The sequence below is a fragment of the Lonchura striata genome, chromosome 4 (genome assembly GCF_050655825.1).
Source record: "Lonchura striata isolate lonStrDom1 chromosome 4, ASM5065582v1, whole genome shotgun sequence".
Lineage (NCBI taxonomy): Eukaryota > Metazoa > Chordata > Aves > Passeriformes > Estrildidae > Lonchura > Lonchura striata.
The window spans coordinates 30,903,739-31,035,901 of NC_140706.1; the positions used below are offsets into that span (position 1 = coordinate 30,903,739).

The 132,163-nt window shown below is 37.1% G+C and overlaps 1 protein-coding gene across 10 annotated transcripts; it reads left to right on the plus strand.

Annotated features, from left to right (window-relative positions):
• The first annotated feature begins 6,802 nt into the window (after nucleotides 1–6,802).
• FAT1 (FAT atypical cadherin 1) lies at nucleotides 6,803–109,727 on the plus strand. 10 transcript variants are annotated; one of them, XR_014954773.1, is made up of 30 exons: nucleotides 6,803–7,283; nucleotides 14,739–18,027; nucleotides 43,877–44,191; nucleotides 59,599–59,660; nucleotides 62,445–62,774; nucleotides 63,284–63,494; nucleotides 65,619–65,687; nucleotides 67,652–67,791; nucleotides 75,230–75,505; nucleotides 75,694–75,904; nucleotides 78,384–82,451; nucleotides 83,032–83,228; nucleotides 84,569–84,722; nucleotides 86,075–86,308; nucleotides 87,546–87,935; nucleotides 89,169–89,383; nucleotides 89,778–89,915; nucleotides 90,216–90,359; nucleotides 92,627–92,824; nucleotides 96,883–97,684; nucleotides 98,626–98,757; nucleotides 98,866–99,029; nucleotides 99,560–100,022; nucleotides 100,562–100,715; nucleotides 100,913–101,023; nucleotides 101,237–101,868; nucleotides 102,116–102,253; nucleotides 102,732–102,785; nucleotides 104,275–104,334; nucleotides 107,079–107,103. XR_014954773.1 is itself a non-coding variant. In XM_077782862.2 (30 exons), the coding sequence occupies exons 1-30, from the start codon at nucleotides 7,230–7,232 to the stop codon at nucleotides 108,635–108,637; spliced, it is 14,013 nt and encodes a 4,670-aa protein (XP_077638988.2). In that variant the 5' UTR covers nucleotides 6,803–7,229; the 3' UTR covers nucleotides 108,638–109,727. The 10 variants fall into 10 exon arrangements, 9 of the variants coding, with proteins under 9 accessions (XP_077638988.2, XP_085434045.1, XP_077638990.2 ...); XM_077782862.2 differs by lacking the exon at nucleotides 102,732–102,785 and adding an exon at nucleotides 108,012–109,727 and having other exon boundaries at nucleotides 107,079–107,114; XM_085577920.1 differs by lacking the exons at nucleotides 6,803–7,283; nucleotides 102,732–102,785 and adding exons at nucleotides 8,649–8,774; nucleotides 108,012–109,727 and having other exon boundaries at nucleotides 107,079–107,114.
• Nucleotides 109,728–132,163: the final 22,436 nt, after the last annotated feature.

Below are 132,163 nucleotides of genomic sequence, written 5' to 3' on the forward strand. Positions count from 1 at the left end.
TGGATAAAATACATGTGGAAGTACTCTTTCTTCCAGATTTTGGGCACCACAGCAGCACGGTGATTTATTTTGAATATTGTGATAAGTCTGGTAGAGTATTTGACTCGTCAGCCTTGAATAATATATCTAATGCTGCTTCCACAGGTCTGAAAAATTCCATCTGTGCAAGATGCATATAGATTAATGAATCACCACAAGAATTTATTACTTGTTGCATCTGCTTTCAAGGTACAAATAGACCTAATTACACTGGCTAGTTGAAATATCTGCATGAAACCTGCAAAAATTCCCTGGTACAATGGTAAATTCAAACATCATAACTGAGTGCCAGCTCTGTAGCTCACACGGTACCTTTTCTGCAAGTGAAAATATTTCCTTCTCTCTCTCTCTCTTTCAGGAAACTCATCTGTTGAACTCTACCCAGTCTACCTCACCAATCTATTTTCTTCCTTCTGCTCCCTATGTACAACCCTCTTGGCAGAAATATCTTTCTCTGTAGTTTGGACTAAAACAAGGGCAATTTTTTTCCTGAAAAATGGTTTTTAGCAGTTTTAAAGAAACTGCTAAGGAGTTGTGTTTAGGTGACATGCAAGTTTTATTACACAGCTTCAGCTTCTATTACACTAGCTTTATAAAGATTGTCAATATAAAATAATAGTGCAGTAGAATTTTATTTTAAGGCCAATTCATGCCTGAAGGCATGCTCTATAACTTGCTGTGGGTAAGCAATTATGTTGCAATTACAAACAGAAAAGGACACAATATATTTCTTGTGACTGACACACTTATATACACTTATGATGTGAAATCCTGGGATACATTGGTATTGATTCTTAGTTAGATCCTAATTTGATATATACATTTATTTAACAGACATTGCCCTTTATGTGATCCCATTTATATGAGGGAGTTTTCCATACATTCAAAGTGATACAATATTGGGCTGAATGAACACTTCTATGGTGTTTATTATTTGGCTAACTTAAATAGTAATAAACTATCTGATGTGCCATAAGAGTACTAAAGATAGTACAGAGTACTAGAGATAACATAAACTAGAATTTAAATATGGCCTAGTTTATTATGGAAGATGATGTGTTATATTGATCTTAGACATTCTGCGAGACTTTAATGATTTAGCTATTTAAAATACAGAACTTAAAAAAAAAAAAAAGAAGACAGTAAATTATATTCTCCTTTTATATTATGAAAGAGAGACAGAAGATGTATGTGTGCTGAAAAATAAGAGAAAAAAACAGGTTGAGTAATACAGAGCATATGAGACAATAGATAATTTTTATATGGAACATACACATTAATCCTTTTACTTTAAATTCTGTTTTGGTAACAAAATTCCTTTGTCAAAAATGGATAGCAAATTACCTTCAAATAGAGGAAAAGTAGATTTTATAAGCTTTTAAAATAGAGTAGTTGACTTAATGGTGCCTAGGCAAGACAGAAAACTAATAAAAAGAGTTCATAAAAGATTCTTTCTCTGTCCAGTGTGTTCTTGCAGAAGAGGTTCTTGTTTCAGGTGCTGGATTAATTTCAGCTGGAGGAACAATGTTTCAAGTAGTAAAGAACTGCCCCTATTACTCCTGAAGCCATTATTATTTCCATGGCTCTCGATGTTTCATTTTGATAAACCATCCTTACAGCAGAAACTCTCTACTCCTTGCTATGAGACTGTGCTTGAATTAGACAGCTAAAAGGAAAGGGGACTTGTCAAGCTGAGCACCTTCTTTTTGTTCCTTAAATATTCAGGCACTTCCAAGATCCATAGACTTTTATTGAACTCAAATTATTTTCATATATTTAAGTTGGATTTTGATTAATAACATAGAGAAAAATACCATGTAAGCAAAGGAAGGCTTTTTCCACAATCTTTCTGGACCAGACAACTCAGTTTACAGTAGGTAGGATATCATGTGGAATGGGAATGTCTAGTTAGGAGAGTCCTCTCTTACTGGATGAAATAATATTCCCAAATACATTGAACTTTAGAAGGTGGAAACATATACACAAAGCTTAATCAGAAATTAATCCTAGTATTAGTAAAATGGGATAAAAACTACCAGTAAAGACCTGGAATCTTAATCTTTATAAAATCTAAGGGCTCTTAGCTGTATGTCCAGATTAATTGTAGCAGAAGAATCACATACAATATTCTAGGTTCTGGAAAAAACATTGACCCTTAGTGACAATGGAAAACAGCTACCTTTCCATCTATCAATTTTTCAAAATCCTGAAGTCATCTATGTTTTTAACTATTTGGATTTGCAAATCCTAAACCAAACCTTAACCTAAAATTAATTAAATTTGGACAAATAAGCTATCTAGTCTTAAATAAACATGAAGTTTATGACCTAGTAAATGCCAGCACAACTAAAATCTCTTTGAGGCATACAGAAAACTGAAATTGATTGTGTTCTAGACATACATATATTTTAATGCTATAGATATATAAGCTGTAAGTGTACAGCTAGTCTATTAAAAACAACAGATGACCAAAATAAGTGACATGATGACCTGGTCTCAGTAGAGACCTATGCTTTTGCTTTTTCTTACAACGTGAAGAATTTTGAAGACATTCAAAGTATTGCGTTCCACCATTAATCATCCTATGCTAAATTAAAGCCATCCTACCAGCCAAGGAACTTTAGGTAAATCCACTGCTTATGCAGAGTCCAAACTTATTTTAGATGTTTATGAGTACCAGTCACTTTCTCTCTCTACTTTTCTCCATAGTTCTTCACACCCTAATTTTGGATTTAGGAGCAATTTTTTTAAGACCAAAATCTTTTAAGTTTATTTTTTTTCCTCTGTAGCATTGCTCCAGGTTGTCTTTACTACTGCATAGGTGTGTATTTAACACATATCCACAAATAGTTGTAGTTTATAGGTTTAATGACTGAGTCGCCTCAGTAAACTCCTCTTTAGGTTCACAGGGCACACAATAGATTGTCAAGTAGCTGACATTACTTAGCATTTCAGTATACCAAAGCTGATAATATGACTATTATTTTGACATTGCTGCCTTGTAAGTCTTGAACAGCACTGTGAAAGAATACCTAATCAAATAGTCAGTGATATTTTATGCAGTAATAATTCTCTAGGGTAAAAGAAAGTCAATGACAATAATTAAAATATGAAAAGTTAAATATCCCTTCTCAAATTATGTCAGATAAATATATGTATGCTAAGGTAATCCTAAAGATTTTCAGGGGTTTTGAAAAAGTTTGGTTTAGGTAAGAAAATGTCAACAGTCTTTCAAATGTGTATTTCATAGAACTTGACCCCTTTTCCCCCTGTAAATGGCAGATAGGGGGAAGGGGAGGGAAATGGAAATTTGTAGTTCAACCCAGTTTCAAAAGTAGACAAGAACACCCAGAAAGACAGAATTAGTTTTTATTGCCCAGGTCTGTATTTACTAGACAGGAAACAAACTAGAGTGGGAAAGGAGTATATACCCTTGATTGCAGGCCAGGGAAAGGATAATTATGAAGTTTTGGGAAGTTGTTTTGTTTTGCTTTCCAAAAGCTACAACTAATTGAGGTCTGGGGAGTTCTTCCTAAGATCAGAAGAGGAAAAGGAGAACAACCAGAGCAGAAGTGCTAGCAAACAGCCCCCTCCTTGTATAAACGCAGTTCAGATAGAGTACAGGTTTTGTGCTGGCCGTTTGTACTATACAGAATTTAGTTCTTACTGTAAAACCAATCAGGTCTATTCATATTTAATTGACAGAGAACTCACTGGAAACTGTGTCTGACCTCTTTCCTGAAAAGATGTTTTTGCCCTCTGTCACAGACAATCGATGTTTATAGCCCCTTTATTGCTCCTGAGTCACAGGCTGCTTTGTGTTCCAAAGTACTTTTTTTTGAAGCTGCACTTTGTATAGCAATTGCAACTGGTTTACCCTCTTAGAAACCAAGAGTTATCCTTGCCTTTGCCATCTCTGAGCCAGTGCAATTCAAAGCGCCAGTTTAGATCTTCAAAGTTTTATGCAGCTGAAGTTGCAACAATTTAAAATTATCTTCTCTTTAACAAAATGAGAGCTGAGAAACCAGTCCAAAGTACTTCAGTTATCATTCCCCAAGTGCATACCTTGGGCTGGGAGCAGGAATATTTCTCTGGAGGACACTTGAGTTCGCTATTTACTTCCGATCTCACCCAGTCAACTATCAGCTCCTCTTTGTTAAATACACAGCAAGCAAGAGTAGAAATCTGTGAGGCTAGGTTTTGAGATATATTACTGAGAAGACTGTTAGTGCCATGACATCTTAGAAGAAGATGGTAATGGTTATGATTATGATATGTGGAAATGTAATTTCTATTTCAGTGTTTGGGAAATTCCTAAGTTGAAGGATTCATATTTCTCTTGAAAGAAAAGAGTTATGTCTAGATAACTCTTTTTTTTCATTGACTGCTGAGCTGAAACTTGTTTCATCCTAGGCAATTTGATAAGGACAGACATATGTTAATTGATAAAAGGGAAAACCAAACGTATTTTGCTACAATGGTTAAAAGATTGGAAGATTTTCAGCAACGTGGATGATGCCCTACATACCCATGTGTGATTTCAAGTATCTTTATCTTTAGTACTTTCCCTATAGGTTAGCAAAATATAGGAGAATATATGAATTTTCTTTCACAAATATACCCTTTCAGTACAATTAGTGAAAGTAAATTATAATTATAATAGGTTTATTGACACTATTTCCAAGAAAATAAAAATTAAAGGGCAGAGAAAACACAAAATGGAAATGGAATAGTCAGTAAGCATCAAAATGCCTTTGTCAATATTATTTAAGCTGTTAGAAACCTGTTTTAGAAGGTAAACCTATGTATATTAAGCAGATTTTTGAATACACTTGCCTGGACATGATGGCTCCATCATTTTATCTGAAGTGCTTAGCATCATTACCCACTATTGGAGAATGATGGTATATCCCTTTATTCTTTTTCAAAGTTCTTACTGTCAGCATAGCATGTCTAGTAAGAGATCCAAATCAGAAGCCTCTAATTTGTTGTCTTTACCAGATACTTTTCACAGATGTTCATGTCCAACTTACAGGAGGTTGTTGCAATTCTTCCACTTCTCCAGCATTAAGAATTACAGTTTAGACAAAAGTGTAAGCAATCTGTGCCTCTGACCTTTTGTTACTTAACTCAGCAATCAACCACAATATGGTAATGAATTTGAAAGGTGGGAAATTTCATACTCCAAAGTTACAAAATATTTGCAAATGTAGGGAGTAGAAGCGTGGTTTACTTCTGTTTCTAGCCCTTAGCTATAATGGTCTAAAGTGCTTCCCTTTTAGCCCTTTTCTGGAATGCTATTTTCAATGCAGTTTATTTTATGCAACTCACTTTGAAGCAGTTTTCACAGAAGAAAAGGTCATTTGGCCCAGTGGCACTTGGATAAGGACTCAATATAATTCCATTTAGGATCTTTAGAAAGAAGATGAGATGCTAAATAAATCAGTCAGCTGTGTCTGTTGTGGAACTCTATAAGGACGGATAATTTTGACATTAAACTTTCCAGAGGTTTGCTCAAAATGAACATTCCTAGACTGAAATGCCATATATGCACTATTTGGAAATGTACTTAATATTTCTATACTGCAGTTTGTATCTGCTCTTACTATCCTAGAATCCTGCATGATCATTTGGCTGACAGATTTTAGTGGTGTATCTTACACAAAATAATGATCCAGTGTCTTCAGAAGTAAATTTGACTTCTGGAAGAAGGCCATGACTTTAAGGTCCTTAGGGATAAATCATTTAGAAAAAGAATATTTTACCTTGTGAGAATCTCAGAGTGCTTTACAAATTTACTGCTACACTATGTCTCTCAGGCAAAAAACTTTTAAAGCATTTTCTGTAGTTTTCCCAAAATTTCATAAACCACACCATTCAGGGTGCGCCTTTCAGCTGATTCCTGCCACTGGGCAGTGCAACATCTCCTGAAGTTTGTCGAAGAAGACTAATTGGTTGGGGCTGACTTTGGATGAGGAAGAACCACATTATAAATACATCTTGCTTGTTTGTGATGTATTATTTTGGAGAAGGAGCTGCCATTCTGCACTGTATTTGAGAAAAACACCTCCCTTGAAGAAAAGAGGAGGAGAGGAGAGGAGAGGAGAGGAGAGGAGAGGAGAGGAGAGGAGAGGAGAGGAGAGGAGAGGAGAGGAGAGGAGAGGAGAGGAGAGGAGAGGAGAGGAGAGGAGAGGAGAGGAGAGGAGAGGAGAGGAGAGGAGAGGAGAGGAGAGGAGAGGAGAGGAGAGGACTATTGTTGACTTAGCGTGGCCAGGACAGAGTGGGAACCTCCCGTGCTCAGGCCGCTTGGAGCCTCCCGGCTGAGCTGGCGGCTGTGCCCCGCCGAGCAGGAGCCGCCAGGCGCTGCTGCGGGGCGCCCGCAGCGTGCGGCGGGGCAGCGCCGTCCCGCCGCGCCGAGCGGCGCTGCGGCGGCGGAGCCAGCGGGGCCTCCCGGCGGCGGCGGCCACGGAGAGTTGCGGCGGCGGGGGGCCGGGGCGGCGGGGGCGTGCCGGGCACGGCGCGGCGCTTCACCTGCGGGAGGGAGGGAGGGAGGGAGGCGGCCGCGGCCCCGGTGCGCGCCCGAGACCCGCGCGGAGCCGTGCGGACGCGCAGAGCCGCGAGCTGCTCCCTCTCGCCGCCGACTGCAGCGGCGAGGGCAGGGAGGGGGTGGTTCTACCGTGAGCAGGGTCCGAGGGGGACGGACGGAGTGCGAAAGAAAACGGAGAGAGAGGGAGGGGAAGAGGGAGGGAGGAGGCGGGGGAAGGAGAGAGGGAGGGAAGGAGTCGGCGATCCGGCGCAGCGTCTCCACTCACTCTCTCCGCTGCTGTAACTCTTTAACTCTGCCCGTTCTTTGCCTGGACATGTCTTAAGAAAGTTGGATCTCTCCCTCCCTCTCGCCTCTCTTCTTTTTCTTCTTCTTTTTATTTTTTTTTTCTTTTCTTCTTCTTCTTCTCCCACTCCCCGTGTATTTTTCCTTCCCCCCTCGTTCAAGTTTCAAGCAGCGGATGGGTTGGAGCCGACATGCCGCGCTGTGGCGGCGGGGCCGGGCGCCGCGCTGGCTGCGCGCCGGGGCCGCGCTGAGCGCCAGGGCCACCGCGGGGTTCACGCTCTAGAGGCGTGTGGGCACCGGAGCATTGCTCGTGCTTTCTCCAGAGGACAAAAAAGAAAGAGGGAGGAGGAAGCGTGCGGACATGAACTGCGCTGGAGCGGACTTTGTGAGAAGAGTGCCGAGTCCAGCTGGTCTGGTGAGTTCTTTGTTTAATGAGTTTATTATCAGCAGGGTGCTGAGAGGGATGATTCCCTGGAGAGTTCTAGTGCTCTAATTTGTGGAGTTACTGAAAACAGTAGGATCTTCGATTCAACCCGTGGTTTTTAACTGTGTAGAGTATGTTTACGTATATATCAATACGTGTATATATACCTGCATATCGATTCTATGCGAAGCTACGCGTACCTTGGAGCTGAAGGTACCTCAAGCTTTACCTCACCTTCACGGCGAGAGCGAGGCTTACATTTCCCGAACCAGAGCCGGGCTCGTCGCTCCCGGCTGGGTTGAGCTCCCTCCGGGGGAGCCGGCGCCGGGAGCCGTGCCTGCCGCCCGTGCGCTGTGGCGCGGCGCCCCCTGCCCGGCCGCCGCGGAACTGCGCCGCCGCCGCTGCCGCGGGGCAGCCGGGGCCGGGGGCTGCGGGGCGCCACGGGGAGGGGGCGCGGGTGCCACGGGGCGGAGCCACCCGGCTGCGGGTTGGTGACCCTGAGACCCAGCCTTTCTGACGAGGTTGGTTCCGTTTGACCTGCAGCCCTGGGGGCTGTGGTTGAACAGGGGCTCCCTCCGCCGCTGGCTGTATTTATTTTTGTGGCTAATAAAAGACGTGGTGAGGCTAATGCGTAGTAAATGCGCCCCCGCTGGCGGCTCCTGTCTGCAACCCGGCTTCGTCGTGAGTCCGCTGGGACAGGATTCCCCAGACAAACATTTGATAGTCATTAAGTGTGATCACTTATTAATGAGCGGGGAATCCTTCAAGGACTGTTTAGGAGTATTAATCTTTAACGGAGGGTTGACAGTCTGCCAGATATTCCTTCAGCATGAATCCGGCAGGGCGCTTTTCCACTTGGGGGTACGGATTGGTAGCTCGTACCCTCTCCACGGGCCGCAGGGCGGTCGCGCTGCGCTCCCCCGGCTGCATACCCGGTTGCGCACTCCCTCTCACTGCCGCTGCTTTTCCCGACGCCGGAGCAGAGCACCGCTCCTTCCAGCGGTATCGGGGAACCGCGGGAGACGTCAGTCAGTCACTTTTGGCCTCTGTGAGACCTCCCTCCTCCGCCCGGCCGTTAAGCGGCGGCTCGCCCAGCCCAGCCCAGCCGAGGTGGGGAGGCGTGAGCCCGAGCCCGCCGGCGCGGTCCAGGGGCGGCAGCCCGGCCGCCTGTGAGAAGGGCAGCGGGCGCCGAGGCGCTGCGGTCGTGGCTGGGCGCTCCTGGGTACCAGCAGTGTGGGCGGCCACCACAGGACTTGTCCCGGCCACCCACTATTCCTCGGACAGCAGAGGACCGCGTGTTCCCACGGGCTCTGGCGGTCTCCCTTGCCATCCCCGTAAGACACCCACGGCAGCAGCTTTCCAAAGTTTCTGAGTAGCCTTTCTGGGAGAGAACTTCACCATACGCGAAATCGCCCGCGTCCCTGGACAGGCATCCGATTCCCTGCCACTCCGTCGTGTAGGAACGGGGCGAGCGCGGCGGAGGTGAGCGGTCCCTCCAGCCTCGGGCCACCGGGAGGAGCGGCTCGTGGTTTTGGTTCGCCCTTCCCCCGCTGTTCTGTTCCGCGTTTCGCCCTTCCACGGCGGGGCCGGGCAGGGGTGCGAGGGCTGCCGCCGCTCTGAACGCCGCAGAAACGAGTTCCGGAGGGGCGGCCGTGCAGCGCCGCGGAGGAATCCGGCGGCGGGGGGGCGGAGAGGCCGCGGCGAGGCGCGCCGGTGGCCGGGGAAGAAAGGGGCAGCGGCGCGGCAGGCACCGTGCGGGGCTGGCCCCGGCCCGCGCCCTCGCCCCCGCCCCGCAGGCTGCGAGCCGCAGAGGTGAGCGCTGGCCCAGCCGGAAAGTTGGCAGAAGTTTCGGCGGCGGGGGAGGGCGGTGGGCGGCGCGGACCCCTTGGGAGGTTGAGGCTCCGAGGAGAGGCCGGGACGGGGCTAGCCGGAGGCGCTGGGCGAGCGGCCGCCTCGTGCCGCGGGCCCGGCGGGACGGGCTGCGAGCGGCGCCGGGCCCCTGCCCTGGACCCCGCCGCGCGTCGCGGGCCCCGGGCGCCCCGCTCCCCCCGCGGCTAGCGGCGGCCGGCCGGACTCACTCCCCGGAGAGCCAGCACGACTTCAGCGGGCAGGTTCCGCCTAAGTTGGGCAGGGGAAAAGAGTTGGCGGTGGTGCTTTTCCCTGAGGCAAGGTGTCTGAGTGCGTCTGATGGGCCATTGCAAACTTCATTCCCGGGTGAGCCGGCAGGGGCGGTTCGCGGCGGGAGAGAAGTACCTTAGGATGAATTTCTTCCTTTGTTCGCACTTCCACACCGCGTCCCTCGTTGCATTCCTCGCCGGATTGCTCCGAAAGGTAAAGGGCAGTGCCTGCCAGCAGGACCCGACGTTTGGCAGCAGCTCCCCGGAAGAGCCCGGCCGGACTCATCAGTCGGCTTCTGCTGCTTCTTTTATTCTTCTTTAAGGCAGTTGAAGCAGAACAAAGTTATGTTTGAAAGATGCACTTTTTAATCTCTCTCGTCAGTAAGTGACACCGTGTTTTACCGCTGTTAGAAAACTTCTTTTTTCGAAAGGCATTAATAAGTTTAAAGAAATGCTGCCTTCTAGCAGTAGGTTTTCCTGCGGTTTAAATACTTGCATGCAAGTTGTTCCTAGGGAGTGGCATAGGAAATACTACCTGTATTCTTTTACCACCTCTGCTGTCTCTGTAAAAGAAAAGAACGTTGTATAATAGATGTGTATTTCCTATTTGCTTTTCTAACTTTGTGGAAGTAATTCAGCTATTCAGTGAATAAATATCTTACTTGCATGCTGTAAACTATTTTAAAAGTTTTTATTTTATTTTAAATCCTAAAATCTCGTTTAGGAGACTGAAAGGCGAGCCTTAGTAGTCATCCCAGAAAAAGGATGGTCTGTTTTTTTTCTAATTAAGCATGCTAAAGAACTTTGTATAGCTAAGTTAACTCTACTATCAGTTCAAATAAACAGGTGTAAAGTGACTTTAAACTCTCAAAGATTTCTTTTTCTTTTTTTTTAAGTTTAAAACTGAATTCAAAAATCAGTAGAACTATTTTTGTTATCACAAATTTTACATACTGTGCTAAATTTCCATCAAATAGTTATTCATAGAGATTGCTTTTCTTTGCACATCTAATGAGTTCATGTTAGATACACCAGTAAGTAACTGCCTAAAGATAAACAGTCAAAATTCTCCATGTGACTCTTAGTTTCAGTCTGGTTTTAAAATCTTTGTTGCTGTTGGAATATAGCTGCAGCATTTTCCTTTTAATAGCTAGTATTTTGAAAACATAAATCAAAGTATCTCATGAGATTAACTCATGATGTGGGGAATACAAACATAAAACACTGGACTTTAGTCACAAGTTGAAACTGTTATGTTAATCTCTGTGACACTGTACATTTCTTGAATAACTCACCAGCTTTACTAAAGTAACAATACCATACACTCTCATCATGTGTTAATTTTCTGAATACCAAAACAGACACCTTCCTCCTCTGAAAAGCAAAAGACACTGTTAATTTGTTTGATTGGAAGGTTAAGCATGTTGAAACAGCTAAACTGATATTTCTTTTTTCCCATTAGACTACATGAATAATTGCTTTTGAACAATTGGAAGGGTAGGTGCAACCACAATTAGTGCAGCTTGCAAAGACATACAACTCTCATAGACTGCTACACTAGAAATCCTGTCATGACTGTTTAGTTTCACAGTGCATTTCTGTCAGACAGCATCAGTTGGGTGTGCTGATCAAAACTGACCTTTAAGGTAAATAGTTAATGTTTTGCTTGGTAGGTAGGTTATTCTGGACTTAACTGGTAGAGCTTGCATGTAGAAAAACAATAGCAATGAGACTAAGACTAACTTGGGTATATTGCCTGATCCTTTTTCTACCTGTGACTTCTACTGGTGGGGGAATAAATATCTCGGTGTATATTCCCCATAGCTACATTATATATCTATGTATGGTAAATCGGTTCAATGTATGTATCATAAGCAAGATAAGCTTGGTTTGGTCTTTTTTTTTGCTTGCTTGACATTGAAATTGCTCTTTACTAAAGTTCTGTATTTTATGCTTAAATCTCTCAAATCTTAAACTATATAGACTTTGAAATCTAATTACTGTAAACTTCCTGCTAGGCGAAACAGTCTTTTTTGTGACTGCTATCTTATCCAGTCATCTTAATTTATAAGTTATCAATATGAGCTCTGCTAGCTCCAAAATTATGCTTAGAAATATTAACTATCTTCACATTAAAAGTCTAAGTTGCATTAATATTTTTCCCATGTACAAATTACGTTAATGTTTTGATGCATTAATAGTTTTGATAATGTTCTAATTAAGTAGTAAAACTGTTACATATCCCAGTGCTGAATTTGCATCTAAATAAAAATTACCTGAATATGCATATAAATAAAAAATATCCAAATGATAATTTCCAGATAAGAAATCAAAGTTTGTTTGAAAGTAGCTTTTCAGAATAATACAGTGTGCACTTATGAATTTAGGACTGTGATGTTTTGTTAAGCAAACGGTTACCTTGTGTATTGAGCATGGATACAGAAAATCCTAAACTGGTCATATTCCAAAGATAATAAAAAATTAGGAGTTCAAAGTATAGCCTTTGGCTAAAATGTTTCTGAAATTCAGTCATTTTGACACACTGTAATGAGACATCTGAGTTTATATCTAACACATTATCACTTTAACTTAATGCTTTCATACTTTCTCTTACTCGTTAATGGTCTTTATGACTGCAACTGCTTAATACTTCAGATATTTTCCAAGAATGTACTATGTTGATTTTTGGATAATCCGAGTCAAAGTTTTTTAGTTTTTAGTAGCTATGTAAATTATGACTAGATGGAAATAGTGTTTTGTAAAAGAAATTGCTAACTTGTTTTTATCTGATGCGGTTTAACTGTTCAGTTGAGAAATACTTTTACATTCTTATTTGTAACTCAATAAATTGCAGGGGTTACTACTGGGGAGGAAATTCTCTTACTGGTGGTTGTGTTACTGTGTGTAATGGGGCAGTGAATCAGGTGCTACACCATCAGAAGGAAAGCTGGGTTTTGGACTTTAGTATAAATGAATAATAATGATAATAAAAATTTCTAGTGTAACTGAGGGAGAAAGCAAGGAAGTATCTGATCAGATCAACATAAAATTTGATCATTGAATAGTAGATAGATCATTTGTAATAGATGGCTTCCAGAACTCCAGCAAAATGGAGGAAAAGCTGGCTTTGTTGATTGCTGAAAAATGATGTTTTAAGCAATCTTCTTAGCATTGCCTTTTAGGCCAGTCTGGTAGCATTTTAAAATTTTCAGAGTTTTGGGATTAACTGATATCACTATTTGTTTCAAAGATCTGGTTGTGTGTAAGAGTTTGTTTGTTTTTTTGGTTGGTTTTAAGCAGATATTTGTTAACTTGGTAGCATGCTGGGACATAAAGCCCTGCAGACCAAAGTGCCTCTGTATTCCCAGGACATATCATAGCCTGGGACGGAAAATAGATATGGGTGGAATAATACTGTGTAGCCATTGAAATGGTGACTGTTTCAACCTCACTCATTGCCCTCCCAACCTTTTCTTCATTCAGTGTTAAGACCTTGTAAGTATTGGTTCCAGCTAGTGACTAACTTCAAAGAGCTTTAATCTTTTTATTATTTGCTTATTCACTTTTTGTTTGCTATGTTTATAGTTTTAATTGTGCAACTTAAATGCTAGATTTAGAAGACAGACACACTTTTTTTTTACTCCTTCCAAAAGGATATTCCTTTTCATTACTCCTCTACAATACTTCCTATGATTTGTTTGAATCTGAGTCTTAAATTCCTGTCAAAATCATTGACTTCATCTGCGACTGAATTCCTTCTGAGGTTTTGAAGTGAACTGTTGACACAAGTAGATTAATTTGCTCTGATGTTTGCTAGTGGGCAGAGTCAGTCCATGGAATGTCAGTGAGTGTGATCTTTCACAGATCTACCTGAGCAGGTAGGAAGTAGGGAAGAGAAAAATGAATGTAAGAGAAAACATGAGTGGAGAAAGGATGTGATATTTTTTTAGAGGAGGTGAACAGAACTAGTGTGAAGATAGGCACTTAGAGACTGACATCCAAAGAATAGGATGAGGGCAAACTAGGGCTAAAATGTGGGGAGAAAAAGGTCAGGAACAATAAAAGAACGACATAGTGAGTAATTAGTTTGATTTGTATAGCAGATTGGCTGGGGAAGAAAACTGAGAAGGAGAGGTAAAGGAAAAAGTTTAAGGACAAATAGAGAAAGAAGAAAGAAATGAATGTGTACTACTTAATCAAAGAAATCAAGAAAATGTTAGATTGCTTTCTACTTGCTGGAAAGAAGTTTTTCCCCGAGTATCTTGTTGAAAGCTTGGGCTTGTTGAGGGAGCCTTCTGAAGCTTTGATTTGTTATACTGTGAGACTTGAAGGAGTAAAGACGACTGCTGTAAACCCAGATGAAGAAGGTGGTCCCAGATGTCTTGTTCCTGAGGTTTCTGCCTTTCTTCCTACTGCAATCTTGCCTAGATTTAGGTATCAAAAATGTTATACTGATTTCAAAGGGCAAATCCAGTTAAGTTGTGCCTCTATGACTGTCTTGCTGTTCCAGGCTCTTTCTCTGTCATTTCTGGAGTGTGTTGGAGAAACCCAACTGAAATGTTCCTCCAGTAATTTTGATAGATTCTTGTTCTTAGAGTTCTTGATACTAATTTGTTTCAGATCTATTCTGAAAGGGGAATAAAGGAATGTGTCTTATTCTTTATGGGCTTTACACCTTAGTGGTGCTTGATTTTTATTTTTTTTTTATGATAAGTACTACTCTTACAAGGGTAGTCAGAGCTGGAGGGAATGCAATACAGAATTATCTCTGCTATAATATTTATCATTCTTGGAACAGGTGCACATTGGATACTGTAAAAAATTGATGGTAATATCAAGATAACTCTTGCAGTTTACTTCCACATTAAATGACAATAATCATTTTACAATCTAAATTAAATGGGGGAGGAGAATTTTCTACTAGACATCATTGTCATGTATGAAGTAGAGAACTGGAGTGAATGTTCATTACTCCAGATTAGTTCAGGTCTAGTTTGTTTGTTCATAGCAGACAGCATTGACATATTTCTTTTAGCATGTTGCTTCATGGGAATGTTCATTTGAACTTAACTCTGTGTTCCTCTCATGTTGCATTAGTTATTCCTAGACTTTTGATGTAGTGGATTTTTGGCTTTTTGTAGGAGTTTTTAATTTACATGTGTTTCTATTACTGCAAATAATTTTGACACTTTCTTCAAGAAAATTATATACTCTAAATGTGTAACCTACCTAATTTTCTTTCAAGTACGAATTCTGAACTAAGCATTAATATTTCTTTGATAAACATTTGAACAATCATAAGCTTTACTGCATATCTTTCTTGTTTCAGGGTTTCTTTGTAATTGCTGCCATGGGAAGATACTTGACTATGCTGTTGCTGCTGATGCTGCTGGTGCAGCATTTTGGAAACTGTGAAGGAAATCAAAGGCCACATCATGCTTCATCAATGCAATTTACACAACTGCAGTATAATGCCACTGTGTATGAGAATTCCGCAGCCAAGACTTATGTTGGGCATCCAGTGAAAATGGGCATTTACATTACAAATCCACTGTGGGACTTAAGATACAAAATTATTTCTGGTGACAGTGAGAACTTGTTCAAAGCTGAAGAGTATGTTCTTGGAAACTTTTGCTTTTTGAGAATACGGACCAAGGGAGGAAACACAGCTATCCTTAACAGAGAGGTGAAGGACCATTATATGCTGACTGTTAAAGCAGTTGAAAAAAATACAAATGCTGAAACACGCACGAAGGTCAGGATACAGGTACTGGATACAAATGACTTGCGGCCTTTGTTTTCTCCAACATCTTACAGCGTTTCTTTGCCTGAAAACACAGCAATAAGGACCAGCATCGCAAGAGTCAGTGCGACAGATGCAGATATAGGAACAAATGGAGAGTTCTACTATAGCTTTAAAGAAAGAACAGATGTGTTTGCTATACATCCAACTAGTGGAGTGGTAGTTCTAACTGGTAGACTTGACTACTCGGACACTAAGCGTTATGAGATGGAAATTCTTGCAGTGGACCGTGGGCTGAAGCTGTATGGTAGCAGTGGCATAAGCAGTATGGCAAAACTAACGGTTCATGTAGAGCAAGCAAATGAATATGCCCCTGTTATTACAGCTGTTCCATTGACTCCATCAGAATCAGACTCAGATCCAACATATGCAATAGTAACTGTAGAGGACAGTGACCAGGGTTCGAATGGGGAAATAGCATCGTTAAATATTGTTGCAGGAGATGCACTTCAACAGTTCAAAACAGTGAGGTCTGTTCCAGGTGGCAAAGAATACAGAATAAAAGCTATTGGTCCCATTGACTGGGAAAGTCACCCTTTTGGATACAACCTTACCCTTCAAGCTAAAGACAAAGGGAGTCCCCCACAGTTTTCTTCGGTAAAAGTTGTTCATGTGACATCACCACAATTTAGGTCTGGTCCGGTCAGATTTGAAAAAGAGATATACAGAGCTGAAATAAGTGAATTTGCTCCTCCAAACACACCTGTGATAATGGTGAAAGCTGTGCCTAGTTACCCACATTTAAAATATGTATTTAAAAACACACCAGGAAAAGTAAAATTCAATTTAAACACTCACACTGGTCTTATTACCACTTTAGAACCCATAAAAGCACAGTATGCATCCCATTTTGAACTTGAAGTTGTGACAAGTGACAGAAGAGCTTCTGCAAAAGTATTAATTAAGGTACTAGGCATGAATAGCAATCCTCCTGAATTTACTCAGACATCCTATAAAGCCTCCTTCGATGAAAATGTGCCAACAGGTACAAGTGTAATGAGAGTGAGTGCAAAAGACCCTGATGAAGGGGAAAACGGTTATGTGACCTATAGCATTGCAAACTTAAATCCATTGCCATTTGTGATTAACCATTTCAGTGGGATTATTAGTACCTCAGAAGACTTGGATTATGAATTGATGCCAAGGGTTTACAATTTAAGGATTCGAGCCTCTGATTGGGGTATACCATATCGCCGAGAAGTTGAAGTTCCTGTTACTATTATTTTAAATAACTTGAATGACAATATACCTCTGTTTGAGAAAATAAATTGTGAGGGAATAATCCCCAGGGATCTTGGTGTTGGAGAGCAAATAACAACTGTATCTGCTATTGATGCTGATGAACTCCAGTTGGTGAGATACCAAATTGAATCTGGAAATGAACTGGATTTATTTAACCTAAACCCAAATTCTGGAGTACTGTCTCTCAAACAGTCACTAATAGATGGCCTAGGTGCTAAAATGTCTTTTTACAGTTTGAAAATTACAGCTACAGATGGAGAGAACTTTGCAAAACCATTGTATATCAACATAACTGTAGCTGGTAGTCGCAAACCAGTCAACTTGCAATGTGAAGAAACTGGTGTTGCCAAAATGCTTGCAGAGAAACTCTTACAAGCAAATAAGTTGCACAATCGTGGAGAAGTTGAGGATGCTTTCTTTGATACTCACTCTGTGAATCTGCATGCACCTCAGTTTAGAAGTATTCTCCCCAGTAGCATTGAGATAAAAGAAGACCAACCTGTGGGCTCCAGCATAATATCTGTGGATGCTGCTGATCTTGATACTGGCTTCAATGGAAAGTTAGTATATGTTATTTCTGCAGGTAATGAAGACAGTAGTTTTATTGTTGATATGGAAGGAGGAGTGCTGAAAATTCTATCTCCCCTTGACCGAGAATTAAGAGATAAATATACCCTCAATATTACTGTCTATGATCTTGGAATACCACAGAAGTCTGCCTGGACCCTTTTAGATATAAAGATTTTGGATGCTAATGACAACCCACCGGAGTTCCTTCAAGACAGCTATTTTGTTGAAGTAAGTGAAAACAAAGAGCCCAACAGTGAAATAATTCAAATTGGAGCTACTGATAAGGATTTGGGGGCTAATGGAGAAGTGAAATACTCCCTTCTTACAGATACAGACAAGTTTACTATTAATTCTGTGACAGGAGTTGTGAAAGTTGTAGGGGTCCTGGATCGGGAGGAACAGCACATTTATTTTTTGAAAATTGAGGCTAGGGACCAACCTACTGAAGAACCTCAATTATTTTCAACAGTTATTTTGAAAGTGGCTGTAGAAGATGTTAATGACAATCCTCCCAAGTTTATTCCTTCAAATTACCATGTGAAAATTCGAGAAGATCTTCCTGAGGGCACTATTATTACATGGCTGGAAGCCTATGATCCTGATTTAGGCCAGTCAAGTCAAGTACGGTACAGTCTTCTGGACAGTGGAGATGGCACCTTTGACGTTGACAAAATAAGTGGAGCAATACGTATTGTACAAAGACTGGATTATGAAAAGAAACAACTTTACAACTTGACCGTGCGGGCCAAGGACAAAGGAAAACCCATTTCATTGTCCTCTACGTGTTATGTTGAGGTTGAGATAATAGATGTGAATGAAAACTTGCACCCCCCACAGTTCTCCATATTTGCAGATAAAGGCTTCATAAAAGAAGACGCTCCTGTTGGCTCCTCAGTAATGACAGTATCTGCTTATGATGAAGATGCAGGACGAGATGGGGAGATCAGATATTCCATCCGAGATGGATCGGGTATAGGAGTTTTTCGAATAGATGAGGAAAAAGGTAAGGTGGCTTTCTGTTATTTTTATATACTAAACAAAATCAAATGCCAGGAAAGAGAAGAGAAGCAGCATTGTCACAGTTGATATAGGTGTTCTTGTTTGGACTAAAAGATGTCACCAACAATGTGTATATTTGTGTCTGCTACTTAAGTAAAATTATTTTTATACGTTTGATCAGTAATTTCTCTCTAATATTCCCACTTCCATCCAGACTACCTAAAGCCATGCTTAAGTCTTAAAATCTATGCCACCCAGAAGTAAGAATACTCTTGATATAGAATGGACGTCTGCCTCATGTGCACACACAATCTGTCTTGTGGACAGTGGAACTGTTACACTTTTCAGTCTTAAATTACATTATCTTTCGCTCCTCTTACTAGAGGTATGCATGGGTGTGATACTGCCATAGTGCTGGTTTAGTTAGTTACTTTCAGCATTTGCAGGTGCCCATCTAGAATTTAGTAAGCCGTGCTGTCTTCATCAGAAGCCTTCTGCCAAAGAATACAATAGAAAAACTTCATATGAATCAAGCAGACTGAGCTGTTGACTTATTTAATAATTAATTCATACACTGATGAGCAGTGTGAGAATTTTTCCAGTGTCATGTGTTCAGAAGAAACATAATTTTATTTTCAGTAAAATTCTAGTGCTGACTTTTAACATTTCGGTTGGATGTCTATATAGCTATCTATTAATTTATGTCTTCGATAAAGAGAGAGCATTGATGTTTTGAAGTTATCTAAACATCCTGAAATAAATTGTGGAGGAATCTGGTGTAAGATTTGTCTACAGGTTACATATAGGTAAATGATGACATATGTGATCAATGTAAAGAAAAAAAACTTGTAACTGAGAATAAAAGGTGGGAATTATGTCTGATTCATCCAGTAGTCATTTGGTGTGTTCGCTGTGCTTCCCACAATTGTGAATGTGGGTGATAGAGACTCATGAAGCCACTTCACTCTTTAGGGTTTGGGTGAACAAACTATTCCTGACCATTTTTCTTCTCTAGAAAGTCTGTTATTAAATTACATGGTTTGTGGCTAAAGAACCAGCTCTACAGGTTGAAATGTAACAATGCTTCCCTTAGCTTTGCTTTTAACAAAGCACATAGTTAAGGTAGTGAAACAGATTTTCTAGAAGTGGAGAATTGAATACTTTCTTTCCAAGACCTTGTAGTTTCACTTTTGGCCATTTAGTGTGTGTGCAGAATATTAGTTTGTATATCATTATGCATTTCCTTTGGTATAAGTATATTCAAGTTCACTGTGTGTTATGGTATTTTAGAGGTTTCACTGGTTGTCCTATAGAATGAGTCTGAGTTTGGCAATTTATAAATGTGTGATAGGTAACAGAAAGTGAGAATGAACCTGTTTATGGGTATGTGGACAGGTATGTGTGTTTTTGTGATGGTGCTGCAATGGCAGAATTAGTTGTCTCTGTGTGTTGCCTCTACTTTTTTGGCACAAAGCTAGTTTACTTGACTAAGAATTGGTGTGAGTTTAAATAAGTTGCTTTTTATCAGCTGGTCTTACAAAGTTGGCAGAGCTTGGAGCAAAGCCAGCTTCTATTCAATAATATTGTCCAGAGCAGTAGCTCTGTATTTTCAAGGCAGGGGAGAGGCATTGTCTGTATTCATATCTGGTATCTAGTGTTTGCAGTTCTTTGGGGATGAAAGTAGAGGGATTTCGTGGGAATGGGGTGCTGGTAGAGAGGGATTGCTAGATTTTAATCTTATTGACAAATTCTACTTATGACACTGGTGTGGGGATAAAAGTGTTTATTTCAGTTTGCTTGATGTGTTTTTTGGTGATCTAAAGGAAAAGACATTGAATATGTACAAACTTGGCAATGTAGCTTAAGTTTTGGATTGACACTTTATTTTGGTAAAAAGCCATCAGAATTGTTCTTGAAGGCACTATTTATACTGCAGTGTCTGAATATTTGTCATATTTTTCAAAATGGACTGGCTTTGATACAGGGAGCAGACTGAATATCCACCAACAAAGCACATTGAAGAATTTGTTAAAGAGATTTGTCAAGCAACTTGTTAACTTTTTCAGCTTGCTGAAGGGTTCTTTGGACTTTACCCCTGAGCTACAAGTCTCATCCTCCTGTCTTTGAAGGGCATCATACTACATTGTCAGTTCAAAGACAGATAAATCAGACTTAAGAACTTATTTCAAGTCAACATTAAACTATTCAGTGGCTCAGAGTGGCTCTTTTATCCCTTGCTTATAAGAAATTAAGGACAACAATCATATTTGCAGGTAGCCTAGATGATGGTAGAAGCATTGTTCCATAATAGCTAGTGCCATGCATTGGTTTTTGTTGACTTTTAGGTTGTCTTTCCCATATTAAGTTTGTTTTAATTTTACAAAGTTCAAAAGGTAGGAAATGGTATTAGTGTTTGATATTTGTACCTGTAATTCTGGTATTTTCACAAGGGACTTAAATATATCTTTGCCACAACGTCTTGAGTTCTGTTTTCCGAGCCTTACCTTTATTTTCAGTCAGCGGTTTTCATAGGTTCTGTTTTTTGCAGTTTTCCCCAAGCCATTAGCAGTGAATGTCCTAACAGGCAGCACTAAACACCAATATTTCCAAACTCAGGAGCTGCTTTGATTACTTAGTTCCCTGACTGCTCTGATGCTTTTCAAAGATGCGGAAAAAAGATACATTAGAGGTGAATTTGATAGTCATATTTTAGCTTTCTTATATTCTTAAACGTGAAAAGGCAATAATGGTCAGAAAAGGAGGAGAACAAGATGATAAAATTGAAGTAGTTTCTGTCTATATTTTGTAATGTAAAAAATAGGGCACACACAGTTTTAAAGTACTTTTTCCTTTCCTAAGCTAAAAGGAAGTATTTTTCACATGAAGTGTAATAAAGTCATGAAACCCATTTCCTCAGGAAGTTATAGAGACTGAACGTATGACTAAAGAAAATAAATGATACTAATGAGATTACTTTGAGGTTCAGCCTCATGCTATCTTCAGCTCATAAACTGTTAACTGGAAGCCAAGGGGGTAAGGGAGAGAGATCAGAGGTTCAATATATGATTCAGAAGTGCAACAGTGCATTGTGCCTGAGATTGTACAGAAATAAAATTTAAATTGCATGACAAATTAAGACTTTGAGATATTGTATGAGAGGAAAAATAATAAAATGAGATTTTTGTGCTGTGAATTTATGTAACAAAGCCATTTGTTTATCCTTTAGGTATGTGTTCAGGAGAACTTGGAATTTAAGATAGCTTTTTATTTGTGAGTGGAATTGAAGGCTGTAAATTGAGATGATCAGTTGGCTATATAAATTGCCTGTTAAAGCAGCAGTAAATATTTTATCAAAGCACTTGACAAGGAGTTGAGCACATCGGTGTGTATTAATAACAGAAGTCATTGTGTTGATGCAGATCTCAGTGTGCCACAAGAAAAACCCATGCACCATCTAAATCCCATTAGCACAGAACAGTAAAAGTGAGATAAATCATGTCAATACCATGCTGTTACTTCGATTGAGAAAAGCTCTAAAGAATTACAGAAGCAATTACTGGAGCAGAACCTAAAGTAGAAGCTCTGTGGGACCAAGGCAATACTGAAACTTCCTTGTCCCAGTTTTTATTCCAGTGGACAAGGAGAGAAAAAGAAGAATGTCTTCCTGTTTACTTTTTGGTTTTCAAACACAAGGATGGAGCATTTCCATTGGGTATTTGCACTCCTCTAAGGTTAACTGAAAGATGGAAGCTCTAGTTTGTAAAAACGGTGTTGGGAAGGGCTCGTAGTACTTTTTCTAGTTGTTTAGGCAGGTGAACAGTGTCACTCACTGGATGGGACATTATTATGGGAGCACCAGCACGTGCTGAACAAGTGTCCACACTGATTTTCAGCTGTAAAAATGAGACTGAGAAAAACTTATAGCAGTTATTTAGCCTTCTCCAAAGAATTTTTGCCAAGCAGATTGCTTCTTTCCTTGAGATATCAGGACTTCTAGCTTATTGTTGAACACTGTTCTTATCTTGTTTTAAGGTTGTTTTCTTATAGTTTTGCTTTTGTTTCTAGTGCTCAAAATTTAGATAGCTAAGGGAGCCAACAGACTCTGGATGTGTAGATGCCGTGGGTCATTTAGTCTAAGAAAGGCCTCATTGAAATGTTTAGGGAAGATGGGAGCCCATCCTGGAAAGTGTTGTTCAGAAGTGAAGGAAGGTTTAAGTAATGAATTCCATGGTGTCTGTTATAACTAACCAGTTGAGTGGTTGCATTTACAATCCTTATACATGCAGATGCTGGATATTACATATAGGCCTTTCACAGTAAGATTTCAAGCCAAAGTAAATTTTATAAACTGATTATCAGAAACCTAGCAAGTAATTCAACTTGCAAGGCTAGCAGCAGGTGTTTTCTAAACTTCTGCAATTGAGGCTATTTCACAGTACATAACCTAGTTCCTGAATGGTGTGAAGGGTGATGTGACAGTCTGAACCTCATACATGATAACTTTATTACTTGTGTTTACAAGTTATTTGTTTTTACAGGTTATTTGTTACCAGGAATCTTACTGCTCTTTCATTAACCTGATTTTGAGTTATTAGGCCATAACTGTTACAGAGTAACAGTAAATCTGCTTTAAAATGATATGGACAAAGTTTAAGGTGATTAAACGAATTTGCTGACTTAAAAAGTTGCTTGAGTATGGGTTTTTAAAACAAAGATCTGTCTAGCCTGAGATGCGGTCTCCAGTAGCACAGGCAGGGCACGGAGATCGGAGATGATACTTTCTTCTAATACTTTCCCAGTCTGGTTATTTTGTATTTGGGGAGTTTTCAAGTTGCATGGTTTGTAACATCCAGGTGCTTATCTTCCTTGTGTAGTCTTCCCTTGAAACCATGTAACTTTCAAGTGTAACCTTGCTACTGTGATAAGAAAAATGCATTGTTGTGGTAAATAATATTAAAGGAGCAAGTAAAAAAATTAGCAGGGACATATGGAAGAAAATTAATTTTATTGCACTGTCTCTGTATGCATAAAATAGTGTCAATAAAGCTGAATAGCTATAGGATGCTATTTTTAATATTACCAGAGCTATTTCCAGCTGGGAAGACATTCATTAAGGAGAGTGAATAGGATTTTAACTGTGTAAAGCAAAGTACTGAATTATATTAAGGAAAGGAACGTGAGTAAAAAGAGCATGGCTAACATGTAATAAGTATGTTAACATTACTTTGTAGTGTTCATGTAAATCCATTAACTTAAATACAGGATATCATTAACATTTGTACATAAGGAATAGCTTCAGGTTCCATTTCTTTGGTAGTCTTTGACTTTGAGCTTTTCAAAGACTGGAATTAGCAAAGCTTAAGTTCTGTGATCATCAGTGGCGCGGAACACATTTGGCACCCAGGAGATAGCTGTTGAAGTAGCACCATTTTCTGGAACAGAAATCAGCTGGCCTGCATCTATACCAACAACTCTTGTACCTTTAGGAAGGGTGACTGTACCCAGATCATCTATTGGGAATCCTAATCCTGTAGTTCACTCCTAACTGTGCCCCCTGCTCTTTGAAAAATGGTAGTTGGCACAAACCAAAACCAATTTAACAGTACACAAGTTCAAATGCTTGGGAATGTTTTCCATCTGTTGTAAAGGTACAGTCACAAAATACTTGGAGACAGGTGAGACATTTTTAATCAAAACTGAGATTAGTATGATTTGGTTTTAAATTAATTGTAGTTAAGCAACCTTATAAATACAGGACTTTCTTCACGCTGCTTTGTTGAATGCTTCATCTTTAATTTACTCCTTCTGTATACTTTGTTACCCTTATTGTATAAATCATGGATATAAACGTCATGATGTGCAAAAACTTAGTTTCAGTTTAAATAAGAAAAAAAGGAAAAAATAAGACATTGAGAAGTTCTTTATAATTTCCGTTCTTCTACTGTACAAATTCCATGTTATATGTTGGTTTAGTGTTTATTCTGAATCTTTGAAGATCTGTCAGATTGTTGTTACTGAAAACTGAACACAAAAATATGTTGAGCAAATCTTCTTGTAAGAAAGCTATGAAACATTAAATTAAAAATTGTAATTGATCAGGTCATGTTGATACTAGGGAAAGAATATTCTAGGTGGATTTAATATGATTGACTAATTCTTGGATTATCTTCACATCAATAGGCTACATTTGTTTACAAATGTGACAATGGCATTTCTTCATTAGCTTCTGTCCACAGATGCAGTCGCATTGACACATAGGTTGTGCAGTTAAAATTCCCTGTATGAGTATTTTGACCAGTTAAAAGTGAGAAGTAACTAAGAAGTAACTAAGACCCTCACAGAATGGGGTCTTCAGATAGCATTTTATTCATGCAAAGCACAGTAGTTCTTCCCACTATGTTTGAAGAGCGAGAAGGATTAACAGGTTCTCTATTTCTGTAAAATACTAAGTGGCTGCGGCTTTTTGCACAATAAAGTTTTACCCTAGCTAGCTCAGGTGCAGTCATGAGTAAAGCTCAGAGCACAGACTAATGTTCCAGGTATCTAATTTGCTTTTCGGGCACATTTTTTTTTCATCCTACACTGCTTTCTGTATGGCTGCATTTCATTGAAGTTAATGATTTGCCTATGTAGTTAAATTTCTTCAGTAGCTGAAGCATATGTGCCCTAGAGTAAGAATTTAGATTATTCTGATGCAGTTTGAAGAAAACCACAAAACCAACCCAAACTTAAAAAATCCCAAGAAAACAAACCCCAAACCTAAAGCCACAACAAAAAATAACTCCAACATGCAAAACAGTGAAAACAAACAAACAAACAAAAAAAAACCCAGAATATTTACTAGGTTCTGTAAACTCCAAGGTAGGTTAAATTCTTGAGTTTATAAATGTTAATTTGGAAGGTTAATTGTTTAGTGGGAGACTGCATCAGCACTTCAGTTTGCAATTAAGATAAGATGTAATTCTAATGTATGATGGAGATTTGAATGACATTCTAGTTAGCAGATGAGAGTTTTTCCTTAATCAAAGGACTTACACAGATTATTTCTGGTTTCTGGAGTTGGCTGGTTAGTTGTCACACTGATATCTGGAACAGAATTTCAAGTCAACACCTGGAATTTGAACACAAACTGATAAACTTGTTTCTTTGGAAAACATTACATATTTGTTTGCATACTGTGTAATTAAAGCCCTTAAAAGAGCTTGAGATATGTATTTTTGTGCATATCTCCGTAAAAGTGTATGTTGGGTTGGGGGTTTTTTGGTGTTTTGAGAAAGTTTGGGAACATATCTGTTCAATAAATTTTAATTTATCTGTGCTAAATAATAAAAATAAAGCTGTTCTGGAAACATGAAGTAGTTTATGCCAGAGATGCAGAAATAGTAATTTCTTTAGCCTTCTCTGTGAGGATAGTGTTGTAAAAATAACACTATTTAAAAAAAGGAGGCAGGCAAGCGGGGATCACTTTGGTAGTTAACTGCTCTGAAAAGATATTTTAATGCCGATACATGGTAAAGATTTTTTTTTCTAGTGGTATATTTTTTTCTTTGTCTGGGCATTCTCTCCCTTTGGTGTTGAATTGAGAAAGATGAGCAGCATGAGAACATATTCACTGAATCTAGACCAGGTCTGCACATTTCAACTCTCCTGCTGACACTTTTGCGAGTCCTTTGCAGGAGAGTCCTTATCAAGCTTCTCCAGAACCACCAGAGAAAAAGGTTTTGTTGTGACAATAAATAAGAAGGCCACTTATGGTACTATGCCCACCCAAACACTATGACCTGTTTTTTAAAGCATTTATCCAATGTTTTTATGACCTCTGTTTCCTACCATAATTTTCAGTGGTAGTCAAGCATGCTATATGTGGAGCAGAGCTTAAATTTTAGCTTAGTCTGCAAGATGGAGAGACAACCGTGTCTGTGTGGGACACTTAAATTGAGGAGGCATACTTGTGGTTGTTAATTATAGATACTAAAAACTTTGGTAGACTATTTCGTAAATGGGGTATTATTTTCTGCTTTCTAATTAAGGATAACCCAGTGGGTTTGTGTTGTGTTCTGTATGATGTTGAAAAGAGAGTGAAGCTGACACAGAAGATGATCTGTTTCATTTTGGTTTTATGGATTTTTCTTCAGTGGCATTAAGGCAAACTTGTGCCATTATGCAAGACAAAATTAGTGATGTTCAAAAAAAGCAACTGTGTCTAAATTGAGTAGTATTTTTAGTTTAAAAAACATTTGCTTAAAATTTCATGCAACTAAAATATATTTTCCACCAATTTGTTATGGTTTTAAAAATGAGTTCTTTGGCACATAGATTCTCGTTTATGAGACAGTACAAATAATTGTAACACCAGCTTACTAAGAATGATTTTTATACTTCTAGTACTCTCTCCTCTAGTATTAGAAGAAATCTAAAAACTTTTCAAGAGTACAGACCCAATTTGTGTCTGATTACAGAAAAAGACCCAGGGATGCACTATCTGTTAGACTGAGGACAGGGCCTGAATTTGCAGCTATCCATAGAATGAAATAGAGAAAGTATTTCACTAGGAGATGACAAAATTCAGGTGTCAGCCATGGTACCCGTAATCAAGCAAAGTATCTCACATCCAAAAGTTAAAGTGTATGTCTGTACTCCAGAAGAGGCTACCTGGTTAACCTGACAGGGACCATCTGCTTTTGACTGCAGTTTGCAGCTTTCTGCTACTGTATGGAGGGTGTGGTTATCTTCTTTCTAAGCTCTAGAACTAACGGTGCCACTAGGTTAAACTGTGATATGATGCTGTGGCATTTGTGTTTGTTTTTAGGTGCTTAAAACTAATCCAGGATTTGGAACTAATGTTGAGTTTCAGTTTGGCAGGGGTTGAGGAGGCCTGGGTTTGGACCAAGGTCCTGAGCAGCCTGGAGCTAGGGAATTACTTTTCTTTCTTAGGCTTGAAGCAAACCATGTAATTTGCATTTGTGATGGTTGCAACTCCCAAAGTGCTATTAGGTTGTAAATGCAGCTTTTAGAATGTGTCTTTGGAAAAAGCTGAATTAGTTTTAGAGAAACATATTCATCTTATGTCTTCTGTTGGTGGGGGCATCTTCCAAAGTAGTTTGAGTTTTCTTAGGTATCCTACTGAGTAAAACATCACCTCAGGTGCCAAATAGGAATCTCATACAAAAGCTGAGGCTCCCCTCTACTGCAGGCATGCTGAAAATAAGGGATTGTTCCGTTGAGAAAGGTGTTGATTGGGTTACAGCTTGGTTTGATGAAAGCAGAGCTGCCTGGGGGCTGTGTCTCTGTAGGAGATGAACTGGGGCTGAGCCACATGTGGTCCCAAAGATTATCTTATAAACAGCAATCAGTTCAGGCAGCAGAATAGATACTAAGGGCCTATTAACTTGCTTGGGTCTCTCTTTGACTTGAAAAGTACTTGTGAGCAGAGGAATAATAAAAGGGAAGGGTTGCCAAAAGCTATGGAAGGTGCATCTTGCTATATCACTGTTGGGACATCTGTTGAATTGGGGATTTATTTCCTACTAAGCATCTGCTGAGCTATTGAAGTACATATTAAGGTCAAAGGAAGGGAGCTTGAAATGATTGCATAATGTTTATTCTTTTCTTTGAAGATTTTAGACTTTAATCATAAAGCATTTGGACATATTTAACAAAGGACAAACCTACATGAGCAATTGGCGAACTTCCAGAACTTATTACATGCTGTAGTTGCAGCTTTAGAACTTGGATTTTAAAATACTTTGGGCTTTGCTGAAACTAGGTTTTGCAGATCAGTTTTTTAATCTGTATATCATTCTTACTGTATCTATGACTTTATTACACTGGACATCTGAATGTGACCAAAAATGAATTTTCAATTCATCACTCTCCATGTGGCTCAAGAAAAGAAAATCTCTAGCATTCCAGTGCCATCTGAGAGGGATTTTTGGAAAAACTGAAGTATCCAACGAATCTAGCAACAGGAGTGCAAGAAATTATTTCTGTGTTCAGAAATGAGGTTTCTCCAAGCTCTTTGTGTTCTCTCCATGATTCTAATTGCTGCTTCTTTGTAATTCAAAAGTTTTTTTGAACAAGGATAATCAATATGTTCATGGTTCTTTTAAGTAGTTGCATAGTTTGGATTGGCATTAGGGTTAAAGAGCAAACTGCTGGGTTAGTGGGTATAAATTGACTTGACCTACTAGTAGTGGTGGTCATTAATAGTTCATTTGGCACAGAGTTCTGGCTTTGCAAACTTGTTAGTGTGGTATTGCTGATAACAGAACTGAATATCTGCTGTATGCTGGGAAAGTTACATATAGAAAATACAGTAGTTGCGTTGCTTTGTTGACTGATCTTCTACCTAGAATAATCCTTTCTGACATTAATAATTTCCAAAATCTGCATGTATCTTAAATAAATCATTTTGGGTGTTTATAATAAAGACAGTCTTTTATTTTGCTGATGCACAAAGCCAGGTACCACCTCTATACACCAGAAAGTGAAAATTACTGAGTTTTGAAGTTCCTGATCATAGAGTGCTTGTTCATGTTTTGTATAGGATTTAATGCTTAAAAGGTTATTATATTACAAATTTCAAAATACAAGAGGCATAATAACAGAATAGCCTTCTAATTTTAGTGTTGCTAGTAATGTACATGAGCATTACAGAATTGATACAGTCATGTGGGTAAAATAATGCAGATACTGGTAATATAATATGTTAAAAGTGAATAAGAGCGAATTAATAATATGCTAAAAATGAATACAGACTTCTTCTATGTGTTGCCTGTAGTCCTGGCAGTTGTAGTCAGTTGTATTGGTAGTTCAGCTTGAAAGACTTTTAGTGCAAAGAAGTTTATGATGGAATTATGGATTAGGGAATTATGAATGTGATCTTGATTGTTGGTATGTTGTCCCCTTCATTTCTCTAAAACTGTGAGAGTGACATGTATAGCTCTTTCACAGGGAATACATCTTCATTCTACAGGGGGTTTATTTTTTTTTTTTTTTAATTCTTCTCCCTCTTTGCCTGTAGATTTGCCATGACAGGGTATATCCTGTCTCTATGAAAATTAGAGATTACTGTCTAATGATAAGGGTTTAATCTGCAATGAATCAGACATGTGGAAACTTCTGTCTGTGGAATTTTCTGTTTGATCTGAGAGGAATGCCCTTGCTGTGCCCTTCCTGTAATGAAAGCAAGGTAGAGTGAATCAAAGTGATTCTAGATAAGATTGGAATGTGTACATTGGTTGTGCCTCTATTATATTTGATGTTGCAATTCTGGCCATATGTATTATTTTATTATTCGAGATATTAGCAGCATAGTTCATCTTCTTAAAAGATATCTCTTTCTGTTTTAGCTAAAAGTGCTATATTTTTATTGATGAACTTCTAGTTAATTACTTAGGTTTGAACAAAGAAAGTCTTGCTTACAGCAACTAATATTGGCAGCAAGATATTGAATGAGCTATGATAATACAGCATCTTTTTCTTACTGTAAATAATTTTACAATATTCACTTCATCTTCCATTTTAAACCTTTTGTTGGTGTAACATTGTGAGAAATAGTTAACAGTTTCTCTCCATCATTCCTTCAAAACCAGTTAATGATTAACAAATATGCAGCTGCCTGTGCAAGAAATGTTACCTACTTTGGGAGGGGGGAAGGAAAGATGATTATTTCTTCATGTAAGAAGTCTAGTGTGATAGTTCACTTTGAAGGTAATTTAAATATTACAGGATCAATTTCAGCAGATTAATCAGAAATGGGAAAATGACCTGTACCTTTCTTTGATGTTTGGTTATATGTATGTGCTTTCCACATGTACTATTAGTTAGTACTAATTGTTAATATATTTTGCATTGCCTGTGTTTATCCAAACAGTAGTTGTAAAGTAAAAAAATATGTAAGAAGAGATGGCAATTTGTTAATAAGTGTATGGACATAGGCAAAACATGGCTCAAAAAAAAAAAAACAAACTGATAAAATCTAGGTAGTTCATAGTCCAAACTATTTTACACCATTCCTAATCAGATTTTTGAATGGGGCCTTGTCTATTAAGTACAAAAACCAACAGATCAGGAACTGTGCTTGTAAATATAAAACCAAAAACTATTGTAGAATTTGGGCTTTTCAATTACCTTTTTGTTTGCTTCAGAATGTTCATACTGAATGGTGAGATTTTTGTATTGAAATTTTGGACTGACTTGAATCTTTACAGTTAAGGTAGAGGAGGAAAGTATGAGAAGGTTCAAAAATTGTTAATGGAAAATGAGTTGTCAAGTTGCCATTGACTCAAATGACACATCAGTTTTAATGTGCATTGTTTAATAAGAAGTTAAGGGAGTGACAGAGTGAGAGCAAGATTACTGCTGATTATTGGAGTATATGTTTGAGTGAATATTGATTCAGAGTGTGATGATGGGAGGAAATGGAATAAGACATACATGCCATTCTATTTCTGTAATTCCGGGGATGATAAAAAAATACTTTGGAAACTGAGTCATTCAGTCTAGTCAAACACAAGAATGACCAACATTTGAGAGAGTTGTTTTGACAACAGCTAGGCACGGATACAGAGATTGAGGTCTCCTGGTGCAATTCAGTCTAGTTGCTGTGTATTCTATGAATTTCTTAAACAAGGAAGAAAATCCTCAGTGATTAGGAGCAAAATGCATTTTGTGCCTAAATGTACTCACCTACAATATCATATTGTTCTTTCATTTACAATGTTCTAGTGTTGGCAGAGTTGATATACTTCTATTATGGCTTGATGACAAATATTTGTTTTATGAAGCAATTATTCATCACACTCATTTTCTTTGGTATTTTTATGAAGGGTGCAGTTATCTTCAGTAAAAAAATGTTTCTGTGGAGAACAACTATGAGCTTTTTCAATGGAAATTCTGTCAGAGACTCTGTGGTCTCTGTTCATCCAAATGCTTGCAAGTTTTTCTAGTAAGCAATAAAGTGAATTAAATTTATAGATTTCTATATTTTTTAACTGTAACTTGCATTCATTTCTACTACTGTTAATAATTTTTTTTATTCTGGAGAGTGTTGATTAAAACTGTACATGCAGTTATCCATTGTTTATGTGAGAAAGACTGAAACCATTTCCCAACAAGCATCCGGGGCCCCCACAAATAAGTATACTTGACATAGGGTAAGTAATCTCTAGTTTTCTATTTACAAGTCCTCTTTTTAGATATTAGGTATTGATTCTTCAGTGTGCTGTAAGAATTTGCATGCAAATGGAGGATTTCTCATTTGCTTGATACAGTAATCCTAACCAAAGAGAATAAACATAATTTTATGTTACCAAAACTCATTGCCTTCATGATTCCTCTGGCTTTAAACTTTTACTCAAAACCAGACAAGTTCAGAAGTGTTTCTCTGTATGGCCTTTTGTTTAATTTGATTCATATGCAAAGGAAAATAAGGCTAATAAAATAATTGGCTTAACATGTACTGATCAATGTAGAATCCCCTCTGGAAACAGGAGCAAAAAGAAACTCTGAATTAAAAGATGGACACTTTGTAGGTAAATACATCTGACTTTGTCAGAATAAGGATGAAAATGTCTTTTGATGTCACTAGATTCCAGATGCTTTCATTTCATGACTTTGTCAATTTACTTTGTTCTCCTAGCATTAGCATGCCCAGAGGTATATCAGATCTTCTTTGTACACAGAAATCTGCTTGGGAGCAGCATTTCTGTTGGCAGTAATTAAGTGTTATTGTGTACGTAGCTACCTGGTGAAGTAACATGAACAGCAGTGATAGCCTGATTTCCAGTATTCCTCAACATGCTACCTGCCTTTTGATAGATAACAGTATCTTTTGCTCAGAGCTGGTCTGGAAACTGTCATTGCTAACCAGCAGTTTCTGCAGCTAAAAATATTTTAAAGACTGAAAGTTTGAAGCAAAATTGCAATAGTCTAAACCACAGCCATACATAAATAACACACACATGTGCTGAACAACAATTTTTTGTGGCGGGTTAGTCATGAGCCAGAGTTGCTGTGGGACACAGCTGTAACTGCTTCTTTCTGAAGTGTAGGACTGCTCTGTTGGACTTGCTGGGCCTTCAGTGTTTTGCAGAAGTAGTAAGAGGTAAGCTGCAGTTTCCAATTGCCACCAAAAAGGGAATTTGAGAGAAATGCAGTGTGTGCAGGAAAGGTATTCTTGAAACAATTGGAACAATTGGAAAAATGGAACAATTTTTCCTTATTTTATATGGTCACTATACCCTAAGATTTACAGAAAAAAAAAACCTGTCATCTGTAAAGTTTAATAGTTTCAAAGTATACTTGTTGCAGAACTGTCCAGGTTTTAATAGTTTGCAGAGGTCTAAACAGCTAGATCCTTCTGGATCAACAAACCAGTTTCTGAACAATTAAATGTGTTTCTCTTGTGCATAATTGGCTTCCCATGCGTCTCATTATTTTCCTTGTAGACTCTTCTTCTGCCTAAGGGGGACCTAGGTTAATCTGTCAACTCCAGTTAGTTTTGAAATTCCTGGGGCCATTTGCAGAGGAATTTCCCCTTTGGAGGCTCCCCATTTTCCAGCTAAATTATTAGACTTACCACACTCATTGTCAACAATTCCTTAGTAGTAAGAAAACTGATAAAGAAGTTAAGAGGGATTTTGCAGTCACTGGTGAAGCCAGAGTTCTAAAGAGCATATATTTGTTCATTTGTGTATTTAAGGAATTCTTATAAACTTTGACAAAGAATATAGAAATTCATCCTTTGCATTTCTCATGCAGAGGCAAGTACACATTCTTTATAAAAATTTGATTAATGAATTTCCTTCTTTCTCCTTGGATCTTCATAAGCAAACAAAAAGTGGACCTGTTAAAGCCTTTGATTATTTGTGAATCACCTACATTTTAGTAGAAATTTTCTTGGTCATGAAGGTAACAGCTTAAAATAGCTCAACAGTATTACCCCAAAGTGTTTTGCTTAAGTGTAATTTCTTATTCTAATTTTATAAAACTGTGTAACTGAGTTTCTTGGGACATAGAAACTGGTTGTGTCTTTATCTGGAGACAAAAAAGTGTCCTGAATGAGAGATGGGTGGCAGGAACAATGACTTGCTTCAGATTCACAAGCCTTGCTCGTGTAACACAGAAGATGCTTTTGCGGGTTCCGAAATCACACGTGCTTGGCCCAGAGCCTGCTGGCAGTTTGTTCTGCTTTCTCTAGTATTTTATAAACCTGCTGTAATGTTGATGTTGAAGTGGTCATGTTTTTTTCAGCAAGCTTTCTCTCAAATCATGAATGACTAGTCATCTTAAAAGCAAAGCTTGCTTTATTTGCTCTCTCTTCAAGGCAGAGTAGAGCCTATGTGGTTGTATTACAATAATTTTTTGCTATTGGCGTAGCAGTTAACATTGCATTTCCCTAATGTGGACTCATCAGGGGGTTTTTATGTCCCTCCATATCGAGCTTTAGCAACATGGTACTGTTCATCTGTGTAGCAATTATATTGCCTGTCCGGAGGCTTGACATACAAGTCTCCTAGCTGACAGAAATAAGCTGGAACTATTAAAATAACCATAAATGATGCTGACAATGGGAGCTGTCTGCCATTGTCCCAAAAGATTTTTTGAACTGGAAGTAATCAGTTGAGTTCTAAGGCAGCGCCATCACAGATCTTCTAATTGCAAAAATTCCCCCTTGCCAACCCCCCAGCTTCCTGAGAGGAAGTTCATAATCTTTGTGGACCTTAGGAGATTTATTGCTTGTAACCCAGACTACCTAGTACCAAATCATAATTTCTGGGCATAATATTTTATGTGGGCAATTTTAACAACATATGTAAAAACTATTTTTCTTTTTTGAGTGGTCTGAACACTGTGTTTTCTGTTCATATGACTTGTTTTTTGTAGAAATGTGCAGCAAGTCGAGTGGTAGGAACTAGAAATTAAAAATGTTACTGCTTCTAATTATTTGCAATTATCTTTTTGATAATTTTTTATTTGACTTTACCCATTTACATGATTATGGTACACGATAAATCTGTTTTTCCAATATTTTAAAATATAGTCTGGTTTTGGCGTAGAGCTTTAACTGTGCACATCTTAACTTCTAGGTCTTTTTACAATCTCTGCATGTTTATTTAAGGAACAGCTGCACTTAACTGTTGAACATTCTGTATTTCTTCAAATCTGTCTTCCTACCTGGTTTATAAGCTGTACATAGCAGAGGGCTATAGTGACCCTTTCTCTCCCTCCACTTGAACACTGTTCAAGTTACTGCTGTTCGTTCATAGCACAGAAGTGATGGATAAACTGTTCAGTGTTTTTAACTTTTATGTCAAGGTTTAGATTTGACCACTTGCTGAGGCTCTTTGGATGCCAAGATTTTGTCCATAAAAAATATTTTAAAAGAACAGCCTTGATAATTTCTATGAGCTGGGAAAAGTGAGACAGGTTTCACTGGACATTGATAGTGTCTGATTGTTTCATTGGCTACTCTTGTTGTTGTTCCATTAGTGTAATAGAAATTCTTTAATTTCAAATACAGTAGTTTTTTAATGAAACCTGGGGGGTTTGAGAGCTTGTTCTAATGTCACATTTACTTAAGATACTGCTACAAAACTGGATTTGATTATATATTTTGCTACATCTAGTCAGTTCAGTGAAGTTGAATTTGAGATAAAAAACATCATTTTATTATGATTGAGGTTTTCCTTTGTTCCATTTGGGTAGGTTTTTTTTTTTTTTTTGGTGTTTTTTTTTTTTGGTTTTTTTGGTTTTTTTGTTAAAATTTTAAATCTGCTCTGCTGGTGATAGTTCGTCTACTCTATTTAAGGGTGGGTTCTGTGTGCCTGGCACAGATATTCTATCCCTCCCATCTCCCAGAACTCGCAATAACTGGTCCCTGGAATGAAAGAAAGCAGTGGTGGACTCTACATGTTTAAGGCCTTGCTACTGCTGCAGTTCCATCAACTTACTGATATTGATCATAATTTTATTTGAAACTTTCCAGGCATTGATTTATTAGAAAATGAGTAATTTGTCTTTGAAACAGCAACAGGAGTTGCTTTCCATTTCCCGTTCTAGCTAAGCATGATTTCTCAGCTGATAGTACACATAGCACAACCTGAAATGTGCATAGCTTTCTATGTCAAAGAGCTATAAACAAAATTTAATTACATTTTCTGGAATCTGCCCTTGTACATGCTGACAAAAGACTTGTAGATCCAATATGATACTTTCCGCTTATTTTAAGTACTTTTTTTTGTAGCTTTTCCTGAGAAATTTTTCAGTGCATTTCTGAAGCTGAAATTGAGAAGTTTAGGTTTTTTCATTGCCTTTCTTATAAAGCAGACATCTATTTAGGATAAAGAAGAAATGTTATACACATATAAAATTGAATTAAAACCACTGTATAGTAACTTATTGAATATTTAAAGAAATAAATGTGTCAAATCTGTAAAATATATGTGACACACATTAACTTTTAGAACAAACATTTATATTGGTTGTATTTTTTGTATTGTATTCTAGACAGTATTATCTTGGGATACATGAGAAATTTGTTTGGTTGGTTTTTGGTGAGTTTTTTTTCCCCTTAACATTAAAATGCAACTAACTAGGATGTATGTAAAAGGTAAAGCACCAAATTATTGAAAAATAAATCAGAATATGTTAATTTACATTTCAGCTTAGGGAACCCAGAAAAATTTCTGAGTAGTTGAAGAGGGAAAAATAAACTATTTCAAACTAGGCCGAATCATTTAGCACATTGATATTCCTCAGACATGTTTGCAGATATGTCACCTCACTTTGAGGTATGGAAAACACAGTATTGATGTTTTGTTGCCAGGTTACAGTCTTTCTGTCTTTGCCTAATTAATGCTTCTGGAGAAGAGGCGAGTGAAAAGCAGTGAACATCTCTTGTTCATATTCAAAGGCAAGCAATAGTTGCTACAACTTTTTTGCTCTCCTTCAGGGCTGCAAGAAAGGATTATTTATATTCTGAAACAGTACAGTTTAGTCTGTGTGAACCTTCAGATGCAAGAAGTCTAATATGAGTAGCTTGCATTGTCAGTGATAAGCTTTAAATTGCTATGGAGGGGAAAAGCAAATCATATTTCTCGGGGTGGCTTTTGCACCTTGTTCCATAGAGTTGTAATCACGTAGTGCTTCCTGTTCAAAGTGCACACACAAAAAAAACTTTTAAGAAACTTTTCCAGCTCAGTTTATTTGTCAAAAATAATACTTTTCTTAAAAGAAGAGATTATATGTACTTTTAAAAAGTTCACACTGCCTGCCACAAGTCTTTAATATTTCAGGAGTTAGAGTACAGCCTCTCTTGGGTATTCTGCTGTATTTATAGAGTGGATGAGCTGACATTTCACTTTTGTAAGAAGGAATCTCATTCCCTTCCTTCTTTAGAATACCAGGATGGAGGTTTTGGGCTTTTCAGATGATGTTTTATGTACTGAATAGTTTGTTGTCTTTGTGGTAGGACATACGTAAAATTTTTGGTGCTTAAGGATAGTTGGTTTGTATAAAATTAGGGCTGATGTGATACTGTGCTGTCTTTGTTTTGGTTTTTCTAAGTGATCACTTGAGTGATAAAATACTATTAAATTTTGCTGACATTAACATTGGCTGCTATTTTAGAAGCATGGTAGGCTTAAGATTTAGTTGTCTCTTACAAACTGGTGCTTGGTAGAGGCCTGAGTTTCAGTAGCACAGTGGCCTCAGGGAAAGAATAATTTTTTTTTTCTTCAAAGTTCAATAGTTTACATGTTTCAAAACCTTCAAATTATAAAACATTTTATGGTATGTAGGGTTGTGACTGCTGCTTCAAGGCATTTCCCAATGTCAGATTATAGTCATGACCAGAAGCTTCAGAAGTTATCAGAAGGAAGTTGAGAAGTTAACAGAAGCACAGATAGAGGGTTTTTTTTAAATTGCTGTGAAAGTGGAAAGAATCTGAGCTATGACACTGGCCACAATTAATATTACAGATGGGTGTAGTACTTGTAAATAGTGCAGTTTAGTCTGCTGTAGTCTGTTTGATCTTGTGTGGGTAGATACCATAACTAATAACAAATGCACATTTTTTTCCAAATCACCTTCCTTCTTCTTAGCATTTCTGAAAAGGATCATAAAGTGGAGGGGAAAAAACAAGTGAGAAACCCCTATGTGTGACACACAGGAGCACACAGGGTTGCACTTGCCAACTATCCTGGTTTGACTGTGCCTCTGGAAGTTACTCAAGGGGAAAAAGAGGGTAAAAGAGTATGGATGTGTTCCTCTTTAAGGTCTCTGGGGTCTGCTGAGAAGCAGACAAGCACTGCATCTTTTCCTATCCCAGATACATTTTCCTGGGTTCTTGTGGGTGCCAGTTTTTGAGGGGTGGGTAGTGTTTGTTTTTGGTTTTTTTAATCCTGTCTTCTCTGCTATAGTCTCTGTATTTATACAGCTCAGGAAAATGCTAATCACATAATGATAGGTAATAATGTAAGAAAAAAAATCTAGGAAAAATAGAGCATATAAGAAAAGATGAATAGGAAGTAATTTATGTTCATCTATATTTGATCTGGATATGTTTGAAGAACTGCGCTGTCATTAACAAAGTTATTGGTTAGAATAGATGCTATTTCAAATAAAATGAGCAGTGCGAAAAATCAAAAGTTGAAAATACCAGCTTTATAAAATGTGTGTTTTTCTGGCCTATTCTAGCCATGCAATTGTGGAGATTTTAGTAACAATATGAAAACTGTCTGTTTTGAATTGTATAACATTAGAAGCCAAAGTATGGTAGTATTTTATTAAATAAGCCTTTAATTAGGAAGGTAGCCAAACCACTGACAAACTCTTTCTTTGTTTTAGCAGCAACTTAAGCAAAGTTTCACAAAATGTAAAGCAGAATTTTTCCCAGAAAAACGGGAGCTGGGATCCTTTGGACCCTTGTTCACGTAGTAACTTCTGAAAAATGTATGTGTTACCTATCTTGAGGTAGCAGAGATTCACATAGTGAACTGCAGTATGTGCTGAGCAATTCTATCTCTAGTTTAAAAGAGCGTGCAGGCCTTAGTGGTAGCTCACCCTGCAGTGACTTGCTGTTTGTTTAGAATTCAGGACAGTTGCAATCTGGGTTGGTGTGCTGTCAGTCTAGTGCCATTGAGGACAGCATGTCTCCGTGTTTGTAACAGGCTTAATCCACTGGCTTTTGAAACTTAGAGTTGAATTGGTTGTTTGTTGAAGGTTATATTTGATCAAAACTTTTGTTCGTGCAATTTGTAAAATATTGCTTTTCCCGTAGCTCTCCAAAGGCTTTTAAAGCAGCTGAAGAAGCCTTTTGATTTACCTAACTTATTAGAAGTTAGATTAATTGAGTTTGTAATCAGATTTCAAGGATCATGTTCCAGGCTAGGGATTTCTTAGTTTGTTTCAAATGTCATTCCCAGGGCAAATTCTGCTGAACTGCATTTTCATGCTTTGCTGAGAAATGATTGCAGGTTTTGATTTCCATTATGGAATCATTAATATTGTTAATTAGAGTTCTTATGGATAAGCGCACTTAAGGAGGATCATCCCTGGGAATTGGGAGTATTATAGTTTGAGCATTTGTTAATTAGATAAAATTGGCATATGTAAAAGTGTCAGATTTGAGGTGTATTTTATGCTTATTTTTGTTTTTAAGAGTGACTTTGGTTGTAGTGATTTGTGTTTTGGGATTTGAACTGGGGGAAGTGTTGGTTCTTGTTGACAGTGGGATTACTGTTTCGACTTTTCTCCGTTTCATTATTCATATACCATCCTGTTCCTCCAGATTAACTTCTCTCTAAATTATATTCTACAGTAGTCACTTAGGACTTTTGCCTTCCTTTAATGAAATTTATAGAAAAGTCCTACTGCATCAAGTGGGAACAATATCTAGTCTAAAATTTCAGACATATGAATATTGTAAAATGAGTTCTGATATCTTCTTGCAGATTACTGAGAAATGTTTCATCAGAGCTCTTTTGTGCTCCCCTCTGGTGGTTAGTGACTGAATTTAAATTTCTTTTTATCCTGACCACCTGAAAGGTTTCAAGATTGCACAGCCAGTCAAGTGAAAAATGCTTTTAGAATCCTCATTTCACTTTATGTTTTGAATAACAATGTTTGCAAGTCTTTGGGATTACCATATATGTGAAAGATTTGTTAGTAGATTTCTCAACTTGTCTTGCTACATAAAAATCAAATGGTTTGTAAAAGCCAAAATTAGCCAACTGCCTTAGCATAAAGGATGGATTGGAAATCTGCTGATTAAAGATATTCTGTAAATGGGAGAAGTGTTAGAGCAGAGATGGAGCTTTTACAGCATTGAAGATACAATAGAGGCATTTAAGTTCTATTCCTTAAATGTGCCTGATACCACTCTAAGAGAAAAGGAAAAATTCTTTTTAGGAGCCAAAACATGCTGTTGAAACTGATGATATGATTAACTTCTTACTGATGCTTAATGAATCTAGATGTTTGCAAGATTAAAACAAATTCACTCTTATTAGATTGTTTTATTATTTCTGCTTGATATAGGAGTCTTGACCAGTTACCTTGAGAACCACTGGAACTAGAAAACAGTGAATTTATAAACTCCACTAACTAAATTCCATAAATTAATGTACTGAGTGATGGCTTTCAGGCAGCACACAGTCTTATGCTGCCATAATATGTAAAATAGGCTACTGTAGTCAACGTTTGCAAAAGCAGAAAACTGAGACAAGGACCAATGGTACTTTAAGGAGTGGTTCTATACCTGTGATTTGGTAGGAGAATGAATGTTATAATTGCTAAAAGTAATCAGTAAAATTTTTCGAGCTTGTGTTCCTTAGAAGGTGTAGTAGGCTTCTGAAGTTTTCATGCAATTTTATTCATTATTGTTCAATAGAAATTAAAAATGAAGCTGGAAATATTCTCATAGGCAAAATCAGGAAAGATTTAGTGTTAAACTTTCAGAAGCAGGAACAATTTCAACTGGAGTAATGACAATAGGGTGGTGTTTTGTAATTACTGATGTAAGATCAGATTGTAGAGGGGGTGGAGAAAAAATTGAAGTACTTCATATAATTATGTGTGTTCAGTTTTGATTGTACTTCGTGACATAAAAGCTGATGTAGAACCAGAAGAAATTAAAGTTTTAATTGTCTGAGCCTGCCCCTACCCCTAGATGTGTGCTGGATTAGTATATTTGTTCCATTTTATTGCTGGTTTCAAACATCAGAAAGAAAGCTGAGTCATGTTAATACACCAGTCATCCCTTTCTTGCTATTGCCTGTGGCTTGGAGCAATGAGCAGAGCTAGGTGTGGTGGCCTCTCCTCCATAGCTCTCTATGTGAAGGCTGAAGGGAAATTTTTGTTCCATATCTTTCTGTTCCCTTTTTCATAGCTTTTGTGATGGAGGAATGTTATTTTGAGTCTTCATTTTTGATATTGTCAAAATAATCCACTTACCTGCCATGCCTGTCTCTAGTAATCATGGAATTGTAGACTAGTTTGAGCTGGAAAGAACCTTTAAGTTCATCTAGCTCCAACTCTGTGCTCATGGCCAGAGACACCTTTCGCTAGACCAGGTTGTTTAAGGCTCATCCATGTTGGCATTGAACACTTCCAGGGGTAGATCATCCACAAATACAAGTTTCCCAATTTTCATATTCATACCTGTCTATTGCATCTATTTTGAACTGTGTCCTTTGTACCTTTAAAAAAAAAAATCCATTCAGAAGTTAACCTGTTGATTAGTGTTAAACAGTCAGGTAGATGGTTTTGCATAGGTGACTGACCATAAAATTGTTTTCCTGGATGCTTTCTATTTCACATTGGAATTATAAAGGCCACGTAAAGAAAAAATGTTCATCCTCAAATTCAGGATCAGCTGAGTGAAAACATGAGAAAAATGAAAAACCAATGAAATTCCCTGTTACTTTGACTAATGCATGCTTAGAGTGAGAGTGCCTCTGTAGGAAATTGGGACATTCTGAAAGCCAGAGCTATCCTATTGGGGAACCTGTGTTACATGATGCATCCAGTGGTCAGATCATCAGATTCTAAGCCTTTTGTTGAACACTCTGAAAAGTCTGTATAAAATATACAGAAGTAACATTATATATGCAGATCTAATTTGAAATTAAAAATTAACCACAAGACAAAGTTGCCCATGTGCACTGTATCATAGTGCAAGTTTTTCCACATATTTATTTTTGAGATACGTTTTTTTTGGGGGATGGTACTTTTTTTTCCCCTCTTCATCTTGTGTGATGGATGTGACTTAAGGGAATGGACATTTGAGAACTAATACACTACAAAAGCAAAATAGGTTCAGTCCTCCTTTTACTAGAGGAGGACTTTGATAACTAGGGAAGGTAGAGTTTGTAAATGTTAGGTGAGCAGATTGCAGGAAGTGAGCTTCATTTCCACAGGAGTCTCTTTTTATCTTTCTTTAGAATCGGTCAAGGCTATGTTTAAATTAATATGCCAGTTCTGATGCAGCTACTGTTCAGAAAGTGGGACAAGTAAAATGAAAACTGTTGCTCTTTTCAGCACAAATCACAAGTAATAAAGCAGCATTGCTGAAACCCTTGCTAGAAGGCAATTTTAATACAATCTAGTCTTCTTTGGTAGGACATGAAGGGTTTACAGAGCTTTCAGAGGCATACATAGAGTCTACCCAGACTTAAGATTAAGTGCTTGTATGCTACATCCAGCATTTAAATTTAGAAGTGAGGCCACAGTAAGTAACAAATTTGATTACTCTCAAGCAAGTCTCCTGGCTAAGGTAGAGTCGTGCAAAAATTGTGCCATGCATTACAAAATAGAATCTGGGTTAGGGAGTGCTCAAGGCTGTGTCCATTATTAACAAATTTAGCAAATTAACATTATTAGTGAATTTATGCAGAATCTATTCAGGTAACCAGTGCACAAATCCAGTGACTACTGGATAGTATTACCTTTTTATTGTAACAGAAAAACTGCTGTCAAACAAAATAGAAATACTGAGGCAGAGAGACTGGAAATGTGAAATATCAGTATTAATTAACACCTGAACTTAGTTGTTGATGATGTTGTTCCACAAAAAAATAAAAGTGCAATTATAAAGCCAGTAGTTTACTTTCAGGAAAACTTTCACAAACTGCATTTAATGCCTGTGTATTTTGAAATTGCAGTGCCCCTCCTTTTTATCCCAGTTCTGTAGCCTTTGGCACTATGTTAAACCAATTTCCACACTGACATCTGGTGGTAGTTCTGAAATGCTATGTTGCTTGAAATGCTGTTTGTAGGACTTTGCAGGTCTAAGCATAAGTTTCAAACCCCTCCAGCCCTTCTGAAGTGATCTTATTGACATCTTAAAATTTTAACCTGTCATGGTCAGACCAGCTTCTTACAAGGCAAAGAAAGTAATAAATAAGTAATTCCTTAACATTTTGCTCAGTTAATATAATGTATTAAAAAAAAGTGTCTGTAGTGTGTGAAGGACATAATACTTGGAGTTAATTCCTTTCCCAAAGAACTCCTGTGAAAACAGTGACATAGTTTGAGATCCAGTTCAACTGATGGTGTGTATGTAAGTATAGAGATATATGTATCTGTGTGAAGTAAATGAGCTCAGCAGAAGTGCTAAATCATGCATACTCACATTGTGTCTTTATCCAGAGTCCAAAACTGGCTGTCATGGTGATAATTTGACTCATCTTGGCTCCAGTCCTGATTAGTCCTGGTGTGTGAGTGTATAACAAATAGTAAGAGCCATGACAAAGCCCTTCAAAATTTCCACTGAAATGGTTGCAAGGGCTTACTCTGTTCCTCATCTCGACATATATCAGATTGATTTAAAGTTCTATTAAGAAAATGTCTCAAATCAGATACCCTGTAGGAGTGATTGGATCACGAAAAGGAAAGTATGAAGTTTTATTCTGCCATGGCTCCATTGCTCTATTTAATATTCATCCCCCATCTTATGGGTTACACCATAGCACATAGCTTTTTGACACATGCATAATATGGCTGTACCTGTCGAGTAAACTGCTTGTAAAAATGGCTGTATTTCTTCATGCTGTGTAAATTCTTTAGTCAGTTCTGGCTTAGACAATCTCCTGTAGGCTCAGCAGACAGCTTTTTATTAAGTTTGTAAATTGCATAGTAGTTCCTAATTTGGTAAAGCATTTTATCTTTGTAAGATTGAGCAAATTTTTGCCCCTATTTTTGGTGCCTTCCATTTCCACAGTAGCGGCAACCATTGGTTAGTCCTAATGTGGCAAAGGTTAGCTTTGGTATAACTTTTTTTTTTCCTTTTCTGTGACATGTCTGTGTGAACATAAATCAGCACATAAAGAAAGTTCAGTCAAATAATTCATGTGGGCAAAGAGATAAAAATGTTTCACATTTAAGTAGTTGATGATTACTCAGTATGATTAATAGTGAAGAGGTCAAGAGTTTGGCATCTAAACCAGATAGCTTAATATGGTATAAAATTTACTGTAATGAGTAAAGAGGGTCATTCAAGTCCCAAAAGATTGTGAATTACATATTTTATTTAATATTTTAGGCAAAACCGATTTTATGACTAGTGTTAACTGGTCTGATGTATTTCAAAATATGTTGGAAAGGAAATCAAGTAATATATTGCCTTAATATGTGATGCATAATTGCTGAAAACTTACAGGAATTTGATTTTTTGTGGCTTCAGATTAGCCTTAATATGTGTGTGTGTGTTTATTAACACATGCTGTAGAATCAATGTTGGTTACTTTGAACTTGTATTCATTTTGATTTATTAATTTACTTAAACTTGTTGCTTACGGTATTTTTTCACATTTCTGCATACTTACTGAGCATTTCTTCCTATTAAACAGGAATTATTGAGACTGCAGATCACCTGGATCGTGAGACTACTTCACATTACTGGCTTACTGTTTATGCAACAGACCAAGGCGTTGTGCCTTTATCATCATTCATTGAAATCTACATAGAAGTTGGGGATGTTAATGATAATGCTCCTCAGACCACAGAGCCAGTTTATTACCCAGAAGTCATGGAAAACTCACCTAAAGATGTATCTGTCATTCAGATTGAGGCATTTGATCCAGATTCAAGCTCAAGCGAAAAACTAAGCTACAAGATTACAAGTGGAAATCCACAGGGATTCTTCTCAATAAACCCCAAAACTGGTAAGTAAAATGTGTTTTATTTTATTTATTAATAAATTAATGTGTTTGCATAATTGCATAAAATAGGTGAAATCAAAATCTTTGGTTTAACATTGAAAACATGCTTTCACAATAGCTGGTGTTAAGCTGGTGTCTTGGGCTGTGTATTAGTAAGTTATACAAACATGTAGAAAAGGATATGAGAGTGGAGCACTTGGTTCCAAAGTATTGACATCCACATCAGGTGTGTTTTGTGAAGGCTTATTTCTGAGTAATTCCACTCTAGACTGGTCAATGTGCATTTTTATAGTACAGTAAGTATACAATAAAACCCCATATTTTAGTTTAGTTTCATCCAAATTGTTTTTAGTTGTCTTCATAGTTTTTTTTGTCAGGCCTCTTTTAAAATTCTTTTTTGGTGGAGGAGGAGGGTGTTGTGTTAGTCTAAGCAACATAAGCCATTGACTACCTGCAGACTCACTTGTCCCCCAGTCAAAAGATTCTTTCTAAATAACTATTGCTGCTGCTAGAAATACATAATCTGGAGGATTATTTTCAGGTGGGGTTTTTATGCAATGAAAATAAAGAGTCCGAGTTCACTGGTTATTTGGAAAGCTTCAGAAAAAAACACTGAGTTTTAACAGGGGACTACAAACTCAAGAACCAGGTAACCTTTTAGTAAGTGAATTGCAGGTACTGAAATGTGTTCTCCCTTTCACCTCCCTGTATCATCAGGTGGCATTTTTCAAACTGTGTTTTGAAAAAAGACACCACTGCACCTGCTTGCCAAAGTTTTGGCGTAAAGAAATACCTTTATTCCTATTTATTGGGTAGAATTAGGACACTGGGGGGTTGTGACTTGTCTTTGGACGGAGTTTGCAGTTTTCTGTGTTAGTAGCTTACTGAGATCTCCTGTATGTTAGAAAGGACCTTGAGAGAGAGAGCTCTAGATGGTGAAGTGATTAAGAGCACTTAATAGAAAAGGAATAAAGATTTTCTGTCAAGAGAGCTTACCTGCTTTTATTGTAGCATGCATACACTAGAAGCAAGCAGTGCAATCCACAGTCCTTCTCAGTTTGGTGTTAAAGAATTAAAAGCAAAAGGGCAGCTGGAAATAATATTGTAAGCATTATATTTCAGAACACAAGCACTGGGAATAAAAATCTCCCTCTGATTTACATTCAGCAGAAAAAAATTATTTTTTTCCCCTCAATATAATTAAGGGCCCAGGCTTAGGTATTTCACCTATCATGTGCCATTCATACCACCCTTCACTGGTGTCTATTATTGTTAAAATTGTATGCTAGATAGACATGCTTCTAGACAGACGTCTTAAACATAGTGAAAGGGAAAAGGTGAGCAGAGGAGAGAAGGGAAACTTGTTTCTAGAGTGCACTCAGATAATTCAATGGCTGTTAAAAAGCTAACTCATATATATTGTCTTCCCATTTCATGTGCTCCAATGGGCCATACTGCCTGTCCTGTACATGACCAGTTTGAAACTGTTAGTCTGCAGTGGGCACTGACATAGTGGTTGAGTTTTCAACAGAGGTTATCTGGTTCATAAGTTCTCAAGTCTCTCTTCTATCTATTAGATATTGAATATATTTACTCCGAATAGATCTTGTTTGGTGTGAAAGTGTTTTCAATAGAATTGACATGTTAAGAAGTTGGAAGAACACTTTAAAAGACACTGGTTATTGTTCTAGTTATAACACAGTGCATTTTATCTTCCCCAATCAGTTAAAAGAGGACCAATCAGTTAAAAGAGGGCTCAGCTGAAGAGTACATTTGATTAGAATTGGAGAGATCAAGTCTTGTCTTGTTAGCTTATGTGTGTATATTATCCTTGTTGTACCATGTGAAGTTATCATACTGTAAGTTATTTGTCCAAGGAAGAGAAACCTTCCCCAGGGGGCCAAGTTTCCCTTCCAGCCACAGGGGAGATAGGGCTGGAAAATTAATCAAGTCTTTTTAACTGTATCCTGTTGTAACACTGAAAATGACAGTATGAGTTAAATATGTGCATCCCCAAAGATGAGTTGAGGACTGTAATGGCATTCAGTTCAAGTCAACTAAAAGCTAGTTTTAGGATTCTTAAAATATATGGTGAGTGTTAAAAATATGGCTCAGGTGGTAATGTGTTATTATCTCTTCTCCTGGTCAAGGATCCATTGTTTCCTTTCTCTTTATAAAATTTAGCGTTATGGTATTGTGGTCCACGGCTGGAATGCCACACATAGTAGTAATACAGATTATAAATAGAAACAACCTACAGGTAACATGTATCAAGTGAGACACTTCAGTCTGTTCTCCTGATGTAGCTAATGCATTTCTAGAAGTTTGTGGATTCCAGACTAAGATGTCTGTGTCTTAATGCAATAATTCTGAATTTTTAGAAACTCGCTGACATGGATCTGTGTAGGATGTAGTTCATCTTTCACAAAAAGAAGAGATTTCTTTTAATGACAAGAGCTATTTACTGACTGAGCTGTTTCTAAGAAATGCTTTAGTAGTATCTGCATACTTCTTACTGTAATCTAAGTACCCCTCTCTAAGTTAGTCTTTACTGACACTTTGAAATGTATTTTATATTTAAAATAATTATAAAATCACTTAAGGAAACACTGCTAAGTTTTTCTTTACATGCTATTTCACTTTTTGGAACAGGATATATGACAAAGTACCCCACAGGATATTTTGTAATCTTTTCACATATACCTGGTCTTTCATGAAAGCAAATGAAATAACATTTTATTTATCTTTGGAGTTTCCATGCAATGAAAAGAAAGTGCTGTACATGTGAGCTGTCCAGGTAGAATAATTATCATAATATTACTTGCCGGAAAGAATTAGAACAAAGATTTAATTCCACAACTTTCATGCTCAATCTGAACACAACTGTTGGCAAACATGGAAATTATGATAACTACTTTATATCTACTTAACTTCTTGCAACATAGCTTGTAATTAAATACAGAAGGTGGAAGAGTTGCAACTCATGTTAATACGTTTAGGTAGAAAGAGTAAAGTTGCACGATTTGGTGGCTGTTCTGAACACATCCTGGGACTCTGTGGTTAATCTCAGTACTTAACACTAGAGCTACTGCACTGAGGCTTAGAAAAGATTTGCACATTTACCAACACTCGTGTACAGCAAAGGACTATATAGCAGTAAACAAGTTCTGAGATTTGTGCCTTAGAGCTTAAAATACACGTACAATGCTTTTATAAGCACATGTAATACATATGGTGTGTATAATAGTGCCTTAGTACTATTTCTGTTTCTTGCAGGTGTGGTTTATTTGCTTGTGAGCTATTTGGGTACTTGTAGAACTGAAAAGTTTCATGGATCACAGACGTAAACTCCATGTCTGTGTTTCAAAATACAATTGATTATTTTAATGCTTGGAATAAACTACTCAGTGTTTCTATTTTATATGAACACAGTCCTATTTAGTAGAAAAACTTATATTTTTCTTCATCTTTGTGCTTTTCATATTAAAATATCATAATTAGCTTTTTTGCTTTTGAGAAGTGTTGGAAGGATGACACTTGATAGCAGGATTGCTTTCTTAGAGAAAGTAGAACAGATAATTAGTATGGCATCTACAGGTAGTAGCTGATGATACCATTGTATATAAGTGTACATTTATGAGTTAATGAATTACGATTTTATAATTTCTAATCTATTTGGATTTAGAAACCAATCTGTTAGTGCCTCTTTGAAAGAGTTATGTATTTATATTACTAAATTAAGATTTCAATTAAACCATGTAATTCCTTTCTGTCTGAGGAGGGTAGGACATGCATCAAATATGTGTTTTTTGTTGCACCCAATAAGAATTGTAAGGGTGGTTTGCAAACAAGGTCCCCAGTTTAAAATGTGTGCTGACAGTTTCCCAGAATGACATTGTCAGCCAAATTCTTTTCCTATCATTGTTTCTAATTTTTTTTTTCTTCTAGCTTTACTTTTTAAATTGTGGGATGGCAAACATCATGTGAAATTAGAAGAAAGGTATTAACATCTTTAAATGACTAACAGTAACTCCTAAATTGCTGTAGAACTGGAAACACTAGACTGAATTCTCTCTAAACAAAAAATGCTCACTGAATTCCCTGAACTCTGTATCAGTTTTCATATGCATGAAATTATTTTGTTATGCCATGTTTTTTAAATATGGCTGCAACAGTGTTACAGGCTCTATATGATGAGTATCTCAAAGATTGCTGAGTTAAAGTGCCTGAAAGAAGGTTATACTGCTTTATAAGTGCAGCATGCACACTAGAATGGCAAATTCTGCATTTGCATAGAGAAAGGAGTACCAGCTCTCTTTAGTATTATTGAGCAAGAAAATTGAATCCTAACCAGGTATCCCTATAGGGCCCTTACAATCTTTTTATATTACTTTGCACATATATTTAGGCTAAAAATAATTTCTGATCTTTTGCCCAATTGTTATGGTTCTTTCCACTTCCCCAGGACTTCTCTTACATTTGTTGTGCCAACCAGATTTGGCTTGGGGAGGGAATTGGGTCTGGGTAGCAAAAACCACTTTTGGTGGTGCCTTACCTCAGAAATTTAAAGCAATAATAGTAAATGAGGAAGAGAAATTAGGAAGAGAGGTACTGAATATTGTGCCAAATAGCAATTTTGATTCAGATCAGCAGAAATGCTGATCACAAAAGCATAGCCTTCTATGCTTTTAAGGAAACTTTGTATGAAAGTGAAGCATACTCCTGAAAACTAGACTTGGGTTCACAACCTGGACATAAGAATACCAAAATAAATCTTGAGTTGTTAATTTTCCCATACTTAGGTTTTGCAGTTGTAATATAGAAATACTTGTGTGACCTAATTACTTGGGAGTGTTGTAAAGCTATATTAATTTATGTATGAAGCGGTTTGGTATTATTATGTGAATATTATAGACATACCTTTAAAGAAATTAGTAATCCTATGGTGTATGAGATAGTCTATTTAGATAAGGATATTAGTTGGGGAATGCAGCAGAAGCTTTGAGTAATTACCCATTTCAGAACATAACTGTAACCTGTATATTTCACACAGCAGCCTTTAAAGGAGAGTGTGTGTGCGTGTGTGTCTGATTTGGAGACCAAAGTGAAATGGGAAATGGGTACAGCTGCAAACAACTTCCATGGGTTTCCGATAACACTGGAGAATTACTTAGTGAGGAAATGAAGGGTCAGTGACCACAGAGTAGTATTGGCTTCATTTTAACAAAGGAAATCTTTGTTGTTTAACTACTTGTGGGTTTTAATCCCAATTGACGTAATGTTTTGGAACTTGGATAAAACCAGTGTTGGTATATTGCATGCTTACATGATTTTAAATTAAATAAAGATCAAAATGCTGAATTTTTTCATGTAACTTCTGTAGCTGGTAAGCAATGCCAGGCTCAATTATTGTTCACTTACGTCACACAGCTCGATGGGTATGTAGCAGCCTCCATTTTCTCAAGTATTTGCTTGTGACATGCAGAGAAAGTAAAGTATTTGATTATACTTTCTCTAGAACAGATTTTTTTCATTAATGAAAAGGTAACCAGAATTAGCCCAAATGTTTGTAAAAAGAGTTTAATTCTGCAAAAAGCTACTTTGATTTTCCTTTTAAAAAGCATTTGAAGTGGTAGGTCATTGTGTAGCTGGGAAAACAAGTTCATGTCTGGAATGTCTAATAATATTTTCATATCCACTCACTCTACATTATTTAGAGATTTTGCATCTGCAAATGTAGAAATTTTGCTATAATAGAGGCAGCTGTTTTAAAAATTACTTGAAAGTATTTATGTAGAGAGCACTTCTTTTAAATCTTAGGTGGTGGTGTTAGGGCTTTATTTATTTATTTCATTTGTTCTCATACATCGCTTTAGAAAAAGAAAAAAATGGGGAAATAAATGGGAACCATAGCAGTCCTTTCTTTTTCCTTTATTTGTCCCTGGAACGACATAAAAACTTCAGGTCATGCTCTGCATGATCTGTGTTGTAAACCAAGAGTTAAAGAAAGTGAAGTTCTCTTTTGATTTTCCCATGTTCTGATACAGCAGTCATGGAAATATAGGCTTGGGTTGGAAGAGACCTTAAATCTCATCTGGTTCCAACACCGAGGATGCAGCCCAGGATGTGATGGGCCGTTCAGTCTGCAACTGCACATTGCAGGATCACGTCCAGCTTTTCATCCACAAGAACACCCAAGTCCTTCCCTGCAGTTTATCTCAATCTGCTCTCAGTTTCTCTCCCAGTCTGGACTCATATCTGGGGTTGCTGACCTGAAGTTCAGCCCTTGACTTGCTGAACTTCATGAGGTTCTTGTGAGCCTACCTCTCCATTTTGTCCAGGTCCCTCTGGATGCCATCCAGTCCTTCTGTTGCGTCATCTGTGCCACTCAGCTTTGTGTCATATGCCAACTTGCCAAGGGTTTATTTGAAATGGTAATAATAGAGCCAGACTGTCCCTATAACACGTGTTCTTCTGAGCTGGAGTATATAATATGCAAAACTATAATTCTGGTCAAGGAAGAGACAGTGATCAGATACTGTTGTGAGCTGCTTGCAAAGTCCCACATTCACATGTGCTTTCAAAGATAACAGGCTTTGCTTGGTAGGATCTCTGAGTAGTGCAACTTGAAGTTGTGTCTATACCAACAGTATAATATTTGTATTGATTAATTTCATAATAAGAAAAAAATCCTCAGAATTAGTGCCCTGATTCAAATCAGCTTCCCTTGAATTTTTTTTTAATCAATGAAAATAAATTAATCCCAGAAAAAATGTTGTTCTGTATGAAGTAACATAAGTTTTCCCTCTTAAAAATTCACTGTGGAGTCACAGTTCAAGGTCTAGCTAGAAGTGATCTATAAAATTATTCCTCAGTTTTACTGAGAGCCAAGGCAAGATCTTTGACCTGATCATCTCTCTTATGAGCATTGCATGAAGTTCTTTATGTATATGGTGCAGTTACAAAAGCAGTTCCCTTTAAATCAGTAGATAAGAATGCTGTGCACTTACTCTAATACATTCTATATTGTAAATGTAGGAAATAGCATACAAGTAAAAGCAAAAGAAAAAAGGAAGAGGCAGCAGCATTTTATAAATCTCCAAATATTTACTTAGTAATTAATATTTTAGGGTTTAAATGTATAGGGAGTTCAGAGCACTATAAATAAAATAGGGTTATGTCAAGTTTGAAGAGATCTTTCAAGAGGATGTGTGATTTTATGGTAATAATTCTGTACTTAGTTATTGAAGATGATATATCTCAAAATGAGATAAAAAATGAGTGATGGACATAAAGTAACTTAATTCCTGAAGGCATTTGAGATTTGAATTGGTGTGGCTTTTGAAGGCAAGAATATTTTCACAAAGTAAGCAAAGAGGTAACAAAAATTTATAGTGTTCTGTTGATAATAAGATCAAAGTTCATTCTAGAGGAAATGTATCATCACTTACTAGTTTTCTTAAAATAAACATACATGGGTTTTTTTTGTTTAATCTTTAATTTAAAATTATTTTAGCTAATATTATTTATTAAATAAATTTTTAAAATTTTATCTTATAATGCTTTTGACTTACAGTTCTGGGTTTTATCTTTTATGAGACAGAAACTAGCAAAAGAATATGAATTACACTGAAACTGGACTTATCAAGCACTGAGAATGCAGGATCATTTTAATGTAGCTATTTGGGTGTTTGTTGTTATTCATATAGTTCTTTTCATTATCTCCCAAATAATTTTACTTTAAAAAAGATTATTGCACAAGAAGTAAATACCACTGTTAGTAAATCCAGACTAAAAATAATGTAGTCAGTGACTAATTAGAGTATACAAAACTACATGGTTTACTTTTAGTTAGATGTTTGTGGAATTTTCTACAATTATATGATCAATAACCACTAATTTAACACTTCATTTGAAATCTAGCTGAAATTGAAGTTCTACAGTGCTAGTTGTATTGGATGGCTTAGCCTTATGCTGTACATAAATAGTCTTTGGTGGGTTGCTTGTCTTTGCTTCATGCTTACATCACAAATATGATTAATGAGTATTCTGCTCAGCAAATCACAGGATGCTGTGAAATAGTTCAGGTAAGTGACTTCAGAAGTGCAGTCTGCACTTAAACTTTATAGTAGTAGGATTGAGTAGTTAAATTGCCTGGTTACAGATAAACATGGTGCCATACTTTTTAATCCTATATACAAAGCTTACAGTCTGTCTTGGTAACAAGATTATAAACACTGAGCTGGACATGAGTAGCCTTGTCTGTCCCTTCTAACTCAGCATATTCTGTGATATTACTGCACTTCAGTAAATATGCTGCACAAATACACCCTTATAGACAGGGTGTTACCCCCTGCTTGATGAAGTCCTGACTTGGGTAGGACTGAGATCTCAATTACTGCTTGACTTTTCATGGAGTACTATTCAAAGGGCAAGAAGTAGTCATCTGGGACAAATGTGCCAACAGTTTTTTGTGAATGAAATCTGGAGCACATGCAGTAGCATTTGAAACAGGAATAAGGAAATATCTAATTAAAAAGAAAAGGTGATCTGAAGAGCAAATAGAATGTGTAGTTCTTAATGTGTTTCAGACTTTTCAGTCTGGATTTTACTTAGGTGTCTGTACACTGTGGGAGTGTCCTGTTGGCTTCTGCTTGAATGGCTATACATGGGAATTGAAGGGGAAAAGGCATCTAAATTGTCAAAGACTGTACTAGTTGAGTGCCATCATGCTGTACTTAACAAAAAGGGAGCAGTGACTTCATCAGACTGTACTGCTGTACTTCCATTTTATTTTTCTAAAACTAGGGTATTGTAACTCATTTGTGTAATTATCCTCAACAGGAAGTTTACATATGAAGTAGAAAATAAGTCCTTAGCCCCAAAAGTGCATTTAGACTATCCAGAAAAGTCTCCTAGCCACAGGCTGTGAACTCTGCTAGGCAGAATTAATCTTTGTTCTACCTAAACAACTGCATAGCAAAAAAGGTAAAAATCAAGAGGTCAGAGAGAACAAGCAAGCAACAGCAGAACTAATGGAGAGAATATATGGCTAGGAGAATTGAAAGAGGAACTGAGGCTCTCAAAAAAAAAGTGGTACCATTTTTAAGGCCTTTATTGAAAGAACAGTAATGATTGTTTTTAAGTGTTGTATTTGAGCAGAAGAGGCATTTGCAGCCATTTAAAGTGTTTTTACATTATATTCCTATTTTCTCTTGGGACTGTATATTTACAGTCATATTTCAGCATTAGAAAATTACTGGTGACAATTCAGTTTCCGTTTCGATGAGAGTTATTAAAGTGTGTAGAACACGGAAGAGTTTAGGAATGAAAAGTAAGTGAAATTGCTAAGGAATTGTCTTTAAGACTGTGTAAACCAAAGTTCAGTTCCTTTATGATATACTTGTTCTAGTATGATAGCTTGTTAGTGCTGTCTTGTTTCTTTTTTAACTATGCAGTCTGCCTTCATGGTGAGGTAGGACAATGCTGATATGTTAGACTTTGTAGCTTATAATAGTCATCATCAGTCATTACATGGCTCATAAGACTATTTTTTGCCAGCTGCAAAGCTGGAATATATTCTTCAGTCCCTCTGCTATTAACTTTTATTGACCTGCTTTTATTAACCTGTTCCTTTGGTTTGGTTTTGAAGACAATTTTTAGCTTACGTAGAAAACAAGATTTCACTACAGTCTTTCCAAAGAGCTTATTTGAATATCTTTAGAAGGAAAATGTGGGCCTTTTCTGATGGTCATGGATTATATGGTAAGTTAGGTGTAAAACACAGTTAACTTGAAATCAGTTGAAAAAAAAGTCATCTTTTTGTATCAGTGATGAAACAATCATGGATTATTGTTTTATCTGTCATTTTGTTCCTATTTTGGAAAGCACTGAGATATCAGAAGAAGTTTAAAATGATCTCATAAGAGATCTTTCAGACAGTGAGACTTGACACTCACTGTATTACGAGAGATGTCTGAGACATGGCTTGATCACACCTAGTACTTCTGTGAGGAGGAAACTGCTGATTCCTGTGAACTTAGTCTGTCATACAAAAGAAATATATACCCCTCTGTCTTGAACTGGCTATAATACACTACTTCTTGAATAGGGAAGATTAGTAGGAAACCCTGCCTTGAAGTGAGACAGTATCTCTATCACTTGAAGACACATAATAGGTCTTTGACTTACAGAATATGTGCTGCAGTTTGCTCAGTACTTTTGGGCTGTGTTATGTAGGAGTTAACATGATTACCATTATAGCCATGTGTGAATTTAAAATCTATGATTCCTTCAAATATTAGACTGATTTGCATATTGTTAACAGATCTGAAGGTTTTTAAGGTATTGTTATATGTTAAAAAGAAAAAAATAAAACCCTTTAACATTCACTAGTAATTTGTTGGTTTTGGGGTTGAAGTGGGGAATGACAGCTAAAATAATAATAATTTACTAAATTGCAGTACTCATGACTGAGAGTTTAAGTGATAATTGACTGACGCAGTCCAGAGCAATCATTTCTGCTGGTTAGTTAAAGTACAGACAACAAAAACCACATTGACAGAATATTTAGTTCATGACTTGTATCTGTTGAAGTCAGTGATAAAAAATTTTGTAGCTGTTTCCTTAATTCTTCAATGCCAGTGCATTAAAAGATTAGTGAAACTGTATTTATTTTTGTATGCTGCAATTCAAATAGTGCTATACTAATTCAAAGCAAGCCTATCAGTTCAAAGTCATTGGAGGCATTATAGTACACTTGGCATCTGCTTTAGTCTTTTGGTTCATTGTGGGGTTAGCTATGTCTAACAGGCGAACTCCCTCCTGTCAGAATCTGCATCATCTCAAGCTTAATGTGCAGTTGGAAAGTTTGCAGATATTTATGAAAGCACAAATGCATGAGGATGCATGATGTATACTCAGCAAAATAAAAACTGTGAAGACCACTTTTTCTGATGCCACTTCTTTCACCACTGAGATCATCCATGCCATAAAGATAGCTAATAGATAATATTTACACAGTGCCCACCTAATATTCTATGTTTTTTTAAGGATATTGCCATTTCAGCATTGAATTAAAATTGTTGATGTGCAAGTCTTCAGAAACAGAGATAATATGATGTAGCTGGAACCAATGAAATAAATCCCTGCTAATATCTGGTATCTGGTGCTAATTTCTTTTACAGATATAGCAGTTTTAGTCACACTAACATAATTGTATGCTGCAGATGCATTTCTGTATATTTCTTTTGCTATTATTTAGAATAGAAATCTGAAGCAAGTTTTACCTGAATGCAGTTGTGATTCTTTTACTTTTCGGCTAAATCTCAAATAGACAGCAGGTATCCCCAGAATGTAAACTCAAATAAGGAATGAAGGGAGAATAGTTGTGTTTGTTACTAGTGCAGTTTCTTTTCTTTTGTTTTGTTTGTCACAGATATTTACAGTTAGTTGCAGTTGATTCTAGTCACTCTCCAGCTAGTGAGGCAAAACACCTATGATTTATCGAAAGACTAAATTATTAAGCTGCTGTTGTGAAGATGTTTCTGATGAGGCAAATTTTTAAATATTATTAAATACAAAAATGGCACCAATTCACTAGAGATGGCATTTTCTCATCATTATCTTAGAAATTTTTTTTTATGAATTTGCATTTCTCAAGAATGCTTTACCCATCTTGCCATAGTGACATTGATTTCAGGTCAGTAGTCAGTGATGTGACTTACTGGAGCTTATTGTTTCTGTTGGTTTTGGGAGAGAGGGGCTAATAAAAGGAGGCTGAAGCAAAATGCAAGAATATGTCTGTAAAACAATGCTCTGAGTCAGTTTTGCTTTGAAATAGAATGGTTTGTCACAAGTGACCTGTTTCTCACACATGCTGTTACTTCATTCAGCAATAAACACATTTTCCCCACCTCATAGCAAGGATTTCAAAACTGAATGTTTTACAGACTTCTTTAGAGCTGAATTGAAATTTTTTACTTGCCACCCCTTTGGGGATGTGGTGTGTGCAAAAATGTGGTCATGCATTTATTTTTGTAGAGGGAGGGGCACAGCACAGTGTTAGAGAAAAGAGGAGGCGTTCCATCTAAAAAAAACTTTAGAACAGAGCAGAGTGGTGGCTTTTGTTGCAGGGAGCTGACTTAGATTAGGTCTAAAGATGGTCCCCAACCCTCTTAACGGGCAGTTACAGTGCATATGAACACTTGACCTTATTATCAAGGATACACAGCCATAGTTCAGGAAAGCTCTTCAACAATGGACAAAATCTGTTGCTGCAGCATTAAACATTCTGTAATATAGAAAAACCTGGCAAAAATAGAAAAATGTAGTGATTGCAATAATCAAACCTTTTATAGTCTTAAACTGAAGGGAGACACTTCACTGAAGCTAAATTTGCACTTAGGAAAGTGTCTATCAGTAAAGAGTTAAATAAAAAGAATGTCATGCATGTGTATGTGATTCTAAATCCAGAAGTGTTACATTTCCTTTGTTGGCATTAGTTTCTGCTGAATATACAGGATATATATGGTGAAGACTAAGCCCTTCTGTTATTGGTGAAGTGTTTTAACAGAAGTGTGACATGCTTGGCTGAAAAGACTGGAGGTTTTAACAGATCAAAGCATGTATATTTTGTTCTTGCTGGGTATTTTTCTGCTTACCCATTTGCATTGTATTGACCAACTTCATTAACAGGAATTTTATCTAGAGCAAGACTTTAAGAATCACTAGTGTGTAAATTAGTGGTACATGGCAGAATTTTGTTTTCAAGTGCTTAAAGCAAAAGCTTTTGAATGGTTTTTTGATTGGTATTTTTTTTCTCCAAGTATTAATTGCCATCTTTAGAGGTGACTCCAGTAGTCATGGCTCTTGGTGAAAACTAAAATGGATAGGATGCTATTGAAACATGCCATTTTTCTGATCTCATGTAATTCTCTACTTGCTGCTGCTGTGAGAGATGGAGTCTTATAGTCAGATGATGCAGACTAACTATTGAATATTCAGGGAAATGCAAGCATCATGAGATATTTCTGCTAGATTGCGTTATTTTTCCTGTGTTTTTGAGATTTTCCCCATTTTCAACCCAGCTGTTCAACAGTCAACGCCTTTAGTGGCTATGCTGCAATGTACCCTTTTCTCTTGTAACTGTGGTGAGCCTTGAGATTAATGCCTCATAGAAAGGCTTGTGCTTTTTACAGAGGTACTCAGTAGGAAGAGGTTTTAGGTGAACTTGTGTTTCCTGAAGTCACCTGCAAGTCTCTTTGCTGGAACGAAGCAGATGAGGTGGCAGCTGTGCCACTTGTGCACTTACAGTTAACAGCCCTATTCTGTTTCCCATAGAGCCTGTGAAAAGAAAATGTGTTGTCCAGACTTGGGCAGAAGAGTAAAGCTTTTTAGAATATGTGACAATAAATATTTTCAGTTGTCATTGTTCACAGCTCTGTAATATCAGTGTGAAATATTACCTCAAGAAGGTTAATAGGCAACTGTCACTTCATTTTCTCTTTCTTCCCCTGCCCCTTCCTAAATTCACAGTAATAATGCAAGTTTTTCACTTGTGGTTTGTTTGGTTTGGGGTTTTATATGTTTTAATGTTCATTTCCCCTTTCTTTGTAACTAAGGACAATTAGTTCATAATACCAAAAGATATATCCTAACAATAGTAAATGTGTCTTCTATGTTCTGTAAAATCATAAAAATATAAAGCAGGAGAAGATGACATATCATTGTCTAGAATACTAGATAAATAATGCATTTGATATGATGGCAAACAAAATTGCTGGAAAAAACAAGGGCAGATTTGACCATAATTGAAACAGCTGTTATTTGCACTATCTGTTTTTTGCAGAAGAGTTGTTTGAACATTTGACAGCTGTAATATTGCCTTATATAGGTTTTTGTTTGCATTATTTAGTACAGGCTGTCTGTTTTGTTGGTATAAGTAGACTACAGCTGTTTTGGTCTGAAGCACTGAGTAGCTATGCACCTGTGGTATACAATCCTGTTTCTCTTGGCCTTTCTCTTTTAAGTGAAATTAAAGTCTTTATTGCTTTTCTTACATACTCTGCTTTTTATCATCTGACAGACAAAATTGAAGGCTTTTTTATTGTAGCAGACAAGCTTTGAAAACTTTATGAGTGGATTTTAATTTTCCTTATATAAGGTCATATTAATAAAAAAATTACTCTGTAGTTAGAAAATGGAACATGGAGTATGCCACCTGTATTTTGATCTCTGCTTCATTGGGTAATTACTTCCCTGTTTTCCAGTTTGAGAATTAAGGATCAAGGTGGCAATGCTTTCCTTTCACTACCAAAAGCTGGGACAGTTGGATAAAATGTCTTATGACATTACGTTATCCTCTGTGTTGCTGCTTCAGAGAATATGGGATGCTTTGCTCAGTAGTTGCTTAAGCTGGGCAAATCCAAACCTTGGTGTTTGCATCATGAAAGGCCAAGTTGGGTCTAGCCAGATTTACTAGCAGAGGCTCAGTCCCATGTGAGCACAGCAATGGTATTTGTGGGGCCAACTTGTACCTGTGAAAAGGTCAATGTATTTCTTGGCTTTTGTGCTGCAAAGAAATTGAATTCTCTTGTGGCTGGATTTGTGGCACAGTTAACTCACACAATAGCAAATCATGCTGCTATAACTGAGAGCTGAGCAAGTCTACTTTTTGTTAAACTCAGTAGTTAAAATTCTGAACTAATTGTTAGGGAGAATGAATTCAAATAAGACCTTTCTGTATTAAGTTTCACTGTCTTTTTGTTACCACTTACTCTTTGACTTCCTTCACTTAAAGAAAAACCTATCATGCTTTCTTAATCTTGCATCAGGAGTGATAAAATAGAACATCATGCATCAAAAATCTTGTGGTTCTTCTCTGCTGTTGTCAACAGCAACTGTTTAACCACTTGTCATTGTGAAATTAAGTGAACACAGACAAATTGCTCTGTTTTTTCCACTATTATTGCATCTCTTCAGGTTATCCTTATTTTGTCTTTATCATTAACATTACAAATAGGTGTTTCTCCAGAAGTGATAGGTAATTAATTCAGATAATGTCCATCAGCACCCTTTGAAAAAGGTGTATGAAAACATTTCATGTGGGAGAATTGCATTCGTTACTCTGTCAGAAACATAACATGCACAGATGTGTTGGAACACTGAACTGTGTTTGTCTTAACTGTTAAAACAGCTTAGTTTTCAGATTGCAAAGAATATTTTCACAGCTTTTAAGGATTGGAAACCCCTTACCCCTTCCCTTAACGAAAGCATAAATTCTACAAAAATTGAAGAGGCCACCTAAGAAGAAATTGATATTGAGGATACCAGTAACTTCTGATTTAACCTAACCTGCATTCAGATTATTTTCTTGAAGGATCTGATTAATTATTCTCTTACATTTGCAGGGCTAATTACAACCACATCCAGAAAACTAGATCGAGAGCAGCAGGGAGAGCACATATTGGAGGTAAATAATTTATTGAGATTGCTGAAAAACAGTGACTGTAAGTTCATTGCTCTTTTACAGAGAATTAAGTTTGCCAGGCTTGATTACTATATGAAGACTTTTTAAAAACTGGATTTCAGAAGTAATTTCCTTCTGTGTTCATTATGTTGCAATGCAGATAACCACCTGTCTTATAGGTGGTTATTAAAACAGTTGTGTTGAGGCTTTTTTGCTAAAAAATACTAAAGGTACAGATTGAATGCAGTTTTTTGTTTTTTTTTTCTATATCCCAAAACAAAGATTTACATTCAAATGGTACAAAGGTGTAATTGTTAAAAGGAGTGTGATTCCTCTTTTTATCTTTCTGGGTAATTATTGGAATAGCTATGTCAGCCTAACTTTTGCTGAGTATAGGCTTCTGCAAAAGTGCAGAATGTTTTTATAATATGGAGAATATAAAAGGACGGTATGTGAGTAGCCTGTTTTCTGCATAAAATGTTTATCAATCACATCAGTTGCAAGACATGCATTGTAGAGCCCAAGTCCAAGAGCATGAAACTTGTAGCATAATGCTTTTATTTACCTACATTTAAGTGTCTGAGTTTATTTAAGAGCTTTTGTCATTCTCTGTCAAACAATCTGAAAGGAAAACAGAGAATTTTAAGTCATCCAGTTTCACAGTGTTGTCAAGCAGTGTAATAGCATAGTACTTCTCCTGTAGTGAAGACTTAATATTCACAGTGATCCTTATGTCCTAAGATTTATCTGGAACGCTTATTGTGCCTCTTGTCGTGGATGACAGATAAAAGACTGCAATGGGAGTTGGCCAAATTAATGTTAAAGACAGAGAAGCACCTCTAGACTTACTCAAAACTTGTTAAATCCTTAGAAAGGTCTTCCAATAGGAGTGCAGTGACTGCAGAGATGTGGATATTAATATTTATTCCCTGATAGCACAAAATATCCTTTTGCATAGTTGCAGTATATGTGCAGTCTTCCTGGGCCTTTTGTATCCCTTTAGTGCATGTCAAGCTGGATTAATACAGCTAGTGGACTAAATTTTTTATTATTCTTTTAATTTCTAGATCAGCTTTGAAAATAATACTTTGTACCTAAGTAGCAATGGGGCAGAATTTCATCTGTGGTGTGTTTCTACAAGTAATAGTAACAAAATTAATTAAATGGCAAATCTGATTTAGTACTAGACATAATAATCCTGTAAATTTTAAAGTAATTCTATAATTCTCTTTTCAAATTGCCTTCTCAGATCAAGTTGTCTCAGTTTCCCAAAGCACTTCATGTCCATTATGTCTTATTTCTTGACCACTGCTATGTATATGGGTTGTAAAATTGGTGAATTATGTTTTTTACTTCTCCAAAGATTATACTAGGTTTTTAAAATTAGATTTATACAGTAAATAAAATGAGCTGTACGATTGTAAAATGATTATTTTCTGATCCTGAGGCGACATGGCCCATATGGTTTTGATTGCTTATACCTTATCCCTGGAACACCGTGACCACATGCAAGTTGCCTGTTGAAAATTGTTTCTGAATTGTGTGAATTCTCAGGCTGCAGCTAAGCAACGTGTATGTGTGTGTGTGTGCTACTTGTTCTGGACCAAAACTTATGCCAGAGTTGTATCACACTCACGGTGTAATATTATGGACAGTTCTCTGCTAGCTAACATGTACAGAACTCAGAAGGTTTATTTTTAGGATTACAATATCACGTAATGGTATATAAATCCTCCTGCTTTCATCATTCTGTATAAAATAGCAATTTAAGCTCATTGCTCTTTAGTTTGGAACATTGTTTATTGTCTGCTGGTGTAATTTATAATTCTTCAGTCTTTATTCATTTTGAATCCCAACTGGTTGTTTAAGTTTTAACTAAAAGTCTGTGAAGTATGTGACAGAAGAACTCTGACGGACAGCCTGGCCTAAAGTAGCAGCTTTCCCATGTGTTAGTTTTATGTTTACAACTCTGATAATAGTGGGAAAAAAACACAAAAATGCACAGAATGGTGGACAGTATTATGACCCAAGTGCTGAGCTAATTAATTGAGCATTGAAATGTTGACCAGATGGGTTGGTGGGTTTATTCCTTTTTGCTATTAAATTTGATCTTTGCACTTCTGCTTACATAATAGTAACTAATACACCCCATTTTTTTTTTTTTATTCCCAGTTTGTTTTCTGAGTTCCAGTTTGCACTTTCTTATGCAGTTATTTTAGATTAGCTTCATGTTATTCTTTCATATCTTAGTATACCCTTGGTTATGTCAGTAATGCTTTCAAAAGTGATGCTGCATTCAAATCAAAGAGATGTTTCTCAAATTTGCCTTTGTTATTTGCTTGGTTCAGGGCAATGCTAATTTTATGTTAACTGACATGTTATCCCATACCCTTTTTAATTTCCTCATTTGGGATATGCTTTGGTTTTCTCACTGGGTGTGGTTGGGTTTTTCTTGTGAACTGAAAGGTATGTGGTGGTGTTCCATTTCAAGTACTAAAGGGAGCAGATATTCAAATATGTGGAAATCATACCATCTGTTAGAGATGAACACGAATGTTTTGCATTTCATGTTGCATTTAATGTGTCAAAATATTAAGATAGTAGCTGAATATACTTTTGAGTATCTTTTGTAAATATTCACCTAATGGCTTTTAGCAAGTGCTTTAACTGAAGTTAGCAGATAACAGCACAGTTGTTCAGGCAGTTGTAGGAAAACCTCATTTAGGGAGAAGCATTGTTGGAAGGACCATGTTTGAGCTCTAACTTGACCCTTGTTAATAAAAACAGGTAACAGTAACAGACAACGGGACTCCTGCAAAATCAACAATTGCACGGGTGATTGTGAAGGTCTTAGATGAGAATGACAACAAGCCTCAATTCTTGCAAAAATTCTACAAAATTCGGCTTCCAGAGCGTGGTAAGCCCGAGCGAGAGAGAACTGCTAGGAGAGAGCCAATCTATCGAGTTATTGCTGCAGATAAAGATGAAGGCCCCAATGCAGAGATCTCCTACAGCATTGAAGATGGTGATGAACATGGCAAATTCTTTATTGAACCAAAAACTGGAGTGGTTTCATCAAAGAAATTTTCTGCAGCAAGGGACTATGATATCCTTTCAGTGAGTGAAAATCCTGTATATCATGAATATGTAAAGTGTTCTTTTATCTGTTCATTTCTTATTCTGTAGTTTGCAGGTGAGTGACTGCAGTATCTGAAGGAAGGAAGCTTCAACAAATCCAGAAGTATTGTTTTGTATGTTTGTTTTGTTTTTATTAAGGGATGATTTGAGATGTTTGTATTGTGTACTAAGAACTGCTGTTCTTTCCCAAAACTTGACAGATAATTTATGTGATGAGGGAACATAAGCAATCAGTTTGACTCACCTTCAGAAAGAAAGCAAAATAAAAGTGAATTTATGGTAACAGCTTGTGCTGCTATCAGGTGCTGCATAATTTTTCTCTATTTGCTGCCCAGATAATGAAGGGCAAGTGGCACTTTGAGAGACACTTAACCTTTTTGAAAATATCTCACACGAGCAAACATGCTTGGAGCTTATTACCGCTTTCTATTTATGTGACATAATGATTTATGTGATCCTGTAACCTAAAAGATGTGTCTGTTTCACAGATTAAAGCTGTAGATAATGGTCGCCCACAAAAATCTTCGACTACACGGCTTCACATAGAATGGATTCCAAAGCCCATCCCACCCGCAGAGCCTATTTATTTTGAGGAATCATTTTTTTCTTTTACGGTGATGGAAAGTGACCCAGTTGCTCACATGATTGGTGTAATAGCTGTTGAACCTCTTGGAACACCACTTTGGTTTGACATAACGGGTAAGGATGCCTTAAGGGCCTTTATTATTAGAAACAAATGCATGGAGTCTGAAATACTGGAGGGCTCATTGCAGCTTGGTTTTAATCACTCTTCTAAATAATGCAAGATTTTCACATTCTTTAAATGCAGATGCAGATTTTATAAGTTAAAATTATTTTATTTTTATCAATGCCACTCTGTATCAAAGACTAAAATTAAGTTGCAAAATATCTGCTGTGTTGCAGTTTTAAAATTGATTTCTGAATATTGTGTCACTGAAATGAAAACTAATGAAGTCAATCTCGTAGACTGTATGATAGGAAAGGAAATAAGAGGCTAGTTTTCTGCAAAGCAGGATAGTATGCTCAAAAAGAGATTTTACTGTTCACATGGATTTCTTCTCCTCTGGGCTGCTTCTCAGTTTGCTTTTGCTTCAGTACTAAAAGGAAAGCTTGCAATGTTCCTAATCCCAGCAATCTTCTTCCTGTACATATTCTTTCTACTAAATCATATCTTAACTTCTACCATTGAAAGGGGATTTCTAACCAGTAATATAACTATATGTTGATGTCATGGTAACAAAATTTTTACTTTTTTGAAGTTTAGACTTAATTGCTAGACTTAAGAGCACCAGTAATATACAGTGTTCACTGCATAGCTGATAGTTAAACCAAGTTCTGTTGTGTGTTAGAATCAAGGAGAATGGAATAACCTTGTTTCAAGACAGGTGCCTTGTAGTGAACTGCTTCTAGTCATAAGTAAACTCTGTCAGTCTATCAGATTTTTGATAGACTTACGATTCGATAGATTTGTGATTTTTCTACTATGTTCACAAAAGAAGGATCTTTTTCCTCTTGGTTAGTACTGAAAACTTTAGCTATGATTATGGTGTTAAGTTGCTGGGAAGAGCATATTTTAAATATTTCTCAATATTTTAAGTATTTTAAATATCTGTTTTGCTGCTATGTATTTCCTGAGGTGTATTGAGAACAGCAACAGTTAAAAATAAAGTTTATGAAACTAACACAAGTAGCAGGAATATACACCAAATACATGAGGGTGTTTTCAAAACATTTTCAAGCACATGCAAACAGATGCAATTCTTCCCTAAAATCATGCTTTGTGCATGAACAGTCTGTGATGATAGTGATAATCATTGCTAATGCATTAAAACATTTACATAGAATTTTTAAATGGTTCTTACTAATATATTCTTGAAAAAAAAAGTTCCTGTGCAAATAGATTATAAGTGATAAAAAGTGTTGGTGTTTAGATAAATCTAGAGATTACAGATCTGTACAAAATTCTCATAGGCGCAAAGTTCTGCATTCAAGGTATTTTGGAACTGAGGCTGCTATTTTACTATTCTCCCAAACACACTCAGGGATATGGGAGTAGAAAAGCAGAAAGCCTAAAAATAAGTGAGCAGGAAAAATGAGAAGGTATTTTGTACTCCAATTCAAATTAGGGTTATCCATCCACAGTAAACTAATATTGGTAGACCAAAATGAGTCTATTAAAGGAAAGGTTAAGAAAGTGACATTGCCAGAGAAAGGTGAGCAGTTCATGGAGTTGAAAGAGAGTAGATAGAATAGGCCTCAGAGTTTTTTCAGAGTCTGAACACAGTACAGCAGTGATTTTTTTCTGGGGCCTTTTATTAGCAAAATTTGTTAATTAGATTGGGGGTGTACCTTCTTATTGTTCTTAGCGTGCTTCAGTTGCTATGCACTCTAAACAGGGAGTACATCTGAATAGAATTCTGATTGATACTATTATTTTGATCTGCTCCCTCTAAGTATGCAGCACAGTCAGACATTTACATATTTTTATTGTATACCTAATGCAGAAAATGAATGATCTTTTCCTGCTCTTTTTAGAAAGACGTATACAGAAAACTCCATGGGGAAAGAGCATAACTTGTCCAAGCATTGTAAAATAAACCATTTTATTTTGACGGTTTTCTTAGTAAAAGTGTTTTGGAAAATTTAATATATGATCATGTTGTGAAGTTATGGGCTATTCTTGCAGGTGGTCACTTTACTACCCTCTTTATTGTTTCTAATAGCATGAATGAATTTGATTGACAGCTTTCCTTTGTGTTCTGTGCTTGCTTTCCATGCTTTCTTTCTTTTTGGCTGAGCCAGGAGACAAGCTTGCTAGTGAAGTATTTTACATCTTACAGATGGCTTGTGACCTGAACTGTACAGCAGAAGGTATCTGCTGAGATCACATAATTTATTACCAGATTATGAGATCTGAAATGAAAGCGTACATTTATAAACTATTTATTTTATTAACCCTTCGGAAATCAAAGTGCTCACGGTTGCATTTGTGACAGGTTCGTTTTTGTTTTGTTTTGTCATCATTACATTTATACAGCATCAATTCTGAGCATCCAGTTTTGGCTTTCGCCAAAACTGTTGCTGTTGCACTTTCAGTGTACTAGATGCAGAAGTTTGGGTTGAGTTCTGCTTCAGTGGATCACCAGATATCACTGCTACTACAAATATAGGCAAGGCCCTGGTGATTTTCTTGATAAGTAAGGGGAAAATGTTGGTTAGAGAGCTTGTCCTTGTGTCAGGAAAACTGATTGTACCAATTCACGCTCATTCACTTTATTTTTCCCTTAAAATGTGGAGAACTTCATTGAAACATCTGAGAAAATGGTTTTGCCTTCCAGCTATAAAAGGAAAAACGAGATACACCTTCTAAAACTGACACAGTGCACAAATCCCATTAAAAAAAAATCATATACATCTGTTAAGAAAAAAGCTGCTGCCTTTCCTGGTGTCCAGTTTCTATCCATTTGAGTAATTCAGAAACTGCTGCTGGGCCAGTAAGAGGAGTTGGCTTTCAATTGAACTAGAGAAATTATGCCATGTTGGTCATTATCAAATATCTCAAATCCAGTGAAGCAGAATATAGCCCATCTTTCCTAAACTGGTACGTTTGTCATGCAGTGGAACCTTCTAAAGGTGAAATCCTTTTTACATGTGAATGGGGGCTCATTTCAGTATTTACTGTTTTTTTCTTGGACTAAGTTCAAATTTGCAACCTTTAGGACTTCACCCTCTCACTTCTAACCTTGGCTTTTCATAAAATGCATTTAGTGATTTGCAAAGCTTAGCATTTATAATCTTCTAAAGGAAAAAAAAAAGCTCTCAGATGATATCTGAATACTATCTGCTATCCTTGTAGCATATAATTAGAAAAAACACATGCCCATAATTAGAAAAAATCGATTTGCCATATCTGCCACTGGCTTGACCAAAATAAGAATTGATTCTTCCATTTTAGGAAGTTTATTGAGAAGTCTAAAGCAATTGTAGTTAAATGGCAGTATTCATCATCACTAATAGTATTTGGACTTAATGGGCATTGCATTCTCAGGGCTATCTGCTCCAGGTGGCATGATGATGACCAATTAAATGTTGAAACAACTGAGTGTAGCTATTGATCTACACAGTTATTTAACTATATTGAAAAGAGTAATTTGAAAGTTTCACAAGGGAAATTAAGATACTTTGCTTCAGAAAAGGAACTTGGCTGTATTTAAACATTGGACATTTAAACATTTAGCACTATTCTGAATCCTGTCTATCTCAGTAATACTGAGATAGTGAATTCCTTAGATGCTCAACATTAAGATGATAATCCTTTGTAGGTACTGCAGCTTTTTCAGCCTTATCTATAGTCATATATGAATACAATAATATGTACTCTGCTCCAAAAGATGAAAATTAGACTGTATGTCAAATGGGATTTTAATGTATTTTGATAAAAAGTATGTTTTTCACTTATTAGCTGATAATCTGCCCAAAAAGAACTATTGCATTTGATGTAGTAATTCTCAATTTCCTGCTGTAGGGAATCATAAATTCCATGTATTTTTTTTTTTTTTTAAGTAGAGAATCTTGCAAATAATAATTTTCCTGCTGACTTTCCATGAGCTGGGCAAGTCAGCATTGTCCAAAACTACTCAGTTTTAAATATCTTTTAGCAGCATATCATGTTACCAGGAAAAAAACCTAAAGTATTTAAACTAAATATATGTAAAAATATATGTATATATAGTTCCACCTTCATTAAGCATTGGAAGACAAAACATTGTCATACATAGAAACGATGATGTAATAATTCGTTTTATTGACTTCTCCCTCTCAATTCACTGAACAAGGTGGCAACTATGACAGTCGATTTGATGTGGACAAGGGCACAGGAACTATCATTGTTGCAAGACCTCTTGATGCGGAGCAGAAATCAAATTACAACTTGACAGTAGAAGCAACAGATGGAACCAGATCTATCAGCACTCAGGTAATGAACTTTCTGATGAAGCACTCATAAAAACAGTATGTAGCTGGAGGGTGGGGAAGGTGTTGGGTTTTCTTCTCACTTTTTTTTTAATCCTAGACAATGGTTTATTTAAATTAGGGTCTTTGTCTAAAATAGAAGTGAATTCTGGTATTCACAGAGCCATGTTGTTTGGTGTCTTAGGTGTAAAGGTAGTGTGTTACTATACTATAGTCTAAACCAACAGCTTTTAAGTTATAAAATGTTCCTACAGCTAAATAAATGAGAACAGAAACTAAGCCCCTGCACACACAACTTTCTTACGAGAAAAGGATTAATACTACTCATCTGAATTACTCCTTTTTACAAGCTCCCCCAAAATCACTACATAAATTGATTACTCTACTTGAAATTTAAAGACAACCATTTTAAAATTTTGTGGTTCCCTTCTCCCTGGAAGATCTGTAGATGACCAGTTGTACAATGTCCAAGTAATTTATATGAAACTAAGCTGCTTTTCTGTACGTACAGAAACACGGTTTAGATTATAACATCTCTTTGTATTGTCCTAAATACTTTATTTTAGTTTTGGTGAAAGTAGAGATTGCTTAGCAATCTCCAAAAAAGCAGCAAACTCAGGCAAACCAGTGTTTCAGTTACCTTTTTCCTAAGGCTCTCTGCTGGTGGCAATTCTTTGCAACTGAACTGAGGACTTCACTTACAGGTGCAGAAGCTTTTTGTGACAGTATTGTCTAATTCATAGTAAAGTAGTTTATATGCATTTACCACCTGTTGTTCCCATCTAGTTTTTTTCCCCAGCCTAGAACCTGAATATATTTGAAAGTACAGTTTAGCTGAGGTTGGTGTGAATAGAGCCATGATTATAGAGGAGCTTCTCTTCCAGATAGAAGGGAAAGGCTTTATTTACCGATTAAAGGCTGTTGGACTTGGACAGCGATGTGTCTGTATTACCTACCCCTCTCATTGACCTATCCTTCAGGCACTCAAAGAGCAATAAGTGGGTTGCTGCTGTCTTTTCTCTACATAGAGATCTGTACTACAAATGCAATTTCTTCTTGTTCAGCTTCTGTGCACTGCATATGTTTTTCTATTGACTTTTTTAATCTTATATGTTGTCTTCTGATTTTGGCCAGAAGAAAAGATGTTTCTTGTCAATGTTCAGGATTTTAAATGGAATATTTTTTGAGCCGACTGCATGTCTGGAGGCTTGATAGGTTAAATAGAGTAAATTTGATAGTAGAAGGTGACCAAGTTTAGCAGTTTCCTTTGAGAACTGCCTTTTCCTTTAGAGGTGACAATTGTGAGTGATTTTTTCTAGACCATGAATCTTTAAAAACAGCAACATGTTTCTCAGTAGGAACTTGCTGCAGTCACAGCTGTGGTGCCATTGCCTCTGGTGCTGATAATCACCATAAAAGGTTTGGAGGATCCTGCTGTAAATTTATTACATTTGCCTACTTGTAGTAAAAATATTGAGCAGATTCAGTTCTAGCAATTACAGAATGCTGGATAGAAGGCAGGAATTACTTAGGACAAAAAAAAGAGGACAAAACACAAATTTAGCTAAAAGTCAAAATGACACATACGTCCTGCCCCCCCTCCCAAAAATTAATTCAAAAATGCCATCATACAGTGTGTTGGGGTAGCCTGGGGACTAAGCAAGGTTCAATATGGGGCTTTGGTGAATGCAGATAGACTGTCCAGTGCTGCTGCTTGCATAGCTGAATTTATGCAGATGGCCTGAGCTGTCACAGTTGAACCATAATCTGCTTTGTCTTTTAGAACAACCAAGAATGGGAAGGTCAAAAAATTACTTTAACCCTCACTCCTTCTCTTCCTCTGAGTTATGTGATTCATTTAGTTCTTCTTGGGAATGCAGAGTGTACTTTTTGTTCCTTAAATGAATTTGTTATTGTAACATTTTGTAAAGCTAAGTGATCATTGTAAACATTTACCCCACAGCACTCTTCTCCAGAAGAACTGGAGTAGTAATCTCACATTTGTCATTTCTGTGATTGCTTTTTCTGTGATTGTTTTTCATATTTTTCTCTTCCTCTCTCAGTTAGGCTTGGCAGGATCAGAGTTTGTGGTTTCTGTTACTAACAAGCACAAAGACTTCCTTTGGGCTGTCTTCCTTTTGCCCTGCTTGTGGGATAGGCGCAAGTTATGATGTTGCTGTTGGAGTCTCACTGTGGTGTATTAGTTTGAGGAGTGTGGATTAGTTCAAACTCTTTATGATCCTGATTTTAATTGATTCTCTTGCCTCTCTCATAACTCGTGGCCCACCCAAATGCAGCAATCTGTTAAAATAACCCTCAGGACTATCCGTCAAAATATGCATTTCAGATCAGGCTTAAAATTAGATGGTTAAAAATACTGATACAAAATCAAAATTGAAGGTGTGATTTATGGCTGCCGGTGTGTAAATTCCATTACTCACTGCTGAAATACTGATAATTGAAGTTTAAATCCTGATGTGGCATTGAATTCTTCTAAGAACTGATAAACAGTTAAAATGGAGTGACAGGCAAAAGAAATTCTGAATTCTGTGTGCATACATGAGGAACAACAATATGCCATACAGAGGTTTTAATTTACAAAGTAATTGCTATAAACACTGGATATAAGCAATATAACAGATCTGATTAACAGCAGAGTAAATAATTTTACATTTAATTTGAAAAAAGGAAATGACATTTGCAAGAAATTGGGGAGGGGCACAAGAAATGAGAGTTACTGTGTAAAGGCAGTGTATTGAATCTGACTATTAACTGGAAGGCATTTTCTGGCCTTGAGCCACTAATATCTGTAGAGCATTTGACTCTTTCAGAACTTCAGTTAAATAGCTTTTTTGAAAAATAAAGCAATAGTAGGCGTGGAGGCTAATAGAATTTTGCATGCATCTAAATGCCAAATGCATGAGGCAAATCGAGGACAAGCAAATTCCAGGCCTACAGTGGCGGTGTTTGACATGATGTTAGAAATTACTAGTGTCAGGCTTGGAAGGATTATGAATAAAAATACAGAAATACAGAAATTAAATAACTAAATCCCACAAGTCAGTGGACCTATGTACTGAAACAGTAAAGGTTATTCACAGGCTCTAAGTAGTGATAAAATAATTATTGAATTTGTTTTTGGGGGAAAGCAGAAATGGCCCTGTTTCTAGCTATAGCCACTTGCAGTCATTGCTATGTATAGCAATTTTTTCATTGAAAGTAATATTTCATGTGGTTTACAGCTAATTGCAGCATTGTACCTATTGCTTTGCTATTGCAGAATATTTAATCTTGTTTTTTGCAAAATATATAGGGACATGATACTTTGGGAATGAAGTACAGAATAATCTTAATTTACTACATCTTTGCATGTAATTTTGCTGCTCTACAGAGACATTTAGAGCTGGAATAAGTTATATCATCTCTGGTTGATACAACTTTTTATTTATGAAAGTTATATAAACATGTCAATGTAACTATAATGTAATTGTGGGACAGGAGTAGATTTTTAACACAGAATCAGTAAATGAAAAATTATATTAAAGTAATCTAAAATCTAAACATTATCTTTAAATATTGTACATTGAGTATGATTTGTCAATGGCACATATCTCCTCTTAGTAGCAATCAATACATCCCTATGCAAATTTAGGTTTCACCTGTCAGATTATTAATAGATTTTAAGTCCTTCCTCAAAGTAATCCTGGGTTGCTTTGTTCTGTTTTTAACCAGTGTACATTGCTCTCAGTGGGATCTGTGGGCAGAAGGCAGCTGTGCAACCCAGCCTTTGCATATTTTTGCAAAATGAGTGAACTTTCTTTAGTTCCAGAGCACTTTGTTTCAAAGGTCATGTTATAGTCTGCTGATATCAAGCTTTTCTATATTGTACCTCTTTAAGGTTTCTATATTGTACCTCTTTCTTAAGAGATAATATTGACATATTTCATTTGAATTAAATCTTGTTATTTCACTGAGAAAGGTCCAAAGGCTAGTTTTATTTTATGCTGCATGTTTTGTTAGAAAAACACAAGTTCTTCATGTTTTTGTTCTCAGACACACTAAACCTTATTTTTCTGTATGAGTCTTTAAAACTGCACTCAAAATTATTTCTGCAAGTGCTTTCCATTTAACTTCAAGGTCTTTACAGTTTATGTGGAAGTTTGGTCCTCTTACAATTAAAAGGTAATTGCACATTAGCACCTGTCACTTAGCCTCAGTAAGAATTCCTGAATTGAAAATGGGGTTTCCATAGTAAATTTATTTAATATTTATTTAATAGTTCACATTGGGAAGAACCCTGAAATTCTAGTTAAAACTCCTGGTCAAAGCAGAGCAAACTGCAAAGTTGACCAAGTTTTTCAGTGACTCATTGGGTTCTAACTGGGATGGCTAGGTACAACACTTCTCCCTTGGGCTTGTTTTTATACTGGTGTTTAGCAACTCTCCTTGAAAAATTTTTTTCTTATGTCTAGTTATATTTTCTCTTATTGGAGCTTGTGAGTGTCACCTCCTGTTCTTTCACTGTGCATCTCTCAGAAGAGTCTGGCTCTCTGTCCTGCACCACTCCTGTGGACAGATTGCTTTTAAATCCCCACTGATTTTAATGACCTCTCATTGGGTTTGTTTCATTTTGTCAAGGTCTCTCCTATACTGCAGGGCTTAAAACTGTAGTGGATCTCCCCTGCCACCAGGGAGTGTCAAATAGAAGGGGATAATTCCTTCCCTCTGCCCTTATTAAAACAGCCCAATGTGCTGAGTTACATGAGTTACCAAAAGGGAGCCCATCAGGTCATACTATGCTTGTCCACCAGAATTTGTGCAGGGGAATAAAGTAATAACATCACTGAGAGAAAAGGGAATCCTAGAGTATGTAGATAAAACACTTTTCACTTGAGTGTAAGATAAACTTTGAATTTTGCATGCATTTAAAATGATTGCACTGATTTATGAAGTTGTGTATTTGTAGTTGTGTTTACCAGTGTGGAGAAAAACTGCAGCCTGAGCAACTAATGTGACAAGTAATGGAATACCTGAGCTAAACATTTGTAGTGACTGAGTCACTATGTTTTTCTTAGCAATATTTTAAAAAATAATTCATATTTAAGAATGCTATACATTTTGAGGAGCTAACGCCATACCTATTTAGTCCAACAGTACTTTTTGGAGGATTTCTCCTTATGTGTCATTTTAATTGCTTCACTACCTTATAGCAGAGTTGATGCTAAATCCTGATGCTATGATCACTGCTTCACTTTTCAATTAAGCTGGTTCATTGGATATGTGGTTAGTCCTGTAGGGACTGATATTGGTTGTACAGCTACTACATTCCTGGCATTTAACTTAGTCATTTGCATGGGTTTTTTTGTGGTGCTCCATTCTAGTAATGCTGTTTTTCTTTATTTCTTTTGTGTACTATCAACAGCACAGGTGGCCATATCTTCTGCTCCAAAGATTTGCTTAACGGAATTGCTCTGTAGTTGCATACCTTATCACTTACAATTTTAACCTATGTTTGTGTTTTCTTATTTGAGAGTGGAAATAGACATTAACTTAAATAGAAATTTTAATTTAAATTCATTGAATTTGACACCTCATCTTTTCACTTTTTTTAATGAATCTGATCTTAATAATTTCTTGGGCGTGGAAATTTAATAAAATTTTGGTGCTGAGTTCATTTTGAAAACATAGTATCCATTAATGAAGTGTTGTAATTGTATATGGCCTTTAAAACTTTCATTTATGCAAAATTTTTTATCATTTGATTTGTATTGAGTGTTGGTGGTTTATATTTTTTGTTTATCTTCATTTGGTATAATTTTTAATTTTTATGAGCACAATTGTTTAGTGAGCATCTGATTTTACTCAAATACTTTGTGAGTGTATTAGACCCTTCTATCTTATTTCTTCCAAGAGGCATTGAAATTCGATACAATTTAATACAATACAAAATTTAAAAAGAAACTAACAGCTATGCTTGTGTTGCTTTATTGCATCCTGTTTAATCATGATAATGTAAAAAGATCACATTTTTAACATAATATTCTTCCTTTTCATTTTCCAATTTAATTTGTTAGTTAATGTATTTAAAAACTTGTCCTAATATGTATCCTGGGTCACGTGCCATTAATATTTCTTCCCACTGAAAGCCAATATTTAGTCTAACTCTTTGTTTCTTTTCTTTAATCTGTTTCTAACCTGTGACAGCCCCAAACTTCTTAGTCTCCATAGCAACATCTTGCAAGGGGTTTTATCAGTGTGCCAAATGATTCAATTTTAGAGTAAGTTGCTAGTTTTGCAAGGTTGACATTTCTTCTTCCTGTAGCAAGAGGTATGGCATTTCCTAATTATTCACCACCATCAGGATTTATCTAATTTAGTTTCTACTGCGTGCAGTTTGGTACCTTGTCTAAATTACATCTGTAGACTCCACCAGTTACCAATGGAAAGCATTAAGTGTTTTCAAAGAGCAATTTAACCCACTTGCAATATTGTAAGTACTTATATTAAAAACCTGTTTATATATAGCCCTTAACAAATTTATACAAAGCTCCTAACCTTTGGATGGATAAAAGCATGGTTTTGTGTGCAGCACATAAAGAACCTGAATTTAGCTGTGTGCTGTTGGAGCTTTGCTGTCTACTTGCCAACTCCTTTGCATTACTGTTACTTGTCTGGTGTTATTGCTGTTGAAGGAACAGGATGGTGGCTCTCTGTCTTACCCTTTTGATACAAAACTTTGGTGCTGTGTAAAGCAAGTGGGGGTGCAGGGATCTCGTCTGGTTCCAGTGAGCAATATTATACAAAGACTCAGTGTGAAGCATCAGATTTAATTTAACTGTAACTTCAGAGAAATCATGTTGGTGATCAGTGAGCTATGCTGAAATTCTTCTCCATTGCTGGAGAATAGTAAACAAAACCACCTGGAGTTCTTTGAAATAATGCACTTTTGTGGCAATTCCACCACTTTTCTTTCCTAGGCTTGCAGATGGGAGGGGCTGAAAGAGGACTGGTTTTATCTGAGGGCAAGGAGGAAAAAACATTGAAAAAACATTGCTTAAAATTGTAAATCTGCACCCAAAAGCAGTATTTTTACCCACTCTAGGATCCATATTGTTTATTTTAAATTTTTGATTCCAAAATTAACAAGGATTTTTTTTTTTTCTTGCTTTGGACAAATGTCATTCCCTTTAAGATGCCTTATCTAAGATGTTTCTGGTTGTACAGATTTCTGGTTTGACTTTGGGGAAGGTGAGGCAGATTTGGCTTTAGTGACATTCTTCTTCCCTACACGTCTTGGATCTCTCCCCCTTCCAACAAAATAAAATTGTCTTGAGGTGGTATTACTTCAGTATTATGATCTGATTTTTAATGAAATTATCTTCCTTTCATTTCTTTTTACCAAATGTCATCAATGTTTTCCCATTCCCATTGTATCATTTCAGGTGTACATCAAAGTTATAGACACAAATAATCACAGGCCTCAGTTTTCTGCTTCAAAATATGAAGTTGTTATACCTGAGGATACCTTACCTGAGACAGAAATTCTGCAAGTCAGTGCCACGGACAGAGATGAGAAGAATAAACTGATTTATACTATGCAGGGTAGCACTGATCCCATCAGTCTTAAAAAATTTCGTCTGGACCCTGCAACTGGCTCCCTTTATACCTCAGAAAAACTGGATCATGAGACCATGAACCAGCATATTCTTACAATAATGGTAACTACGCATGAGATTTCTTCTGTTGTCAATTATACACAGATGCTTTTTAATGTCATTTTAGTTTGTCCCCATAATTCAGATTTATTTGTATATTTAATTTTATTCAGTCTTTGTGACTGACTGCACCTTGAATTATTACTGTATCTGGTGGACTACTGAAATACCAATGCTAATGACTGTTGCAGGTTCGAGATCAAGATGTTCCTGTGAAGCGCAACTACGCCAGAGTCGTGGTTAATGTCAGTGACACAAACGATCACGCTCCGTGGTTCACCAGCCCTGCCTATGAAGGACGAGTCTATGAGTCAGCAGCTGTTGGATCAGCAGTGCTCCAGGTTACAGCATTAGATAAGGACAAAGGAAAAAATGCAGAAATTGTGTACTCCATTGAATCAGGTATCTTCACTTTCTTACATTTTCAGTCTGTTGAACTCTTTTTCAAGTGTAGATGTGTGAAAACATATTTGTGGAAAAAAGGGAAGCAGTGAAGGTTTATGTGCCATAAGAGATGTAGTCTGAGAGATGTATTGAAGATACAGCTTCAGAGTATTTAAAAGAAAACTACAAATATTCATCTATATCTTTTAGTTATTTATGTTATCCTCTAGATACATTTGACATATTTTAGTATTTGGGGAAGAAAAAGCCATCTTGAAACACTCAAAAGGAATAATTTCTTTAGAAATTACAGAATCATTCCATTCAGGTCTAAAAAAATGCATTCTCTTTTGATATTGTAAGTCTTATTTTTTGTAGCATAGGCAAAGCAAGGATTTGATAAATAGAGTAAGAGCTTGAGAAAAGTGTTTTTGTGTTTAATATAATGCAAAAGCAATTGCTTTAATATAATGCAAATGCAAACCTTAAATATGCATGTACCAATTTCCTAAATAATCCCAGCTTTTAAGGTAAACTTTCTGATAGATGCAACAAAAAAGGGGTTGCTTTCCATACTTCCCTCTGGCTGGTTTTAGTACTGGGACTGCTATTCTATCTTACCAAAATATTTCAGAAATTTCTTACGTGTTGGTCAGTTTGCATTAAGACTCCTTCCAGATTGCAGCCCAGGAAAGAACTGCTCCTTATTTTTAACCTCAGAGCATTTTTCAGGCATGAACTTGCCTACAGTAATGTGATTCTAATGGTGACAATTTTTAATATTAGAAATCAGGATGACATTGACTGAGTTCACTTACCAGACAGAAGTGGGTTTTGATTCAGTCCATTAAATCTGAATTAATACAAGTTTGCTATTATCAAGGTCTTGAGCTTTGTAGGCACCATGACTAGAAAAAAAAAAAAAGTTATTTAAATTTCATTCTTTAGGTGAAGTACTACTTTCAAGGGAAAAAATAATTTAAAATAAAAATCCCAATAACAAGCATAAGAGACTATATATTAAAGAGAACAACAGGCAAAAAGTTTCTCAGTTTCTGTTGCATGCAAAGTGATATGTGCTTTTTTTTATTTTACATAAATTGCTGTGTAAAGGATAGGAATTATTTACTAGAAATATTTTTTTTTTCTTCCCCAAAGTGCTGTTTTCATATGAAAGCATACTTTAACACTGTATTAAAACAAAGCTGTGCTTATGATACTCTCACGAGAATGAGTGTTTTTGAGTGTCTCATAACTTGCTTAAACTGCATGAGATTTTTCTGTCATTTCTAGAAATATGACATTTACTAAGCAGGACACCAGCATCCATGAAATTTTTCTCTTGCCTTTCCCCTTTTATTAGTGCTTGTTTTATGAATGCCAAACAATGGCAAGAAAAATGTGTGTGTGCCTGCAGTCTAGAATAAAGTTACATACTGTTCTGTTCCTTTCTTCTAGCTTTTTGTAGGAGTAAATGTAAGACCTGTAAGGTTTATTTTATAGGATTGTGATCTACTGGGAGGTTAAAGCATTATAATTGATATTCTAAGCAAATGGAAGGAACATTCCTCAAATGCTTGTAATGGCTGCTTAGATTTGTAATGGGATATTCTAAGAATGCCACTGTGTTTAGAGTCTCCTCTAAAAAACCCAAAAATACCCAACAAAAAAAAAAAAAAAAAAAAAAACCCAAACCAAAACACAAAAACCTCCTTATTGCTACTTGTGTGCCGAACTCAGAAGTTTTTAAAGATTTTCTTTTTTTCATGCTGAGATCATGGCTTTAGTAATGTAATTTTTTAGATAAGTAAAATGTTAACATATGTTAGCATATTTAATACATGAGCATAGTCTTGTATGCAATGTAGTTCATCTGTATATTTCAAAATTTGAAGCAAACAAGTATTTTTATTAAATGGCAGCTGGTCCTTCTCAGCAGGCTTTATTTTTCTTCTAATACATCACAGGGGAATAACTTGTCTGTGTATCAATAGGAAAATAAGAGACAGGTAATTATTTGTCCAATTTTAAAAGTTTGGTTTTGAATCAGTCATTTAAACAATACTTGTATAAACAATTAAAATTCACAAGGGTTTGTTACAACCCTTCTTTTTTTTTTCTTTCCCAAAACCTTCCAGTTGTTTTAGATTATAAAATGTAACTTTTATTCCACTAATGTTAACTTCTGAGTGTAAGTTCCTTTCAGCTACAGTCAATATTTAAGTTTTCTAAAAGAAAAATTTTGCATTTATTTTCAAGTCCTGGATGACTTTACTATTTATATTTTATACAGTATTTCCACAAGTAAGGTTAGAATTACTGCCAACTCTTGATTACAGAAAATATTCCAGACAGGCTAACAAATGTTTATCAAGCAAAACAAAGAAATTTTCATAGTGTCTGTTCTGTCTATGTCTCTTTAAGTATAGAACTAAATAAGCAGTCATCCCTTAAATTCTGTATACCTCTTTCTTAATTGCTTTTTCTTTCTTCACAGGGAATATTGGAAATTCCTTCCTTATTGATCCCATTTTGGGAATGATTAAAATTGCAAAGGAATTAGATCGTAGTAACCAGGAAGAATACAATCTGATGGTAAAAGCTACAGATAAAGGACATCCTCCAATGAGTGAAGTGACCTCTGTGCACATATTTGTTACAGTTTCTGATAATGCCTCGCCAAAATTCACAGCCAAAGAATATTCAACAGAAATCAGCGAAAGTGCCAACATTGGCAGTTTTGTTGGAATGGTTACAGCATACAGTCAGTCTTCTGTAGTTTATGAAATAAAAGATGGTAATACAGATGATGCCTTTGCTATCAACCCCAATTCAGGTGTCATCATTACTCAGAAGATACTTGATTTTGAGACTTTGCCTTTTTATGCTCTAACTGTGCAGGGAACAAACATGGCTGGCTTGTCCAGTAATGCAACAGTTTTGGTACATCTTCAGGATGAAAATGACAATGTACCAGTTTTTATGCAGGCTGAATATACAGGACTCATCAGTGAATCAGCTTCAATTAACAGTGTGGTTCTGACTGACAAGAATATCCCCTTAGTAATTCGAGCTGCAGATGCTGATAAAGAATCTAATGCTTTGCTTGTTTATCAAATTGTTGAACCATCTGTCCGCCAGTATTTTGCCATTGATTCTAGCACTGGTGCCATTCGGACAGTAATGAGTCTGGACTATGAGGAGACAAATATTTTCCACTTTTCCGTGCAAGTACACGATACAGGGATACCACGCCTATATGCAGAATATGCAGCTAATGTTACTATTTATGTGATTGACATCAATGATTGCCCTCCTGTGTTTTCAAGAGAGCTTTATGAGACATCCCTTCTGGTTCCAACTTATAAAGGCGTGAAAGTCATAAGCGTTAATGCCACTGATGCAGATTCAGGCATTTTTTCCCAATTAATTTATTCCATTATTGAAGGCAACATTGGAGAAAAATTTTCAATAAACCCTAAGACTGGAGATATAACAGTACAAAACACAACTCAGTTAAGAAGCAGATATGAATTAACAGTGAGAGCATCAGATGGCAGATTTGCAAGCACTGCATCTGTAAAAATTAATGTGAAAGAAAGCAAAGCAAGCCAGCTGAAGTTCACACAGAGTTCTTACTCTGCAACAGTGCAGGAGAATTCCACAGAGGCAAAAACAATAGCTGTTGTTTCTGCTATAGGGAATCAAATAAATAAGCCTCTGTTTTACCATATTCTAAATCCAGACAGCAGATTTAAAATAAGCCAAACTTCAGGAGTCCTTTCAACAACAGGAATACCATTTGATCGTGAACAGCAAGAATCTTTTGATGTGGTCGTGGAAGTGACAGAGGAAAATAAACCATCAGTTGTTGCACACATTGTAGTTAAAGTCACAGTAGAAGATGTAAATGATAATGTTCCATTTTTTGTCAATCTTCCATATTATGCTGCTGTTAAAGTAGACTCTGAAGCAGGCCATGTTATTCAACGTGTGACAGCAGTAGATAAAGATACGGGCAAATATGGAGAGGTGCGTTACTATCTGAAAGAACATAATGAACATTTCCAAATTGATCCCACTGGTGAAATCTCCCTGAAGAAGAAGTTTGAACCAGACACACTAAATAAGGAATATCTGGTCACAGTGGTAGCAAAAGATGGAGGAGACCCTGCATTTTCAGCTGAAGTTACAGTCCCGATTACAGTTATGAGTAAAGCTATGCCAGTGTTCGAAAAGCCTTTCTACAGTGCAGAGATACCAGAAAACATTCAGCTCCATAGCCCTGTGGTACATGTACAAGCAAACAGCCCTGAAGGACTCAAGGTGTTTTACAGCATCACAGGTGGCGATCCTTTCAATCAATTCACTATCAACTTCAACACTGGAGTTATAAATGTTGTTGCCCCTCTTGACTTTGAGTCTCATCCAGCCTATAAACTGAGTGTCCGAGCAACTGACTCCTTAAATGGGGCACATGCTGATGTCTTTGTAGACATAATAGTGGAAGACATCAATGATAATCCTCCTGTGTTTACAGAGCAGTCTTATATTGCAACACTTTCAGAAGCGTCTGTCATTGGAACATCTGTTGCACAAGTGAGCGCTACAGATGCCGATTCTGGAACCAACAGGGGAATTTCCTATCACTTGGTTGAAGATAATAGTGAAAGTCATGACTACTTTCACATAGATAGCAGCACTGGACTCATTCTTACAGCAAAAACTTTGGACTATGAACAAATTAAGCAACACAAATTACTAATAAGGGCCATAGATGGTGGCATGCTGCCCTTGAGCAGTGATACTATTGTAACTGTGGATGTAACTGATCTTAATGACAACCCCCCTCTTTTTAGCCAATTGCTTTATGAAGCCAAAATTAGTGAACTGGCTCCTCGAGGACATTTTGTGACATGTGTGCAGGCCTCAGATGCAGATAGTTCAGATGCTGACAAGCTGGAGTACTCCATTCTGACAGGCAATGATCAGAAGAATTTTGTCATTAATAGTAAAACTGGCATTATCACTATCTCAAACCTACGCAGACAGACACTGAAGTCACATTATAATCTTAATGTGTCAGTTTCCGATGGTGTCTTCAGAAGCTCAGCCCAAGTCCATATAATTGTAATCAGTGCCAACATGCACAGTCCTCTTTTCAGCCAGAATGAGTATGAGGTTGAACTAGCTGAAAATTCTCCATTGCATACTTTGGTTACTGAAGTTAAAGCAACAGATGAAGACTCTGGTACACATGGCCACATCACTTACCACATTGTAAACGACTTTGCCAAAGACAGATTTTATACAAATGAGAGAGGGCAGATATTTACCTCCGAAAAGCTTGACCGTGAAACACAAGCAGAAAAAGTAATTGCCATTAGTTTAATGGCTAAAGATTCAGGAGGGAAAGTTGCTTTCTGTACTGTTAATGTAATACTTACAGATGACAATGATAATGCTCCTCAATTCCGAGCAACAGAGTATGAAGTAAATATTGGGACTGATGTTCCACGGGGTACTTCGGTCATTAAAGTCTGGGCATCTGATGCTGATGAAGGTACAAATGCAGACATCACATATGCTATTGAAGCAGAGTCTGAAAATGTAGAAGAGAATTTAGAAATTGATTCATTGTCTGGTATAATTACTACAAAAGAAAGCTTAATTGGCTTGGAAAATGAGTTTCTTACTTTCCTTGTTAGAGCAATTGATGGTGGATCCCCCCAAAAAGAGTCAGTTGTTCCTGTCTATGCTAGAATACTCCCACCAGAAGTGCCTACTCCAAAATTTTCAGAGCCATTTTATTCTTACACTGTTTCTGAGGACATTCCAGTTGGAACTGTGATAGATGTTATCAAAGCAGACCATAATCAGACTTTAGTATATAGTCTGATTAAAGGGAACACTCCTGAAAGCAACAGAGATGACTTTTTTGTGATTGACCGACAGACTGGAGAGTTGAAACTTGAGAAGAATCTTGATCATGAAACAACTAAGTGGTACCAGTTCTCAGTTCAAGCACAGTATGCAAATGAAGATTATAATGTTGTTTCCTCAGTAGAGGTTAGCATTCAAGTAAAAGATGTGAATGATAACCAACCCATTTTGGAGTCCAACCCATATGAAGCATTCATTGTAGAAAACACACCAGCTGGAACAAGAGTCATACAGGTTAAAGGAACTGACTTAGATTCAGGACTCAATGGGCAGGTCACTTACAGCTTGGATCCTTCTCAAGAGCTAGACATTATAGAGTCTTTTAGCATAAATATGGAAACTGGCTGGATTACCACTCTGAAAGAACTCGATCACGAGAAACGAGACAAGTACAAAATCACAGTGGTTGCATCTGACCGGGGTGAAAAAATTCAGCTGTCTTCTATGGCTGTGGTTGAAGTTACTGTCACAGACGTGAATGACAATCCTCCACGCTTTACTGCAGAGATATATAAAGGAACAGTCAGTGAGGATGACCCTCCTGGTGGGGTAATTGCCATCCTGAGTACAACAGATGCTGATACAGAGGAAACCAATAGACAAGTCTTTTATTACATCACAGGTAAGTCTTTTTGAGTAATGTCAGAATACCTATTTGAGTGATGCTGGAATGATGGGAGATACAGCTTAATCTTTGAAGAGACTGGAAAGTGTTTGAAACCCTAGAGCTGCAAAGAAAGAATGTGTGTGTCTTAATATGAATATTAAAAATTTCAGTGGAAAAATTAATTTTGTTGGCTTTGTTTCATGTGTGTCTTGCTTAAGATGCCTTTCTCTGTATATTATTTATATATCAATTTTTTAAAAAAAACTATGCTTAGATTAGTGATGCAGTTAAAGAACAAATGAAAGAAATTTCACAAAATAATAGGCTGTTAATTTCCAGTGGGGTATTTTATTGTTTCTATTTAGCGTATGTCATGATATGATGTTTTCTATAATGCTACATGAATTTCTAAATTAATTTTTATGGATTCTATTGGCCACAGTGTGAGCATCTACTGAAAATTTATACTGGGGAAATGGATCTGTTTCATAAAGCCACAGAGAGTGCCTGCTTTTTTTTTCCCTATACCTTAATTTTTATAGAGTAATAGTACAAATCTCCATCTTTAAATAAATACTTTTTTTTCATATTTCAGGAGGTGATCCTTTGGGACAGTTTGCTATTGAAAATATACAGAATGAATGGAAGGTCTATGTCAAAAAACCTCTGGACAGGGAAGAAAAGGATAATTATCTTCTAAATATTACAGCTACTGATGGGACCTTTGCAGCTAAAGCTGTGGTGGAGGTTAAAGTTCTTGATGCTAATGATAATAGCCCTGTTTGTGAAAAGGTAGGCAGAGTCTTATATCTTCCATTACCAGCTCCTTTCATACGTAAAATTTACATTTTCTCTGAAATTACTTCTCAGGAGACTGACAAATAGCTGTTCCTTTTAAACCAGTAGCAAAAATTTGGACTACTAAGATAGGCTGCTGTCAAATGATACTTCACAGACAGATTTTTTAAAAATCCAAAGACAATTCATTGACACTCAGTGAGTATTTGAGAGATATAAGGAGAATTGTAGTACATTTCTCCTGTGTTAATTCTTTTCCAAAAATAAGTATTTTAAGTTGTGGCCATCATTGTTTATATGCTCTATTTTATGAAAGAAGCAAAAGTTTTAAAGAAAGCTGAATTCCATTGCTTAGTTGAAATATTTGTGTATTTCCTGTGATAAAAGAGTTGAAAAGAGTGGAATATTACTCTGCAATTGCAGTCAACAGCACCAAAAATCTGTAAGCCATAAATGTTTTCTTGTTACAAAGCTGTTTACTTTACCAGATTTTTATAGTCTGCAAAAATGGACATGAAAAATAAGGAATGGAAAAAAACACAGGAAGATAACCCCTGAAAAATGTGTTATTCCCTCTTTTGGACTTTTCATAGTTGAACACAGATTACATATTACTAGGTTGAAACCTTCCCTTGTACTAGGAAGGACAAGTATACAGTGAACATAGGATTCTTTTTCTTAGTTGATGTTTATGTTGGTTACTTTTGTGTAAATGTTTGCAGTTCTACACAGACTAGCAAGTCAGTATTTTTAGCTTTTTTTCCTTTAATTTTCCCCTTTGTTAAAATTGTTTTTACAAAGCTTAGTGCTTCTAATGTAATGCACATTCCTGACATGGTTGGGCTGTAAGAGTGCTTAGTACCAATAAACTCTGAATCTCTTTTCTTATTTTTAATTTAATCTAGAAGCTTTTTGTGTCATTAAAAGAGAAGGTATCAATTTCTTGTAGATTGAGACAGACCTAAAAAAGATGATCCACCAAAAGAGAGAAAAATGAAATTAGCAAAAAATTATAACTTCTATTTTGGGAACACATTTCACTATTAGTTAATCAGTTACAAGTGTTTCAAGTTCTGAGCAATGCTCTAATGTTCAAAAACCCCTGTAGTTGCAGTATTAAATACCTTTCTGAATAATTGAATAAATGTGAAGTAATTAATTAGAAAATCATAATTAATTTAATTTTCAGTTATTTCATCCTCTGGTTCACATGATATGTTACTAGACATTAAAACAGAATATTATTTCCTCTGTCATTTCTTCTTCCCTTCCCCTTTCCAAGCTCTGCTTATTTCATATGTTTAATTTTTCAATGTAACTTTGAAATCTTGCAGACTTTATATGCTGATTCAGTTCCTGAAGACGCCCTTCCTGGCAAGCTGATAATGCAGGTGTCTGCTACAGATACAGATATTCGTTCCAATGCAGAAATTACTTACACACTGCATGGCACAGGAGCAGAAAAATTCAGACTCACTCCAGACACAGGTAATAATACTTTATACATTATACAAGAGTCCAGTCACTTCATTTTATAAACTGCTTTGCTATTATATTAAGATATAAATGTCAGTCGTTAAAACTCTCCACTAAGGGTTGGTTTACTGTACAGCGGTTTAAAATGTGAGTTTCTACTACACAAATACTAATAATATATTGAATAAAGTCTGGCAAAAGGCAAGTATTTTAATTTATGAAGAACTGAAGTGTAAACAGGGTAATTGCCCTGAAGACAGCAACTTCCATGCTGAAGTGAGTGGAATAAAAGTATGCTATAAATTTTGCTCTGTTTATATTCACTGTAGTAGCAGCAATAATGGTTTGTAACTGTGAAATATCTTCATTCCGAATCTCTTTGCCATCTTTTATTCTGGAAAATTAAATGGGATGAAGTTAGATGGAGCAACAAATACCCTTTCCATAGCAAACACCAGAAGTGCCCCCAGTTTTATTGGAATGAGATGAACTCAGAAGTATAAATGAGATCAACTTTTAATTTGCTTCACTTTGGTCTTCATGGCATTTGTATGTTTTGTATTACAATATAGGTCACAGCTGCTGCCAAAATCCTGTACTGTGCAGCCTGCAGTAGACAAGCAGTAGGAAGGTAAAGTGTAGAAAAATGGAACAAGATGACTGCAAAAATGTATTGCAAGTAGAAGAAATTAGAAAGTTCCAGTGACAAAATAAATGAGAAGAACCTTACTTCATGGGTTTGGGGGGTTTTTTTGACTTCAAATGTCACCTGTGTGACATGCTGCTGTGTTGTTACATAAATTGAGAATTGGTAGGGCTAGAATACTCACAAACAGTGTTTCATAATACTTTTTTGTTCATAAGGCAACAATGACTACACATAGTAGTAACCTCTCATGTTTTCTGTCACTTTGAAAAGAAAGTATGTGTTAGAGTTCTACAGGTTTGTCTGTAGTAGCACTTAAGACCTCATAGTGAATAGCTGTGATAATTCATGGAATGTTAGAGGAGGAAATAGCAATACCTATGGAAAGAATACAACTAAATAGCTGAGAAAAAAACAGATATGGATTTAACTTTGCATTTTTTTAAAGCCAGAGTTCTAATACTTTCATTTACTTTGCACAAACACGCATGGATTTTTGCATGTATACACATTCTCTCTCTGCACTATCAGAGTTTAACTTTAGCTAATTTCTGTTTCAAGAACATTAGAAAAAAATAAAGTTTCTGTTCTTAATCTTTTCAAGCTGAAAAGGGGGGTCCTTAGATGCTTTGCTCAAAGTGGAATTCATTAATACAGTACAGCTGTTAAAACTTAAACCTTGCCATTTGCATCAGCTTATGTGTTCTGCTGTTTGTAGGTGAATTGAAAACATTAATGGCACTTGATCGTGAGCAGCAAGCAGTTTATCATCTCCTAGTGAAAGCCACAGATGGAGGAGGAAGATTTTGCCAAGCTAACATTATCCTAACTTTGGAAGATGTGAATGATAATGCTCCAGAGTTTACAACTGACACTTACTCCATCACAGTATTTGAAAACACAGAGCCTGGAACCCTTTTGACAAGAGTGCAGGCAACAGATGCAGATGCAGGTATGCATTCTTTGACTGATATTTTGTCATGTTCTCAGACTTACAGTATTATTTCTTTAGTTTTATCCTGAAAGGTGTCAAATGTTTCATTAGGGCTGACAGATGTTCATTACCATTCAGGATTAGACTCCTGAAAGATATATTTTGGTCTTCCAAATAATTTAACACCTGACTTTCATGTGTGAGTATCTTGGAAGACATCCCTATAGTGTCGTTGCAAAAAAGAGGAGAGAGGGGAGAGACAAAATGTAGGGAATTTTAACTGTCATAAAGTATTAATGCTATGATCAATTAGGTTCATCCTTTTCCTCCTGGTGTAAGTAATAGGACTGTCAGGCCATGTCTGTTCATGTAAATGAGCATTCATGGATTATAGAAATGTGTACTTCTCAGGCCAGCCATTGATGATCATACCATCAAGAGAACACTGGTCAGCTGTAACTTTGTGTATATGCTGTTAAGATTCTTACTGTCTCTTTGTCCTCATTGTTCAGTTACCAATATTTAAGTGAACATGAACTGAAAATGACATTAGAAAGAGTTTGTTTATAGGCTTTGTTGTAAGGAACACAACAGCATAAAGTATATTTAAAGTGTATGATTTCCACACCTCATCAGTTTCTTAATCAAATAGTATTAATGAATAGTTGCCTCAGTTTTCTAAAACTGACCTGCTTTGTGTTATGATTAAACTAAGTTGCTCATTTGAAAGGTAACAGACAGTTGTTTTCATACTGTACTAGTCTTGAGGCTCAGGTGGACCAAAATACTTGCCCCTGAAATCTATAAGGTTTTTTTAATAAAGAAATGTTGCTAGAAATTATGTTCCTGTTAATTTTGGGGCATGATTCTTAAATAAATGTACTGGTTTTGAGTCTAGTTAATTGATGCAACCTAACTCTCCCATATCCTCCTCTATTATTATAAGCTTGCTAAGAAATTCTGTTGTTCTAAAGTTGTAATTACATTTATATTATCATTATTTTCATATTAACTAGTGCTGTAACCATGGTTCATGTTCTCTGTATGACAGCAAATCAGTGCAGTGAAGTGTTAGCTTAATGTTTTTTGGAAGTAATTCTGCCCGTCACAAGAGACTTTAACTCTTTCTGAAATTTACTTGTAACATGAATGATAATATTTAGCATGCATGTCTTATTTTCGTAGCTATCGGATTATTCTGTTGTTGTGTATTTTAATGGCTGCTTCATGCTTGAAAATTGTTTTCAAAATGCAGGGTTGAATCGTAAAATCCATTATGCACTGGTGAACTCTGCAGAGGGGCAGTTCTCTATTGATGAGTTCTCTGGAATCATTCGTTTGGAGAAGCCTTTGGATCGGGAATTACAAGCTGTGTACATGTTAACTTTGAAGGCTACAGATGAAGGCTTACCTAGAAGACTGTCTTCAACAAGTAGTCTTATAGTTTCTGTTTTGGATATTAATGACAATCCACCTGTATTTGAGCATAGGGAGTATAGTGCAAGTGTATCAGAGGACATTTTGGTTGGAACTGAAGTTCTCCAGATCCATGCTGCAAGCAGAGACATTGAAGCCAATGCTGAAATCACATACTCAATAGTCAGTGGGAATGAACATGGAAAATTCAGCATCGATTCAACAACAGGTAACAGGTTACAGCTGTGAATATTATTTCAGGCCTAGTAAGCACCATGCCATAGTGACTTCCTCCATAGTTCAGCCAGGTTATGTATAATCTGTGTGCATTATCCCAGCTGTAAAGTTGCTGCTGCTGTCTTTTCACCCATTTTGCCAGCATGCTTACTAGAAGAGTGCAGTAAAATGTAGAATGGGAACTTTATTTGTTGCTTGTATTTATTGGATTATTACTTGGATTAGGTTCATTTAGCTGGCAAGAGCAAGGGTTTCCTAACTGGATATTCCCCACTCTGGAGGCAGGCAGGTGGAAAGACATAGATCTGTAATGAGAAATATAATAGTCTTTCCACAGAAGGTATATAAACAGCAGGAATGGGCAGGCTTGGCAAAAGAAGGATTAGAAATAAAATTGCTTGGTAAGACTAGTCATTGGTCCACAAAGGCAATAATCCTAGAGGAGTTTGATATAGCATTAAAGACAGCTTGGATATGTTCAACCATATGTCCAGCATGACAGTGGAGATATTAGGCTTGTATGATAGTCAGATTTAGTCTAGGGGACTATTTAGGTTATGTTGAGAATTTTTCGCTATTAATGACAATTCTTTGTTAAAATCCATAAACACCTCAATTTTAGTTTTGTTTGCTTATATAGTTCTTTTTCTAGAACTAATTTCTGGTAGAGTTGTTTGGGGTTTTTTTTGTTTGGTTGGTGTTTTTTTTTTGGTTTTTTTTTTTTTTGGTTTTGGGTTTTTTTTTGTTTTGGCTATTTTTGTTGTTGTTGTTTTTAGTAAGATTTCTACCCAAGAATTAATTCTAATTGATTTTCAGTAGTTAGTTAAATAGTTTAGTAGTTAATTGTACTAGTGTAATGGAAATTGCAATTGCCAGATAAACTTCATATATTTGAAAGGAGTAAAATGGTTCCAGAAAATCCAGCAAATAAATGTGTATGCAAGGGACTACACTATCTTAACTAGGACAGTTAAAAACTTACATTACAAAATGTAAGCCAAGTTGTTTTAAACTGTGAATCTTTTGTGGTAATGGCAGGAACTCAGCATCACTTACAGGTGTAAAGCATAATTATTTCACTGGGTAGCTCTAGGTTTACAGTGACAAATCAAGCCCTGAAGAAGCTGAGTATTTGTAAGGTCAAAATAAAAAGTTGCAACACATAATACTGCAGCAGTAGCAGAGTTTGTGTGAAGCTTTTTTTTTTTTTTTTTTTTTTCTCTAGGAGCCATTTTTATCATTGAGAGTTTGGATTATGAAAGTTCTCATGAGTACTACTTGACAGTGGAAGCCACAGATGGAGGCACACCTTCATTAAGTGATGTTGTAACAGTGAATATTAATGTCACGGATATCAATGACAATTCTCCAGTGTTTAGCCAAGACACTTACACTGCAGTAATCAGTGAAGATGCTATGCTTGAACAATCAGTTATTACAGTATGTATTGGTTTCTTCCTTTGAAATACTCTGTCATGATTATCATGCTTTCAGTCTGGAAGGAATAGGTATTGATTTGAAGGTGAACATCAATGAATACCACTGAGTGAATGAAAATTTACTTTGAAAAAGTTTCAGAAGTAGGGACTTCAGATGCTGTGGGAAAGTAGACACTATTTTGTGATATGTTTATGTTCTCCTCATGAGATCATGACTTAACTTTCAGAAGAAATTCAGGAAATCAAGTGATGTTGGTACATTCTATTGAGATGACATTTCTCCTGTGAGCTGTGAAATTTGTTAAGATCAAAAGAGCTCATCTTCAGGATGAGTTTATCTTAAAGATGCTAGAGTCTATTTCAACTGTTTTAAATGCTATTGTAATGTCCCTTAGGTTATGGCAGATGATGCTGATGGACCTTCCAACAACCGCGTTCACTACACAATTATAGATGGCAATCAAGGAAATCCTTTTACAATTGACCCTACCAGGGGTGAAATAAAAGTGACTAAGCTTCTAGACAGAGAAAAGGTGAGATTTTTGTGGTTCTAGGGTAGCTGGGATTAATTTACCTATACATAATGGATGACCACCATTTTCTTACTCTTACTTCTAAGTTACCGTTTCATGTTCTAAAATTAATATTGCTATAATAAAGTGCAAGCATCTGTTTATATCAGTACTTCTGGGAGGAAGAGAAAGGATCAAATATATGAAGGAAAGCTTTACTGGGGGTTGTGCTAAAATAATTCTTCTATAAAACAAAATCTGAATTTGTTACTTTTTTCCCTCTTCAGCAAATGTTTTTAATTTTTTTTATTAATTTTTTAGATTTCAGGATATACCTTGACAGTTCAAGCTTCAGACAATGGAAGCCCACCTAAGCTTAACACAACTACAGTTAACATTGATGTTTCTGATGTAAATGATAATCCTCCAGTGTTCTCGAAAGGAAACTATAGTGTTATCATCCAGGTAAATACAAATAGTGAAATACTTGAATCAGTGTTATTAGACTGCAAATTTGTGACTTGAAACTTTCTGTATTTTTAATTTAAGTTCACCATTGAGACTACTTATCAAATAAGTGCTGAGAGTTATAAAATTCCTGTTTTCACGTTATGTAGAAATTTGCAAGTTGTAAGAATCACAGAATGGGTGAGGTTGGAAGAGACCACAGTGAGTCAACCTCCCTGCTAAAGCAGGCTCATCCTAGAGTCCAATCCTGGACTCAGGATTGAGTCCAGAATATTCTTAAATATTTACAGTGAGGGTGACTGCATAAACTTGGGGTTCTTTTTCAGATTCCTTGTGTGTGTGCATGTCTATATATTATAAATTCCTTTATGTATAGAACAATCTTACAATCATACAGGAATGTTAAAATACATAATAATTTTGCTATTTCTTTTTAGACTTAAGGTTGCTGCTTAGAAAAAGATCCTTTAGGTACCTGTTACTATGAAGCTAGTGTTCTGCACCATGGCACATAGGTTGAGCCCTAATTCCCATTGATCTTCTCTGGGATCAGCAGCAGTTAGAACAAGAGTGGAATTTCATATGGCTGCATACCAATCCTTTGACTAATTTTACACTGTAGGATGATAGCAGTAGGCCACATTCTCAACTGTCTGTCTCAACTTGCCTGATTCAGAAAAGTGCTAAAGCAAAGACAGCAGAGTCCGAATCTATACTTCTTGTCTTCCTAAATCCAATAAGAATTAAATGGAAGTCAACAAAGGAATCGCATTAAGACCTTTGTAGACTAGTAATGTAAATGAGCTCAATCCCTTGTGTCCTTCTGCTGTTTCCTGGCCTGGTACAGTAGATCTGTGAGTATCTGACAGTGTTACCTGATGCACTGTGCCATCCTAACATACCACAAGTCTGCATCATTTGTAAAGGCAGCTTTCCAAAATAGGACAAAGTGAATATATATAATATGCACACAGTATGCAAATAAGATGCCCTGGATCTTGCTTTTAAAGAAACCCAACCAAAAAAAAAAAAAAACAAAACAAACAAACAAAGAAAAAAAACCCACCAAATGAATAACCAAACCCAAAACAATAGATTCATGTTTGTGTGCTGTCAAGTGTATCTTCTCCCCTATTATAGTCTTTCTTGAAATAAATGTTACATTAATATCTCACTTAAATTTCAGACTGTATAGCCAATGTCTGTACTATTTCCCTTACTCAATTAAAAAGGAAGAGCTCTTGTTTTATAGTCATTCATATGGGCCTGCCCTAGTTGAAGGTAGCAGAGAAAAAGCCGGAGGAGCTGCCTGAGAATGCATTTCCTCTTGTATTGGAAATGGATATACTTGGACACAGCAAAAAATGTGCTTAGCTTTTAGGAAAGTCAAAATACTTTGGATGTTCAACTGTAAATATTTGTATTTTAAAGCAATGGTCTTTGTTTTGCTGAAAGGGAAAAAGCTTCAGTTTTTTGCAGTATCTGATAGCTAAATTGATTCACTCTCTCAGAGACGGAGTATTGTTACCAGGAGTTTTTACATCTCTGAAACAGATAGCATTTTGTTATCGTTTTACTTCAAAATAATGTTTCTACTATTCTTGCTTTTCAAATGAGTATGAATATAGAGAAATCTGGCAGATACTGTAGAGCACAAGTATACTGGGAGAGGCGTAACAAGTGTCCGATAAGGTTATATGTGTGTGTAACATACGTGATAAGCCAGTGTATGTGGAGTCTCTGTGAAACCTCAGACATCCACATGATGCAACTTGAAGGGATTTTATTATGCAAATTTTAAAACCTGGATTTCATATTTTTACTGGGTGCCTGTAGCAGCCACAGCTGCAGACAGAACTCTTAATTAGGGGCACAAGGGGTCAGATGGAGGAGTGTATTTTTCTAGTCCTCCCAACAAAGGCATTAGATTATTCTTAACAGGTGTTTTCTCTAAATTTCAAATCTTTGATGACTTGGTAATTAGGCTACAGTAATACTAATTCAGACCAGAAGTGGAAAATGTAGTGTCAAGGCTGAGCTACCTTCAAAAATACAATACAAAGTTTAAACAACTGCCTTGCTCCTTTTTGAGTCTTATTCTCAGAGTGTAGTAGTTTCCCTGAAGCAATATTGTCATTTTGATTTCTCTTGTACTGATTAACTTGTTTGACAGTAGTTTTTTGGGGTTTCTGTTGCAAGGAGGAAATCAGCATCAGACCATATCCTCAATTATAACAAAATCAATGTGTATTATATATCTATAGGAAAATAAGCCTGTTGGATTCAGTGTGCTGCAGCTAGTGGTGACAGACAGGGATTCTTCTCACAATGGTCCTCCTTTTCTCTTCACCATCCTGACTGGAAATGAAGAGAGAACTTTTCAGATTACCCAGCAGGGAGTTCTGACAACAAGTGCTGCACTGAATCGCAAAGTGAGAGATCACTATTTGCTTCATGTTAAGGTAGGATGTTTCTGTCATGTTCCTCTTACTGTTTTGCATTGTAAGTATTTGATTAACTTTTCCCACTCATGTTCACTCCACCAACTTACCTTTCTGTTAGGAAATCCTGACATGCCAAGTAGTCATTTGAGGCATGTCCCATGAGGTGATGTCTTCATAGGCAAAATCTGTTGGTTTAAATGCTAATCTACATCGATGCAATGAGAAGTTCAGTTAAACTCACAGTTAGAAGTAAGGTGTAAGTGAAACGTTAACTGGGTGAGTGGTCTTAATAAGCCCTTTGCCTTCTGGTTGGAATGTTGAAAAACCAGCAGGGCACAGGTCCCTTGAGCCATTTTCTATTGACTGCAGAATTCCTCTTGCTGCTGTTGTTTTGACCCTTGAAACTGTGTGCTGGACTAGACTCGCATGATGAAAGCAAGGATATTGCACAACATAGCAGTAATGGAAAATTTTCCTGTAGTGCCACATTCTTTTTTCAATGGCAATTGAAAACATCTTTTTTTAAGTTTGTACATTGTTTCATAGTATTTTCAGTAGACCTTTTTTCATAGCATTGAAACTTGCAGTGTAGTAGTTTGAGATCTCAGGATCCTGCAGTGGAAACCACAGCATAAAACTCAAAAAATGACCCTGAAATGTTATAATATATGCTACATTTGCCATTGTTGTGCAAAAAGATCAGACCATGTCCAAGGTTACATTAAACTAGCTAAGTTCTCTCAAATACTTTTTGTAACCTTGTGTGAGAAAAGTTCAAACCAATTATTTTAATTTTATCTAGTCCTTTTAAATTCAATTATAAATTAAGCAGCTGGGAGCAGAGGACTTAAAATTAGTAGGCTAAAAGTAGATGTCCTTAATTCTTAAACTTCATTTCCAGATTCAGCTTTTAAGAAAAAATCTTACCTTCATTTTCACATGAGGAATCTCTTTTAATCTCCAAATTATTCTTATGCATACTATTGCAGATAATTTATGAGTAAACATGCAGTTATAGTATTTTCAAATAATACTGTTTATAACAGTGTATGCTGAATTCTGTCTACATTGGGATAATTGTGACATATTTACACAAAGTCTGTTTTCTTTGGGAAAAGAAGAAAAAATTCACACAGATATTGTAATTTGCTGTTTGAGTCACTGAAATGCTAGTAACCAAGAGCCATAAATATAAGGACAGATATAGTTTCATTTAAGTGTAGTTTAGTTTGGGGTTAAAGAATTGGGATGAAGATGGGGGCAGGTATATCATTCCTCTGTTAGCCATTTTTTTCCTCAATAGTGATATGCCAACTCCCCCAAAGTCACCTTTTTGTTTATGGATGTTTTTCCTGTATGTGGAATCAGTGAGGTGCAAGATTCATATGTTTTCCTTTAGATCTTCTCTAAAAGTAACTAATTTCTATTTATTTTGCTTTTTAAATGTATTCTTATAAATGCATGTACAGGCAGTTATATTTGTTCTGCATAGACTGTTACACTGACTTTGTCACATTTCATGATTTAGCTGCACCTTTGGCCCTTCCTGATGTGCCTAGCTTTTTTTAAGTGTGAGATGACTGTTTAACATCTTCCTCTGAATGGAATCTTGTAATTCGTTCATTTCTAAGTCACTTTCTGGTCTCTAGTCTGCTTGTAAACAGCCTGTCAGTACTTCAGCTATCTTGTCTTCAGCACAGCAGCTGAAAAGTGCCTTTTTATTAGAGAATGAATATGGGCTATTTTAATGGCATCCAATAGCTAAACAAGTGTCTTAAAACAAATGTACTCATTTTGAACAAAGACTTGTCAGACACTGTAAATCATTAAAGCAGACTTTACTAATGTGCCTCTTCTTGTCAGTATTTTGGACCTGTCTAATCTGTTGATTTCCAAGTTTCTCGATTGGTTTCTTGAAATTTATCACTATCTTTTAATTTGCCATTTGTCATTTTACACTTTGCCAGCTTTTTTCAATAGACATACTGCTATTATTTGCTATTATATTACAATCCATGGGTAGGTATGGGGGCATCCAAGACTAAAAGTAGCATTTCCCTATCACAAGACTCCAGTTCCAATGATACACACAAAATTTAGGCATGGCTGTTGAGGAAAAATACTCTTCCTCTGTTCCTTTAAAATAATATTTTTTTCAAGTCTGTAGGAAGGCATTTTCCCCAGTTTGCATTATATTTAATTTCTGCATTTTGATCTTGCAAATCACAAGTTAATGGCTGTGCATGATCTCCTGATACCCATTTTCAGTTTTTACCTCACCTTTACTGGTATGCTTTTCAATTTTGACAGCTTTCACCTTAGTTGCTTTCTGAATGGCTTGCTGAGGTAGTGATATTTTTAATTTACAGGCATATTTTCATTTGAAAAAACTTATAACCAAAAAAAAAACCCACTAAAACTAAACAAACTTTCCCCATATGCATTCTGCATACCCATTACCTCCAGAAGATTTTACTTTTGTCATTTTAATGGAAATAAGGATCTTTTTTTTCCCAGTGGTCACCTTATATGGGCATGTCAGTGATATTTGCTTGTGCTCTCTCCAAAGGAAATAGATTATCCATTAACAAATGTCTCGCAGCATTAGTGTGCGAAATCTTCAGCTATGAGTCATGCAGTCCTTTGTACCACACTCTGAAGTCTTCAGTTTAAAACCACACCACATTTTTAAATATCTGTACTATTGAAAAACCATTTTGCCTGGGGCTCTTCTTTCCTACTTGCTGTCCATTTGTTATAATTTTGCTTGTCTGTTTGTTTTGACCCTTTTCTTGTTTCCCTTGGGCATTTCTTCTGTAGCTAAACTGCCTGCCTTGTCTTGTTTCCAGGGAGAGATCTAGGCAAAACAAAACTTTGCCAACTTGAGCTAAAACTCTCATTATTTATTTGGGTAACTGGAGGACAAGTTTCTAGCCATGACTGTCTTTGGAGTTAAAAGAAACAGATGAAGATATGTAGTTCTATGAGACATGCATTACCTTTTAAAAATGCCACATTTACGTGCCCATCCACAGATAATCTTGTGCCTGGAGTTACTCCTCTTTTTTTAAATTTGTATAAAAAAATCAAAAGCATCCTCTCCACATAGATCTTCCAAGTGTGCTCTCTAAAATTATTGCAAAATCTCTTAAACTATGCAGAATATCTTCTACTTTCTGAGCCTTGTATATCCCCACTGTACCTTTACATATCTCCAATTCTTATTTAACTATTTCTTTACTGTCACTTTCAGTAACTGATAGAGAGTTCTGGAAAAAGTAGATGGGAAGTAAGAGGTGAGAAATTGAAAGAAAAAAGTGAACCCAAGGGACTAGTCTTAACTCACTTTTCCACTCTTTTTTTTATTGTCCTCATACAACAACAGTGTATGAGGACAAAAGGGGTGGAGAATAGGGTGTTCAAACAGGCTTTAAAATTGAATTAGGCTGATACAGTTAAAGATAGTTGATTAACTGTCTGAAGCAAATAGCACTACAGGTACCCACCTCTTGTTTTCTTCTCTGTGACCAAAAATCATGAAAGGCAACATAATTAACTTTCTGCATGCATTTTTTTTCCTTTTGAAGTACTATTTGGCACAGTACATTTACTTTGTCTTCCAGATTGCTTCTTAATTGTAGTAAAGCATGTTGTACATTTCTAGTGCATGACTCATTAAAGTTTGTAATGTATTGCCATGCTTGATATTAAAAAGCTTCAAGCACCATCTGGTGTCTGAAATCAACTACTGTGCGTTTCCTCTGTATTTGCTACTAGTGTTAATAGCTTCCTGGCATTTTCAGGTAATAAGAGCACTGTAAGCTTTTAATCTTGGGAGAAGTGAAAATATGTTTCTGTGTGCCTGCTTATATAAGCTTTTTAAGTTTTCTGTGTTAACTTTTATGTTAGAAATTGTGTTACAGAATTTATGTAAAGCATTTAAAGCATTTTCCTATAGGACTTTTTGGTGGGGGTTTTTGGGTACAAAAATACAGCTCAACTGTATACAGGATGAATATCTAGAGTAGAATTTGAGATAAAGCAGAAATGTAAATCTGTCCTCATCTTTCCTTTAGGTGGCAGATAATGGAAAACCACCATTGTCATCTTTGACTTACATTGATATTAGAGTTATTGAGGAAAGCATTTATTCTCCAGCAATACTGCCTCTGGAAATTTTTATTACAGCCTTTGGAGAAGAATATTCAGGTGGTGTCATTGGAAAAATTCACGCAACCGATCAAGATGTTTATGATACCTTGACATATAGTTTGGACCCCAAAATGGAATCCCTGTTCTCTGTTTCCAGTACTGGTGGAAAACTAATAGCACACAAAAGGTTAGACATAGGACAGTATCTCCTAAATGTCACTGTTACAGATGGAAAATTTACAACTGCAGCTGATATTACTGTACACATCAGACAAATCACACAAGAGGTATTAAATCACAGTATCACAATACGTTTTGCAAACCTGTCCCCTGAAGAATTCATTGGTGATTACTGGCGCAATTTCCAGAGAGCATTGAGAAACATCTTGGGCGTGAGGAGAAATGACATCCAGATTGTTAGTCTGCAGCCTTCTGATCCGCCTTCTAATCTGGATGTCCTCCTGAATATTGAAAAGTCTGGTAGCTCTCACCACCCAACAAGAATTTTGCTCCACAAGATAAACTCTTCTGTGCCTGACCTAGAAGAGATTTTGGGTGTCCGGATAATTGATGTGTTTCATAAGCTCTGTGCAGGCCTTGATTGTCCTTTGAAATTTTGTGAAGAAAAAGTAACAGTGGATGAGAACATCATGTCAACCCACAGCACGGCCAGGTTGAGCTTCGTCACTCCCCGTCATCACAGAACAGCAGTTTGTCTTTGTAAAGGTAAGAAACACAGTGAGGGAACTGTATCCTTGAAAAGATTGTTCTAGTTTTAAAAAGCAGTAATCCACAGATGGAAATTTATATTACAGGACAAGACCAGGAATGTTCTGGAACTCTTTCCATAGTATTTGCCTAATTTTATTTATAGTAAAGAGTAATTCTTTCTTATCTCATTACCTCATTTCAAGACTTTACATAATACAAGTTTATGGGAGCGGATTTTTTTTTAATAGCTACACCTTCATTTTCCATTTTATGAAAGAAGTTAATTTTTTTTTTTGTTGTCACCTATCCTATATTGATGGCCATTTTCAGTCTCGTGTGTACAGGCAAGTTCCTGCCAAGTACCTAAAAACCTCCTTGTTTCTGCTTAGAGGAATACCGCACACAGTTTCCAAACTTGTTTGGGAATGAGAGGATATGTGGGAAATAAATATTCATTAAAATATATGTAAGGATAAAGATTTCTGACAGAAGATTAATTTATCTTTATTTCCGAGGAAAACAACAGTGCTTTTTAAAATCAGGACTTAACCGTGCTGGGTGAACTTGCACATATGAAGTAAATATTTAAGGACGACCATTCCTTTTCTGTCTTAAATACAGATGTGCTTTTCTCTGCTCTCCCCAACCTACTCTGTCTGTGTTTAATATCTACATGTAGGGTTTTCTGGTGAACGATTCAAATGGTAAGCCTTAAACCACAACACCAGTTTCCCAATTTTACCGATTGAATTAGTAATCAAGATAAGGATGAGCATCAGCCACTCTTATGTTATTTGTCTAGTCTGTGCCAGTCATGCTCCATAACTGTTATTCACTTCCTTGTCTGATAGTTAGGAATATCATTTGGGGCACTTTGTGAAAAGGGGCTTAAGAGTCTGTTTTCACAAAATACAATCACCACCAATAGAAAAGAAATCTTGGGTTTGATTTTACAGAAGGGAAATGCCCCCTGGTGAACAGCGTGTGTGAAGGAAACCCATGTCCTGAAGGTACTGAATGTTTAGGAGATCCAAAGGAAGGAAAATACATCTGTGTTTGCCAAGACAGCAAAGCTGGACAATGTCCTGGTAAGGAATTAACTTTAAAAAACTCTGTGTAAAACCATCTTACTTTCCAAATATAAATTTGATTCCAATCCTGTGCTAATACTTTTTATGCCTTTCTGTATTCCTAAGCATCAGCTGGCTCTGCTGTGACATTTACTGGGAGCAGCTATGTGAAATATCGTCTCATGGAAAGTGAGAACAAAGAGGAAATGAAGCTGACAATGAGACTTAGAACTTACTCTGCTCATGCAGTTGTTATGTATGCTCGAGGAACAGACTACAGTATCTTAGAGGTATATTAAAATCTCCTAGTGCATATCTCCTCCTTTCTTTTTACCATCTTATTATTTTTTGTGTCAGATTAAAAGATTGATTCATAACATCTCTTTAGAATGGTTATAATTGAAAATTGCCTTAAAGATAGGGTGTGTTACACATCCAAGTGACAAACTTGTACAGAAATTTTTACATGTGTAAACAAACAAAGCTTCCTGAATCATATATTTTAAACAACTTGAAATTTCTTTGTTTTTAATACTGAAGTCCATACAGGAAAAGTTACTTAAAGCACAAGATGAAAGGTATTGATGTATTGTAATACTTTGATTATGATCTGTGACTGCTTTACTAGAGGAACAAAATATACAAAGTGTGTTACAATTAAAAGAAACGTACAGAATAAATCACAGTTGCTGTGACTGAAAAACAGTGTTATTAAACTGCTTTTTATGACCACCGTCATTCTGTCTCTCCAACAAACATAAACTTATAGATCAATATTCTATACTCTGCAGACTATTGATGTTGTGGCTTTCCTCTGTAGATCCATCATGGAAGACTGCAGTATAAATTTGATTGTGGCAGTGGACCTGGGATTGTCTCTGTTCAGAGCACTCAGATAAACGATGGCCAGTGGCATTCCATATCTCTTGAAGTGGATGGAAACTATGCCCGACTTGTTCTGGACAGGGTGCATACTGCATCTGGTACTGCTCCTGGTACACTTAGAACACTAAACCTAGACAATCACGTGTTTTTTGGTGGTCACATTCGTCAGCAAGGTACAAGACATGGTAGAAGTCCTCAGGTTAGCAATGGTTTCAGAGGCTGTATGGACTCCATTGTACTAAATGGACAAGAGCTGCCCCTAAACAGCAAGCCACGAAACTACGCACACATGGAAGAATCTGTAGATGTCACTCCTGGATGCTTACTGACTGCCACAGATGGCTGTTCAAGCAGCCCATGTCAGAATGGAGGCATCTGCAATGCACTGTCAAATGGAGGTAAGCTGCTCTTTATTCTTCTGCTTTTAGTTTTCAAAACTGCTTCTCAACTTTTCTGCTTTGAAGGACAAAACAACTTGTGCATAATTCTTGGTTTCCCAGAGTTGTAGAAGGTCAGTTGTTGAATAGGTAGGAAGGCTGTGTGCCTTCAAGATTCAGCTCCTTGGGGTATGAGGTAGACAAAGTCCATGTGGCAAAGTGGGGATTTTATCTTCAGTGCTGACATATGAGGTCCATCCTCTTAACAGCCTACTTTGGAGTCTTTCTTTAAAAATTCCTTTAAAAATTCTGAAATCATTGGGACTTGTCCCAACATTTGTTTTGTGAGAAAAATGTTGAAGAAAACTCTTTACTACTTTGCCTTTGCCTCATCTTTTGATAAAAACATTTCTATTTTTTCCCATCCTTTCTCTCATGTAACATGTTGGTGGGTAGGGAGGAATTTATCTTAAATCTGTAGGTGAACAGATTGTGAAGGATTTTATCTCAAATCCAGTAAAGCCGTATACAACTTTCAAAAATACTGTATTTGATTTTAGGTTACTACTGCAAGTGTGCACCTTTGTTTATGGGAACTCACTGTGATGTAAGTGTCAACCCATGTGCTTCCAACCCCTGCCTTTATGGTGGGACTTGCATCCCAGTCAGTGATGATTTTATCTGCCAGTGCCGAGGACAATACACAGGTCAAAGGTATGTTTGTGTGGTTCATTGTATCAATTAACCCTGTTTTTTTTATTTGTGTTTCCTACTTAAAGCTCAGATCTGAGACATACTGGAGCTGGCTGAAGTTAACCAGCAGCCCCTGTGTTACAGCTCTGAATCTCACATTATAAACTTGCTTGCAGTAAGGTAATATTCAGCTGGTTTTGTTTGTTTTGTCTTTGCAGATGCCAGCTGGGTCCATACTGCAAAGATAATCCTTGCAAAAATAGTGGCAAGTGTATTGACAGTTTGGATGGACCTGTTTGTGAGTGTGAAGCAGGCTTTCGTGGAGAAAGGTAGGTAGCATTCCACGTATATCAAATTTCAGTAGTTTTAATTAACAGATTAACAGTTCAAACTGGTTGAAATCTGGGATGTTGATAAAACAGCAAAATGCATGTTAGTGTGCAGTACCTTATAATAAATATATCTACAATTGTTGAGAACAAGATTACAACAAAGATTACTGATGTAAACTAAACATCACTGCTGTGCTCTGTTTCTGATAGGTGCCTGACTGATGTCGATGAATGTGTAGAAAACCCATGTCTCAATGGTGCCCTTTGTGAGAATACTTATGGTTCATATCACTGCAACTGTAGTCGTGGATTTGGAGGCAAACACTGCACAGACATTGTTCTCAATAAATATGTTTCAACATCTTGGAACATTAGCTTAGCTGAAGTGATTGGAATTATTGTTTTCGTCACAGGAATCTTCTTGTTAGTTGTGATTTTTGTTGTTTGCCGCAAAGTGGTTGGTAGAAAGAAGAAGCACCAGCCAGAACCTGAAGACAAGCAACTGGGAGCTACAACAGCCTTCTTGCAAAGACCATGTTTTGATGCAAAATTGAATAAGAACATCTATTCTGACATCCCACCACAGGTTCCTGTTCGTCCTATTTCATACACTCCAAGCATTCCAAGCGACTCCAGGAACAATCTTGACAGGAATTCTTTTGAAGGGTCTGCTATCCCTGAGCACCCCGAATTTAGTACTTTTAACCCAGATTCTGTACATGGTCACCGGAAAGCTGTAGCTGTTTGCAGTGTTGCACCAAATTTGCCACCTCCACCTCCCTCCAACTCACCTTCAGACAGTGATTCAATACAGAAACCCAGCTGGGATTTTGACTATGACAGTAAGAGACATTCTTATTTTTTACTTTCCTGTTAAATGTGTGTACTGGTACAATTTTGATACGAGTACAAAGTCTCTGTTTATACCATTTAGAGTACAAAAGGCATTATGACTTTACTGAGTTTTGTTTCTGATCAGCCTTCATGCTCTACTAAGTTTTGTAAAAATGTGCAAGTCTCAACTTTAAATGGTATTGATTCTTTAATCTGGAATCTACTCATTGTCTCACTTGAAATATTTTCTTTCAGCTAAAGTAGTAGATCTTGACCCCTGCCTTTCTAAGAAGCCTCTGGATGAAAAGAACTCCCATCCTTACAGTGCAAGAGAAAGCATGTCTGAGGTCCAGTCTCTCAGCTCCTTCCAGTCTGAATCATGTGATGACAATGGTACGTAAAAGACAATCATTCTGTACTGCTGCTGATGTTCATTTGTTCTGTCTTTGCATCTGTATCTCTTAGTAACAGTAGGCTTTGCATATATTGAATATATATTAAATAGTAGCTTATTTAATATATATTTGTATTTACTTATGTTAATACCTAAATATATTAATTTTAAAAAAAATATTTTATCTATCTCTACATCAGCTGTTAATTACTTTACCTTAAAATTATATATAATCATTCTGCTGTTAGAATATTACAGTGAAATCAAAGTGCTCAGAGCCTTGTGTTTAAAACGTATTAGAATTTGGTAAACTCTTCTAGGTTATCCTTAGTTATCATCTTATACAAGAATACAGTGAATTTTAAAAATGGCCTCTGCACAAATATAACTTTCACTTTGCTGTTCAGCTCTCAGTATAAAGCTTTCTGGTATTACAGTTTCATTTGTTTCCTTCTCTTTTTCTTGCTGCGACCTCAGCTCCCATATGGATCAGATCAGTTCTGAGTGAGAGCAGAGTTTAAGGGACTGCTTGTAAGTTTGATTACTTTAGTAATGAAGGAAACTGCACAAAAAGGAATTTTGTTATAGTAGAACAGTATATTTGGCTTTCACCATGATTGAAATGAATTATAAAAACATTTCATACATTGAAAAAAGCCAATATAAAAATATAAATATTTTGATCCCACCTCAAGTCCATCAAAATATAATCAGCATACATACTTGTGGGTTTGATTATTATTAATTGGATATATTTTCCATTGTGATGACAGATGCTTTTATAGTTGATATGAATGCATCTATGTATTCAGAAACATGTTGTATTGATTGGACAAAGCCACAGTTGTGCCATAACTTAATTTGCTAAGTTAAGGTGTGCTTTGACTCTTTATTCCACTTTCTGCTTTTGTCTCTGCCTGGTAAAAAAGAACTTGAAATTCCTTTAGCTTAGGAATAAAGAACATTCTGCTTCTTAATAAAGTAGAGTGATTTGTTATTAACAGCATGAAAAAATCTATCTGGTTGAATGATTGGTGAAAGTAAAATGGTATGCTTGCAGTCCTCATTATTTCATCAGTGGACCTGATACCAATTTCCAACTTCTTTTCATGTGGTTTTAAGTGTCATGTTTTATGTGTTGTTCTCCCCTCCTCACTGTCTCATATATTTAGTATATTCTTTTTCCCATTTCCTGTCATGTACTGATTACTCATTAATACATCATTTTAAGAGAAATAGCTGTAGCATCATAGATACTGTTCCTTCCTTCCATTTTGATAGATTTAGAATTTATTAGCTTGATATTTAGTCCCTGAGCTGTGCAAACAAGTTGCATGTGCTTACTTCACTTTACCCTATAAGAATAAATCCTTCTCCATTCCAAAACTATCTTGAGGGAAAGGGAAGACAAAAAATGCATTCATTTAAGTTTGGGCTTTTTTTAAAATAAGTCTCTAACAGCCTGAATTTGGTATTCCTACTGTGATATCTCTACTCATATAAAATTTAAGTAGATAAGTAACAGAAATTTTCATTAGGTATTTTTCATATTCTATCCTTCTAGTGCATTTCTGGGAAAATTTCTTTCCCATATGTACACATAGTTTACATCTAATACAATAATCCTTAATTCACCCAACACAAGCCTTGAGAAAAGTCTAGTTTGTTGCTATGTAGATAAAGTATTATGCAAATTAGTGTATTTAGGCAGCATTTCAGAAATACTAACACAAGCAGCCTTGTGCTCATGCAAAATGTACTTCACAAGTAGTTACAAGTACTTTTGTATGTTTAGCAATAATAAAATTGATCTTTAGATATGTGTTTTATGTATTACATGCAACTACTCTCTAGATTGAGAGTAATTGTGCATGTACACTAATAATGTTGTTCTATAAAACAGTAACGAACTGCAATTTCACAGTGTTGATGATGGGGGTTTTTTATGTATCTGTCTGCTGTTTAAAGTGATACTAACTATAGGTTTGTTTTAATTTGCTCCTTTTATACCTTTTACAAGCTTCCGTAGTGACTGTAATACACCTTGTCAATGCTGTTGTTGACTCGGTGGAAAAAGAAGGTATATACATGTTTTCATATTTATTTACTGCTTTGGAAGCGTAATGCACGTTTGTTTTCTTACATTGTCTTCTAGTAATGTAGTCCTAGCCAGATGCGAGTTATAAAATATTATTTACTTAGACTTTCTGATAAATTATAGCAAAAAATATATTTATATTGTATATCTGTTAATATTTTCTTGCATATGCTGTAGATGCCTTGTGAACAGGTTTCAGAGTGTGTTTTCTTGGGGGAAAAAAGGGATTGGCATAAAAAGATCTTGGTGCTTACTCTCTTCTGAAAATATTAATACTAAAGCTGCCAGCAGAATTGAGACAACATCAAAGGCATGCAGTACTGTAGATGAAACAGCAGCAGCCTCTGCTTCCCTTTCTTCTCCCACACACACCTGTTGATACCCTTTCCAGCTGAGCAGAATCAAAATGGTCTGGTATCAGTACTTACTGAAGATTGGTCTTCAGATCAATCTGCCTCTTAAACAGAAAAAAAATATTTTTGTCTGCAGCTGAGATATATAGCCATATACATCCTCATCAGTTTAAGTAGCTTGTTACTAAGCAGCCTTACAACAGTACCTAAAATGTATATTTGGGTATATGTACACACACGTATATTTTTGTGTGTATGTAGTATGTGTTTGGAAGTTAGAAAGAGGCAAGGTAGGTATTTTCAAAGGTATTTTATTTTCTTTCTGCTAACATTTAAGAACTAACCCCTCTGGGAAACACAAACTCTTAGCAAAATAATAATAGTAATAAAAGTGCCAGTGAGTCTATATGAATGCTAACTGTTGTTTTAATTGACTAAATACTACATTAAGTTCCAGTAAAAGGCAAATTATTCACTCCATAACAATGAATTTGCAGAGATTTCTTCTGAAATAACATCCAGCCTATGCTATTTCTAGATACAGACTAGGAAACATGTTTTTTATTTAGTCCTACTTAAAATTGAGCCATTGTAAGAACGTAAAATCAATTATAGTAGCTAAAGTTTCACTTTGGTTTGTTATCTGAAGTAAACCCTTTTTAATTTACGCAGACACACAAAAGAAAGTAGACAAATGCAAAGACTTCCAATTACTTGAGAGTATTTCATTAATGAGGGTACCATTTCATTAATGTGTACCTATAGACAATAGTCCTTAGTGCAAAAAAAATTGCAGTGCACATTACTTGGGAATGGGAAAAGAAACAAGACTAAAAGAGGCCAGATCTATTAGGGGAAATATTTAATAACTGATTCAGATTTTCTCTAAGATTTTAATTGGTAGAATCTAAAATTATAGATGTAGTTCTCAAGTCAAAGATTCAAGTATTGCTTGGTGTTTTAGTATCACCATAAGATAAACACAAACATTGTGTTTATGCATTGTATGCATTGCAATTGTAGAGAGATTAAATATGTCCTACTCCAGCTGCATCTTAAAGTTTGAGAGTTTCTGCTCTTAATAAGCATTTCTTCTTTCAAAGCATCTTAGGTAAGGAGTTCTGCTCTTGAGCATCCTCAGGGAGGGTGTTAGTTTAAGAAGAAGAGATCCTTACTCAAGCCTGCAGTAAGGTCATGTTCTAGGAGAGGTGGCCCTTACCTTTAGTCTCCCCAAGTGATTCTGTCCAACAGGCATCCTGGAAGCATGAACGGTAGCTAATCTCATCGTAGGACAGTTTTAGGTTGTAGCTTGATGCAAATCAGCAGTGCTGAGTGCAGGAGAAAATATAGCTCCAATCTAGCAGATTGTCACGTAAAGATGGGCACATCCGGTTCTAGTTTGTGTTTCTGCCATTTATGTTAAAGGGTCTTTGCCTCAGAAGAAGAGGAAAACAGATCTCTCCACTTGTTGAAAGTGCTATAAATCATAAAGCCTATTGGCTTTAGTTTTGCACCCAATTTCCCAGGAAAAATAAAGAATGTTGTCTTCTAAGTAGACTACTGATGAGAGTCTTCTCCTGGAGTTGAGGCCAGAGATGTTTTAAGAATCTCAGAACTCAGACTGACATCTCTATTAGTCTGAACAGCACTTTTCTTGTCTGGGCTAGGCAAGCTTAAAAAAAAATAGGAACTTCTCTCTGAAGAGTCAACCTCTGTCCCTTCAGTCTTCCAACAGATGAAAGTATGAATTCTTAGGAGAAGATTCTGCCATTAGGAAAGGCATCACTCATCCTTAGAGACTTTAATAGGGCATATAGATTCCTGAAGAGAGAAAGGTTTAATATTTGTCAGGGCAGTTCTCTGCTGAGTGTGAGTTTTTGGAATAGCCGTACAAATGGAGGCAGGTTTCCCAGAGTTTATGTATGGAAGCCAGACACTAAAGTGTTTATGTACAGAAACCAGATACTCAGGAGATACTTTGAAGTGTAAGTGCCAATAGATGGAGCCCTGTATCAAAACACAAGGGTAGATACAAGGAAAGAATCAGATCAAGTCCTATTACCCTGTGTAGCAGAAGTCCTGAATATACTGATAAAAGGATTTTCATAAACTCCAGACTTCAGATTTTACCACAAGACAGCTACATCCCAGATGTGCAGTACATTAATTCAGTAGCTATCCTACAGTTCACGTCTTAAAAAATAAGGAGCCCAGGAGAAAAAATTAAATAAACTTTAGTATTGCTAATTAAACTGGATAAAAACAGTGTGAATGTCATAGTGATTAGTCATTGTTTGTCTTCATATTGGTTCTACTATTTGATTCCTAACTAGAGATGTTTTCTCCTTTTTCTTCTTATTCTGCCACCTAAAGAATCTTTTGCTGTTCCTGACCTCAGCAATTCAAGAGGTGACTTCTGCATGCAGTTCATTGATGATCACCAAAATTTCTGTTAATATTTGGTTCTAACACAGACTTATTATCAGTTGCTTGCGGTGCATTTGTCTGCAGTGATTTCTCTTTACTAGATTTGCACTGTATTACAACAGTGCATTTTTTATTGATGTTCAGATGAGAGAAATTATTCAGTTTTAGTTAGTTTAGGCTTACATCTAGTTTCCAGCAAATACAACCTTATTCAAAGGGAGTTTGCAAGAGAAGATCAAGTCCAGTCATTTTTGCATGATTAAGCTTGATTTTCCTGTTTTGTTCTTGTAGTTGAATGTGGAATGTCTTTACTAATAACGAAAGATTTTTATCAGAGGTGTTCCTGTAGAGCTAACATCATTTTGTGAAACTAACTTTATAATGTGCTTGAGTGGCAGAGTCACTTTAAATGGGCTGAAATACTTTACCAAATAGAAATTGCTTATTTTATGTAAGAAAGTCATAGGTTATATATGCTAAATATATTCTTAAGAAAATAGGCCATTGTTATCACCGTAACTAATTACTCAGCAACAATTAAGTATTTAGCTGCACCAGGTAGGGTGTTGATTTTTTGCTATCCACTGAACAGCTTTGTATTGTGACAGCATGTTCCATAGGTGACTACAGCTCTTCCCATGTTAGGTGTGATGTCTGAGAAAATGTAAAAGTTCAAGTGTGAATGATGCACTATCTCATGCATGGCACCAAGTAAAGTTGTGTTGAATGTCTTCTGTGCAACAAGGATAAACTGCTGATTAACAAGTAGTGTCCTAATCACGGTGATTGCATTGTTTTAATATATGTGTTGGTTTTTCAGTTCAGACTGACTTGAATACAATATAGTAATACCATTTTTTTCTTTAATTAACTTTTCAGGTTATCACTGGGATACATCAGATTGGATGCCAAGTGTTCAGTTGCCAGGTATCCAAGAGTATCCAAATTACGAAGTGGTTGAGGAGTCAGCTCCCCTCTACACAGATCCAAATGCCATCGATACAGACTATTACCCTGGTGGTTATGACATAGAAAGTGATTTTCCACCTCCACCTGATGATTTCCCTGCACCTGATGAGCTTCCACCGTTACCACCTGAATACAGCGACCAGTTTGAGTCAATACAGCCACCCAGAGACATGCCAGCCGTAGGTAGCTTGGGTTCTTCTACAAGGAGCAGGCAGAGATTTAACCTTAATCAGTACCTTCCCCATCACTACCCTGCAGATATGTCAGAACCTCAGACCAGCCCCAGTGGCGGCAGCGGCAGCTACAGAGAGCCGTACGCTCCATACTCACTGGGGTTCAATCCAGACTTTGAAGCACCCACTGTAGACAACATGTCCATGTCTGTGTACGCTTCCACAGCCTCCTGCTCGGATGTGTCGGCATGCTGTGAAATGGAGTCTGAAGTCATGATGAGTGACTATGAGAGTGGAGACGATGGTCACTTCGAAGATGTGAAAATTCCTCCGCTTGATTCCCAGCAACATACACAAGTCTGACACACTCAACAAAAGTGCCTGGACTCTAACAAACTTTATCAAATCCAGAACAATTTTCAAGAGCTTTTTTATTTTTTCTTCTTTTTTTCCAGCCACGATGAATGCTTTTATTTCAGTGAGCTAAACTGGCATGGCAGCATTGGATCATGCAATTCATTTCACTAAATGAACCTCTTTCCATTTCCTGACCTACTGTATTTGGAAAGTTCTAAGATTTCCATTGGCTGTGCCATTTCTGAACATCCTTTATGTATTTACATTGTTCTATGTTTAAAAGAAATCACATACCACTTCTCCATGTTAGCATGACACATATATTTATATAGTTCCAATGCAATTAATTTTCTCCTATTTCTTTGTAAATTCTATGTACAGTTTTGATTTTATTAGTTTTAACTAGATTTTGTAGATATTTTGTGAATTTGTTTTCCACTGAAACTAGTGATGTTAGTGTGCCATTAAAAATGAGCACCCTGACTTCTTATAATCAGGGCATCACTGTATGTATTCCCCTGAAAACTAAGGTTTGACATTTCATTGTAAAACATTCAACATATTCACACAATTTCAATTGTACATACATTAGGTCTGATATTTTTCTGGGTCAGCTATTTGGAAATGTCTTAAATGGGTTGCTGTATTTTAGAACTGTAAACATTTTTTTCCCTTCTTGGAAAGTGTGTTGGGGACCCTCTGCATACCAGTTTAGAACCAAAACCACCATGACACAGTTTTTATAGTGTCTGTATATTTGTGATCCAATGGTCTTGTAAAGGTTTTTACTGAAAATTATCATTAGCCAGTCTTTCTTACTGACAATAAATTATTAATAAAATACTTTAGCTTTGCTCTGTGTATCTCTATTATATAATATACCATTGACAAAGCATTCAGTGCAGCATTTTTTACGTCTGTATATGTTTTGTACTGTATTAAGTTACTTGCTCCAAGCAACTCCTTTTCCTCTCCTCTGAAATCAGCCTGCAGCTGTGTTAGAGATGCTCACAAGATGGCAGTGTGTGTCTGCTTAATGGTGTTTTTAAAAGTAATTGGGCCAGTCTGAATAAAGATTGATGGGTATCAAACTGCAGTAGCCTTCTCAGTAGTTTGCATTTTTCTTTAAACATATAATATCAGCTGTGTAAATTGCTGAATATTTTTTTTCTCAAGTCACAAAAATATATACAAAAAAACCCTCCCAAGATCTTTAAAGTAGTTTCTCTCCTCCTTTATCACCTGAATACTTCCTTTCATGACTAGTTAGCCCTTGATTGTTCACCTGCATGCTGAAATGGCCATGCCATTGTCTGACTTTGTGCTCAATAGCTGGTGGTTTCCTGCAATTATATTTCAATTGCCATTTCTTACATTAAGTTCACACTAGAAGTTTACCTTGAAGAAGTAAAGGTGGAATACAGTTTTCCTGTGTATTATCCAGCTGCTTTTCTGACTAGAAAAGAACAAAGCCTTTAACAGAGTTCTCTAGCATAAATTTGGCCTGATGGTAAGCTAAAGGAATAATGTAACTGTCTTCTGCCTCTTGCTTGAGGGATCCTTTTTAAGTTCAGAACAGATTTCTTGGCACATTAGTGAAATTTTAATATAGCCTGGAATCCTTTCAGCTCTGCCTCCATTTTGTTCCTACTGTTAGAAAGTTCTGTAGGCTGGAAATGTACAATATTAGATTCCTCTCCCATCATGAGAGCTAAGCCTCAGCCTTCTACCATCTAGGGAACAGGGTACTGTATTTGGAGTGCTATTTATATACAAAATGGAACAACTCCCAGCTTGGCATCTGTATAATGGAAATTGGGTGGATTACAGGACATAGCCAGGCACTGACATTCCTTGTTAACTTGCCCATATGCAGGTTAAGAATCTCATGACTTCTGTAAAAAGACTAAAAAATCAGGAGGTTTAAACCCACATTCTGGCTGTCCACTGTAATATTCACCCTAATAACTAAGTGCCTTTTGTACATCAGACTGTTAGAATTTTCTTAATAGCTTTAGAAGAATCTTACAGAACTGTGAGCCAAGGGTGTCACACACTGTAGTAGTTCACATCACTGCTTAAGGCCCATCTTGAGTGAGGAAGATTAAGCTTTTTGGAAATTCTGCTTAAGATTCTGCTACTTGGTAGGAATGAGTGTTAGGAGACAGCAAGAGGAAGACACCGCACAAATTTGCATCACTTCTTAGTTGATTTCTCATCCCAGAAAAGATGAAGACCTGCTCTACAAATACATTTTATAAAGTTACTCATTTACAGAAGGGCCCAAAGACAGATTTTTAAAATTGAGAGGTGTGAAGGACAGAAATATCAACACTTAAATATACTTATATTTGTTTTACTGTGAACTGAAGGCTAACACAGAACGTCAAACTGAAAAGTAACAGTCTCATTATTCTACAATGAAATCCTATGTAGGTGTAAAAGAATGCTTTCTTGAAAGTGTAAGAATGTATATATATATATGTATATGTATTTTTTTACCTTTTCACAAGAATTGTGGTGCTAGGCAACACACAACACCAAGGTTATACTTCACATCAGAAAAACAAAGCTGCATTGTAACACTCACTTATGGAAATAGCAGGCATTTTCAACTCCACAGCTTTCAACAGCTTTGCTGTTGGTGTGTAAAGCAAGGACATGTTGGACAAATGCTTCCTTTGTGGGGAGCTCTTATTGCCTAATTCAAGTCCAGTAAGTGCAATCAATCCTATTTTCTTACACAGAGCTACAGCAATACACCAGATGAAGCTGATGACATTTTAAACCAAATTAAAACTGACTGATACAGCAGAGAATTGCTGTTCAACTCAACAGTAATCCAGCACATTCAAAAACACTGGCCATGAGATTTATTTTACAAGCCAAACATTTTAAAGTAAGGAATTTCAGTGAAGTCATATACTCGCTATTTCAGTGTTTATCTGTCTTCATGTTGTCACAGCAAGAGGTTTATGTTGAGATGTAGTTTAATGTGTTTCAATTTGTGCCCGTTCCAAAGGGTACCACGGAGAAGAGCCTCTCTCTCTCTTTACAGCTTCAGGTATTTATAAACATCATCAAGTTCCCCACTGAGCCTTCTTTTTTTCCCAGATTGATCAGCCTCAGTTCTCTCAGCCTCTCATATGAAAGCAGCTCCAGTCTGTTAATCATCCAACTGGCCCTTTGCTGGACTGTAGTTAAGTCCCCCATGGAAGTATATTTTTTCTATATTAAAATACTTATGAGCTAGTAGAACTTAAAAGTTTTATTGAGCAGATTTGAGTCAAGCTCATTGCTGCTTTGTCCATTCTACATTTTGAGTGAATGAAATCACTTAATCTTAAAGCAGAGAACAAACTGCAATTCTACCTGATTAAGAGTAATTGAGGCAGAAACAATAACAGACAACCCTATGAAACTTCTTTTATTCAATATTTTACACAGCTGGTCCAAGAACTCCAGGATGCAGACATATATGCTTAGTAGAAGGAACATGACCAGAGTACCAGATCTGGGCTCTTTTTCCAAGGATATTTACTCAGATGGTTTTGCCACTGTTCCCTGTTCTACCCATGGCCTCCGTGAAACAACTACTGTCCCAATAAACCATATCTAAGGAGAGTTCTTGCACTGCCCAAGGGGTGAATCCACCCCTTGGTGGATCCCACAAATCTGAATCCACTCAAGCCAAAGAAGGTATGAAATCTGTTTCTAGCTGCAAGCTCCATTTTGGAGTAGAGGGGTAAGAAGTGCTCTACTTCCACCTTGAATCTACCTGTAAAGCCCTTGAAGGAAGACAGCTGCTGGAATTAGTCCATGTTGTATGAAGGGGTCGTGACTGACACCTGTCTGCAGACAGACCATTGCTGAATAAATGTGGTTCACAAAATGCCTCACGTGACTCCTGCCTCAGCTTTGCCCCCGGAGAAGCCATGCTCTCCCTGTGCCTTTAGCACAGCTTTTGGTATGACCTCCCATGACCTTCCCAGACACAGAGGTGGGGCTGACAGGTTGGTAATTCCCAGGGTCCTTCTTTCTACCATTTGTAAAGATGGACAGTATTTATTCCAATTTTCTAGTCACCCGGGACCTCACCTGACTGCCATGACTTTTTAAATGTCATGGAGAATGCTGTGGCAACTACATCAGCCAATTCCCTCGGGACTCTGGGTTGTACCTCATTGGGTCCCACATGCTTATGTACATTCAGGCTCCTCGGGAGGCCATGAACTTAACCTTCACTTACAGTTGGAGGGGCTTTGCTCCTCCAGTCTCCATCCTGCTGTCCATCCTCTTAAGAGATGTACAAAAAGAGGTTTCCAGCGAAGACTGAGGCAAAAAAGCTCTTGAGTAAGTCAGCCTTTTCTTCCTCCTTCTGTGCTGGACTGACTATATCAATGGACAGGCAAGAGCTACAGATGTCATTTATCTGGACTTTGGTAAAGCTTTTGGCAGGTTCCCCACAAAATCTTTCTCTCTGCTTTGGAGAGAGATGGATTTAATGGGTGGGCTGTTAGGTGGATAAGGAATTGGTTGGATGGTCACATCCAGAGGGTAGTGGTCAACAGCTCAGAGTCATGAAGGACATAAGAAGCAGTGTCCCTCAGGTCCCACTGGGACCAGTGCTATTTAATATTTAAGTAACAAATAATAATGTAATACTTAACATTTAATAATACTTAATATTTAAATAATTATTAATATATATTTAAAGTATTATTATTTTAATATCATCATGACACAGATGGAGGCACCAAATGCACTCTTAACAAGCTGAGTTGTGCTGTTGACACACCTGAAGGATAGGATGCCATCCAGAGGGACTTGGACAAGCTCCAGAAATAGGGTCATGGGAATTTAATGAGATTTAAGAAGACCAAGTGCAAGGTGCTACACTTGGGTTGGAGCAACTCCCAGTATCAACACAGGCTGGATGGGGATGAACAGATCAAGAGCATCCCTGCCACAAAGGACTTAGGGGTGCTGGTGGATGAGAAACTGGATATGAGCCATCCATGTATGCACTTGCAGACCAAGAAGCTACATAGGTCCTGGGCTGCATCCAAAACAGCATGGGCAGCAGGCCAAGGGAGGGTATTCTGCCCCTCTGCTGAGACCCTCCCTGTGTCCAGCTCTGGGGTCCAAAACACATGAAGGACATCAACTTGTTGGAGCAAGTCCAGAGGAGGCCACCAATTTGATCAGAGGGATGGAGCATCTCTTCTCTGACAAAAGGCTCAAATTTGGATAATTTAAAAAATGAAGGCGTTGGGGCAACCTAATTGTGGAAATGTATTCATTTCATCAAGTATCATAATCTCTGTTATTTTATCCTTTGTAATTAATCTGAAATGCATTTTTATTCCTTGTTAATTTAGCTTAATAATATTAATTTTACTCTTGTAAACTATGAAAGCATATTCCCAAGAATCCCCTCATTATAAGTTATTCAGCATGCACCGATCAGTTTAAAGACAGGGGAATTGTGGAATGCCCCTGTTCCTAAGAGACAGAAATTTGATCTTACCTCTCTTGTCTTGCTAATAACTCCTCCCTTGACCCAAACCCTAACTCCATGCCTGCAACACCCTATAAAAACCCCACGACCCTGCCTTTGCCCTGTCTTTCCTCTCCATCCCACCCCTCCTCTCTGGGGGTAATAAATGGATTCTCAAGCTTTCTGAAAAGATCTGTCTTGTTTATTCCCGTGTCCAGTGGCAGCAGCTACACCCTCCCTGGACACAAGGAACACAGTTGCAGCACACAATGCAACAGAACAGGGCCTACAGGGAAGATGGAGAGAGCCTTTTTCTTTACAAGAGCCTGTAGTGACAGGACAAGAGGGCAACAGACTGGAAGGGGTTGCCCATAGAAGTTGTGCATGCCCCATGTCTGGAAGTGTTCAAAGCCAGACTGGATGGGCTCCGAGCAACCTGGTCTAGTGAAAAGTGTCCCAGCCCAAGGCAAGGGCTTGTTACTGGATGATCTTTTAGGTGTCTTCCAACCCAAACCATTCTATGATTCTATGATTCACAAGCACTGTCTGGATCACAGCCCTGCACACATCAGCTGTGAACATCCACACCAAGGTTCCTGCAGGCTCCACACAAGGAATCCACACGTTTCACTGAAAGCTCTGCACACACTCCACACATGTCACACAGCCAAGAGGTGGTACCTCAGTTTCTTTTCATAGCTCTTGCCATTTTAGCATTAAATGGCTTTCAAGCCCACACAAGCCTTCATAAAAATACTAAATAGATTAAGTCCCCTCTTAAACGAGGCGTGCTGAAGCAGACATAAATTCTGGCAGCATTACTCAATCTTCCACAGCTGCACTGGGGCTGAATAAAAATCAGAGAAGAACAGTGCAATATCCAGTGCAATTGCAAAGCAGGAAAGCTTTGATCTTGCAGAAAAAAACATTTAAGAAAAAGATAATGACAATTATTTCCCCTCATGTAAGGAGGAAACTTGCTGATAATCAAAAGCTTATTAATTACCAATGCCCAACATCCATTGCTAAACCTGGCAATGCACATCTAAAACTTCACACACAAACAAGTTAGGCACAGGCAGCAGTCACCCAGAAGTAAAGGCTATCAGTAGAAACATGAGCTTAGAACAAGAACAGTTTCATTTAGCATTATCAAAGTTCTGCCATATGCCTTTCTAGATTTTTTGCTGCAGATGGTCATTTCTCAGTTTCTTGTATTCTTACATGCTTTGAGTTGAAACCTTCAATGTGAGCAAAAAGCACTGAGAAGCCCAATTATGTGAATGAGTCATTCTATCCTTAATCCCCAGGGTCCCAAGTGGAAAACATGCTAAGCAAGATGAATTGCTTTCAGAGCTTGAATTTAACTTTGAAGGAACACATAGGGAAAGATTATGCTTCTTCATCAAAAAATTATTTTGTAATATCATCTTTTTCTAGAGAACTTGAAGCACTGACAGTAATTTATAGCATAAAATTTTAAGGGCCTCCTCTTTAAACAAGTAATATCCCATGATGGCCATTTATGTAACAAAAACTTCTGCTTTGAATTTCACTGGGGAAAAAACACCTCAAGTCACAGAGAAAAAGGCTAAAAATATAATTAGCCTGAAAACTGGCACCTAATTGTACGCATTGAGCTTTTTTTGGTTTAAAGCCAAACACTGTTCAGTATCACTTGCCTAAAATTTCACAGAACTCACCTCCAAAAATTTAGTCCAGCTGTTCAGAAACACCTAGAAAGCAGAAGAACAAAGTTTCCTTTGGCTGAGTTAGATTAGACACTTAAAGTGTTAAAATCCACATCTCATACTGATTGCCCACCTCAAGAGCTGGAGGAAGCTGAGGAAGCCAGAAAGCCAACTAACCTGGGCAAGAGAAAAGATCAAGACAAAAGATGCACCTGATGTCCCAAGAAAACAAAAGCAACTACAGAAACAGAAACCACCAAAACCATGCAAACACAAGCCAACAACAACAACCACCTCAGAGTCAGGTATGCACAGAAGAAAAATGTGAGGAATTTTGAAAACCAGAAGATAGCTACTAAAAGTAGAGAGCAGCTGAAGAAGAGAGGTTTGCATAAAGTCCAAGAAAGTATATCCTAATAAAGGTTTCAAAGTCTTTTAGTAGACTATGTCTTAAGTATTTCAGACACTCAAATTCATAGCCTTGAGGCTTCCTCTGATTCAGTGTAGGGTAATTCTTGCTCAGTGTGGAAGCTTTTTCAAGAGACAGATGTGAAGCTGCATTCCTCAAGTTAAATTCCGATCTTACTTGGGATATAGCAAACCTTTCTAAGCTGTCCTCAATATCTTAAAAGGGCTACTAGAATCCATATGCATCACTATTGCTGCACTATGGGTTTTCTACTTGCCACCCTAAAAATCCCACAATCAATATTTTAACACTATGAGGAAGTGAGGCAGACTCAAAATTAAGCTTCCTCAGTCCCACACAGACAGCAGCTCATTTCTCCTCCATTTCTTCAGCTCTAGTTGAGGTTAATATGTTCTGTTGCCAAAGCCCTGCTAAAGAGCCTACAGCCACCTTGCCCCTCAGCATAAGCACACAGGAAGAAGGGTTAGATTTGTATCTCCAGAAGGCAATGGTATTCATACTTATGGTTGAAACAAGTGGAGAAAGGGTCTTGCATTAAGGAGCTGACACTCAGGTCCAGCTATATCTGAATTCAGATATTACTGAGTCACCTCTCAAACAAGGAAAATATATAGTTATGCTGTGTTTTAAATGCTAGACATTATTTCTCTGTACCTGGAGTGAAGCATGTTATTTTAAGAGCCCCTGAGGTTTAGAATATTTGTTTGGGGCTCTTTATTGGGAGGGCATTTGGCTATAATTAGTAAATTTTCTTGTGAAAAGGCAAAAATATCTTCCCACATATTTGCTTTAACCACTCTGCCGAAAATTTGTCCAAAATTTACCTGAATTCTATATTTTACCTTCAGGTAAAATACTCAGGAGTGTCTAATTTGGCCAACCTCTCACAAGAGGGTTTGCGTCTAAAGGAAAGCTTGTAACAAACAGGTTTTGTCTATCTCTTTTTACAGAGTTAAAGAGAAAAAGATGCTCTAAGCATGAAGGGTATATTGAACAGTTCGATCCAGGGACCAGTGTAAAAAGCTAAAAAATATTTCATTCCTATACTGTGTTTCAGTAGGCTTTGTAACTGAGAATGGCTAGATCTGTGATATCCACTAACAGACACACATATAGATTTTCAAAGACAACAAAACTTAAGGAATGCTCTGAGCAGAACTTTTCCAGATAATTCAAAATCAATGGTTTTATTTCTCCATATTTCCCTTGTATTGTTCATTTACCACAAGTTTAACTCTACGGTAGCTTGCTCAGGATCAGCAGGGTCCCTATGGTCTCCCCTGCTCCCAGCTGTGAGTATTTCATGCCCACCCACATGATGTACCACAGCTTTCAGCAGCTCCTTCACTGCAGAAAACACACCATGAGCCTCTAAGAGCCAAATCTATTTTTTGACTTGTGCCTTGAGGTTCACAGTACCCAATGACTACTGTCATTGACCAAGAAACAGCATTTAACAAAAGAGTTTAAAAATGAAGTTTTTAAGGAGCATCAAAAGCCAAAACTTGTAACTGCCATGATCAAAACCATCTAAACAACACAGAAGTGAACCAACTTCTTAAAGAGAGCCAAGAGAGGCAGCTAAAAAGTCAATTCTTAGAATGAAGTACAGAGTGTACAAAGATGTCATATTGGCAAGCTTGTACCATTTATTTCAGCAAGAGCTGAAAGACAAAAATGAGAATGGCACAGTACAATAGGAAAACAAGGAAAGCTATGAGCTCCAGAAGGTGAAAATCATACAAAAATGAGGAAAAGAAGGAGCAAACTCTGGCAAGTAAGATAATCCAGAAGTGTTCAAGGGCCAATTTGCAGACATCAAAAATTAAGGTTAATTTTAAAATACATTAAAAGCAGAAAGTTCTGCCAGAGAAACTGTAAATATGAAACTAGTGAAATATCAAGGTGTAACAGGAACCTTGGAGAATTCAGAACTAGCAGATATCTTCCGCACTGGGTCTGTGTCCACTGAGGGAAAAGTTGAAATGTTTTACTGCTTTCCAAATAGCTTAACATGTAAATCACACAATAAAAATCAAAGTCAGTATGGCACTGGTTCAACAATCCTAAGCCACGTAAGGATCAGAGACACAGATGTTGCAGCTTGTGTCACAGTTAAGACGGCCATGATACACAGAGTGCTGCCACACAATTTCTGAAAGCCTCAACCCATACAGAGCAACACCATATCACATCAGAAGGCTTCAAACATCTGTTCAGGAAGAGCAGCACCATCCCACTTCAGAAGGCTGCAAGCCTCTGCCCTTCTTGTTCTTCAGCCCAGCCATTCATACCCCTCATGTCCCTGCACTGCCCCTGTGTGCCCTCTGCTCCCCTTGGTGGTTGGTCAGTGCCCCTGGGCACTCCATGGCTCATTGCTGCCAGTGCTGCTCCCCTGCTGCTCACAGCTGCACCCACTGGGGATGAGGCTCTCCACTCCCAATGAGCACAAACTGTGTGCCTACACCCAGGTCTTCAGAGCCATAGCCAACTAAAACCTCTTCAGGACCACATGACTAAAAACTGGCAAAGACAGGATACCGAGCAAGATGAACCAATTAGCAGCTTCTCACAGATGCATATTCTCTTAAGAAAGAATGAAAACACTAATAGCAGAAGCAGCAGCAAGCAATTGAGACAATTGAGACTGTTAAACTGAGATTGTTAAACCATCAATGTGGTCCATTGCTTGTAAAATGAGAATTGAATCATATCACATGGCACCAGTTTGGGCATTTGCACATTCTCTGTGCAGTCTTTTAATGTTTCCTTGTTCCCAAACATAAGAGACAAAAGAGCACCTGCCAACCTGACCATTATCAAAAATATCCATCCAAACAGCTTGGTCTTATCTAAGAAAAAAGCAGATCTCCCATGGGCACTGTGACATTAGGAGTATAATCAACATCAGGGGACAAAAGCTATTCATTTCTGCTGTCAACCAGACAGTTATGGAACAGGGACAGAAATTCAAGTTCAGGTAGAAAAAGTAGATTAGAATTACTGCCTAAACATAACCAGATTAGTATTTCCTGAAAGATAGGTTTACGCAGCAGCCAGTTCTAGAAAAAAAAGAAAAGGTGGGGGGCGAAGTGTCCTTTACATAAAACAGGTTTTTTACCAAGATTTATCACAAAAAGGAAAGCCATTTTAGCAATTTGGAGCAGTCAATAAAGGTGTAGAAGAGTTGTAATAGTGCCTTCTCCCAATTATTTTTTTTTAATAATTTTAGTTCTGCTCCTTCTCCGCTTTGTTAAATAAATGAAAAAAGATGTTTTCAAGATGTATTAAAAGTTCACTTGACCCAAGGGTGTTTTGGATTGGTTTTGTCCAGTGCTCATTTCAGCAATATATAGGAGCTTTCATACAAGAGCTGTACTGAAGGAAGTTTTCAGTTTGTGTCTGAACAAGAGAGGTTATTTTTACTGCCCTGTTTCTGAAACTCCTCTTCATCTTTTTAACTCTATGGCAGTGCTGTCAGCTGTGTCCTACAATGAAGTTCCTTCTATGCTTTTTTAAGCAAAGGCAACCCAACACTGAACGAATGTTATTTTCTCCAGTAGAAATCACTGCTGCTGGAGCACTCTGGCATAGTTTCCTCAATGTGTTAATTTGCACTGTCAAATCTTAAAAGAAAGTCATGGGCAGCAAAGTATTGGTTGTAATTGAAAACCTCTCTTAGTACTCAGGGCTCTAATCACACCTTCTACTACCTGTCCTTTGTCTAATTTTAAATATAAAACATTACATGGGCAAAAAAACCCAGGTGAAGTTCATATCAAACTACAACCTGAAGTTAGTAATGCAGTCTCTCAAAAGCATATGGACTATGATAATGCATAAAATAAAACTGAATTATGTCTGCTTCCCCTTTCAGGGAATGTCATAGGTGAAAGGAAGAGTTTTCCTCCTCATAATATTCCCTCTAAGTATTTCTATTTCTACATAGTAGAAATTAATCCAAACTCAGTGAAGTGTCTTTTCATTGGGATTTACAAAAAATCAAATATACCTTCTATTCTATACTACTAATAAATAATTACTATGTTAGATACACTTATGACTCGATAAGATCCTATCTATCGACATCTTCATATTTCAGCTCCACTCTCATTCAAAGGAATGATGTGACAAATGTAGATCAACACACAACAGCCACACAGAGCAGTGGAGCAGCACTAACAGCACAGGTTTGGAAACTACTGGCAACCCTACTACTGGCACTCAAGCCAGAAGACCTTCCTACCTTTTCAAATTCCAATTATTTTGTTATCTACTGGTACTGCTTCCTTCTGAGTATTTCAGAAGCATCTCACACAGCACAAAACACTCAGTATGTGGAAAAATATTTATTGCACTTGGTAAAGTGGGACATTTCTCCAACACCATCTTCCTTTGATACAGAAGTTCTACAAAATTCACTACTGGACCAGCCAACCCACCAACAAAAGAGCCCAACAGGAATCTTGGGGATTTTTCAAGGGCTCAGTTCTAGGTGTGACACTAACTGTGCATGTTCCTGGAGGAGTTAGGACCCCAAAGCAGTGCTTGCTGCTGGCCAGTCCCTGCCTTCCAAAACATTTCTCTTTGTGACACTAGATAATCACAGAAGGAACTAAGTCTGAAGGAGGATAGATTACACTAGCTATTAGTATGAAATTTACTGTGAGGGTGGTGATACACTGGAACAGTTTGCCCAGAGAGGGTGGAGGTGTTCAAGAACAGGCTGGATGGTGCTCTGTGTAACCTAGTCTAGTGGCAGATTTCCTGCCCATGGAAGGGAGGTTAGAACTACTAGATGATCTTTAAGCTCCCTTCCAAACCAAACCATTCTATTACACTTATGCTCACATTTCTCCCCTCTAGAACTCCACTTCAGTCTCTCCTTTAGGTATTTCACTTCCCTAATTCTACCTCTGGGCTCTTTTCCAGAGCAGATCAGCATGTGGGGAACAGCTGGGGCTCTGGCATTGACATCATCCCTCCCCTTCCCACTCTGACCCATCCTGTTGCCCCAGCTCAGCTGTGGATTTTGCAAAGAGCAAGAGGAGCCATCTCCCAGAGCTCATCCTGCTTTCCATCCAGCAGCAGCTCGGAGCCTGTGCAAGCAGCGCTGCTCACATGGAGACCCTGAGAGCCAAAATCTCCTCGTGGGCACAAGGGGCCGCTGTTAACTGGTATAATCCAGACAAGACTTTGGGAAGCCTTCCATGCATCCGCATCAAGGAAAATTCTCAGAGCAACGAAACTGAGCATTCAAAAATGCAGGAACAGCTCCTGAAAGAGAAAACATATAGGTTTCTTGCAGGCGAGAAATGTCTTTTTTTTTTGCTTTTCTTTGGGTACAGGATTTAGATTACTTCTGCTGTTATCAGGGAATGGTACCAGCGTACCACTATGCTACTTATTAAGAAGCCACAGAATTACAATACTTGAACTGACCTTTAGATAGTGCAGATGGCATGCCAGGCTGAATTAGTGAAACTGAATATTGCCATGGTTGCCCAGTATACAAATTAGTGAGGAAAACTATTCCCTGGGGAAAACAAACACATAAAGACTTTAAAGTAATATGCGTGTAAGCTTCAGCCATAGCCAAAATATAGGATATGATGCACAATGGCACTGGACAGACAAAAGAAACCCAGGGGACCGCTGTATTTCAGACCTTAGGATGGCATAAAACTGTACAGCTCAGAAATAAATCATCCCCTACTCTGACACACCTAGAGCAATACTACCTTTATGATTATTTGTATTTACTAAAGCAGCAAGACAGTAAGGGCACCTCAGTCTGAACCTGATTCATCATTATTCTCTGAAGAATCTAAATAAAGTATGTGTTCCTAGCTCAAATTAAAATATAAATGGATTTTAAAATGACTGCAATTACTTTTCAGCTTGTGATCACAACACCAGCCTGGTTTCTTGTGCTTAAAGGATCTGTTAAAAAAACATCTCTGCTATTCTGGTTATACTATTAACTTCTTCTATTCTGGTTATACTATTTACCAAATGAACTGTCAGCCTCTCAGGCTGAAGGAGCCTGCACTCAGCCTTCTGGACTACATTTCTCATTGTTGCTTGGGTAGAAATACCCAAGACACTACTGACAAGAAGTAGGATTACAGAGCATTGTTTAGTTTGAACTTCAGTGCATGTAGCTGTTCACATACCAGTAAACATCTGGTTTAAGTTGCAGAGAGGGGTCCATCCTCCCATTTTAGAACCAGGAATCAGTAAGGGTGAAACAAGTGATCACATTATTTCTTCCAAGGTAACAAGAATCTAAACTGAAAAGCAAATTAGTAAAGACTTGTCTTATATAAAATTACCACACAGTCCTGACTGCTGCACAAACTGACTGGAAGTGGGCATTAGAAGGAGCAATAGTCAGTCCAGAATCTGCATAAGCAAGCAATATCAAAAAATGTGGTGAATTTTCTTCTCCAGGACAATAATAAAACAAATACAAGGAAATCACATGGGAAATGGACTAATATCTGCTCTTCCATCATGCTTACACACATCTTCTCCACCTCCTTTTCAAGAAGCTGTATTAGAATATAGAGATTTTTATCCCTTGGTCAGTCTGGCCTCTCATACAGGCTCATGTCCCTTTAAGTCAGCCCCCAAAGCAGCTCAGGATCCTTTGCAGGATTCCCACTTCCCACCTAGCTCCAGCCAGACAAGCAGCCCTTTTACAGCTCACCTCTGCTGGAGGCATTACCCCCAACAAAACTTCTCCTCTCTGCCTATTCCCAAATGAAGGCTGTGCCAACATTCCCATATCCTCACCTTGATCCTGCCCAAGCCTCAGGTGCAATGCAGGACACTGAGGACAGACACTATAATGAACCCTTTCATAGCAACATGCACTACTTCATGCAAAGCTTCATAGGAGTAAATTTTCAGCAAGGATCTGAAGAAAAGTCACGCAACAATCTGGATGGAAGGGGAAAGAAAGGCAAACAAGGATTTCAGGAGTTTGTGGCTTCAATTACAAAGAGAAGAAATAACAGGCCATTTACAATTAGGATTGTGAACAAGCAGCTCAAAACTGTAAGATAAAAGTTTAGCCCTTTGTTTTATTAGTCATCTAAAAAGACAGAAGCTGATGTCAGAATGAGACAGACTAATTCCATGCCAAATATATGCACTGCAGCTTGCTTAAAGGCTCTGTGCATTCCCTTTAACCATGACGCCACTGTGCAAATTCCCACTCTGGCTAATCTCCAGCTTGAACACATCTTTCTTGCCTCTCTGTATTTGCAGTCTTCACAGAACAATAAGCAACATCATATTATCCTTGAAGATTTACCCCTTGGTAAATCCCCTTGTTAGACTCATCTGGCTTGTTAAAGAAATTCTCTTCCTAAATTTACTGCAGATAAATTTGGGTCAGCAATAACAACATTTTTTATGGGCATATTTGTTTGTTTAGAATTCCTTTTTTTAAAATTGTTCACCTTTGTCCTTGTTTACTCATCACCACATATACTGACTCTTGCAACCAGGTTGAAAGTTCACAGTTCTTCAGTTCTGTCTGCCAGCAAATAAACCTCCAAAATCTTAATACCAATTCTCTTGTGACTGATTCAGCTTCTAAAACATACAGTTCATTGGTTTTAACAGCATATTTTCTTTCACACCAGATATGCTGTACAGTTGCACATGACACTAAATGCAGAACAGTTTTCCTGAAATAGAAAAATAATAGTTGTAAACAACATAGTATTTGTATAGTATGTGCTCTGAAGTGGTTGCTTTATTTAGAAGACAAAAAATACACAAAATCTTTCTGGAGGTCTTTTCCTGTCCATGCATATTTTTGTGTGTGGCATTTCTTTGGTTTGTAAATTGTTTGTTTGTCCATATCATTTTTTAAACATGCTGCATTGCTGAGTGAGAGGCACCTCAGGGTTTCATCAGCTCTTTGCTGTAATTGCTGTAATTGCTAATACTCTGTTCCAGCATGAAGGATATCTGTTTGCTGTATTGTAACAGCATCCTTAAGGGTGCACAGTGAATACATATTTAGAGAGAGAGAAAATTACCTTGAAAAGCAAATACAAAGATGGAGGTGGACAAAAGGCTACAGTAACAAGACAGTCCATTAAAAACATATTTAAATCAATAGAAAAAGACAGAAAAATGGGATAAGTTTCTAGAACACCCACCAACACTCAATAATGTGTGGTTGCAGGGGACAACTACATCAACTAGGGAAAAACATCCTTTTTTTAAGCTTTTCACTGTTATGTAACTTTACAGTTAAGTTGTGCCCAAAGGGTTTTGCCTGTAAGAAAGGATACAGAACTATTCTAGGAGACAGTCTTGCAAGACACATGGATGCTACATTTTCAGGGACACCTTAAAGCCAGTAAAAAATCCCATAACTGACCAAAAAAACCCCAAAGAAACAAACCTACAAAAAAAAAAATGAACCACAGAAAAAAACAACTACCCAAAAAAGCAAAAAAATACCCCAACCAAAAAAGCCAAGCAACCAAATTACAAACAAAACATGAAAAAACAAACAAGCAAATCCAAAACAAAACAAAAACCCACAAAAAACCTAAAAAAAAAAAAAATCCAACGCACACCCCCCCACCCCCCCAAAAAAAAAAAAAAACAACCCACCCAATACTGAAAAAAGAACCCCAGTTCTGAGTGTGTTCAGGAAATGCAATCAGGAAGAGCAGACAGGTGCAGGGGGCTGTGCTGGAGCACCAGCAGCCTGTCCTGGCCAGCTCTGCTGCTCTTTCCCTCACCTTCCCCTGAGAAATCCAGCTCCCCACCTCTCCATTAGTTCTGCTTGGACAGCCTTTAGAACCAAACCAAGGAGCCCATGTGAGCCAGCAGCTGAACTTACCACAAAAACAAATACTTCAAAGGGCTGAACAAACGAGGCTGATTAGAGGGACAAAAGTTAATTCCCATTTTTTTTTATAAAGAGCAATATTGTGGTTTTGGCACTCTCTAAAACAGTGAAGCATTGCTATGATTCTATAAGCCACTGAAAATTTTTACCTTTCATAAGTATTTGATCAGAAAAGACACATTCTCCTCTTCACCCACATCTACCTTGTTTCAAGCACTCATTTCTCCTTCTAACTTGTAACTACTGAAGGGTCTTTGCCACACTATTCTACTGTGGAGGATGAGATCATCTTTCTCCTTACATACAGCATCTGCAAATCAGGGGTTGCTTCATCTCTCAAAAAAAAAAAAGTGTCTTCTAGTAAATGTCATAATAAGGCTAAAGCTTAGTTTAAGAATTCTGTAATTTGTATTGATCCAAGCTTTAAGGTTCATCTGGTGTACTTTAAATTTTCTTCCTTAGCCCTGGAGAAAAATATAAAGCTCACAACATCCAGGGCAATAAGAGATGGAAAATATTTTCCTTACGATTAAATATATATTTATACTAAAATTTATCTCCCTGATTCAGCTGTTTTCTTAGTTTAAGCAGGAAGTTATTTTTGTTGATTCATCTACTTTTTTTTTTTCTCCAGGACTTAAGAAATACATAAATACAATAGCTGTCCAGAATGAGATACATAAATGCATCTAGTATTTAACTGCCTCTCACACAGCACGGGATTTTCTTTTATAACTCAGCTATCTATTTCCTTGTTTTTCAGTTCGCAAAGCACAAGAGGGGCCTTAGAGGAGATGATTACAAGATCCATGTTCCCAGTGTATCCAAATGCCACTTTAAATCCAAATTCCATTTAAAAAATCCTTCATTCTAGTCAAAACCCGAACACAACTAGCTTACTAAGGAAGTGCCGTACCAAGGCCCTCATAATGGTACGAAGAACATTTTATTGCTATTAAAGCCATAAATCATCACACAGAAGATGAACTTCATTTACTATTACCTAAACTAACAGGATAGGTGTTAGGAATAATACAACAGGAAAGGCAGAAAGATCAAAGAGGATGTGACATCTATACAGGGCTTATTCTTCCTCTTCTGCCTCACTGGGTGGTTTCCCTTGCAATACTGACATCAGGACAATTGACTCCCCGATGGAGTTGTGCCAGGGTCTCCAACACTACACCTGCCCAGACAGATCCTACTCCTTTAAGCATGACAGGAATTGCGTATTTTGACAGTGGATCTGCATCCTTTCCTTCTAGAGTAGGTTCTCCCAGTAGCAGGGTCCACAGAAAAGTCACCTTAAGGTCCAGTCACCTAAACCACATTATTTTATCCTGTTTTTAGATATCTGCTTTTACTGAGAATATCTTTACACTCCTTAAAACACAACAGGAACATGTAGCACAGCTGGCAAGTTTGAAGAGGCTATAGTAATCAGAAAGGAATAAGAGAAGAAAGGAAGAAAAGAGCTGGATCTTGTCTAGCCAGTGACAAAGACAGTTTAGTTACGTAATTGAACACTCTCTTTTTCATACCCATTTGAAAAGAGTATTTATCTCCCAAAAGAAAATTATTGTATGTCAGAGTGATTTCAAATGGAAACACAAGGCATATGACAGAGGGACAAAGGGCTCATGTGAGAAGAAAGCTTTCCTAGGTTTTTTAATCTCCCTCTCCTGACAGACTTTGAAAAGCAGAAATGACCTTAAAAAGAGAATTTACCTTAATTTGGTGCTTTCTCATGTCTCTCAACTCCATACGTGAAATAAGAAGATTCAAGTAGAACTTCCAGGCTCTGGCATCTAGGTCTAGAACTGACCTTGCCTAGAAGAACAAGCAAAGCATCTGAAAATACATATTCTCTACTTTGAGACAAAATTTAATTTAATAACAAAACATGCACTCCTGAAGAAATCTTGAAAAAACTCAGATATCCTTTCCTAGAACAGGGACACCAGTCATTGCTTCAATTTGGGCTGAGTCACTTCTCACAGGAAAGGTGTGGTTGTGGAGTTCAGCGTCTCAGAGCTCCCATGCTATCCTATGAAACTCCTTAAAACTCTGTTACACTCATTAACAGGGGGATGCACCAGGCTTTACAGGGACCTGGCAGTGCAGGGTCTCAGGGCTGTCTGTGCCTTGACCCTGGCTTTATCTGCAGGGGACAGTGATTGCTCCTTCCCAGATGTCAACCAACACCAGGCTCTACACCCAGTTCTGCAGAACCCCAGGCATCCCTTCTGTTTGCTGGTCTACATATATGTCCAAATCCCAGTTACCCACTGTGTTCTTAATGTCTAAATTCAGAATGGAATTTATAGAAAACAAACATGCACAAAACAAAACCAGGCCCCTCCTCCCCCAGCCTTCTGTAGTACCCACTGCACACAGTATACATGCCTCCTTGGCTTTTCATCAGACTGGGAATGTATGCTATCATTTTTATTCTAAGTTTTAATTCCACTACACTGAAGTTCATCTTGCACTTCAATGACAGCTTATTTTCTGGGTCATGTCCTCCAGCTTTGCTCTGAAATAAGCCTGAATGAACAGTTCACAATGCATGTTCATTAAAGGCAATGTCACACATGCACCTGACATGGTCATGCAAATGCAGGCTAACCTGAACAATCACATAGAAAAGAGACATTAAACAGCTGCTGACTCAATGGGAAAGAAAACAAAACAAACCAAATGAAACAAACAAACAAAACCACAAAAAACCAAGAAAAAACCACCCAAAAAAACCAAACACACACACACAAAAAAAACCCCAAACCAAACCAAACCAAACCAAAACAAACAAACAAACAAACAAACAAAAAAAAACCAACTTCTTTTCAAGTGTAACATGTCTTACTATACTGGAAAAATACACACACGACTTCACTAGAAAGTCCTCTAAATTTAGGTTGTCTCTCCTATGCACAGAATAAAATAAGGTACAGATGCTCTCTGGACTCATTAGTAGCCTGTGCAGAAAGCCTAAGAATTTAATTTTGCCCTGTTTTCTCAAGACTTTTCCATTTCCTGTTTCTGTGTTGCATGTTTGTCACGTACCTTGCATTCAGTGATTGCCATTGCTGCAAAAAACATATGGGGAAGAACATAGTGGGGGAAAATGGTTCTGCTCTCTTCCTTAAGGGCCACCCATGTTTTAGGCCCACTTCTGTGATGTAGTGATCAATTCCATCAGATTTATTGGTATTTTTTATGCAGGCTTCACTAGATTGGAAACAGATTACACTTAACTCAAGCTTTCAGGTTCAAAAATATTTAAATAAAAATCTTCTTCTTCTGCTACTGCCCATATTTTTATTTGCCTTCAAGAAAATGCATGACAATGGAACACACCTGAAAACAATTATAGTAATCACTGAAAGGGGGACAACAAAATTTGGAATTTTCCTTTTAAAAAATCATATTATAGATGACAAAACCCACTGAAATAAGAAAAAAACACTGAAATCAAATGCCCTTTGTTTTTTTTTTTACTCTCAATATACCTGTTGCCTATATGCAACAGGCATCCAACAATGAGTAAGAAAATCCAAAGCTGTGCCAAGGATTTAATGAGTCATTTAAACTACAGATCTGTTTCCACTCTTTCTTTGGTTTACTCCTCAAAAATTATTAAATATCAAAAGATCTGGCAGTCCATAGAGTAAGATAGCTCAACACTACATGGTGAATTTTCTTAGCAATTCTTGAGGGTTTAGTAGCACTGACAAAACCTTTACTAAGAGTGCATAAGACAAATGTACCATAAACAAAGCCTGACACTTGTTTTACTTACAGTCCACAGAGCTATATTAAATTAAGCCCATAACTTAGTGGACATTGTTGTTCTTAGTAAGAACAGACATGGAAAAAAGAGTACCTCCAACCTACTATATAACTTTGTAACTATATAACTTACAAATTATTTCAGCAGGTTAATCAGTAAGAGAAAAAAAGACCATCACTTTACTAACTATGGATTCTCTCTGTACTGACAGTTACAGGTAATTACAACAGATTAGATTTTTTTTGTGTTGATTTTCTTCTCTGGGATACTTTGTTATATGCAAACAAAACTCATCATAAAGCAAATTCTGATCCCAAGACATACTACTCAGAGCAGGGCCTAAATGTCTGGAGAGAATCAAAGCAAGAGATACAAATATATTCTCTTGTATGAAAGGAGAGATAGTTCTTCATAACTAACAATCCACATGACAGGCAAAGTGACACATATATTTCTGTATGATAGGGCAACCTGGCAATCCATTTTCTCATATAAGGAAAACCATCAGCACCTGAAAAATGATAGACAACATAGAAGGGATAGTTAATAGCAGTGAAAGAAGCTCATGGAGATTATATAGAAAGATAAATTAACACATCATTAAAGACTTTAAAATTGTGATTAAAAAAAAAACCTTCTGCAAACTTCTCTCAGAAAATAAAAAGGAAAAAAAATCCACACAAATCTCCAAATTTGTACTGGAAGGTTTTGTACCCTTTATTTTGTTTATTTTACTTTATTCAGCAGCCATCTTTTCTTGCTGCTTTGTATTTTGGGTCACTTCCTCCAGATGTATATTTAAAAATATGTATATTTAAAAATTAGAGTATATTTATACTCTAATTGAACAATTGAGTAAAAAACTCAAGAGCTGGCTTTTAGATTACTTCCTCCCCATAAAATCACAATAATTCCTCAGTTATAATGAAATAGCTACAAGTTCAACCATCTCAATTAAAACATTTTAAGTATTATATCTGGATTTTTTCTTACTCAGGTAGTTTTTTACCAAAGATAATTTTAAGTGGATTCAGTTTACAAATAAATAGATAGAATAGAAAATTTCTCAACAGACTAATTAAAAATATTAATAATTACCACTCACACATTCTAGTTGTAACCTTGAGTTACATGCACAGATAAAAGAGCAAGCCATTTCCCAACTCTATTGCTTTCTTATTGTATCAGCTGAATTTGCTACAAAATGCAAAAGGAGTTTCTCTTCTTTGAACATTGCTTTGATCCATTAACTAGATGAAAAGCACTAGTTTATTTCATATAAAACCCTGAATGGTGAACATTTAGCCAATAAGTCAGATAGAATATAAGGAAAGGAAGTCTTTTTAGGGGAGCATATGTTTATATGATGTCACAGCTACTGGAGTTTAAAAAAACCTTCAGGGTTTAATACCACTGAGGTGTTATTTTGTATTCCCCCCCCCCCCCCCTCACTTTATATATAATTTAAAAATATACAACTTTGGAAATTTTCTGGCTTATTAACAGCTCCACTGTTTCCTCCTCTCTTGAAGAAATAATAAATATGATTGGCATCACTGACATTTATCTCTTACAACAGGCTGCAGACCAGTTCCTCACGCATAAACAGGGGAATATCACAGGAATCACAGTCAAAATGTTGTTCACCCATTTTCAATGGGTGAAATTATACACTTGTTCCAAAACAAATCCAAAGGATACGTGCATCTGTCTAAGAAATCACAATGTTATAAATAGAGCTTAAATCTGCTATGAAATTCTAAATCAAAAAAGCTTCTCTGAAATGGATCACTATACCAATTGCAGAAATAATTCAGATAAATTCAACAAAGTCAATGCACAGAATCAAAGTGACAGCCTTTATTCTATGTCCCAGATCACATAAAAAGTATATGACAACTTTATATGATGTTTTACTATATTTAGATTTTAAAACAAGCCTAGAAGGAGCATATATTTTCATAATGGAGATCAAAGTTATATGAAAAGTTCTAGAGATTTTATCAATGGCAGAAAATTCAAACTTTAGAGACAACATACCTTCAGCAGACCTTGTAGCAAAACACTGCTGAAATTAATCACCCATGTCAACAAAGAAGATGTGGATCTAATCAATGTAATTGAAATTGATGGTACTAAAAATTGCTGGCTAATATATAACTTTACCTAGCATGGATGACTTTTGAACACAATGTCTACACTTTCATATGTAGGTTGTTGCTGCAGAATTTTTCACAGTTGAAGTCCCAGAAGGTAAAAAATGTAGATAAGGTGAAATTGGCAACTCAAAACTGATCAAACACTTCACCCAGTACATCACAGAATCGTAGAATGGTTTGGGTTGGCAGGGACTTTAAAACTCATCCAGTTCCAATTCCCCACCATGGGCAGGGCACCTTCCACTAGACTCCATCCAGCCTGGCCTTGAGCACTTCCAGGGATGGGGTATCCACAACTTCCCTGGACATCCTGTGCCAGTGCCTCACTACCTTCATAGTGAAGAAAATTACTAATAAATCCTCCATTAGCACTTTATTTATGTACAGGCTCTGAATTTAAGTAATTCCCTAAGTTTTTTCATAACTTTGAGGTTTTCCACAAAAAGTGAAGTAACTGTTCTTGCTTGTTTTTCAAGAGCTGTAAAAAAACATTATTTGACCACGTCAGACAGACTAATAGGTATTAAATCACAGGTTGAGTTACAAATATTATAAATTCTTATTTTATATAAAAGTACGGGGGGTTGTAATTTTCCCTTCTTCCCCCATTCCCCCTCCCCCCTTCCCGCGCGTTCCCCCTCCCTCCCACGGTCCCTTGTCCTGCCACGCGGTCCGGCCCCTGCCCCCCCGCCTTTCCCATCGCTGTTCCCGGTGTTTCCCTGCCCCTGTCCCCTGCCTCCCGTCCCATTGGCCGTGGCTCAGGTTCCCCCCGCCCCGGCACGGGGTATAACCGACCCTCGGTCGGTGTCCCGGGGTCTCGGGGACACGCTCCCACAATAAACACGTGTTTGCACCCGAGTCCCGTGTCGCCATTTCATCTGTTCCCGCACTGGAACTGAGCCTCGCAGAGCCGAAGGGGAAAAAGCGGCGCCGCCTCTCTCCCCCTCCCACTGTGTCCCACTGGCGCTCGCCTGGAGCCAGTCGCGCACGGCAACATAAAAGTTTAAAATAACTTAGCCCAGAAGCCTGGTCCATATAAATAATTATATTCTTGTGAATAGTTTCTAGCATTGTC

Coding starts and splice junctions, on each gene's coding strand:
- FAT1 (XM_077782862.2), top strand. CDS start 7,230: ATGAACTGCGCTGGAGCGGACTTTGTGAGAAGAGTGCCGAGTCCAGCT. Junction 63,495..65,618: donor ACTTTGGTTTGACATAACGG/GTAAGGATGCCT, acceptor TGGCTGAGCCAG/GAGACAAGCTTGCTAGTGAA. Junction 67,792..75,229: donor CCAGATCTATCAGCACTCAG/GTAATGAACTTT, acceptor GTATCATTTCAG/GTGTACATCAAAGTTATAGA.